The 133,587-nt window shown below is 43.8% G+C and overlaps 4 protein-coding genes and 1 non-coding gene across 7 annotated transcripts; 1 reads left to right on the forward strand and 4 right to left on the reverse strand.

The window, feature by feature from the left end:
- Nucleotides 1-751: 751 nt before the first annotated feature.
- On the reverse strand, nt 752-1,198 carry LOC140217312 (tigger transposable element-derived protein 4-like). The gene has a single exon (XM_072287772.1). It carries the CDS (start codon nt 1,196-1,198, stop codon nt 752-754), a length of 447 nt encoding a protein of 148 aa, XP_072143873.1.
- Nucleotides 1,199-4,486: 3,288 nt separating this feature from the next.
- On the reverse strand, nt 4,487-62,142 carry grsm (probable aminopeptidase NPEPL1 granny smith protein). 2 transcript variants are annotated; one of them, XM_050193511.3, is made up of 12 exons: nt 62,000-62,142; nt 55,903-56,053; nt 50,573-50,755; nt 47,544-47,804; nt 43,968-44,049; nt 29,629-29,771; nt 20,836-20,913; nt 13,789-13,889; nt 13,630-13,684; nt 9,750-9,995; nt 7,781-7,891; nt 4,487-4,869 (listed from the first exon to the last, which is right to left on the reverse strand). In XM_050193511.3, the coding sequence occupies exons 2-12, from the start codon at nt 56,050-56,052 to the stop codon at nt 4,720-4,722; spliced, it is 1,560 nt and encodes a 519-aa protein (XP_050049468.1). In that variant the 5' UTR covers nt 56,053; nt 62,000-62,142; the 3' UTR covers nt 4,487-4,719. The 2 variants fall into 2 exon arrangements, with proteins under 2 accessions (XP_050049468.1, XP_050049467.1); XM_050193510.3 differs by lacking the exon at nt 62,000-62,142 and adding an exon at nt 61,588-61,971.
- A 235-nt stretch (nt 62,143-62,377) lies between these two features.
- On the forward strand, nt 62,378-95,098 carry RecQ4 (RecQ4 helicase). 2 transcript variants are annotated; one of them, XM_055061885.1, is made up of 22 exons: nt 62,378-62,567; nt 62,654-62,687; nt 63,001-63,056; nt 63,125-63,262; nt 63,331-64,346; nt 64,442-64,665; nt 64,757-64,894; nt 65,026-65,154; nt 69,616-69,708; nt 69,783-69,919; nt 71,403-71,654; nt 77,145-77,327; nt 79,647-79,803; nt 79,901-79,999; nt 80,084-80,259; nt 80,811-80,936; nt 81,013-81,097; nt 81,205-81,335; nt 92,163-92,331; nt 92,406-92,592; nt 93,769-93,904; nt 94,764-95,098. In XM_055061885.1, the coding sequence occupies exons 1-22, from the start codon at nt 62,475-62,477 to the stop codon at nt 94,989-94,991; spliced, it is 3,987 nt and encodes a 1,328-aa protein (XP_054917860.1). In that variant the 5' UTR covers nt 62,378-62,474; the 3' UTR covers nt 94,992-95,098. The 2 variants fall into 2 exon arrangements, with proteins under 2 accessions (XP_054917860.1, XP_050049465.1); XM_050193508.2 differs by having other exon boundaries at nt 62,379-62,567; nt 79,898-79,999.
- An 807-nt stretch (nt 95,099-95,905) lies between these two features.
- LOC126545597 (solute carrier family 25 member 44) lies at nt 95,906-97,346 on the reverse strand. Its single transcript, XM_050193518.3, has one exon. It carries the CDS (start codon nt 97,008-97,010, stop codon nt 96,060-96,062), a length of 951 nt encoding a protein of 316 aa, XP_050049475.1. The 5' UTR covers nt 97,011-97,346; the 3' UTR covers nt 95,906-96,059.
- Nucleotides 97,347-113,927: 16,581 nt separating this feature from the next.
- Nucleotides 113,928-114,000, reverse strand: TRNAA-AGC (transfer RNA alanine (anticodon AGC)). The gene has a single exon. It is a non-coding gene; the product is annotated as a tRNA-Ala (tRNA).
- Between the last annotated feature and the right edge of the window lie 19,587 nt (nt 114,001-133,587).

Here is a 133,587-nt window from a genome sequence, read left to right on the forward strand (position 1 = left end):
CCACCTTCTTCGATCACGCACTGACTGGACAACGTTACGTGAATGGAATCCTTGTAGGAGTAGTGGATGTGTTTTTCAGCGAAGTCCCGACGTCACATCTTCCACTTCTGTGGTATCAGCAAGATGGGGCACCCACACATAGCAGCAGCCCAGCATGAAACTGGCTGAATGCAACTTTTCATGTGCAATAGATTGGAAGGCACGGGCCTGTAAATTGGCCGGCTAGGTCACCTGACCTCTCTCCACTCGATTTCTTTCTTTGGGGTTATCTGAAAGATCGTGCTTACATGATCGAGACGGATGTCAGATTAGCTCAAGACAAGGATAACGGATGGTTGCCGTAGAATTACGGAGTCAGTCATCAAGAAAATCACTGAAGATGTGATAAAACAGACATAGTACTGCGTAGCTGTAGAAGGAGACCTATTAGAACATGTCCTCTATGCAGCATCTGGTGTTCACGAGCTTATGAATTCATAGATAATAAGGGCACACTGAAATCAGATTTTTTTTGGTGCAGACATCTTGATTGCCAATTCGGCTCCTTTAGAAGTGGAATATTTACTTACTTGAATGCATCGGTTTTGTCTATTCTCTACATGTTGGTCGCTTCCCGGTTCGATTATTTCGCTTTTATTTTTTTACACGAACCTCACAATTAAACTTGTCTGCAGGAGCATACTCTTGTAGCAGAGCCTTCCAACTTACTTGTCTGGTAATCCATGACAGTAGATTGATCCACGGCACTGCTCTACCCGCGAACTTTCTTGAGAGAGACTCCGTGCCTTTTCTTAAACCCACGGATCCACCCATCGGTGAACTTGAAGTCCTGAATGCCCTTTTTTAAAGCGAGCATCTCGGCTTTCGGCTTGAACATGTTGCCCGAAACGGGGAGGTTCTTTGCTAGGACTCCTTTAAACCACAGCTGCGGGGCCTCTTCAAGCTTTGGATGTTGTCCTTTCCGGTCATTTTTTGTACTTTTGCAGTGCGACTGGTGGACTGCAGACAAGATCTTTTCTTTGTTTTTCACATAATCAGGCCAAGTCTGTTTGGAGATATTAAACTCCTTTGCGACGTTGACTTGGGTCTGTCCTAGCTCGATGAGCCTGATGATGGCGGCCTTCTTGTCCACCGTCACGGTCGAATATTTTCCACGCTTCGACACATTTGGTGGAGGTGGGTGAAGAGCAGGGGCCATGGCGTCGAAAACACGTCAGCGTTGCGCTGAATGAATGGCAGCAACACATTGAAATAGCGATATGTTGTATGGCAGCTAGTGATGGCAGGCAATGATTTCACTTGCACTGTACTGGATAAAAGCTGGCGGATCACTACTGGACGAAAACGTGCATGACACTACATACAACACCAAGGCAAAACTGATGGTGGTGGTTATAGTGAGCATCACAAGGCATTCATAGGTGGTGTCCAAAACTGGCCACGCATGACCGATTTTCGGCTCTCAAAATTGCTTCCACCACAGGCTACAGACAAAAGCATGGCCTTTAAGATCGGTGTTTCTTACAACAGGCGCCACCACTGCCTCGTGGATTTGGACACCTCCTATACTTGCTAATCAAATTACTATACTGATCCAAGGCACTTCATGTCCGATCTGAAGCTAGTCGGGCAGCTCCCCGACTCATAGCGCTGGTCCGCCACGGCAAATTATGACCGGAAAATCGAACTTTTGGCTTTATGTTGTCCAAAAAATCGGTCGCGAAAATGCATTAGCTCTATGGGAACCCTGATGGTGCATTTATGAAGTCTGGAATATACATCAAGTCCGAATTTTTGGAGTCCGAAAAATCGGTTGGCTACAGTATAACTCTCCTTTCCAACTGTATTGGTGTCAACCCAGTTGCCTCTGTGAAAAGGGGACAGCATGTTCTTGATAAGCATGTTCTTGTAGAGTGTCCAGTGATCATTACAGCCCACAACAGATCACTGGGGTGTGTCAACATTCTCGACAAAATGCATTTCTGTAACTTTTCCATGAAGTCCAAACGATTATGCATTTATTTTGGCCCACTGAAAATGGCTGCTGTAAATGCAAGGTTCATGCAGAAAAACTTTCGGCAGCAGGGATGATCGCCCATAAGCTTGAGGGAATTCCTCTCAGAGCTTGCTATTATAAGCCTTATCCTGTACCATAAGCATCTACCAGGGCACCCTTCTATAGAGAATGTCACACCACTCAAGAAGAAAGTGTGCTTGAATGTCCCTCGCAATGTCAGAACAGACAGCAAGGAACATTGGCCCATCTGGAATGTACGGTGAAAGTGCTGCAAGGCATGCCCAGGGGGATACACGTATGTCTCCTGTTCAAAGTGTCTAGGAATGCTTTCTTTGAACAAGGACTACAGGTGTTTTCTAGGTTACGTTCAGTAGGCTGCAAACAAGAAGACTTATGCTTTGTACTGCTTTTCATGTGATACATGCTGAAGGAGGCGGCACGAAATGAAGATTGCTTGGCTTGGCATCCATTTTGTACATTACTGCCCCCCAGTGTTGCAATGTACAACATCTTATAATTCAGACTATACAATCGAATTTTTCACTGAATAGAAATATTTTAAAGTTCTGAATGATGTTTCCCATACTGGGAACTAATGGGCTAACCACTTCGTATCTACTTTCATCTTTTTTTTTTTTTTTTTAGCGCACTATGAAGCAGGTGAAACAAAAGGACAACCCATAAACCATGCCACCTTCTAGTAGCAAACATTCAGTAGTCTTCCACTATGGCATTAGTAATGATTTTATGTGTCGTTCAGTGCATAATTGCTTTGTATGCACAGTTCTCTGACAACGATGTCGAAACCACACCAATGCTAACTCTTGCAATAGGAACTCATGCCACATCAAATAAAAACAGTAGGAAAAGAGCACTTGTTCCCAAGCTTTACTTGATTCCAAGTCAAGCATGTAAACAAGTGTACAAGTGGCTGTGGCTTCGTATGCATATGTTTTGTACATGTATACAGTCGAAAGTCCACTTAACGAAGTGATAAACACACTCGAATTATTTCGTTAAATCAGGAAGTTCGTAAAATCGAGAAAGGAATTTTTAGGTTCTTCAAAATCTAAACTTGTAACGTAGTGACACCCAAAGGGTACCGCGGCATTGTATTTGCCGCTAACCCACGCCTGCGCATGTCAAAAGTTTTTTCTTGGACATGTTCCCGGATGAAACGGCACAAATGATGGCGTCCTTTCTTTTCAATATGGTTGAAAGAGTGCTGGCCGGGATACCACTGCTGCCCCTAGTGCCACCTGGTACATAAGAGCGCTACCGACTGCCGAGTAGATTATTTCACGCATGGGCGCAGCGTGCAGCCTCATCAAAATAAAGCTGAGGCCATTACTAGGGCATCCAGATGCTTTAACGCGATAGCGTTAGAGCGCACGCTCGAAGAAAAACAGCCTCTGTCAAAAGTGGCAAAATGTCACTGCCATTTTTAATCATTTATTTCAGGAAAAACTTTGTTAAATCAGGTTTGGTGCAAGTTAGTTTCATTAATTCCGGTTGATGACAACACTGAACCCTATGGGTAGCTGCCGGGGAGAGAAATTTTTTTGTTAGATGGGGAACTTCGTAAAATTGGGTTTCGTTAGATCGAGTTTTAACTGTGGATGCCAGGCAAGCCATGTGCAGGTTAGATTTTTACCAAGCACGTGCCAACTTTATAATACTTTGTTAAAGTATGACACATGCAAGAGTTTTGCATGGCCTCCTATATAGCAGTGTGCAATTGTGTCAATTGCATATGGAACAAACGATTAATTGTGATATTGGAGGCCCTCGTTTCCCTGTACTGAAGTCACTATCCGTCATCAGAGAAGCAGGACATCATCTTACAAGATGAAAATGAACTGCAAAAGTCCGAGCGTGTTCCACTGCATAAAATTAACAGCATCAGAGTTACAGTTGGGAGCAAGCATACTGAAAAATATCCTATGGCATTTGCACAACAAAGCAACCATATGCACGAGCGTGCAGTGAAAATAAGCCACTCCCCTTCCCCTCAGCGATAGTACTATATTGACAATGTTTAGTAATGCCAGGTGTGGACCCACACCTATACAGATTTATCCACCGAGCTTAATACCTCAAAACAATCCTGAGGCTATGAGAGACACCGTAGTGGACTGAAAGCCAAATTTAGACATATCTTTTGGCCATTTTTCCCACTGTCTTGCCCTCAAGTCCACTACAGTTTATTACCTTAAAATTAGGATCCAAAGGGAGCTGATTTGGTTTGACCCTGAATGCATGAAATACCTGGGACTAACAGTCATTATGAACTCATTTTCAGTTTGTTTTGCTGGTGCAACTTAGTGTAGTATGAATAAGAAGCCAGCTTTTGCATATTGTCAGTAAGCATCTGACAAAGTGACGAGCTTTCATAAGCCTCTTGGAACATTGCAAATTCTTTATAAAGAAAAGCCAGGACAAGCCAACAAGCCTTATGTCCCACAACGGTCAGATGGGTAAAAATGTTTAATTGTAACTCAAGTCACAGCCACACACACATTGTAAGCACACAACCACAAGTCAAACGTCGAACATCATGGTGGCTACACCATGTAATGGGCAGCAGATGCACTCATGACATTTTCTGATTTAAAAACACCATGTCAGACTGAAATTCCTTTTTGAAAAAGAAAAGCGTACTGGAGCCTGACCTAGCAATAAAGCCTTGAAAAAAGATTACACTAGACCAACCGGATTTTTTTTGTGGCCCGTTCTACATCATCTGCATTGGCACTGCACCAAGATGAAAGCTCTTTCAAAAGTGGGTTCTTTGAACAGTGTCCAAACAAGGTCAGGAGGAGTGCAACTCCATAGCCTGTTGCCCTTTCCCCCTGGAATAAAAGAGCCAAAGCTGTTAATATAAATTGCATAAATTGCAGACATAACATACTACATTGCTATGGCATAAAAGTGACACCTTTTCATTTTCTTCCTTTTAAGCTTTAACCCTTCATGCCACCACAGAAGGTATTTCAAGCAATAATGACAACTGATGGAAGTCTCATAGCTAGACTCGGTCTATGAGAAATGTCATAGTGGAGGACTTCAAACTATTTCTGACAACATAGGGCTTTTTAACGTGCACTGGAACCTCAATGCTCAGGTGTTTTATAAATGTCGCTCCCATTGGCCACAAACATCATGCTCGGCAGTAGCCAAAGCTACTGAGATAGCCCAGAGGGTGGTCTTCCAAGCAAGCTCATCCCAAACTCAAACAAAAACATTTTGCACAAACGTTCAATACACAGCATATAAAGGAACATATGAACCATTGAACCATCATGGTAAAATGTTTAATGTATGGTGCACAGCATGAAATTTGCACTCTGAAAAGAAGCAGGTGACTGTTCATTCTGTGGAAGCAAATGACTACTGGTGTCTGCTACCACCATGTTGCAATACAGCAAAACCTCATTAACTGATATTTCAAGGCATCAAAATTTGAGTTAATTCGGAATTTTCTTAATGGGCATGGTTTCAACCTATGTCTTCCACTCCTTATCTTGAAAAGCTTTTGCACCCAACTCTCTAGAACTACCAAAAAAAGAAAAGGCAATGGGGCAGCATCGTTTGCACTCCCTTTTTACGTGCTGGCTATCTGTCACCGCTTGCATGCACTTGCTCAGCTGCTCGCTGCCACTTCGTTGTGGCCTCACGTGGCAGCAGTGAGCTGGGAGTCGGTCTTTTGATTGCGACAGCAATTAAAAAGACTTGTAAAGGGATTATTTTTTAAAAGTTCATCAGTAATTTTCTTTAATTAGTTGAACATATGTTTTCCCTTTTCGTGCAGGTAATGCCCACCTCTATGAATAAACCAACTCAAGGACTAGAATTATGTTATCTGCAACGGACAATATATAACAATTCCAGAAAACTTAAAAAGTGATTACCGCATATAATAATGTGCCTCTCTGACAACATTCTAAATTTCTTCCACGTACCACTGAATAATTTTCACTGCAGTGCCAGTGATTCGATAGGTTCATAACAAGGTCAGCCTGCCCTCTCCTTCTGGAGCTGGCTCCAAAGAGCACATACATTTTTTAGAATGGTCAGTCTACACAATAGTCCTTTTTCTGTTGGCAAATGTTCATTATTTTTTCTACTCTGTGGGGTGCAAAAACACTGCTACCACCATCACACATTATTCCACTGCTAACCATTCTTAAAGGTAACAAAACTTTGGCATCTTAAACCTTTACTCGGCAGTGTTGCTTGAGTACTTAATGACACCTGGAGCCAAGCCTAGGTCAATGTTCCTTGGCATGTAGCTGGCACTCAAAAATATTGGGTGCCTCCACCTTCAAACCAAGCATATAAAAAAAAATATTAAGTAGGGCCACTATCCTGTAGTGATGCCTTTTCCAATGCTAATGCCTTTCGGCGCTTTTCATGTACGTGAGTGCTCAAAAGGCCCTAGGCAGAGCGTTGAATGTGACCGCTCACTCACCAGCATCGGGAAAAGGCATCATTACAAAATCGCTGACCAGATGTTTCACAAATGACCTGTAGTTAGCTATGTTTCATTGAAGGGAAGTACTTTCAGTATCTTTAAGTTCAAGTTCAAACAGAGCGATTTCACAACTTTTAAACACTTGCCAATCTTACATCACTCAGGGTAACAGGGTTCAAATTCTTTTACCCATCCCTTGTTTGCACATCCCTTTGTAATGCACGTAGACAATAACAAGTGATTTAGTTCACATTGTCCACTGCATGTACACTCGCCCACAAAATATTGCGGGGTGCGCGAGCGCATGGCGAAACGACCCTCCTCCCCTGGTAGCGAGGAACCCCTGGGGTCGAGACCGACGCCTGCACGCATGCATGTCCCTCCGAGACTACAAGTGTGCATGTTTCCGCGCTTCATCCTTGCGCGCCGGCAATATCCAAATGTAGCCGCGAGGTGCCCCTCTTGCAATTGGCGCTGTGGCGGCTTCGACGGGCACAACTATGTGAAGCGTGTTTAGAAGCGCGAGCTTGCGCACACCGCTGCGGCCACTTTTTGTCGAGTCACGATTGCTGACGCATAGGGCCCGGTGGCGAATGCAACAAATCACTTTTTTTTTTCTGCACTGCCCCTTTTCGTGCCCAATCTTCGTTGTTTCTTTTTACAAACGGGGCATTCTCCCGCAGAAGAGCATGGCAGAAAAGGCACTCCATAGAAGGAGACAGCCAAGACGAAAATGAACTCTTGATTTCCGTTGTATAAACGAAGTTTTGCCCGTTGAAGTCGCCACAGCGCCAAACGCAAGAGGGGCACTTCACGGCTGCATTCGGATATCGCCGGCGCGCAAGGAGGAAGCACGGAAACGTGCACGCTTGCAGTCTCGGAGGGACGCGCATGCATGCAGGCGTTGGTCTCGACATCAGGGGTGCTCCACTAGCAGGGTAGGAGGGTCGTTTCGCCACGCGCTCGCGCACCCCGCAATATTTTGTGGGCGAGTGTACACATACAGCACAAGCCGTGAGCAAATTCACTGTGAGTGAATTACATATTTTATAAACAGCCTACACTGTCGCACGTGGCATGCAATTTGCACAGTACTGCAACATACCACACCATGGTACATTGATTTCCCTTTTGTTTCATGTTTGAGAACACCAGTCCCTGCCTCACCACACGAACGAGCCCCAAAGCTTAAAAGAATTCCTTATATGCGACAAGGTGTGTTAAAAAGACATTGAAAATCACTGTTTTATAATGAGCACAGGCAAAGCAAACAATGTAAAAGTACTTACACAGTGAACTGGATAAGCCATGTCTACATGCATCCACACACCAGGAAATTCAAAGCCCAGATGAGAACAAATGAACAAACCAGCACAGGATGGCTGGGCATTGTTGCGGTCCTGTAGAAATAGGAGCAATTCATATGAAGCCTGAAGAGCTTTCAACATAAATTTAAGGAACCTATGTTACAAACATAGCTGGAAATGGCAGTTACACAAAAATGTAGCAACCTAGCTCTGAAAGGCAACATTTTACTCAATGTAAGAAACAAAATCAACCAGTAGCTAGATGTACTTAAAGTAAAACTGAAGTGGTTCTGCAATTCGAAGATGCAATGCTTTGGAAAGCTGTCAGTGTAATTCAACACAAATTCTTTTTTAGATTGTGTGTGTCAGAGCACAGAAACCGTCGATTCAATTTCAGTCATAGCTCTGCCCACCAACTGCAGTGGAGGAAGACCATGAAAAAGAAAAGCCACTGGAAGTGATATCAACACAGGTATGTACCACATAGGCCTTCTGCCACGCCCTGCAACTCAGGAACAGCCAGGGAGCAGCTGGATGTGTAGATATTTCGCGCTTTCTGTACCAACCTTAAATGCTTGCTTAATGTTTGCTCAGCTCAGGTAGGTTCTGATCAGTACCAAAATGCACCCCCTTTGAAATGTTCCTCGAAATACAAAAAAAAGAATAAAAAAAAAACTTGAAGTGCCAGTTGTAACATCTCTTCAGCATATTTTCTTGAAAAGAGAAAACATCAGTGTCCTTCGTCCTTGTAGTACAGTTCACTAACAGTGACTATTCAGAGTCGACAGGACTCGAGATTATGGGGATCAGTTCTCAGTGCAGAAAGATGGCTGTTGAAAAAAAAGTGCACACTGGCATCTGTTCCTGCTCAATTAATTGCAGCTTCGCGTGAGTCTGTTAAATGCTGATTGAAAGAGGGAAAGCTCAATTACAGAGCGATGCTGGCTACATGAGTAGCACAGTGAAAAATTAACAGCAGTAGGATGGCCTACGCCTCCTCCTATAGAGTAGGTCCCATTAGAACACTGAGGCAAAGGCTAGCTTTTCGTATAAAATATAGTCAACATGCGCACTGTCTATAACCTTGCAAACTTATGCTGTATTTGCCACGACAGTGATTCTGTAGTTTGTGTTTGCCGCATAAAAAAACCAGCACATGCCAACTTGTGCAGCTTGAAAGATGCAATCAGTTTCATGCAGTAAATTTTCTCCAAACAGCACACCTTGAACTTGTGTCTTCACGTGTAAAGCCCTCCAAACTATTCTTTCAGCGTATGCAGCCAAGTGGTCCAATGTCTAAAGCCAATGCAACAACTTGCTATTGCGGCTGCATGATGCTTTCTGCCAATGTTATGCTGAGATTTACTGCACAGTTTGAAACAAAACAGCGTGCAACAGCCTCTAGACAACAGCAAGTGACCCTTCACAACCAGCTGCAAGCTCCACACAGTGCAGTGATGACAATATTCGATGAGGACAATCAGAATGTTATCCTCACCAGTGCACATTTTAGTGGAATATTAAAAACCTGTTTTAGCATCCTTTAAAAGTAAACAAGTTACCAATATATATATATATTTTTTAACTTACGGACGGTGGGCAACAATTTATAGCAATGAAGGATTTTTGTGCCCCTTCATCTAGTATTCAAGAAGCGTGTACCGGGAGGCTAGTTGGTAACACAGTTTTTGTGAACTTAAACTGCGCTAGGGACAAGACACAGAGGTAGAAGAAACCAGGTCGAATGCATCTAGTGTTTCATCTAGTATGTTGAGTTTGATATGTTTCAAAGCCGCAAAGGTGAAGGGACACCCCATTTATGCAACATTAGCAACACAAGTGCCCTTAAAGGCGACACAATTAGTTGGTGTTCGCAAAGTTGCCTTTAGCCACAAGCACACACAAAAAAAAATTGCAGCTAGTACAAAAAGAATCAGTATTTAGTACTCACTGCCACTGAATTCTTCATGTCAGCGAGGGCACTGGCAAATTCAACAAAGTGCAGCTCAGGTGCAAAGGGCATGGCATGAATGAGGTCACCAGAAAGGATGCCTGACCGCATGGCCAACTCCTCCCAGTCAGCAGAGTTGCTAACCAGAGCAGCGTGGTACTTGCCGGTAGCAACACCTTGTGCACCAGTCAGAGTTGCCATATCAAGGATTATGTTAGCCTTGAGGTCCTTGTGTGCATATGCCACCTAACACCAAATGTGCAACAGAAAGGAGCAATCAGCAAAGGTCCATCCATATACAATAGCACCAGGGAGTCAAATATCCCAGCAGTAACAGAAGTGCAACTTAACTCGGCAAAGCACCTGTTTCAACTGTAGGAGCCATGCAACCATTTCAGTATCCCAAGAGAAATTTTACCTGGTTACAGCTGGTATCAACTGGTTGCAGATGGAAATATAGTGGTCCCAGTAAGGTAACAGTTCATCCCAGCTCAGGGCCAATTGGACAGCAGTTTGCACAGTTGCAGAACAACAGGAGTATGCTGGTATCAGTTTGAAACCAACTGGAACCTAAGCCCGTTAACTGTACTGGAACCAACTGGGAATGACAGTTTCAGTAGCTGATAGACCAGAAGTTGTGTCATACTTGGTTCAGACTGACTTCAAAACAAGAACAAACTAAAGCACCAATTTAATTTTTTTTTTTTTTTATTTGTCGCTTGGGAGCCCACAGGCAACACTGTCTACCATTACAGTGGGTGGATGGAATAAGTTTCACAAATGAAAGAATCGAGATACCTGTTAAGGAAGCAGCCACACGTAAAGTCTACTTAGCCAATATATCATGAAGTACTTTGCAAATAATTAAGTGTATATAAAATTGACATTGTTTAAAGTGCAAGTAAACATTCTTGGTGGAAATTATTTCATATGTACAAATAAAGTTACTGCTGATGTGATGATGTGGTCAGTCCCTAAGGCAATTGCAAATGTCATGCATTTGTGAATGGCTCACCATTTGCAAGCCAGCAGAGGTCTGTGTGCATTCTGATAAGCCACACATGCAGAACTACAGCTTGGCTATGCAGAAGGAAATTGTGTGCTAGAATATCTATGCTTTAACTAAGCTTTAGGTGCACTTGACTAACTGCAATCTAACAGCTGCACTTGAACTGCAACTACCCAGCCTGTTCAGCTGGTTCGCTTGCTGGTTTCTGACAATCTTAATTGGTTGTTACTGAGACTCAATAATCTAGACTGTTTCTTTTTCACCTGGATTGTCTAGAGTATCAATTATCCAGACTCATGCTCACGTTACTGTAATCATTACTTTATTTTTGCATTTATTTTTCCCATACAGTCAAAGACCTTTATAATCAAGTGCTTGGGGCCTATGAAATCATTCATTAAACAGGTCATTTCACTGTAGAAGTGTTCATTGTACAGGTGCTCGACTACAACAAATGGGCCATATAATTTGCAGAAAAAAAGCATTCTCATGCATATTTGTCATTACATATCATCCTAGCATCCTCAGAAAGGCGTTGCAAAGAGAAGTTGGCTGGAGCAGACCTCTCTCTGTTGGTCAACCCTTCAACCCTTTCAGGGTCAATGACGTAAATATATGGCGCCATGAACAAGTCCAAAATGGTCGATGCCGTATATTTACGGCGCCATTTCTACATTTAAAAAGCGTGCCAATTTCCAAACTTTTTCTTTTCTGGCATGTACTGCCACTATGTGGGAATATAGGGAATTCTTTTCTCGTGCCTCCCTCTCTCGGTTTTTATTGCATGGTCTGTTTTAGAGCTAGTTTGCTCCGGCGCGTCTATATACTACCACTCGCGCATTGGCACACGCGTGGGCGGGCAGTGGTTTGGGTTTTGATCCGTGGGCGGTTTCAGCTTCTTGCGCTCGCGAAATTGATGGCTATCTCGTTACTAATCGCTCAAAGGGCGACCGCCTGTTTCTCGCTCGTTTAGTGCTCAGAGGAGTGCACATAGGAAGGATGCCGCCGTGCAAGCGTTTTCTTTTTGTTGGAGATTCGCAAAATCTAATCACCTCTGGTTGGCGATAAGATGAAGATTAGCGAAAGTTTGTCACATATTTTGCTTTTTGATGGGCACACAACCACCCAGTTTTCTTGAGTGCACTCACCTATGCAGTTTGATTAAGCTATGGACGTAAATATTAGTGTAAGAGCAGGACCATCTGATACTTGCGAAATATTCTCGTGTGTGCATTTTCTAAGCCTTCAACTATGTGTATAACAATGCATCAAATTTTCAATTCTTATAAGTTCATTTCCTTTTTTTATTGCTGTCATTCTTGAATAAGCAGTACATATATACCAACGCAAATAAAAATTTTTGTTTTCACTTTACGGTCACCCTAGAAAAATGACGGTAAATTTTTTTGGAAATAGGTCCCTCAGAAGAATCGGAATCTGCAATAAAAAAATTGACCCTGGGCAGTCGCATATGGCGAAAATAATTGCCCCTGAAAGGGTTTATGTTGTCAACAGAGTGAATTTCTCTAGTACAGTGCAGTGTTCACTTATATGTCATGGTGCTGGTTACTGGGTTGCAGTGCTGCAGCATTGCTGCAGAATCATTTCCAACATGCATTAGCGGAGTTAGACAACATAAATGCACTTGCTCCTGTTGCGAACTGGTGTCCAGCTTGCCACTAAAGCATGCTGCAAACTTGCTTCAGTTTGCAACTAAAGCCAGCTCACCAATAATTAGTTTACAACAAATCCAACCCAGCTGGAGCCAACTAGGCCAGTACAATCTGGCACCATTTGTAAGTGTAGCCAGTTTCAATCAGTTCCAATGGCAGATCCATAAAATTTTTTAACTGAAAGCATTCGAATCCTGGATTAAGTTTCAGTTCAACATTTTCACTTGGAGTAATAATACACTACTGAAAGGACAGAGTCTTCCAGCACACTGCGAATACAGTAGACTTCTGTTATTTCAACTCCGGTTAATTTGATCCTGACCAAAGGTCCCAGCCGGCGCCCATGCTCAAACTTTTGTTATTTCTTGACTAAAATTTGCCTTCACCGGGTAATTAGAACTTGACCACTCAGCACACACACGCCCGACCCCTATGGTGATGCCAATAGCGATCCCTTTAGTGGCAGCGTCTGTCTCAGCGGAGCTTAGAGGGCAGTGAATGTGTTGCACACACACCATCTTCTGTTGAAAACGCCAACCTTCGGCCTGTCCTAGGAAGATTTTTAAGTGATAACTGTGGCTCACAATGTCTCATTATAGTATTTACGTGATTCTGATGCACACTTTTCTTTCGCAAGAATGGCACCAAAAATTGCCTGCGCAGAGCAATCGAATACGAAGCCAAACCTACCTTTATATGCTTTACTGCATAACACAAGTGTACTGCCCCATAGCCGACTTTAAAACACCATGTAGCGCAGCTGACATTGGGAAACCTGGCCGCCACTGTGCAACACATATTAGACCCTTGCCCATTTTTTTTGCTAAAAAATCAGGTGCACGCTAGATTTCTACTTTATTTAGTAGCTTTTACCTAATTTTTACATTAATATTCTTCTTTGGAAACATAGAAAGTGGGCAGGCATTTGATTTGGGAGCGTGTTAGACAACTGCTGCGAAATGAATTGGCGGTGCGTTTTGGCATTTTCCTTATTTTTTTTTTTTTGCATCTTGTTTAATTTCAGCAGTACTGTCAGGGTCGAATTTATTGAAGACGACTGTATTCAATACTGACAGCAGAAGCAGGCCATAGTGGAAAGGCCTTGCTTAATTCATCATGCATATGGATTGCTGTAAGAAACTGGCAAATAAATATACAACAAAGAAGGCCCTTCTAACAGAGCACACAGACGACATACCCCGTCACCAACAACAAGACGTCCTTCAGCATCAGTATTATTGATTTCAACAGTTCTGAAAGCAGTCAGAAAAAGGAACACTTGTTTGCATGTGCCCAACTGAAAGTGATGTCATCAACATGATTTACATGCAAACAAGCTCTTCGGGGCTCCACTCACCTGCCAGAGTACATTGTAATTATGTCATCAGGCCGTGTTGCATCTGGACCAACAGCATTTTCTGCCAGGCAGAAGATAGCATGAAGATTATCACTGAACCCCTGCAAAAAGATCACACTATGAACAAATGCCTCTTTCCAAATGCTGAGGCAAATAGAGCAAAATAGTACCCATATCACTAGGTTACAGCAACATCCATGGAACGTAAGCTAAGCACTGTGGGCTTCAACATTACAGTAGCACTTCAGTATACATACCACTTGATTTAAGCTTTTACCTGCCAAGGTCCATGAATTTTTTCCAATATGTGTAAGCGAAGAATCTTAATCGTCCAGAGATTTCCTTTTACCTACCAAGTGAGATAAGTGGCAGTCATTTTATCATTTTGGTGCCAATTCTGTGCTACTAGATGCTAGCAGTCTCCCAGAAAACTTGGTTTTGTGAATGCAGTTAGTGGAAACACAGCGAGTCTGGCGTCCCTAGGTTTTAAAAATGGCAGCCCATAGTTAGGGGGCTGTAGCAATGATGGCAGACTTTTTCAATAACGGATTTGTGGTGTTTTTGGATGTTTCTTCACCTCAAGTAAACAATTAGACCTGAAAAGCTCTAGTGAGCCATAATTGGGGCTTCAATTTAGTACTGGCAATTGTGAGGAAGAGAGTGAGTTGCTGGTGGCCTCTTTCGCATGGACACGACTTAATGAGAACGATCTGCCGCCACCTCTGAAATTTCCTGCAATTACTTCCCAGTGCCAGGAATGCCTCATATGGAGGATAGCGAAAGCATGCTTAACTTCTGTTCCAAGAAACGTCAAGCTTCATATGGACTGTTTCTGTGGCCATACCTATCCGAGATTCAAAAGCATGAAATAATAAATGATAGTAAAGTACAAGAGAAAATAAATTAGCTGCCTATACTGCAATAACTAAAGTTGTTCCCAATAGGTCAGTCATAAAATTTAGGAAACTTCAGCGGCTTTTCTGAAAATAATCTTGTGTGGAGAGGGTTAAGAAGTTTAAAGGGAACCTCAACCACTTTATCGAAGTGGAGAAATGCACTTGAAGTTAAAATAGGCTATTACAGAATTACTTTGTTGCAATAAGTACTTCAACGCATTCAGCAGAAGCAGAGGTATTGGCAATCAAACACTCCCTTTGTGGTGCTTCCACTCCTTCAATGCTTTGCATTGTGAAGGCTACGGCGGAGCGGGGCATGCCCACAACACTGTGCTTACTCTACATCACCGGGGTGTACAGTTCAAATTTGATTTTGGATATTCGTGTAGATGCCACTACTTGCGACTTTGGTCCCTACAACATGCCAAATGCAAGCCAGACGCAGTTGTCCTCAGTGAGCCACAGTGAGCTCAGCCAGCACACTATTCGTGGCAGCCCGTGGTGGCTGCGGTATATACGCTATGTAGAAGACCACACCTACATGTAACCGTAGTGAGTATGTGCAGCGTTTGCTTTGTGCACAACACAGCTCAAGTGCGTGCTCATGCTCATAAGCTCCAGCCACATCCAACTTGCTATAAGTGCTATAAATAGCTCATTAGAAAAACTTGAGAGTGCTATAAGCACGCAGGACATATAAAAGGAACACACACACCACACACACCTTCCTTTTCTATGTCCTATGTATTTATAGTGCTCCAAGTTTTTCTAATAATGCCTTCCCACCTAGCCCACCTAACCATCCTTTATCAATAGCTTAACACGAAACGAAGTCTGCCAAGGTGTCTAACCAGGAGCGGCCAGGAGTGGGTGCACACTGGCAAGCGTGCCTGTGGTCTGACCTTAAAGGAGCACTGACACAAAAATTTGAAGTCGAGATAACTTGCGAGATCGATTTAGTTGGTCACACATACATCGTCTATAAAATATCAGCGGCGAATATCACTTAGAACATATTCAAAAACAATTTGAAAGTACGTGCGCGCAGCCAACTGCAGAACAGAGCACCTCGCGACATTGACATCAGCCGGGATTGTAAATAGCCAAGAAAACGCTACGTCATGTGGCTACGTCACGAATTTTCGTTGGCTGCCATGCGGCTTATATGTGCTCTTCTCCTCTGTTGTTGCTTGTTCTAGCTGTTGTACTTGTAGTGGGACGCTCTCCGTGTCGCTGCAACTGCAGTTTTCGTCGTGTTCATTGGGATATTTCCCACACTATCAGCTTGACTGCGCTGCCACAACGTTCAACGCCGATTTGTTGTGTCTTACCATTGATTGTGGCCGATGCGAGGGTTTTGTTGAGGTTCGTCCTCGCCATCGCCGGCCGCAATATCTGAGTCGCTAAGTGATTGGCCACGTCTAAAGCGCGAGACACATGGCGCGATTTTTCGTGCGATCTGTAGTACGGCGCGTCGTGTGCGACTTGCCGCATGCGGCGATTCGGGACACATGGTACGAATGAGTGAGCGGCGGCCCAGAACTGGCGCCCCTGCATGGAAGTTTGAAAGCAACCGTATTTGCACAGCTATCTTGTTTGAAACAAACGATGACAATATAAACACGTCTATGCGAGCACTGTAGACATGTTTCCGCAAGGTCGCGTTAGCAGTATCGGATCCGTTGACAGCCGTCGATGGCCAAGAGCCGGCAGGCATAGCTCGCTGGGCCATCGAATCCGACACCGGTTGCGCTTGTGACACGATCGTTTGTAGCTCGTATAACGAAGCGGCGAACGAGCATGCCAGGCGAGCTTGCGATCGCTGGGAGACAATGTAGGCCTAGCTCGCCGGCCGTCTATCCGGGGCTGAGGGTCCTTGTGATGCGTCCGCAGCTCGTAATAAAGCGCCTAAATTCGCCAGCACAATCAATGCCTGAACATTTATGTTTCTCTTAAATGAAAATACGGTTAGTTTTCCCGGTGCCGTTAGTAGCGATGAGTAAACAGGCCAGTCAGGCGAGCCGGTTCGTATACAGACGATTGCTGGCGCGTCTGCGCTTACCGGGTCCGAGTAGAAATCACGCCAACGATTTACTATTTCGCACAACGTTTTATAACTCGCACTCTTTCGAGGTGACTTTATTCTAGAAGTTATTTTGTGTCAGAAACAAATTGTAGCCCATTTATGTGCCGCCGTCAGCGGCGAAAGAGGCCCGCATTTCGACCAGGGAGAGAAAAAAAAAAACAGACATGATCGGAGCAGCGAGATGCCCGCTCGCCGGCCCCGCCCCACCGGGTCTACCACGTGGCCATGACGTTCACGCTACCGGCGCTGTCATTGGCTGCAGTCGTCCGACCGATGCGGCAGTCGAACAACAATATTCAGCAAGTTGGTCGTGCACACTGGCTGCGCGTCAGAGTATACGTCATGGCTTTTTGCGAACACGTGACCACTTTGTTTACATTCCCGTTTGTCCCGTCTCGTTGCTCTCTGGAACCGAAACTTCGACTGGTCGCTACAAAAAAAGACTGCAAATAATTACCTGTCGCGCTCTGAAGTAAATGAGGTTTCGTGCCGTGATTACTGGGTCATTAACTACTTATTAAAGCAGAAAAAACCACGTGGATATTTTTTATGTCGGTACACCTTTAAGTTTCGCGTGGTTCGAGGCTAGTTGAGTGTTAAAAACTAGCCAAATTGGCTACTTTTGAAGACCCGATGGCTATGACACCGATATGCAGGGTCACTAAATTTTAATTCTTATGCAGGCGGCCACGGCCAAGCGTGAGCAGGCGAGAGACGGCTTCTTCTAGAAGCATGTAATTATCAAAATGCAAAAGCAGATTTTCACTTCAGCCTGCTTATTAAACTTTGTCAACAAATATACACAGTAACAGCAGGAAAACGCACACTGATCCAAACACCTTTCTTGATTAATGTCATCTATAGGACAATAGCAGCCGCATATGGGAATCTGCTATATTACGAAATAAAGCTTCCAGGAAAGAGTAAGGAGCAGGCTTTTGTTGAAAAGAGAGCGTTTGAGAGAAAGGAGACTTCAGCATCCGCTTGCGAGCTCCACATGCTGCACACGACTGCAAAACTTGGCAGAGATGTTCACAGCAGCGTAGGCTATCTGCAGACTGTTTCTTCACCAAGCCTGTAGGGTGATTCAGGAGTCCTTTAAAGGGACACTAAAGGCAAATACTAAGTCGACATGGACTGTTTATATACCATTCCAGAAACCTCGCGACGGTTGTTTCGTGCAAAGAAAAGACTTAGTTTACGAGAAAATTGCATATGAAGGGTGCGAATACCTTTTTCGACATTCAAATCTCACACCACCCAGCCAGAGGAGTGATGACGTCGCATACGCCATCACCACCCTTTGCTGCCCCGTCGGTGAGTGAAACGGCAGCCGACAGACGGCGGTACCGAGTCAAGTCAGCAGCGGATTCGCCGCTGCATCTGCTTTTTGGTCAACTGGCGTAGACCATTCGGGAATCCCGCGACATCACATGGAAGTTGAATTCTCTGCTACTTGCAGTTTGTGCGAGTTTCACGAGCCAGCAAAACCAGCGCAGCACTGCGCGATGACTACTGAAACGCGAAAGCATGGGCAGCCTCGGAGTCGAGCGAAAACAAAACCTTTCAACCGCCCGCATCGTTGTCAAGAGCAATTTCAATCAGTTATTTTTTTTGAAAACTGAAATAGAACTGGACAAATTGCATTTTATTTTGTCTTATAATACAATGCAAGGATGTTTTTTGCAACGAGTGGTTGAGTACTAGTGACATAATTTAACTGAGGAGTGCTTTCGTCATCGGGCAAGTACTTGAATGTCTCGGGGGGTCTCTAATCATGTCCTAAATTTACCTCAATTTCTCTATTATTAAGGCTCTGTTCGTGATAATATTGACGCCTTAGAGATTCTAGAGCACTAATCCATCACTTTAGCTTGACTTAATATTTGCCTTTAGTGTCCCTTTAACATCCTAAAGCAACATTGTGGCTATGAGAGACACAGTATCGGAGCTCCTTAGGGTTCTTAAAATGCACCAGAAGTATACTACGTGAGCAATCTTGCATCCTGCACCTATAGGAATGCAGTCACCTCAACCAGGAAACAAACTCACAACTTCACGCTCAGTGGTAAAACTTCATAAGAGTAAATGGTTTTCTCCTTCACAAGACAAGACTGCAGCGACCATTGTCGAATTTGTATCACTGCCAAAACCTACATGACAACCTGCGATTTTTTGCTTGTAGTTCGCAATTTAGCATTTCTTGCAGTCTGTCATGTAACAGTTTTATCTTTTACACTACAACCAGTGATGCTTCCTTTGCAACGGGCCTTTTTACATGTTTTTATGGTATTATGGTCTGTCCCCTTTATTATTTCTAATCTATGTGAACGACTTGCCTACTAACATACATTGTAAACTACGACTTTTTCGCAGACAACTGCGGAGTTTACAACACTGTTAACTCCTCTGAGAATGTTCTTTGCCTGCAGCGTGTCCTCGATGCCATCTCGACATGGTGCGAAAAATGGCACATGCCTCTCAACTTATCGAAATGCAAATCTATGTCTTTTACCCGAAAGCACAGTCTTTTTTAAGTCCACTTATCGCATTAGTACTGTCAACATCAGCGCTACTTCATCTTACAAGTACCTGGGTCTTATTTTAATGTCGTCACTCTATTGAATAACACATATAGAAACAATACGTCGCAAAGCTGCATGCTCACTCGGGTATCTACAAGAAAATTTAAAGAAGGCATCCCCAGAGGTAAAGAAGTTTGCATACGTGACATTTGTCTGTCCACAACTCGAATTTGCTTCCGCTGTCTGGCATCCAACTCAAGATTACCTAGCCGCATCATTGGAATCCGTTCAAAACCGAGCCACCCGCTTCATCACTTCACATTATTCACGGTACACTAGTGTCACTTCTTTGAAGCAAACAATAGGTCTGCTAACACTGAAGTCACGCCGCATCATATCACGTCTTTGTTTGCTGCACTCTTTTTTTTTTACAATCCACGCTCAAGGCACCCCCTTCTTAAACCACCCATTGCGAACTTCCTCTCACATAAGTCACAGCTCTGCCATAGCATGTTTACCCGGCCGCTCATCTGCCATGACCACTTCCTTCTTTCCTGATGCAATCGTTTATTGGAATGCGCTCCTTGACAACTTCGTTACCTGTACTGACCGAAAAAAATTTTGTGAATACCTAACAAATCACTTTTAATAACTTTCTGTTCCCAGCGTACATCGTTCATGAACCCATCATAAACCACTCGGAATAGTCTACCCTTGTCAACCCTTCCACCTAGTCTTTTTCATTTTTTTTTTTGCGAATGTATTGCCGTGTTACTTTAAATTCGAAATTTTTCTTTGATTGTTTAAAGTCATACAAAATCAGCAATGTTTCTTTTTTTTTTCGTTGTTTTGTACGTAACCACTCTTACACGTGTTTGTATTGCCCCCCCCCCCGTGTAACGCCTTCAGGCCTTGAAGGTGAAAATAAATGAAATAAAATGAAACAAGTCCTTCAGCAGCTCTTTTTTCTTTTTCTACAACTTTTGATATTTTTTTAAACAACCATTCATTTCACATTTTAGGAAAGCTACTCATAGAGCAGCCATTCTTTCTTGGAAAGCTTGTTTGCAAACCAGGCTGCAAAGATGTTGGGAGATTATTTGTGCAGTTCCTTTAACGACATTTAGTGATATTGTGTGTAAAGCTTATCTTAACTGCGGGTGATTGTTCGCAGTCTTTTTTTAAATTAGTCGGTAGAAGCTTGCTACTTAATTATTCCAAAGTAAATATTTCTATTGTAAATATATGTGTCTGCGTTTGACTATTCGTATTCAATTTGTATTGATAAAACTTCCTATTCACAGACCTCATATTATATATATATATTCGAGAGGGGTTATTTGGAGACAAAAAATTGTGCAAAATGAAATGAAAGCAAGTGACGCAGATGATTACTTCCAAGTTAAAATAAACAAAAGCTGCTCCTAGTAGTTAAAATTGCAGGAATCAAATTTGTTTGGTGTAGACAACTGATAGCAAGAAATTAGTCCATAACACTTAAGCATGTTCAAGGCAAAAAAAAGAAAGCAAACATACTTACTAGTTTTACAGCAGCATAAAAAGCCCCAAGAATCCCAGCAGCTCCACCGCAGTCTCTCTTCATGCCACACATAGCAGTCTGGAGAAAAACAGTCCATAAGCATGTTTAAAGTTTATTTCTGGGGTTTTACGTGCCAAACACATATGATTATGAGGCACACTATCGCAGGGTCTCCAGATTAATTTTGACTACCTGGGTTTCTTCAATGCGCACATAAATCTAAGCACATGAGCATTTTAGCATTTCACTCTCACCAAAATATGGCCGTCATAGCCAGAATCAAAACCCCGACCTCGAGCTCGGCAGCGCAACGCCATAGCCATCGGGCTACCGCAGTGGGTCATAGGCGTGTTTCCACCAAGCTACAATTTTGCAGTCAAACATCTATGTAACAAACCTTGACTTAACGAAATTCGCGATGTAATGAACTGAACTACTGAAACGCAAAAGTGTGGGTGGCCTCGGAGTCAAGCGAAAACGAAACCTTCCCTTTTAAAGCACACACTTAATCTTTTAAACCTTGACACTAGACACAAGTTTTTACGTTTGTCTTTTTTCCACTCTATATTTTGGTGACTCTGGATACGGAGCTACACGCATTGTTCCTGCACATCATATTTCCACACGTACCGTTCACATACACAAGGTATCGCCTATTTTCGCAGAAACAGTAAAGTAACAGTAATGCGAGCTTAACGCACAAGTCACTACCCTTGCTGTAGCTGTGCATGGCTGACTATATGCAGGCCACGTGCTGTACTTTGGAGGTAATCTTTGGCAAGCACAAAAGTTGAGCTGAGATGGTTGGTGCCTTGATGTTCATTTCGTTCCCGCACATCTCAAGTTTCCGAGGCATGGTGCAAAGCGTTCACTCATGTTGCAACAGCGAGCATTCTTGGTCATCAAGTGAGATCTTTGCCTGAGTGTTTGTGAGATCGGTTAAATCTACGAAAATTAGTGTAGTTGTTCTCTTTGCTGTCCCCATCAACGCTCAGCCTTTCTGGCAAAACCGTGACATTTCTTTTTTCTTTTTTTATTGGGACGAATACACATAGCTTTCTACGCTTTTAATTTCAATTTGAGAGTGCGATCTGATGACTGCTGCAGGCAATAAGCACAATCAGCCATGGTGTCCAAGACTGATGGCACCGCGCAATGTAACATGCTAATCTCAGACGCCGTGATTCGCACCGATGCATTGCTCTTGGCAAGATCTGCACCACGTATACGCTAACACTCATAGCCACGCTATTATGGTCCTACCTTCTTGTGATTTGTTTATAATTCATTACCGACAACATACTATCAACTAGGAATGATCTGGAAATTTGTGAAATATTTTTACTGTTGAAACTTTAAAACCTTGAATTAACAAAATTTGTGATTTCACAAAGTTGTTTTTGCTGCGAGTACAACTTCGTTATATTGAAGTTCAACTATAGTATGCATGCACCTTACACCCCCCACCCCCCTCTATTTTTCTCCTCACAATAATCTTGCTTTGGTTTTTGCCCTTACGTTTGGGTCTAAATTAGCTTTGTAGTGAATTTTCAAAGCAGTACAAAATATAAGCTCTGTGGATACAAGCGAGGCTTTAGTTTAAGGTACGATGAATAGGGCTCATTCCATGCAGAACACTGAGACAATTTCATTTCGTCTCAAAGTGTCTATGAGGTAGATGCCAAATCCCACTGACTGAGTGCCTGTGTAAGTGAAGTGAGTACTTGACTAGATGGGTACTGAAGAATAGGGCACATTTTAGCAGGCTCAACACAATCCAATTAGTCCATCTGCCTTTGCCAAAGACAGTGTTGATGTGCAAAGATTAATGTAGTCAGTCATTAACACATTTAATCTAATCTTGGACACAATAATGGTACAGAGAAAAAGAACAAAGACGTTGCAAAAGAAATAACATAGAATCCAAACGGTTCGAAAACAGAACACACATTTCTATAGTGGTGAAACTGCTCTACATTTGTATTGCTGTAGTTTAGGCTCTGCACTTGTGTGTTTTTCTTAGGCTTTCAAAGACCAGGTAAATAAGTTCGGTTACCAGGAGTTCTATTTACCAGAGACTGAGCTCGAACACACGCCAAATTATCTTTTGAAAGGGGGTTACCAACAGCAGATAATAGGTGTACCCACAACAGCTATTGGCTGATTTCATGATCATGAGAACATTCTACATGATACAACGATTGCTTGTTTGAGTTAAATGAAGAATACTACTAGGTATGTCTGTGATCTAAAAAAAACAGAAAAGCCATTTCATTTTTGCACTGCTAGTCTAAATACGGCTGGTGACACATACATCTGTCTCGCGTGTGTTGTGCGGGCATTTCTGTGCTGCCATTGGAAATGCTAAGCAAACTCGCAGCTCACTAAAATTGCCAACACAAAGAAGCCACAGCAAGTCATGACCATGGTAGGGCCACACTCCCCATGGCACCAACAAAAGCCAGCAAAAACTGCCTTGGTGATAGTCATATTGCAGAAAACTGTTGAGATAACCCAAAAAGGAAAGACAGAAACACTGATGCCTGCAGCAATCAACTGAGATTGGCCACTCAGCTTCCCTTTCAATAATATTTTTCAGTTAAGTTTATCCGGAGTAGGAAAAAGATGTGGTTTCGTTAAAGCACTTTCTTTTTCAGCGCTTTAATCCAGAATCTACCAACCAACCTTTAACGGAGCCTGAAACACTTCTGACGAAATTGTAAAAACATACCGAGTCATTAAGGTTGGTCCTTCTGATCATTAAGTGACACATTTAAGCAGTCCGTATAAACTATGTAATTTATTCTTAGATTTTAAAAATGTACACTGCTACCGATCGCAGTGGCACAGCTCCCAGGGTTTTCAGCCACCCCACACCTCGTGACATGTGGTGGCCGTACGACATCAGTAGGGTGAGCTATCCAATTGGCTGCCCAGGGCACGTTATTGATAATTTTTCCAACCTTATGGTGAAAATATGTTGTTCATAATAGCTGGAATATTGGTTAATTTGTTTCTACAAAAAAAGAAGTAACAGAAAAAGAATGAACAAGGACAATTTATCACTACACTCAAGCACTTCTGGCACACAGCAAGTGTATTCTGCTTGTGTTACAATGTGCTCTGGATTGGCAAGAGCTGCGCAGTCAGCGTTGGTCTCAATCTTTCTTTTCATGAGCACCATGGTTCGCCCTTGTTACGTTGTGGGCTTCAAACGTAGTGATCGGTGATATGTCAAGCTGTGACATCTTGTCTTTCTGCAAGAGAGCAGACGAGTGGAGTTGCTGCAGCACATCGGATTGACGGTATACGATCAGTGCCAGGATCTACACGTTTGCGGCCGTCGCTCCACACAGGAGGATTACTACCAGAACAGAGATTTAACGTGTCTGGTATGCGGGTAAATGCAAGCAGACTGGGTATTTTACCAGATAGGTGGAGGCGCAAATGTGAACGGCCTGCATGGTGCAGCCACCTGGCGACACAGGGCTCAACTAAAGCCCCTGCATCCACGTGCCACCGCCGCTTTCTTAAGTAGCGACAACCTTTGTTGTGCGCCGCCTTTTCCCCTCACACCAAATCCGGTTCCGATATTTCCGGTTCCGGCGTTTCCGCTTCCTGGAGTTGCGCTGCGGGAATTTCCGCTTTGACTGCTGTTAGACGATGGTGAGACGCCCGCACGTGCTTAGCAGAGCTGTGGCAGTCACCATAAGAAGAATGCAAAGGGGACAAGCGGTTGTATTTCGCTGAAGTAGTAGTTCGCGGTCACCGTTTTCCAAATGCATGAAAAACAGCAGTGGTATCCAAGCGCCCAGGCACTACATTCCACTGTACGTTGTCGCTCGTGCCACAACCGGTAGCAGGTTGACGCGAAGCAGCGAACACGAGCAGGTCGCTGGCCACAATAGGCGGTGGTTCTTGGATGGAATCGCATTCACAGTTTCAACCGCAGCTGGTGCAATTAAAGCCTCTCCAGCGACGCGAAAGTAAACAACGCTAAAAAAGAAAACGTCACTTCCACTCAGAACAGGAAGCTGCAGCTACGCAAGTTCCGCTTGGCGCCGGAAGCTAAGGAGGTGAGTGGGAGAGGAGCGTGGAGGAGGAGGGCAAGTTGGCGGTACTTAACCTGGTCGGCGGAAACGTTTATGGAGGGGCTTTAGGCTCAACCAGACTAAAACAGAACTAATGTAGCAGTAACCAAGTATATTCTACTTTGCAGCTGGTGTAAATTTTTGGCAGGAGCGTAATCATGAAATGTCACCTTTTTAAATCTTTAAAATGTTTTAGACTTGGTTACAGCAATAGTAGCTCTGTTTGGTTGGTTAAGCTCTGCACCACCAGGTGGCTGCACTGTGCAGGGCCACTCGGAGTACTCATGTTTACACTCAAGCCCCTTCATCACTGCAGTAGCAGTATGGAGGGACTTTTAGTTTATGGCTCCACCCATCTGCAAAAACACCCAGCTTGCCTGCGGTTACCAGAATACTGGTCACACGCGGCGCTGCAACATAACGCTCACAATGCACACTGTTTGGATAGCTCTTGTGTGGGATCAACAGCCAGGCAGCTTGCAAAGAGGTTGGAAAGGCTTCATGCACTGGCTCCAAGACAACCGTAAGTAGACGCTGCGATGTCACATCATGACGCAGAGCCAGTGAAGGCGGAGCTTAGCCCTGATCACTTGGCGAACTAGTTGAAGAGGAAGAGCATGACTAGGGAGAAAGATAACTTGTAATAATCCGTACCTGTCTCAATATGAGACGCTTCGCTTAAATTGTGGCACTACTGTTTTACTGTAACTGTACCTACACGTCTACAAAGTTTGTCCAAACCGTTTCAGGGACCCTTTAATGGCAATTTCATTAAAAATTTCCGTTTACCAAGATTTCACAAGTTTGACAAGACAAACTTGGATTAAGACTGCATGTAGTCACTCATTTTGAGTTTTTTTAGTGAAATGCAAATGCCAGCATTGCCACCATTGGCAGCACAGTCTAAGGCCGTGGAAAACAAGCAGCACAGACACATGTGAGCAGCGTGAACTTGGACTTGTCAGTTATCAGTGTGCACATCACAAGTAGTATGACCAGCAGGGCTCACAGGACAAGGTCCTTCTGAGTAGTTCCAAGTTGTTTGATAGTGACATCTTCGACAGGTTAAATGAGTGACTGTGGAAGCTGTGGTATGAGGTGGACTGGTTTGCTCTTCTCCTCCTGCCATTGGACTCGGTGTGATTTCAAAATTTTTCAAATAACTTAAGCTGCTTAAGTGCAGAAGTTTCAATTCTAGTAGGACAATTTCAGAAAAACAGTCTGGCTACATTGTACTGCACATGCAAGCATGCACCAGTGCACATCTGAATTAACGTCTAGTTACTTCTTGCACTTCATCCTGTCATGAATACGGTGGTTGTACACAAGCATGGGACTGTGTGTGCTATATAATTAGGATCCTTCATTTTCAGGTAAAGTCCGATAGCTCCAGATTTTTCCACCCCAAATAAAATTTATGAGAATCAAGTTACACCTTATTTCTCTTCGAATTCACCCTTTGTTAGAAAACTAATGAACACTGCCCACCTTTTGTGAGCAAATGGTCAAGATATATCATATATCATGTTAATATATGGCATATATGCCTGTTTTCTGCTGAACGCTCAAGCAAAAATGGCCACATAAAAAGATAACGTACTATATTCAGTGCCTGCCAGTGTTGAGTGAACGAAGGCTCGTTGCTTTTTTAGTAGCCACATTTACATGAACACAACAATGGCTCCCTGCATTTAACTTGTTGCAGATCACATACATGTAAACGGCAATAATGCACTAGGAAGCGAACTAATGCAGCGATGACATTGCTCTGCATTGCAAACGGTAGCAGTGACATCGAGAGGATGTTTGCCCAACTACGGCACATTCAAAGGAGGGTAGCTGATTCGTCTAGTTGGTATTCCATTCATTGTGTTGCAAGAGCGTATTATTAGGAACCAGTAAAACAGGAGACAAAAGGCCAGACAGGTATAGGATGGATGGAGAAATGCTCCTAATGCATACAATGTACGTCATCAAGGCCACACTTGTAAGATTCCGAAAAGCATCAGACCTTCTGCGAAGCATACCCGTACGCACTACTTTTTGTACTTTTTTCCTTTGTTAAAAAAATGCAGAGAACAATGTAACGAAGAGATCGCCAAACCCATCTCTATTTGTTGTTTTTGTTAATGTGGTTTCTTTCAAATGTATCTATAATGCCTAACAAAAAAAATTTATAGAGGTGAGTTCGTCACATGATTTGCGAGCAGTTCTCTTTGTCACTACATGTTTTTATGAGTGATTTCGCTTGTTTAATTAGAATGCTTGTGTCCAAAAGGGGACCACTTCCTGTGTTATTCGTTTGTAAAAGTTACTAGAAAGTCCCAAACTTTGCGCTGCCAGACAACAAAGCCCCAATTTCTTCCCATTTTTCCAGTCAGGCAGCAAAACCCCTGATATCTCAACAGGACCCTATGCAGGTGTGTGTGTGTGTGTGTGTAAAAAAAAAAATTAAATTATGGGGTTTTACGTGCCAAAACCACTTTCTGATTATGAGGCACGCCGTAGTGGAGGACTCCGGAAATTTCGACCACCTGGGGTTCTTTAACGTGCACCTAAATCTAAGTACACGGGTGTTTTCGCATTTCGCCCCCATCGAAATGCGGCCGCCGTGACCGGGATTCGATCCCGCGACCTCGTGCTCAGCAGCCTAACACCATAGCCACTGAGCAACCACGTGTGTGTGTGTGTGTGTGTGTGTGTGTGTGTGTGTGTGTGTGTGTGTGTGTGTGTGTGTGTGTGTGTGTGTGTGTGTGAGAGAGAGAGAGAGAGAGAGAGAGAGAGAGAGAGAGAGAGAGAGAGAGACACGTGTACCTATCTGTATCAGGCAACCACGTGTTGCCGCCTAACAAATGTAATCGCACAGCGTGGGACGCGCCTGCATGTATCCGAAGTTTCTGGAAAGTTATCGATGCTTCTATCCGCTGTCTGTTGTCGCCGAACCTTATGTTATCTGATTTCATCGCGTGACGCGAATGGTGTAGAACTTTGTGGAAGGCACGCGGGTCCGAACGATTAGTCTGGAACATTCGACGACTGCTCTATAAAAGCCGACGCGCTTGACCCGCTGATCAGATTTTCGACGATCGCCGAGCGTGTTCGCCACTATCGTTGTGCTATAAGTGTATAAGTGTGTATAAGTGTATATATATATTTACAGGAAGTTCCACGTAATTTGAGCCAAACAGATATGTAAATACCGTGCAGCTGGGCAGAACTAAGGTGATGTTTGCCGTCGCTTGGAAATAGTACTAAAATTTTTTTTTCATTCAACCTAATTAGATAATTAGTCTTAATTAACAGAGTTGTCAAATATTATAATTAGATAACAGGTGTCAAACAGAAAATTGTAGAGCAACATGAAACACTCCCGATACAGCTTTGTGTTGCTGAATACGTGCTACATAATAGTGTTTTTCCGCACGTGAAAGAAGCCCGTGAATATACACAAAGTGCCTCAAGCAGTCAGTTGCGTAGCAATTTTGAGTGTATTTGCAGGCTTTTTTCACGCTCAGAAAAACACTTATGTAGCATGTATCGAGCAACAGAAAGCTATATCGGGAGCTTTTTATGTTGCTCTACAATTTTCTCATTGACACTTGTCATCTAATTATATTTGAGAAGTTTCTAATTAAGACTATCTAATTAGGCAGAATGAAAAAATTATCTCCAAGTAGAGTATCTCTCCAAGAGTATCTCCACGCAATGGAAAAAAACATCACCTTGTTTCTGCCCAGCTACGTGGCATTTGCATATATTCATTTTTGGCGCAAGTTACGTGGTACACCCTGTATATAGGTTGCATAGCTGCGATAAAGACACCAGTTGTTAAGCCACCATGGTGTCTCTCTGTCTGCCTGTACTCATTCTGCTGTGCTGTCTTGCACTTTCTGCACGCTAGCTAACCAAATGCACTCACTGATGCAGAAATCATTAAGGAGAAATTGACAGCATAAAAAATAATGGAGAGGGAACATTTTTGTGCTCAATCATGTATGATGTATCATAACGCATCCCCAACAAGCCCAAGCTCCGACGCTTTCAAGGAATCATGCCGAGGCACAAGAAAAAAAAGTAAAACCATCTCACAATCAATGTCGACATTACTGTAACTAGCATTGAAGCATCGTAGCAACACACCATATTGCCAACGCCAAAATGTGTGTGCAGCCGGGCTCCTCTCTTGTGCTTCCCACTGCACACGCTGCAGCAACTAGAGGCTGCCACTGAGTCCACATGTGGCACGGGTTTGATTCCGCCTAGCACCAAAGAAATTTTAAAGGATCTTTTTTGTCATTGAAGAGTGGCACATACCCACTGACACGTACAAAGTGCTCCCGATTGGCATCAAAGAAGTTCACACTGAACAGTGTCAAATACTCAGTGCCACATACACAGTGACCCAAGTTGGCATCAAAGGTTCACAGGAGTGGCCCATACCCAATGGCACATGACCAGTGGTGCACACCCAGTACTACATATTCAGTGACCCAAGTTGGTCTAACGGTTGGTTTCAAACCCTGTTCCCTCAGCACAGCAGCCTGATGCACTACCCATTAGACCATGGACTATACAGCGACCCAAGTTGGTGGAAAAATTGTTAGAGACATGGACAGACAGACAGTCAGACCCAGGAAAGTGCATTAAGCACCTTAAAAATGCTAATCATATTAAAAGAATGCTAGGGGTTTCTGTGAAGTACCTTTGACTTGATGCACAGCCCTCCTGTGTCATACACGATGCCTTTGCCAACCCAGGCAATCGTGTCTTGAGAGCCCTCTGGTGTGTGGCTCAAGATGACAAGTGCAGGTGGATGCACTGCTGCCCGGCCGACAGAGTACAGACCTACAAAAAAAAAAAAAAAACTTAGAGGGACACTAAAGGCAACTATTAAAGTCAAGCTAAAGTGATAAGTGTTCGAGAAACTCCAATGCATCAATATTATTGTGAACAGAGCCTTGATAATCGAGAAATTGGGGTAAATGCAGGACATGATTAGAGACTCCACCAGGACATTCAAGCACTTGCCTGATGACGAAAGCACTCCTCAGTTAAATTATGTCACTAGTACTCAACCACTCCTTACAAAAAACATCCTTGTAATATAAGACGAAATAAAATACTACTTGTCCAGTTCTATTTCATTTTTAGAAAAAATAACTGATTGAAATTACTCTTGACAATGACACAAGCGGTCTAAAGGTTTTGTTTTCGCACAACTCCAAGGCGGCCCACGCTTTCACGTTTCAGTAGTCATCGCGTAGTGCTGCACTGGTTTTGCTGGCTTGCGAAACTCGCACAAACTGCAAGTAGCAGAGAATTGAACTTCCATGCAATGTCATGGGATTCCCAAATGGTCTACGCCAGTTGACCAAAAAGCAGATGCAGCGGCGAATCCGGTGCTTTGACTTGACTCGGTACCGCCGTCTGTCGGGCGCCGTTTGACTCACCGACGGCAGCAAAGGGTGTATGTAACGTCACCACTCCCCCAGTTGGGTGGCGGGAGATTTGAATCTCTCGAAAACAGTATTCGGACCCTTCAGATGCAATTTTCTCATAAACTAAGTCGTTTCTTGGCACGAAACAAGCATTGCGAGGTTTCTGGAATAGTATTTAAACAGTCTACGTCAACTTAGTATTTGTTTTTAGTGTCCCTTTAAGGGATGACCTTTCCGGAATTGGTCATTCCAGCATCAGAAAAATTTCTGCTTTCCCAGCAAAAGTTTATTAATACTAAAAACGAAAATTAAGAATAAAACAGTGCAGAAACTGCTTGAATTAATGTTTCACCATGCAGGTGTTCCTAGCCATGTGCACATGGAGGCATAAGTGGCTGTTTATTTGCATGCCTACAGTGTTATCAAGTTGTTCAGCCAAAGTGAAACACTTGATTGGACACACTTGAGAAGCAATTAGCAGGAAGTACCAGAGAAAAGGGTGTGAAATTATTCCAAAAGGAAGAAGCAATAGAATATACTTTGGATGAACATGTTGCTAACCATAGCAAAGTATGCTCGCATCTGGTTGAGAATAGTTGCTTTTTTTGTGTCACTATTCCTGAACAGCAGTGAAAGAGGGCAACATTCACATGGACAGACCATTCCATGACAGAGTTCATGTTTGCTTGTGTAACTTATAGTACCCCCAACATTAGACATGGGTGAAGAAAGAATACCTAAGTTCTTGTCACTCACACGTCACGCAGTCTCACATGGTATAGTTGGCAACAAGTCCACAGTGAATCTTTTTCTTCTTGTATAATTCCATTGAACACTTGTCAAATGATGCTATTTTCCTTTTCAAACTTGAAATTTCAAACAAAATTTGAAACTTGAAATGCTCGTCTTCTTTGATTCCTCAGCATAAAACAGGCATCTATGACTGAATACAATTGGCAAAAGTTGTCGAGAACACACTATAATACAAGTTTTAAGGACCACATGGGAAGCTGACTTGCATCGTAGCAATTTGCAGCATTGACATCGACTTGACAAAATTCTGCAGCTCCTCGTACGTTCCAAGGGGACTGCGGACATTACTGATCAGGATGCTCATGCACACCCAGCATGAAGGGAGAAGATGCTTCTTTGCTAGGCTGCTTGCCTGCTTGTTTCTGGTTGCTTGCCCTCCCACATACATCATCAGGAATAGAGATTAGAGTGTGTTTACATATGAATACAGACTGTACGAGCATGGCATCTGATTCGTTTTGTTTCCCTACATAGGACCCTAACAAAAGCTGTGTGCAGTTTTACTTGCTCATTTAATTTTCTGGCAACTTGTTACTGGAAGGTGTCTGGAGCATGGCTAAGATAGCTAGCATGGTCAATGCACGCTTTGTCATGTCCACCTTTGTTACTGCTTGAAGTACTGTCACCTTCCAAAGTCCAAACAGCAAAATGGTTACGGGTGTGCGAATACAGAAATTTTCTAATAGAAATACTTAGCTTTAAATATCAAATAATGACATGCAGAAGCATTTTATTAGCAAGTTTCTTTAACATACTGTAACATCACAATTGTGTTGCCAACAGCAAAAGATAGGCTAGTCAGACATTACAGTAAATGCTTAGTTATGTGACCCTAGTTTGGAAAATTGAGTAATTTGCCCTTCCTAGTCATGCCAACATGCACCATTAATATGCAGCATCAAATATCTACCAACTTGGATGCATTTGGCCCTGAGCTAGTTGACACTCGGTACATTTGTCATCAAACAATCAGCTCAGAGGTGCGAGTAGCACTGCAATGATAATGACAAACAAGTCAGGCAAAAACTTAGCTAGCACCCAACCAGAATGAAGCCGTCTCCTATTCACTATGACCACTGCTTAAAAGATGGCCAAGGGATCTTTTCTTTTCCCTGTGTTTTGCACCACATGCATTCAGGACTCTTGCAGCACAGCACATGCTGCAAGCCTCCTTTATTGTTTTCCTTGATTGTGAGCCATCCAACCGACTCATTGTCATCAGGATACTGCATTTGTACAAATATCACAACCACAAATTAACATGAGGTGTGAGGATGAGAGAGGGCATTTTTGATTGCATGAAAAAAATATATGTATTACGATTATAACCTTAGCTAAGGATCAGTAATGCAGCCATATCCCTATGTTTAGAACACCATCTTGGAACCTAGTGCAATGCACGTGGGCATCTTGGTAACACCCAAAGTGCATAGCTTATCACCGGCGGGATCTGTACAAGTCCCAGGTTCTGCCCGGGTGCATGTCCATGGTGATGCATCACCCATCGCTCAATTCTATATTATTATAAGAGGAACATGATGCATTACACTGAGAGGCCAGATGGGCACACTGTGTGCATCTGGCACGTTTGCATAGTTAGGCCACATTGATTTGCATCGCTGTAGTAGGTCAGCCCATTAGATTTATACTCCATAGAAAAGTTTTCTAATTGCAGTTGGACTCCTTTGAGCAAGAGCCTGATTCCCTTTTGTCGAGCTAAGTTGTGCCCTCGCTATTCACAGACTGGGACTCCCTGTCACCAAAGGTTGCTTTTCCAGTAAAATTTAGTCATCCAGTGGCTTAGTTTACCTTACGCACTAAGTTCTGCCATGGCAGGGACACAGTTGGCCATAAATCAGGTCCCCATTTGAGGGTTACACAAAAACAGATGCAATGAATCACATCTGTTTTCACACAGGAGCAGACGAGACTGTACATGTTTTGTGGCTGCGTGAAAATTAATTTCCAAGTTTATTCTAACCATCAAAAATTTTCTAGTCGAACAGCAAGATTTCAGCTTTCTGCAAAAACTGATGTTAACCCTTTCAGGATCAATGACGTAAATATACGGTGCCACGAACAAGTCCAAAACGGTCGATGCTGTATATTTACGGCACCATCTATATGTTTAAAAAGCACGCCAATTTCCTAACTTTTTCTTTCCTGGCATATGCTTCCACGGGAATACAGGGAATTTTTTTCTTGTGCCTCCCTCTGTCAGTTTTTGTTGCATGGTTTGTTTGCTCTGGTGCGTCCATATACTACCGCTCACGCACTCGCACGCGTGCAGGCTGGTGGCGTTTAGTTAGGGTTTTGCTCCGCTGGCGGTCTTGGCTTCTTGCACTCGTAAAATTGATGGCTATATCATTACTAATCACTCAAAGGGCGACCGCCTGTTACTTGCTCATTTATTGGTCACAGGGGTGCGCATACGATGGTTGCCACCACGCATGTGTTTCCCTATTTTTGTTTTTGGAGACTCGCGAAAACTAATTGCCTCTGGTTGGCGATAACATGAAGATTAGCGGAAGTTTGTCGCACGTTCTGCTTTTTTGACGGGCACAAAACCACACAGTTTTCTTGAGTGCACTCACTTACGCAGTTATATTACGCTATGGATGTAAATATTAGTCTAAGAGCAGGAACATTTGAGAGTTGCGAAATTTTCTCGTGTGCACATCTTCTAAGCCTAGAACTATGTGTATAACAATGCATCAAAGTTTTAAGTCTTATAAGTACATTTCCTTTTTTTATTGTTGTTATTCATGAATAAACAGTGCATGTATGCCAATGCAAAATATTTTTTTGTCACTTTATGGTCACCCTAGAAGAATCCCGGTAAATTTTTTTTTAAATAGGTCCCTCTGAAAAATTTAAATCTGCAATAAAAAAAATCGACCCTGGGTAATGGCATATGGCGAAAAAAATCGACTCTGAAAGGGTTAAATGTACCATGCTGAATTTTTTTTCTTAGGAGACTGATTTTGCTCATGCTGTTTTTTGCTAATGTGCAAGCTGATTCTATTGCTGAAATACTTTGCTTCAAATTATCGGTACATCAGACAACAACGACGGAGATCTACGTCGTCAAATATCTGACATAAGTGACTTTTCTTGAAAGAATACTAAAAGTTAAACTAAAAAAAATGCAGAAGTTAATTTACTTGCAAGTAAACTATATCTTGAAAATATATGCTATAATATTTATATATATTTAGCAGTAAAAACATTGAATATAATGAGATTCCTAGATAAAAAAATTTACTCGCCATCCCGGCCTTACGAAAGTGGATGTAAAGCGAAGCTGTTGAAAACCACCACCACAACTGTTGAGGGGTGTATGCAATGCTTTATTGCTTTAGGGTAATGGTAATAATAATAATTTAGAGCAATAGTAGTAATGGTAATTTTGACAGCCCACTGCCGCATATAGAAGTGCTGCAACAATGAAATCAGTTGCTTGGCTGGTTCTTTCATATACAAAAGGCTAGGGACATCACTGCCCCCGTCGCAAGCTGCCGTCACCGCGGCAGCTTGCCCAGCAGTAATCTTTACCAGGAAACATATGCGAGGAGCGCTACGTGCTTCGCATTATTACCAAGAACGCCTTATCAATTATGTGGTTCAGATGCATGTTTTGGGCTTGTTCTTTATTGAAATGTATGCTGTTCTGTATGTTGTATGCACGATTGCAAAGAATGTATGCACTGTTCACTTCACTTTGCTGAGTACTTGAAGCCTCTGCCTTACGGTAGTACGAGCTACTGCTCCTGACCTTGCACTGCCACCGCAATTGGCCCACATTTTTGCTAACAGACGTACACACGAAAAATTCCAACTAACTAGAAGCTAACAGCTTCGCTGTAAAAAAAAAAAAAGTGCTCAAGCCACGAAAAGCTGTGTTGGTGGCCAGAGTAAAATTCGCAGCAAGTAGGACCTGTATGTGACGTAAGGATTCTTTTCCACCTATTTCTTTTCTTATCCACCACTGACTATTAGACCATGCTGGTAATACCGTAGCCGAAGCGCTGCTCAGACCACTGATGTAGTGGTAAAAGAATTGCAACCTGATCGTTACACTATACAAGTCTAGATCTGTATGCTTTCCAGTGCATCCTACAATTGAGAGAAGTTAATGAAAACTATCTTTAAATGCCAGAAATCATTCAGTACATATCTAAAAAAGCATGGACCTTGTGAAGCTACCCAATGCTACATATGTCAGCAGAGTGGAAAATTCTCATAATTTTAAATGAGAGAACTTGCAGAAAGTCAGATGGTAATACAGTCAAATCCACTTATAACGATACCGGTTTTAACAATATATTGGTTATGACAATGAAAAGCTGCTTCACCGTCAACTTTTGTATGTTTTCTATGGGGAAATAACCCGCTTACTACAATGTCCCCATGCCACATTATCAGTTATAACGAAATCTGGCTGCTGGGTGTCCAAGCCAAAAGGTAATGGAATGCGAAATCCTTGAAAAGAAAAAAGAAAAAATGAAATGCGAGCCGCTGCACGATCGCCTGCCACCCCAATTGCCGCCACGCGCTTTCTCTCCATGAGAGATGCGTGCCAGCCTCGCGTGCATCTCTCCTGTCGCCCTTCCACGCCTCCGAACATGAATGGGCTGCGCCCATAGCTGTGCCGTGCCATGCTCCGAAACACTAATGCACCGCGTCAACTGCGTTGAGAACGCTGGTGGTGCTGCTCTCAGATTGCTCGATGGGCCCTCACAGTTGGGTGTTTATTCTATGGCCCTCATTCTGCACAATTCTGCTAACGGATGAAGTCACTCATGCTTGTCTTTGTTCGTTACATTGAAGTCATTCCTGGCCACGTTGTTTCTCAGTCTCACTTGGCTTGTCGCCGAAACGGAAGATGGTTGATCCGCCCACTGATCATTGGCAACGCATGATGTTGCCGGCGAAAAGAAAGCACACTGCAACAGATTTGGAGACTAAGTGCTTCTAACCGGTGAGGCGATCATCGCGAACGTGCTTGTATCGAATAGCAACAGCGACGGCAGCGCTGATGCAGTATGGCAGGCTGCCTCAACATTGTCCCCATCGGAAGTCTTATAGATGATTCAGTCACTCATGGACTTGTTTTCATGAGAGACTTTCCGCTTCCCTACGTGGAGCACCTGCATGCCTTGGAGAAGGTTGTTGGCAAGCTTAGCGTAAAGCAAGCAAGGCTGATGGACATGCGGTTTTCTCATGTAAGCCAGTGGGAAGTACGTGGCAAGGTGCTTGTGGTGATCACGTCCCAGTGCTTCTTCTGAATTTCTAAAGCAGAGATGCTGCCACGGCAACCTTCCCACATTTCTTAAAAGGCGCCTTTTGGGTCCACCAAGCGATGCCTTGGCGGAGCTCGTATGTCACTTGCAGCCCGTGACCCTTCTTTGTAGCTGTTATAGCAGTGCCATTCTTGAACGCCAACAGTCGCGGCTTGCTAACAACATGCGATCGGAACGTGCAGGAAGCAGAGTTACACAGTTAAATGAGTCAACACAATCAGAAGCCGGATGGAGGAAGGTGGTGGGGAGGAGAACTGGCCTCCCCTCCATTATAGTTTTTCTCTGAACAGCTACGCCATCCGCCATTTTGATATTTTTTTTTCATGCAACCCGGTTATAACAATGGAATTTTCGTGACACTTGAATGTTGTTATAAGAGGGCTCGACTGTACAGTCGAACCTCGCTAATTCGAACACACTTAATTCAAACTTTCTGTTTATTCGAACCAACTATGGTCCTATCAAAGTTATGTGTATTCCAATAGGTTAAAATGCCCGGTGTATCGAACGTGCAAGCATTTCTAACGATTAATTCGAAAATACTGCGCTCCAACAATGCTCTCAGCAGTCCGCCAAATCACGCAGCAGTGCCTCCGACCAGCAGTGCTCTGACCCCGCTATAGAGGAAAAGCTTAGGAGAGACCCCTCAATGCCACGCACGAACAAAAAGAACATGTGGTGGAAATTTCACCCTCTCTCAAATGGCAAGGTAGCTGTTTCTGCATCACACTGTAATGCCCCAGCCACACTAGCAGTAAAACGCGTGCCGCGGGAGGGATTGGTCTCAGGCAGATTTCTCATGGCTCGCCGCAGTGGAAAGCAAGCCGCCAGCGGAGGAGACCAATTAGAGTGGCCCCTACAGTGACATTCGTGCAAGAAACTGGTGTCATGAGGACGTGCCGAAAGGCTCTATTCGTACTTGCGTCTGGTTCAGATGGACTGCTTGTTCCGCACTGTCATCTGCTCACGTCTGCTCTCACTCACGCTTGTTTTTAAGCATGAAATGCTTTTAGCTCCCATTGTCAGCAACCTTCAAGTGACCTTGAGCCAAAAGCCAGAGCCATTATCCGGGCGCTCAAATGAGAACATCAGGGCTAGTTGCGAGAACAAAAGGAGATCACCTGGGCAACCAGTCAAAACTTAAGAAAATGTGGTCTCTGGCCCCCAACCCTATGGACAGGACTGCATTACACACACTAGTTACTGCCCAAACAAGTTACAAGAAATATTGCTGCAGAGTTTTTCCTAATGTTTGTTCACAATATCACTGAAGCTTTAACTTCTAGTATGTAGTATGTTATTTGTTATTTCCAATAGCGACTGCCATATATCCAAAGACTGCCATCTTTTGGTGCCGAGACAGGGTTGCCTGTGCTCTTTTGAACACCAGCGGTCCGCGAGATTCGCGGCGCGGGTTTCGCGTCGCCTAGAGAGATCGGCGCCATGCTGCGTGGCACCTCCTTCAGGCATTTTGCTTCTTCTAGCTTGGAAATCCGCTCTGTCTCCCTGGTGTCTTTCGCTGCCTGTCATGCCACCTTCAGCCGGTTTTCTTTTTCTAGTTGGGCAGCATCCATATGGACCAGTGCACAGTATGGCGTGGTGTAGTGTGGTGTGGTGGGGTGTGCAGTTGCTAACATACACTACACAAATTTCAAGATTGTGGCTAGTATCATCTCCAACCAATCTGCTTTGCCAGTTTCCATTTCATGCTTGCATCTACTCTCGAGTACAGGAGAGCCAGCAATTTTTTACAATGGCGAGTCTAAACCGAGATCGTCCCAATGGAAAGGTTGTTGGAGACAGTGCACCATATCAGATTCTGAATGACAAGTCAGACCCTGAATGCAAGGATGCGAAGGAGACAGTCAGTAGCTCATTCTCCTTGTCTTTTGAACATGGCACCACCATGACAGAAGGGAGGACACCAACATTATTATGATCAGTGACGAATTAGTCACCTTGATAAGACATGACTCACGTTAAGAATGCAGGACGAAGAATAAATGCAGCACCTATCTCTCAGCAGACGAAGGAAAAACATTGTGAGCATGCAGAGGGAAGCATCGGCGGAGGCTCAGTTTGGCCTCGGCAACTTCACTGCTTCGGTGGCAGTCTTAAGTGGCAGAGGTAATCAGCACCATTTATCAAGCTGGTGGGAAAGCAAATCCACTACCCTCCCGCCCTTCCTCGGAACTACGCTCCCCTCAGCCTCCCTCTCACCTCCCTCACCTTCAATGGTCTCTATGCACGCATGCCTCCGTACCGACCCAGTGCCACCTTAACCCACTCCCTGAAGTTACGTTTTCTGCCGTTATTGGGAAGCGAGCATTGGCCGGCATAGGCAGTTTCATGGTCCTCGCGCAAGTGTGCTTGAGTTCCACAATGTTTCACGACTCGCACTCTTCGTGCATCATGCTATGGTGCACGAATACTTCAAGAACAAGTTCTTTTAATTTATTTGGGCCCCTTCGAGTTCGAATTATCAAGACTCGACAGCACTAACTACTTTGGATGTTAAGGTGGGCTTTCATTTCAGTTCTGCAAGATATCTTGGCTGCAGAGTGGAATGGTTTTCCTAACCCAAATATTGTCATAGGAAACCTATACAAGGACCCTTCTTCATGCCACAAATGTTACCCAGCCTTCTTCAGGTCATACTCGTACACAAATATCTGTGTTCCTTTGTGTGCACTATGATATTGCTGAAAACAGTACAGAACAGCCCCACATAGTTTTTAAGTAGACACTGCTGCAATTCTAATTTCAGCACACTCTGCCTAAGATGACAGAATGTACCGTCGCATCCTATATCATCGATCCTATTTGAGCATCAAGGATACGAGACACTACAGGCAATACCATTTGAGGTGGGTGCCAAAGCACTTTCATTTACATTCCGCAATTCCATCCACTATTGCGCGAGGGCATTGTCATGATCCCTTTTTCTTGCAAGTCGCTTTCCGTGAAATGAGTAACTGAGCTGCTACAGCGTCTTAATGTATCAAGCAGCATTTATTTTCTGGTAACCTAACCTTTCAATTATCTCCTTAACTTCACTGAACTCTATCTTCAAGCATTCTTCTATTTCATTTATTATTACTCGTTTTCTTTGATGAGTGCCTCAAGAGTCTCAATGTTGGCTTCAATTGTCGCTTTTCAGGGATGACCACTCCTAGACTGATCTTCAATGCTCATCTGATCATCTTTAAAATGCCTGACCCATACTCGAACACTGCTCGAGCTCATTCATGTGTCACCACACACGAGCTGAAGTTTCTTATGAATTTCTATAGCTTAAATTAGTTCTTTCACCAGAAATTATATTGCCACACGTTGATGAAACAAGACAATGTGTGCTGCCAATTTGTTTTATGTCCTTGTGGCGAGATCATGTAACTTGTTATTGCCAAATGGCAATCCATTGTTGCAATGAAGATAGTGCCGCATACCACCAAACACCCATTCTTGTGTGTTTTTAGACTTGCATACATTCAATAGTTGCATCACTCAGCACAGCTCTCATATATATAGTACAGCCCTCATAGAAATTGTTTGAAAGCATATCAAGTTCTATATTTTGCCAAATTTTGCCCAGATTCGAGAGAAGTCACTGAAATCTTCCATTCTGATAGAACATTTTTGTCATTATAGTTTTAACGAACTACATTTGAACAATGATAGTAACTCGCGTATTTACGAAAAACAGCATTAGCACAAATCAGTCGCTGAACATATGACTGAAAGAAAATATTGTGCTGTACCACCGAGACAACTTCATGGAAAACAAAGGCCTCCCCATTTGGCAAGTTAAATTTTAATGCCTAAAATACCGTATTCATTCAAATCTAGGCCAATAGTTTTTTGTCAAATAATTGTATACCAAACTCTAGGGTTGGCTTAGATTTGAGGATGTTAAAAAAAATGCGCCAATTTGTATTTGCAAATAATACAGTGCATAGCTAGCGCCATCTCGATAAGTCAGTAATGCGGCTGCCATTAGCAGCACCACTAGCCAACTGAAGTGCATGAGCGACGTCGCTATTTGGACCTGTGTCGTATCGGCGTGCAGCGTAGCCCATAGCACGGCCTTATCCTGATGGTACCAAACAAGCAATGCCGCTTTCGAACAAGAAGTTGTGCTAGCCATGGAGGCATCATCAAACGTTCAAGATGGGCAGGACTTCAGCATTGATGAGAAAAACATCCGTCATTGGAGGGGGCAATGGGAGATGCTTTTTGCGTGTAATGCAACAAGGAGATGATGGCGATAAAGAAGATAAGCGCGCGATAACAGAGAGGAGCTGTTCACCAAGATCGCGCTGCGTTTCGATGTGTGCGAGCAGTGTCGCACTGTCTGCGCATGCATGGGCGTGCGTCCACAAGCGTGCACATGGTCTGGGATATAGTGACGAGGCTAGCAGCAACGATAACGTAGAGCGAGCTCAGCATGTTCATATTAAATAAATGCTGTTTTCATTTTGTCAACACTGTCCTCACTTTTTTGTTCGGCCTACATTTGAGGTAAGTTTTTTAAATTTTTTCTGGCTTCGAACATCTGGGGGTCAGCTTAGAATCAGGGCCGGCCAAGATTCGAGTAAACTGGAAAATCCACTTTCACGCAGCCACCAACATGTAGAAATTTTTTTACTCAAACTTCTGGCGGTATCATCTACAGTCGAATCCCAGAACAACGAAGTCTACTTCAACGAAATTTTCGCCACAATGAAGATTTTTTCATTCCCCATCAATGTCTCATAGAACATAATGCATTGAAATTCCCTCCAAAATGAACTACTTTGCAGACCCATTTTCATGTCAACAAAGTTTTTATGGAGCAGACATGACCAAAATTATTTAAACTGTAGCTTATCGAAATCCCTAAAACATTTTTCATGCCTTGACAAAGCATCGACCTTGATAGCATTAAAAAAAAACACACAAACTGGAGCTGCTCAGGCCATGACGCAACGTTAACAAAACAGAAAGCTGCTATGCCGCGTTGGTAACAGCAATGCAACATGCTCTTGTGAAAGAGCATCCGAGGAAATGTTTGGGTCATATTGGTTAGGAAAATGGTGCATGTACAAATAACATACATGCAATAATCTTTTTACATTATTTCTAATTATTTATTTTCTTCAAAGTTTCATGAAAATGGCTCAGGTGTACAACACCAATTACTATACGAAGTAGCAGTTGCAAGGTCAAATCACAGTAGGGTGTGACGAGGTATTCAGGCAATGCACGCTTGACAACAAACGATTGCATGCCATTTGGTCATTGTCTCTCAAAGCTGTTGGATCGTCAGCTGAAGCACATCGCAGCTCGTAAAGAAATGCAAGTTTTTTTCACTCGAAGGCTCAAGTTATCGCCCAGGCTGAAGCTGAAAAGAAAAGAATCAGTCATCACGGAAGAACTTGGAATTCCAGCGAGCTCTCTTTCGACAATATTGAAGAGCAAGGATGCTATAGCCAAAGCGCTAGCTTCAGGGACGTCAGTGAAGCACAAGAAAGTGACTCAGCTGGCGCATGAGGCCTTGGACAAGGCAGTTTACACCTGGTTCGTGGAGATGCAGGCGAAGAAAATCGCCCTTAGCGGCGATATTCTGCGGCAAAATGCGCTGGATTATGCCTGCATGCTAGGAATAGATTACTTTAAGGCCAGCATAGGTTGGCTGAATATATTCAAGTCACGCCACAGCATCACTGGCAAAGTTTTGTGCAGTGAAGCTGCTTCGGCGGATAGTGACGGCGCCACTTTGTGGATGTCAGCCAGCCTCGCAAGCATCCTGAAAGACTACACACCATCGGATATTTATAATGCCAATGAGACCGGGCTCTTCTACGAGATGCTGCCCACCAGGACCCTGGATTTTAAGAAGCTGCGCTGCCACGGAAGCAAGCACAGCAAGAAGAGAATAACCGTGCTCCTGTGCTCTAATATGGATGGTTCTGACAAGCGGCCACTTTTGGTCATCAGAAAAAGTGCCAAACCACACTGCTTCAAAGGAAATTGGAGCCTTTCCGTGAAGTATGTGGCTAACACTCGGGCGGGTATGACCCGGGCTATTTTCAGAGCATGGGCGGAAGCCTTCAACCGGGACATGGGCAGGTAAGGCTGAAAGGTTTGTCTACATTTAGACAATGTTCCACCCACATTATAGAGTATGCCAAGCTGGAAAACATGCAGTTAAGGTTTTTCCCCACCGAACTGCACCTCTATCATTCAACCTCTCGACCAAGGGGTCATCCAGAACATCAAGCGGGCCTACTGCGAGTGCCTTATTCGAAGGCTGCTTCTGAACACGCAGTTGGGCCGCAAAACAAAAGTGGACCTCTTTATTCCGCCGTGCTGGGTTCACTGCGCAGGCTGCCAAGACTTCGGACTCTGAGAACGAAGGTAGTGATGGAGACGGGTCACCGTCTGATGAAGTTGCAGCTGCGTGGGCAGCCCTGCAGGAAAGTGGAGATGTGCCCGCCGATGTACATCCGAACGAATACATCCAAGCCAACTCGTGCGTGGTGGTGCACGAAGAATTGACAGACCGAGAATTCCTGAAGAGTGTCTGGGAAGACTGTTTCAGCAGATGAAGATGAAACAGCCGCGCAACGTGAGCCCAGACCACCGACTACATCGCAGGTCATAAAAAATTATAGATTTTACGTGCCAAAACCACTTTCTGATTATGAGGCACGCCGTAGTGGAGGACTCCGGAAATTTCGACCACCTGGGGTTTTTTAACGTGCACCTAAATCTAAGTACCCACGGGTGTTTTGGCATTTCGCCCCCGTCGAAATGCGGCCGCCATGGCTGGGATTCGATCCCGCGACCTCGTGCTCAGCAGCCCAACACCATAGCCACTGAGCAACCACGGCGGGTTCATCGCAGGTCATGGACGCATTCGGTACAATCAGGCATTGTATCGGGTCCTAAGGCGACTATGAGGCAATGGCTCTGCTGGCGGCATGCGAGAGTCGAGTTGTGCTATCGCTTGGCAAGAAGTGCAAACAAGCTAAGCAGACCAATTTTTTTAATTAAAGCTTGCTTTTTGGGTCAGCGAGTCATGTGTCGCCTACATATTTGATAATTTCACGACAACTAATTTCCGCGAGAACAAAATTTTTCGCGCACCCCATCAATTTCGTTGTAGCGGGATTCAAGTGTAGCGTGATATGACCCATATAGTCTAAGCGGCAGGATTTCAATGTTCCTTAAATATATGGTAATATGCAGGCTTAAATGACAATATATTAAATGGAGCACTACAAGAATGGAAAATAACTGGAAAGCAGGAAGCCACTATATGTACTTTACATTAAAACTAATGCAGATAAATTTCAACATTTTCTTCAAGCTAAATTCTAACATTTAACTAACAGAATACATGGTCATACCTACACTTCAAAATTCAAATGGCCTTTCTAATGTGTACATTTATTCAAGTGCTGTAAAAGAAATAGCATAATTTAAACAATCAAAACACACACCTCCAAAACCTTTGGTATTAAGTTCCTCTCCCTTGATTATAGTGGGCTTGAGTCCTAGAGCACTTCCAACAATTTCCACCTCCTGGAAGTAAGAAAACAAAAGGGGAACGATGCAAAAAGAAAGTCACTCAGAAGACTTCACAGCAACCCAGCCGAAGGTACCTAATGTTCTCATCTATCATAGTGGACAATGCAATTCAAATAGGTCTCAATCTTGGTAAAGGCAAGTCCCCTTACTGAAATGCTGGTAGCGCGCTGAGCTTTATCAACTTCTGTTCAAACCAGTACATCCCAGTTCTATGTGGCTTATGTGACAAGCGTGACTGAAAAAATTGAATTAAAAGTAAAGGGTCAACAAGTTAAGAGCTGTAAAACAAAGTAGCACATTCAATTTAAATCTTGAAGGCACCCAGAGTTTAAAGGGCCCATCATCAGATTTGGGCATTGCGAACAGACTAGAACACTGCATGAATAATGAAGTGGCAATCTTGTCACAAAATATGTATGCTGCAAAAACAGCTGAAAGTTTGAACGAAAGCCCACATGCTTTTCTTAAAGGAGCCGATCTTTATACCAGAAGAGACAACTTCAGAGGTTGCCATCTCTGCTTAACGTCTGTACTGCCTGTAATACACAAATAGCGAGCAGCAACATGAACCCCCCGTGAGACAGTGAACACAAAACAGTCTCCAGAAATGCATGTAAAGCAAAAGAAGGGGAATGAAAAAAAAAAAAAAAACGGACGAATGGCATTTTGACGTTACCATTGCATGTATCCTGGGCTTCAATATTAAAGAAGGCAAAAAAAGGAATGTCACGTGTGGGCAGGTCAAGATAATGTGAGGCAGCCTCTGCTGCAGGGAGCATAGCTTGAAGCCTTTTACTTGCTTCTATCTTCGTTGTTGCCAAACCCTTTTTAAAGGATCTTGCCTTAGAATACTCACTGGACAGTGGTTTACAGCTTCCAGGGACCACCACAACCAACATTTTAAATGGAGCCTGGCGAGGGGCCCTTTAACTTTTCACATCCTAAGTTCTTCCATAAAAACATTTTTCAATATCTGCCAATTAATTAAAGGAAAATGAGACATCCACCCATTCGTAGCAACTGCTACAAAGGAAACCCGTACAGGTTCCTAGAACGAAAAGCTTTGCAGTTGAAGAAAAATTCATCCTGGTCCAGGACTAGAACCTGGGACCGCTACCTTTCTGGGGCAGCCACTCTACCATCTGAGCAAACCAGGCGGCTAGCAGATGGCAGGGCTAAGGCGAACTGTTATGTCAAATTCTTGCCTTTACTTCGAGTTGTTGATAAGTTCGACTTCACCCTGCCATCTGCTAGCCATCTGGTTAGCTCAGATGGTAGAGCGGCTGCCACGGAAAGGCAGTGGTCCCGGGTTCAAGTCCAGCACCAGGACGAATCTTTGTTCAATTGCGAGGCTTTTCTTTCGAGGAACCCATATGGGTTTCCTTTGTAGCAACTGCTATGATTTGGTGGATGTCTCATTTTCCCTTTATTAATTACTTCTCTCCACCTTGCAGCTTTCCGCGGAACTATTACATCAAAATTTGACGAAAATTTTTTTTTCTAGTAAGTTCTTGCCATTACATCCGGCTCGAGAAAGTACTACATTACATGTGCACTTTACCTCTTATAGTCACCCGACATACTCAATCAAAATGGAAATGGACTCTTCTTAAGACACGTGTAAGGCTTAAACATAATTATCTGAACAGATGATAGCAAAAGTAATCGAAAGCATACAAAAATATGATCACATGCCAAAACTCAAATGCATGGCAAGGACTGAGTTGACAAGCGCAGCTCATTTCCAGCAAGCTAAGCAGAAGCAGCTGGAGCCTGGATGAGTACGGCTTGTCTTTGTGACATAGGTACAAAAAGCCAGAACAAGTACTGCTCAGTCTGGTAGTCGAGTTCAGCACAAATTCAATAATGTACATGTAAGGACACGTAGCCGCAAGCATGGATGTCAAGCATGTTAGAGGCTTGTCTGGACTGACAGGGCAATGACCTAACTAGAGAACATGCTAACAGTGACATCAGAATGACACTGAAAACAGCCAGCATAAACAGAAACCTAACGAAGCTGAAAGAGACTGTCACAAGGACCTGCCATTTCAGAACAAGATGCTCATGCTAGCAGCAGTAATTGCATATAATTCTATTCATGGAGAGGTGCTGATCGATGCATATGCTAAAGTAAATAGGCCAAAGTCATCCAAAAAGCTACTTATAAGCTTCATGTTTTGAATGCTTTATACCTCTTTATGAAAAGCCTGGACAAGCAAACAATTCAGCAAACACATGCAGGAGATAAAAACAAGAGTCAAAGACTGCAATGAAATCCACTGACTTGGTGACCCAATAACCATGATCCACATGGCTATGTGCACAAAAGCCCAGACCTGGGTGCGGCACAAAAATTGCAACGTATGTCGTGCTCTTGCTGAAGTGCTTGGGGTGGTGCTGTATGACGAACACACGATGCCTACAACCACAGGCCCACATTAACTTATTCCCCATTTGCCACTGTCGTCCTCTCGGCTATCTTAATGGATGCATACAGCAGTTCTTTCAGGCAGCCCTTGTGAGCAGTTTCATTTTGCAAAGGGAAACAAGCTGACTTTACGGGACCCCTTGAAAAGGCATTGGTTCAGAGTTTGAATTCCTGGCTAGGGCAAATTTTTCCTCAACTACGAAGCTTTCTTTCCAAGAAACTTGCATGGGTTTTCTTTGTAGCTTCATGCTACATTTGGGTGGGTGACAATTTTTCCTTTCAAGCTGACCTTTGTGACTACAGCTAAATATATTAGCTTGTCCATCCATGCAACAGCCAAACAAACTCTTACAAAATATTTTATTGGAATAAAATGTGCAGTAATCATACAAGTTAATGAAGTATCACTTCGCTGTCTCTACAAAAATGTGGATCATCACTAGGATTGCCACCTGGCCAGTTTTTCCCACATGGTGCCAGCTGCCAGTTCAACCATCCCACCGCCACGTCATTTGTCGGTTTTCCTGGATCTTGCTAAATCGGCATATAATGTGCATCACAAGAACTCTGTCGGACAATCGTACATAATGAAACTGAATTGAAGCAAGTATATTCATTCCTAGTACCTGAAACCATTCACTGTTGTGAAACTGTAGAGCCATCCAAAGATGCAAGACCAAGCTGTCTACAGTTTGCCTTTTGAGCTTTCCCTTAAAAGTCCAAGCACACTTTCTGGTTCTCTCCAATGTGCCTTGTTTGCAGCCACTCGCTAGCTGGTAGCACTTGTCAGATGGCACGACCAGTTTCAGCCACATGAGCGAAATCAATGCAGCGTTCATTCTCCTGCCTCCACACATGTGGGTTACAGAAACCATGCTCAGTTGGTTGTTTCCTTTATCCACTAGCCTCTCTTAAAAAATTTGACATGCACCGAATTTCATATAAGGTTTGCACAAATTTCAATCATGCAAAGTTCATGCATACTGCAACTGTTTTGTACTAGTTTTGTAGTTTTGCACACAGTACTTATAGCAAAAGCTTACCACAATGGTCATACCTTGATAAAGGCCTCTGTGTTCATGTCATGGCAAGGAGTGTCAACAATCTTCGCTGTCAACTGAATGCCTTCTGCAGCTGCAGTGAGACAGCGCAATTCAGGTTCACCCAAGTGGCGACCTCCGCCTGCTCCATCCACAAGCAGGAACTCCACTGTAACACTGTGAGACCCTGGAGTACCACTGGACTTTCGGGTGTACACTGGAAATGCTCTGGCAACAGCACAAGCACTAGCAAACACATCTTGCCACTCACATACTACCTGCAAGTAAAAGATTGAGATGAAAATTTTCAGAGCAGTGAAATTAACAAACGTTAAGGACATTCAATAAGGCTGCCCTCCATACTAGTCTATCTTTTATGCTCCCCCCCACTCCCACCCTTCCCCCATCTCCCTTGTGCAGAATAGCAAACTGGGTACTCCCATCGGGCAAACCTCCCTGTTTCTTCATTTTCCTCTCTCTCTTGACAACACACCTAATAGAGCATCTGGCCACTCTCTGAGAATCTAGGTAGTTACTAAACAGTGCTTATATGTATTCTTCGACGTAAAGTTCATCGTTAAAAAAAAATTAAATTATGGGGTTTCAAGTGCCAAAACTACTTTCCGATTATGAGGCACGCCATAGTGGAGGGCTCCGGAAATTTTGACCACCTGGGGTTCTTTAACGTGCACCTATATCTAAGTACACAGGTGTTTTCACATTTCGCCCCCACCGAAATGCGGCCGCTGTGACCGGGATTCGATCCTGCGACCTCGTGCTCCTCAGCCCAACACCATAGCCACTGAGAAACCACGGCGGGTAAAGTTCATCGTGCACACAGACTGCGTGAGGTATTCCAAGGACATAGCCTTGGATCAGAATTGAGGCTTTGTATCGTCTTAGGATTTCTGCTAAGCAGACAGAACTTCACTAGTCCTTGGCTTCAAATTTTTCAAGCACCACATGTGCCCTAAGATGAGCAATTAAAGCTAATAGGCAAAATTACTGGTTAAAAATTTTTTACCATTAATGTCTACCGTGCCCCATAGCCCATGTCCAAGAACAGCAGGGGCCTAGATATGACAGTTTCTATTTAATCCCTTAAGCTTTTGGACAAGCACAGCTCATTAATGTAATATTGGCAAACTTTCCTTTGGATGAGCTCAGCTCGTGCTTTGCTCAGCTTATCCATGCCAATATTCCCGTTTTCAAAGCAATCTGGATGAACACAGCACATCCATTAAGTTTCTTTATTACAGAGATGGCAACCTTATGTCAGTGCTCAAAGATTGCGTTTTTGAGATCGTACTCTTGGGCACCTTTCGGCAGAATGTTTTGAAAGGAAACTAGGATCTGGTGCAAGCCCTGTGGCAAAGCTCTGTGCACCATTCTGCGATTTATGAAATTCCATACAATTTGTGACCTTCCTTAGCACTTAGCAGTGGAAAAATGGGTAAAAAACTTCGGTGCAAATTTCACTTTGCAGACCAGATTTAGAAGCAATGTATTCTTTTTTTTTTGGTTTGGGACCATACCGTCTGTGGCAATGACAAATATTATATATATATATATATATATATATATATATATATATATATATATATATTTGTGTTAATAAGATAATATTAACGTGTTTCAGCTAACACTCAAGAATTTTTAAAAGTTGCCTGTGGCAGATATCACAATTCTAGTTCATCAGCTGGTCTACTGAAAGCGACGGACAATACTTGCACCAAAAAATGAGATCCAGAAGCGACTAATTAATGAAACTTCACTAATTAAGTTTTTAACTAATTACATTGTGACCCATATTGCAATTTACAAATTATAGCTGTGGAATTCGCACGGCGGATCCACTTGGAACGAATTTTCAAGATGACACCTGATGACACTTGTGTGCTTCAGTGCATGAAACGACGTCTCTCTGTGCCTCGAGACTGAATAAATAAATACACCAACTTTGCCAGCATTCCCTACTTCTGGCAAACAACCTGCAAAAAACCATGCCATCACACACACTAATTTAAAGTGATGTAACAAAATAGACCTGTGTATACATTTTTTCTAAACAACTTTATACAACTATACAGCCTTATTGCTGCATATGTATATCTTTGTTGTTTATGTATACCACTCCTTTATGTAATGCCTTTGGGCCTGGAAGGTATTTTAATAAATAAATATATAAATACATAAATAAATAAATACTCTTCTTCAGCATTCAACAAAGCCTCACAAAATGTCAGTTTTGCAGTTCAAACAAGTGAAGAACAACAGCACATCTTCGGTTTGATTTCTGTTAATGTCCATCGTTTTTATTCCTATTCTGTCACAGAGATTTTGGGTTGATACATTCAGAAGCTCGCTATACGGCAATTGAATTTCAGGAGAGTTTGCCATTGAGCTAGTTGGTAAATGGTGTTAAGAACGAAAACAGAGGAATAAACGGGACAAGAAAGACTTTTTCATGTCCCGTTTCTTGCACTATTTTCTCTCTTACAGCAATTGAATATTGCTCTCTCAATTAGTTACACATCAAAGGTATTTTCACTTTAATTTTTTTTTCTGTACATATTTCAATTTACACTGATGATACCACCATGACAGTAATTATATTAAATTCTGGGGTTTTACATGCGAAAGCCACGGTCTGATCGTGAGGCACACCATAGTGGGAAGCCCCGGATTAATTTTGACTACCTAGGGTTCTTTAAGGTGCACCCAATGTATGATAACTGAGCGTTCTTGCATTCCGCCTCCATCAGAATACAGCCACTGCAGTCTGGATAAAACCCACAATTTCAGACTCGGTAGCGCAACTCCATAGCCACTCGGCTACCATGACGGGTCGCCATGACAGTAAGTACACTCAATGGTCTACCATGGCTAGTTTCTTAATGCGCTGCGATTCCATGCAAAGTGCTACACGAGTACATTGAGTGCTTAGAAAATAATCGCACTCTGAGGAATATGCAGCTGCACATAGCTGTGCAAGCTGTTAACTCCCGCTTCAGAACCTGTTGCAGCGATATCAATCAAAACTTACCACAACATACTCGTCCACTCCTGCTGTAAGGCTCTTCACCAGTTTGGTAAGCGAGTGAGCATGTGACGGCGTATTGTGACGTGAGCACTTGGTTGGCAAAGCTGCCACAATGGCTAAATTCAAGTATAAGAAGCAGTTGTCGGTGGGTGAAGGATGCAATGAGCCCACAGCTGCTTTGAACATCTAAAACAGGTGGGAAACAAGCAATTACTATTTTTAGATGAGTGTCCTGCATAACTGCCGGCACAATGTAAGCAAAAAAAATGAAAATGAACTGCAAGAGAATATTGGCCATCCAGTGGGTAAATCAGCTGCTAAGATTTAATCTCTGGTGTGCTTTTGGGCAAGCCTAGCTGACAGCACAAGTTTGGAATGAAAAATTGATTTGCCTAACCATGGCCAGTGCCATTTTGAGTGATATGTATAGTATGGCCCATGAGCTCAGTATATTTACTTAATTTCCTGTGCAGACATCGTGTGGCAGAGAAATAAGTACTCGAATATAACTGGTAAGCTGCTTCACACTATCCCTACATATTACTGCTTACACAAACATTTCTGGATGTGGGCAAGATAAGGTAAAACCAAAATAAAGTTGGACCAGCAACTGCTAACATAATGAAACAGGCAGGTTAACAACCATAGTGCAACACTGCTATGAAGAAGCATGCACATGCACAGGATGTGTGTTTGCTGCTTTCTCTAAATTATTGCTAAGCAGTCACACTAAATAGGATTTGTCTGACATTTCTCGGAACTATTAATCTTGTAGCACATGGCTCCATGCACTTCATTTTGTTCAATGATAAGAAAATCAGCACTGAAATTTGCAGAACTATGATGATGAATGCAGCACTAAAATGCACAGCCGAGTGAGCAGAAAGAGCAGACTTTGGAATTGCACACTGCATTTTCATCACACCATTCATGTTCAGGCAAGTGTGTCCTAGCTATGGCAGATGAAGAGCTTAAAATCATCTGCAGGATTAGGAGCTGATGTTTGTTGTTAAGGCATGTTCAAAGCTATATTTAAGGTGTAGTCATTGACCAGGCAAAGGTGGATACACTGAGCTAAGGCATGCAATAGAACAGTCGCAAATCTATCAATTAGAATGTCTTCTCTCCAGGAAATGCACCGGTGTGTGCGGGATGTATTTCTATTTAAATAATTGCCCACCAGGTAATCATCACGACATCTATTGTCCAAAAGATCTTGAAGTATAGCTGAGAACACACAGCTGTGAGAAATGGTCACAAGAAGCAATATATCAATTTCGCTGCAAAGACACCTGATTACAATTACACAAATTTTATATGCCATGGCAAAGCATGTAATTAATGAGAAGCAAGGGAACCGACGGGCCCAATTGTTTATTAACCCCTTCAGTCACGGCGTCCACATTTGTGGACGCGACCTATTTTTGCCATTTCTGTGCAGTGGTAGCAAGGAATAGAGCATAAACAATAAGCTTAGGGTAAATTGAACTATCTGCTAATCTAAATTACTTCCATTTTACTGCTAAGCGATATGTATCGTTGCAGAGTACCGCTTTGGTGAAGGCACTCCAGTGTTTTGCGTGACATTTGATGTGGGGCATGTGGGTAGCCACACAGACTTTATAAATAGTATAAGAGAGTAAAATAGACTTTATACACTGCGCTAACCCTGGCATCATACAAGATGTGGACTTGCTCGGCAAGGTGCGCTGAAGTGACCATAGGATGGTAAGAACTCGAATTAGCCTAGACTTGAGGAGGGAACGGCAGAAACTGGCACATAAGAAGCCGATCAATGAGTTAGTGGTAAGAGGGAAAATAGAGGAATTCCGGATCAAGCTACAGAATAGGTATTCGGCTTTAACACAGGAAGAGGACCTTAGTGTTGAAAGCATGAACGACAATCTTATGGGCATCATTAAGGAGTGTGCAATTGAAGTCGGTGGTAACTCCGTTAGACAAGATATACCTGTGAGCTATCGCAGGAGACGAAAGATCTCATCAAGAAACGCTAATGTATGAAAGCCTCTAACCCTACAGCTAGAATAGAACTGGCAGAAATTTCGAGTTAATCAACAAGTGTAAGACAGTTGACATAGGGAAGTATAATATGAATAGAATTAAACATGCTCTCAGGAACGGAGGAAGCCTAAAAGCAGTGAAGAAGAAACTAGGAATTGGCAAGAATCAGATGTATGCGTTAAGAGACAAAGCCAGCAATATCATTACTAATATGGATGAGATAGTTCAAGTGGCTGAGGAGTTCTATAGAGATTTATACAGTACCAGTGGCACCCACGACGATAATGGAAGAGAGAATAGTCTAGAGGAATTCGAAATCCCACAGGTAACGCCGGAAGAAGTAAAGAAAGCCTTGGGAGCTATGCAAAGGGGGAAAGTAGCTGAGGAGGATATGGTAACAGCAGATTTGTTGAAGGATGGTGGGCAGATTGTTCTAGAAAAACTGGCCACCCTGTATACGCAATGCCTCACGACTTCTAGCGTACCGGAATCTTGGAAGAACGCTAACATAACCCTAATCCATAAGAAAGGGGACGCCAGACTTGAAAAATTATAGACCGATCAGCTTACTGTCCGTTGCCTACAAAGTATTTACTAAGGTAATCGCAAATAGAATCAGGAACACCTTAGATTTCTGTCAACCAAAGGACCAGGCAGGATTCCGTAAAGGCTACTCAACAATTGACCATATTCACACTATCAATCAGGTGATAGAGAAATGTGCGGAATATAACCAACCCTTATATATAGCTTTCATTGATTACGAGAAAGCATTTCATTCTGTCGAAACCTCAGCAGTCAAGGAGGCATTACAGAATCAGGGTGTAGACGAGCCATATGTAAAAATACTGAAAGATATCTATAGCGGCTCCACAGCCACCATAGTCCTCCATAAAGAAAGCAACAAAATCCCAATAAAGAAAGGCGTCAGGCAGGGAGATACGATCTCTCCAATGCTATTCACAGCATGTTTACAGAAGGTTTTCAGAGACCTCAATTGGGAAGAATTGGGGATAAGAGTTAATGGAGAGTACCTTAGTAACTTGCGATTCGCTGATGATATTGCCTTGCTTAGTAAGTAACTCAGGGGACCAATTGCAATGCATGCTCACTGACCTGGAGAGGCAAAGCCGAAGGGTGGGTCTAAAAATTAATCTGCAGAAAACTAAAGCAATGTCTAACAGTCTCGGGAGAGAACAGATGTTTACAATAGGTAGCGAGGCACTGGAAGTGGTAAGGGAATACATCTACTTAAGGGCAGGTAGTGACCGTGGATCCAGATCATGAGACTGAAATAATAAGAAGAAGAATGGGCTGGGGTGCGTTTGGCAGGCATTCTCAGATCATGAACAGCAGGTTGCCATTATCCCTCAAGAGAAAAGTGTATAACAGCTGTGTCTTACCAGTACTCACGCATGAGGCAGAAACCTGGAGGCTTACGAAAAGGGTTCTACTTAAATTGAGGACGGCGCAACGAGCTACGGAAAGAAGAACGATGGGTGTAACATTAAGGGATAAGAAAAGAGCAGATTGGGTGAGGGAACAAACACGAGTTAATGACATCTTAGTTGAAATCAAGAAAAAGAAATGGGCATGGGCAGGACATGTAATGAGGATGGAAGATAACCGATGGTCATTAAGGGTTACGGACTGGATTCCAAGGGAAGGGAAGCGTAGCAGGGGGCGGCAGAAAGTTAGGAGGGCAGATTAGATTAAGAAGTGTGCAGGGACAACATGGCCACAATTAGCACATGACCGGGTTGTTGGAGAAGTATGGGAGAAGCCTTTGCCCTGCAGTGGGTGTAACCAGGCTGATGATGATGAGGGTAGCAACCTCGGAATATTTTTGTTTTCTTTCTTGAAATGCTTGCGGCCAATAAATAAATTGTGCGTGTAATTTTAGCAGGTGATTCAATCCTATTTGTGAAGAAACCTAGCAAGACTGCCTTTACAATATTCAAATATTTATTTACTCTGTAATTATGATGACTCATCATAAAATGCACGAAGAGTCATTCTACCACCTTGATTTGCTTTCAATGGAGTCTCAAGCACCCTGGTATAAATTTATCTATATTTCACACATGTACCGACAGTCGATCGTTATTCGTCACTAAAGGGGTTAATCATATCTTAAGAAGCTAGCAAACAAAGACAACAAGGACAACATATGGGAAATTACTTGTACTTACTAATTGAATTAAAGAAATGATAAATTAATGTAAATGAAAGTGGATGAAAGAGCAACTGGCCGCAAGTGGGATATGAACCCACGTCTTTGCATTACGCGTGTGATGCTCTTACCAAATGAGCTACTGTGGCACCATTTTCCCATCCACTTTCTGGGGTATTTATGTTTTACTATTAGAACTAACCCTGGTATTCTTAGCCAGCGCCACTACTTGCAAACCTTGGAAGCACCGCGGTAGCTCAACTGGTAAGAGCATTGCACGGATAATGCAAAGACGTGGGTTCGTATCCCACCTACGGCCAGTTGTTATTTTTTCATCTACTTTTATTTACATTGATTAGCATTTCTTTAATTCATTGAGTAAGTACAAGTAATTTCCCCTATGTTGTTCTTAGTGTCTTTGTTTATTGGCTTCTTATGATATGGCAAAGCATGTGGCGTATGACACCTCAGGCTGTTTACCATAATTTAGCATCGAAACTGCCCATACTGCTTCATTGATGACATACATAAGAGCCACATTTTTGCTGAGATTAGAGGAAACGAACTCATTATGCAAGTCAAAGGTTAACAAGAACTCTCAAAGTAATAGGTTAAAGGTCAAAAGCAATGAAATTTTGGGCCACTAACTGAGCCTAGATTCAGATAGAGCAAATACAGAACAGCCTCTGTGCAACATTTTACATTTGACGAAGAGTGGATGCATCATGAAAGGCTCACAAAAGTAGGCATTTGTAATACTAAAACTGGAAAAAAATGCGACCATAATCGCTTGCCAGAAGTGATGCATGACTGATTGCGGGGCTCCTTGGCATCACCTCAGAGATAAGGCACCACCTGCAGCTGCCTGTGGTGTGCTGGAAAATCTTGGAGGCGATGTGCTGGGACTTATGTCATAGTCGCTAATTACCAGGTTGCATATGCTATCTGCTAAGGCACCATGAAAAGGCTGTTAATAAGAAATTCAGACAGTTACGAGCCTTACAGCTTTAACAAGGTTGCTTCAGTATTACATGCCACTCATTCATTACCAATTTAGCTAAAGTGAAATTTCATTGCAATTGGTTTCAGGATGACATGATAATCAGAATTTTAAATAGGAACAAGTGTACAAACATACCTCCTCTCCAACACGGGGCTCAAGCTTGCACTTGACATCATCAAATGTGATTTTGGCAAGGTTTTTGGGTTGTCCAATAATAAGAACAGGGTGATGAAGAGGGTCACTTGGGGTAAGGTGCCCATTGAATTTTACAATGGTGCTGCACATACTGAAAATACAAGGCAGAGAAGAGCTTGAGCATTCAGAAAACTATCTCAAACCAAGTGACTTCACTTTTTTTAGCCAACTGGTATGAGACAGATGACCACATTCATGCAGTCACTAGCAATCACAACAGAATCATAATGTACAAGTGACCTTTTAGCATTGTGGAAACCAGTGGGTCGACATGTAAACATTTAGTCACGGTTGGCACAAAAAAGTTGCACAAAGCCAGCATTAATTTTATATGTACAGTGAAGCCCATCATTAAAAGGAACCCACCAGTGCACGGCACCCATGCAATGGCATGTACAGAAGCACTTGTCTTTGCAGTAAGTGACACTGGTTTTTCTCTACATGCCTGTGCAGTGCATCGACACAACCACAATAACCCAAAGCTAAAGCCACCCAACCCTCCTATGTGAATCTCTAAAAGCAGGTAAAATGCACATATGGCCCTTTAGTTTCACAAGAAACCATAAGTTTCCCAAAATTTGAACCCTATAACATACCATAACAATCAGATTAAGTCAAACTTTTTCCAAGATGACCACATTCATTTCATAAAAAGCAGGCACAAACTGCCAGGGCAGCATTAAGTCCTCGAAACTTCAATATCAAAATCCTAGTCAGGCATCTGCTCTAGCCAATGTTATAAGTGCAGACAAAATGGTATGCTTCTGCTGTCACAGTTTTGTGCATGCCCTATTGCAGACATGAAGTGACCAGGCCAAGACTGTTTGGTTGGATGGATGGATGGATGGATGGCGGCTATACCCTTTGTAACGGGCGGCGGCTGGCGTCACCTAGCCTTTTGCTCCCCCTCCTATTTTATTATTATTCTCTTTCTTTTCCTTTCTTTATATCCTCTTTTCCTTAAACTAGTTTTCACTCCCCTCGTCCCCCCTAAATAACTATCTAAAAAAGTAGAGGAAACATTATCTCCCCGATTTATTGTATTATCTCTCCCTTGAGTTCCTCCACCAATCCTCTAGCCTCCCCTTCGTTACTGCCACTCTTTTCTCGTCTATTTGCCCTCGTTCCCCGGGAAAACCTAATACCCCTTCCATATCTGCCACTGTTCCCTCTGCCAGGGTCGGGTGAAGTTCTGTGCATCTCAGCATTATATGCTCAGTGGTCTCCATTTCGGCTCCGCAAGCTGTGCACCGAAGGTCCACGTCTTCAAATTTAGCCCTGTATGTTTTCATTCTCAAAACCCCCGTCCTAGCTTCGAATAATAGTGAGCTGCCCCGCGAGTTATCAAATAAGAGCTCTCTCTTAATATCCTGTTTTTGTGACCTATACATTGATAGCGCTGGCTTTCCGAGCATTCTTTCTTCCCACATTTTTCTTTCCGTCTCCTTCACCTCCTTTCCCACACTAGAACCACGTTGGACCCCCTCCCTCGGCTGTAGGTATCTATTCCTCAGCTTCCTCATTCTGAGTGTCCACTTTGTGTTCAAACTTTTCATGTACAGATATTTGTACACTTTTCCTGCCCACCTTTATTCCTCCAGTGCTGGGAGTCTCTGTTCAAATTTTAGTTTACTTATTGCCTCTCTACCTTTGAATGACGTCCATCCCATGTCCCCCTGCACTCCCTCATTAGGGGTGTTCCCGTGTGCTCCTAAGGCCAACCTGCCTACGCTTCTCTGTCTTGTTTCCATGCATGCCTGAACTTCCGATTTCATGCACAGTACTGAATTTCCGAATGTGAGGCCAGGTACCATAACCCCTTTCCATACGCCCCTAACCACCTCGTACCTATTATAGTTCCAAAGTGCCTTGTGTTTCATTACAGCTGAGTTCCTTTTCACTTTTTCAATCAATTTTTTCCTGTTGTTCCAAGTGCTGGCACTGACATAACTGACGAGTACTTTTTGCCCTCGTTTAGCCATATGCCCAAATACTTGTATTTTTCAACATGATCAATCTTAGTGCTTTGTATTTCCAATGGTTCCCCCCTTTCTTCATTTTATACTATTATCCCAGACTTCTCTCTACTGAATTGCAGTCCCAATTTTTCTCCCTCCTCTCCACATATGCTCATTAGTTCCTGTAGCCCTACTCGGGTGTCAGCAAGCAGTACAATATCATCTGCATACATCAGTCCGGCTAGTACTTGAGCTACCTTCTGCCCTTCCAGCATATAGCTTATGTCAGTTCCTATTGTGCTCTGTTCTAGTCTCTTTTTCATTTGGCTCATGTAAATCATAAAGAGCAGAGGCGACAATGGACAGCCCTGCCTGAGACCTCTTCTTATTTTAGCTGGCTTTGTAGTTTCCCCCTCCCATGTTATCTCTACCTCATTATCTGTATAAACTTGTTGTAGGAACTCAATCATCTTTCTATCTAGACCACATGTATTGTCACCTTTTGTCACATTTTTGTCACTTTTGTATGTATTATATCTTTGCAATTATGTCAAGTAATTAGTTTAAATTTACTTCTCTTGTTTGTATTCTTAGTATCCACTCCTGCATGGGCCCGAGAAGGGCCTGCAGTATCTGTAAATAAATAAATAAATATTCCCTCAACTGGCTCCATAACTTTTATCGGTTTACATTATCATAGGCTCCTCTAATGTCTAAAAAAGCTGTCCATAGCGGTTTCTGCCTGGCTGTCGCTATCTCTATGCACTGTGTTATAACAAATTATCATCTAGCCTTCTGTTCCTTCTAAATCCATTCTGCAGTTCTCCCAAGATCTCTTCACGTTCTGCCCATTCCTCCATTCTCTTTTTCACCATCTGCATTGCTACTCTGTATATGACTGATGTGATAGTTATTGGCCTGTAGGATTTAATGTTGTCCTTGCTTCCCTTACCTTTGTAGACTAATATCATTCTGCTTGATTTCCAGTCCTGTGGAACATCTCCCCCTACTACTATTTGTTCAATAAGTTGTCGTAATTTTAATTTACTTTTCTGGCCTAATATGCTTATCAATTTCATAGGTATGCCATCAGGTCCTGTCGCTGTTCCCACGGGGACCTTGTGTTCAATTCTGTCCCATTCCTTACTTGTCATCCTTCTGTACTCCTCCTCTAATTCTGTCCTGCTGTTGTCATTGTTCTCCATTTCGCTACCCACTGGCTCTGCAAATGCTGCCTCTATTGTTAACCTAATATATTCTTGAGCTTCCTCTCCCTCTACCTTTGTTCCTTCTGGTGTGGTCAGTGAGTGCTGAACCACCTCTGTCTTCTTACTCTGTTGCCTTATGTGTTCCCAAAATTTCTTAGAGGCATTTCTGTCTTTTTTTCGTATCTCTAACATCCACTGTACCCCAGCTTTTGCTATCTTGGCTTGAATTAATGCCAATGCTTCTCTTTTCATTGCAAGGTAATCCTCCCATTTTGTCTCCACCTCTTCTGGTGTGGCTCCCCTTTTCTTCGCTGCTCTGTGTTTTCTGCACGCATCTTTGCATTGCTCTATGGCCTCCTTAACTTCTCGGTCCCACCAGCTTTTCAGTTTATATTTTCCCTGCTTACTTCCTAATTTCCTAACCTGTCCCTTCTCTAGCTCTCGTTTAAAAATACCTATTAACTCGTCATATGTCCATGCCCTTTGCGGTTGCTTGGATACCATGCTTTCAATGTTTTTCACCACTTCTTGTAGCTGCCTGTCATTAAATTTGCTCATACCTTTCCTTTCTTTAGTTTCTACCAGTGGTACTGTCCTTCCAAAACTGATTTTGATTCGCTTGTGATCACTCCCCAGGCTTTTTGTACCTTCCTCATCAATTTCCATACATCCCAACCGTTCATACAGCTTGTGGGACATTAGGCAGTAGTCGATTGTCGAGTGGGTGTTATTTCTTTCCCGTGTTATTTTCCCGTCGCATTTAATTTCAGTATTAACTATCACAAAATCATGAGCCTCACAAAAATCTACTAACATCTGCCCTGTTGCATCTGTCGCCCCGTCAAAGTATTCCAAATGTGCCTTCGTGTCCCCTAGGATGATTATCTCCCGTTTCATAGCTAACTCCCTGATGTCCTTGGCCATACATTTGAAATGTTTTGCATTCTCCTCTTTCGACTCATTCCTTGTTTTCAGATACACAACTCCCAGGATTGTCTCAACATTCCCTACGGTGCCCTTGAGCCACATGTGCTCACTGCAGCTCTCCCTTACCCTTTCCCAGTCCTGTCCCTTTACTAGCGCCCCAAGGCCTCCTCCTCTGCATTCTTTCCTTTCTCTGTTGCACCCAACCCAGGTGTATCCCGCAATGAATGGTGGCTCTTCCTCATCTCTTAAATGGGTTTCGGCAACTCCATATACCTGAAAATTTTCAGTTTGTAACTGTTCTTCTATTTCGTCCCACTTAATGCGATTTCTCCCTCCCTGCATGTTGATGAACCCCACATTTACTGCCTTCTTCTTCCTCTTCCTCCTCCGTGCTCCTGTCCTGCCCCCCCTCCCCTGTCCATCTTTTACGTTTTGGCATGCAGGGTCACCCTACGTGCCTGCAAAAAAGCCTGAGCCCTACGACCCACCCTCGTTCCTACCTGCCATCCCGCTGGTGTAGTGTAGTGAATGCCATCCGGGCCGAAAGGGGGGAAGTTTTTCCCCCCAATCATTCTGTTCACCTCCACCACATCACACCTGAGGGCTCGTACACAGCCACATGATGTCAGTGATAATTGCTTCACAATTTTTGCTATATACGGGTTCAAATGAACTACTACAATCAACTGAAATGTATCAGGCAGAAAATCAGCTTATAGCATAAAATTCAGCAGCTACCTTGGCCCAATCTAAGCATGATCTTTCAAACCAATCGTTAGATCACACATTTCTTTAAATGCTTGTGCAAAACGTAGGTTTATTTCAGGGACATTTAAAAGCATCTGGGCTCACATCTGACAGGGCTAGGGCTACCAGAACAAAAAATGATCAGAGTCCTTCCTGACGAGATATCATCACACACTACTGCACATCAGAAAACACTGCTTCAATGCTCTTTGATATTCCAAACAAAATGACCTCTCCAACATAAAAATAACTTGCTGCAACTGGAGGCACATATGTGTAAAGGCACAGCCGGTATGGCATAGCAATTCTACAAATTGTAATACACATGTATGTCAGTAAGAATTAATGAAGCATAAAAAAAATAGAACAAACCAACAGTGCGCACATTCGGAAGATACTTCCTTGGAGCAACCTCTAATAGCATGTTTGAGAAAAAAAGAGCTGGCACAGAAAGCTTGGGTTGTTCTCAGTGGCAAGCAGAACTATAAACGAAAAGTAAAACCGAATACGGGGAAGGCTTTTTTTTTTTTTAATTATACACTGGAGTTCTCCATAACCATACAATATATAGGACTAACCTTATTTCACAAATTTGGCAAAAATAGAAAACCCGAAAATGGAATGATCGTATAATTGCAGTGCATAAGCCATACATCGTTGGTGCAAGTCTACAGAAGTGGCGTGAATTTTTAAGCAACTGTGTTCGCGGTGATCGACGGGTTAACTTAAATGACGATATTGGAACAGCATTCCATGCACATGAAGGAAACAATATTTCATATTACGCAAGGTTCTGGAGGCGGCATCCATTTCCTGACGCTCTTCTCGACTTGTGCTCCATATATCTGTCCGTCAAGCAGGCTAACTTAAGCAGCGAGGATGTCCAGCAAAAGGCGCTATCACTTTCACGAGACGGTACGTTCGAGAGCTTGATGGGTACGATAGGTACTTGACCACGCACTCAAAGCTCCTTTCTTTGTAACGAAATACGATTACCATTACACATCGTCAATTTTGTACACATAAGTTACAAGTACATTATAACTCGCGTTAAATCAGCTCAATTCCTTAATTTAAATATAACCATCTCACAAGAAAGCAAGATGTGGTACACAAACGACGACGAAAAAAAAAGGCACGCCCCTCAGTGTGTTCAGTTACTGCATGCAAACACCTTCACTCTCACAGTGCACTCACTTTTCTCACTTGAACACTACACTACTCAGCAGCGCTAACTTCGCATGGCCCGAAATGTACGCCCGATACACCTTACACCACACGGTCCACACCATGCACCGCACCAAGCACCACTAAGGCGGACCAAAAAAAACAGAAAAAAAGCGACAGGCATCACAGGCCCTTCAAAAACGAAAGCACCTGCATATTGTAACAATAAGCTTGAGCTACTGAAACACATTTTATTGCGTAAAGTCATAAACCAGGCCAAAAATATTTATGTAGCAAATATTATGTAAAAAAAGTAAGCTTTGGTTTAAAGAAAAATAAAGAAAATGATGCATTGAATACTTGTTGAAGACGCGAAGTCAAGTCATTGTCAAGACAAGCCTAGTTTATCAGCTTATTTTTGCCGCGAAACCATTAAAAGTTTGCGATGTGGATAAGTTATATATAATTAAGTTGTCAGAATCATTGATGTTGTGTCCTTGATGAAATGAACTTCAATCAAGATCTTCAACGACTTAAAGTTATAATTAAGGAGTGGGAGAAGACATTCATCATTGAAAAGGCCAGAAAACCTACTTCTGTTAGTATTTTCAATTGCGTGCTGTATTAACTATTTGAGTTTTACGGGAAGTGAGCATAAACGTTTTTCTTGTTTTCTTATTCCAGGCTGACATAAAGGACGCGCCGGAAAATATATCAGGTGCATCTTCTCTCTTATTGAACTCCGAAACAAACTGGAATTTTAACTGTCGTTCCCGCATAGCTGCGAGCGGTGACATCCCTGCCACATCATTGCTAACTGTAAGAAGTGACACCAGCTTGAAGCAGTCGACATAGACGAAACGATTGCGTTTCGTTTTCTGTTGATATACGCCACGCTTTTGTTAATAACTTGTTTGCAAGCTTTCGAAACTTTGTTAGTGTGTGTATTCTTCGACATACTTTAAGGAGACTATTTATGTCCTCTTTACGTGCGCTTGCACTTTTTAACAGTGCGCATGGACATATTTCAGAGGCCTATTCACAGTACTGGAAGCTCAAGAAAAGTCTCTCTGAACCGAGTTCATCGGTAAGCCATAGTTCATTCTGTACAGAGGTTAGTAATGCTTAGTTGGCTTGCTTTGGTTGCATTTCTAGGTAGCCTCAGATGATGGCGTATGGGACGTCTCACTGAACAGAAAATCTGCAGCGAACCAAAAGAAAGTACGACCAAGTTCTTCGAGTGTTTACACCAACAAAGTCCGTGAAAAGCTGCTGGCGTCGTTTCACCTTGAAGTAAGCCTCCCAGCATATGATTTTCTATGTCGGAAACCAGAGAATTTGACTACCTTTTTATATTTCAGAGTTCATCCAAACCAGGATGCATGTCCCATGGATATCGATCTAAAAGTGTGCAAGATGAACCTGTGTGTCCGAGATTGGAAGTGCACAAGGAAAACTCGAGCTCTGTAGCACTTTCCAAAACTGACTGCAAACATGTACAAGCTAAGGAATGCACTCCAAATGAAGAGGTTGCAGCCACAAATGAAGATAGAGTATCTATATCTCCATGCAAAATGGTATCAGCTTCACGTATGCTGTACTATACACATAGCCTTGACGAGTCATGGCTGTCAAGAAATAGCATTGCTGATGATGAGGTGTTCTTCACTCCTCCATCATCGTCGTCACAACTTCCCTTGGCATGTAGGCCAAGCACATGCAGTGGCAGGTTGAGTGAGAAAGGATACATCAAAACCAAGGTCAGCAAGACTTGTCCAATCAGCTGTTCATCCATAGAATCAACAGATGATGTGTTTCTCACGCCCACACCTCCTCAGACTCCTGGTGTACAGCAGCTGCATGTGTCCCATCATCTCGCATTGCTTTCAAAGGTTACATCTGAGGAAGACAGTTCTAGTACACAGTTAGGTAAACCACAAGTAAATACACAAAATGAAAGCGGTACTATTCGTCGCATACCAAACACCCGGCACCAGTTATGCTCAAATAAAGAAATTCGAGTAAATAAGCTTGACGGGAGCAAGAAATGCCTACCATCGCAGGCTGCACATAAATTGAAAGAGGAGCCTCTTAAGAAGGCATGTGAGAGTTTCGAGGTTGAAGTGGTGTCAAAAAAAGACTGCGAAAAGCCAAAGAGGAAACGGCAGAGAAGAACAGACACTGCAAGCACACTCGGACTGTCTGGAAAGAAACAAGAGACAGTGAAAAGACGAAAGACATTGAAAAATTCTGGTTCTGATGAACACCCTGAAGTGAAGGAAGAGTTAAACAAGCCATCAATGACAGATCCAGATGACATACAATCAGGAAGTTCTGCAATACAACCAAGGAAAGCTGGAAAGGATAACACGAAAAGGTAATGAAAAATATATTTGTGTTGAGAAGTTTGTGTGTAGTAGCTGCGCTGATTAATGATGGATGCCTTCAAATATGAAATACATGCTGTTTCAGGCATAAAACAAGTAAAAGTCTTAGCGAAAACTTTGTGCGGATCAACCTGAAGAGAAAGAAGTTTTCACGTGGTCATCACAAAGTGAATGTCCGGCAGCTGAAATACAAAGAGTGGAAAAAGAAACGCAATTTCTCCGAGGGAGCCTCTTGTAAAAATGGCACATCAAAATGCTTCAAATGTGGTGAACTTGGCCATTGGGCACGTTCCTGTTCTACAAACACAAGTATGTTCCCTGTGCACTTTTTAAATGCTTCTAGAAACAAGAGTGCTGTGTTAACCAGGTTGTTGTTTTTCCTTTTATTTTTTTATTCTAGGTAAGCTTGAAATCCCTGCTGAACCAGAAGTGACGCATTTGCCCACATTAGAGGAAGCTGCTGAAATGGCACGTGGTATCAAGAGCTGCAACATGCCAGAAACCTTGACAAAGGTCTTCTGTTCAAAAGATATTAATCGTAAGTTATTCTTTTGTACAGATTTTCTGATGTCTTGCCCTATTATAAATTCTTTTAGAGGGTAGCTCTGCTCAAGTTTCATCTAAAACTGTTATAGCCCTACATACCTTGGAACAATGTCTCCTCCACAGAACATCAAGATAGAGTGGAAAACATTATGAATGAAAGCGAAGCTCATAATCTTGCTGCGCACATCAAAGAAAATGAAAGGATAGGTGTCCAGCCACTTCTAAAAGCTGACCTTCATGGAAAACTTCCAGGTGAGGCCTAGCACTTAGGCATCACTTTTAATAGAGCATCTCACTTTTAGTGCTTTGGCAGCATTAGTATTGTATGATAATTTGGCAATTAGTGCACTCTACATGAGTGCAGACTACATGCTATTTAGAGCCTTTGTCAAAAGAAACAAAGCCAGTGGAAGCCTGAGTGTTATTGAGCCCTGGTTCTTTCATGTTGTGCCCATGGAAACCCTGTGGTTAAAAAGCTTCAAAACTGGTCTTCCCTAGAAAGTCTGTGGATCATATTTTGCCTCCTTCTCCAGGGCTTTTGAGCAGTGCAGGTGCAACAAGAGTCTGACTAGAGGTCCTGGAGCCAGCTGCAGTGATGTCTGCAGTGGTTTTGTTTCTGTTGGCAAAGTCTGTATGTGGCTCTAATGACTCAGTACACAACCTCTCGGCTACACAAAATGACTGCTAAAGTCATCACTCAGCCGCTAACATCCTGCTGCGGATGACATCGTTCACAGCTGTGGAAATCATAAAGGCGACTTGGATGAAGATTACCTCGCATTGCATCAAAAATACTTTACAAGGCTGGATTCCAGTATGGGGCAGGAGAGTCTGTGACTGTGGAGCTCAGAAGCAGTGACAACTTTATTATTATCTTTTTTTTAATTAATGTATTTCCTCACTTTGCCCGAAGGCACTACAGCAGGCCGGTTGCAATCTTGAAAAAAAAAAACATCTTCATTCACACTGCACACTTGCTCAAACGACAGTCGATTCCACTGAGCGATCATTTTTACAAAAAAAAAGAATTTGCATACAGGTTCGTCCTGGCCTGGTATTTCCGAATTTTGTACTTGTGGCCAGTCCGTCCAGATATATAATTTGGCTGTTTTAAGTAAGTTTCGCTTACAATTACATTGTGTTGCTGCATGTGAATGAGCAGTTATCCAACAGGAAGTAACACAAATGCTTGTCAAGGACATTATCGAGCTTTCCTGTAGTTCCTGGGCTTCTCCCGGCACACTCCTCAAAAAGAAGAATGGAACGTGGCGCTTTAGTGTAGACTATCGCCCCCTAAACAAAATCACAAAAAAGGATGTTTACCCTTTGCCACATATTGATGATGCTCTAGACTACCTGTTTACCTATTTTTCTTTCATCGACCTAAGGTCCGGCTATTGGAAAATTGCCGTCGAAAATGCCATCGTTAAACCATTATGTACTATTGCATGCCGGTGTATATAAATATTTAGCCAGAGTAAGGACAAAGGCTTTCCAAGGTACTTATTCGGTTGCATACCCGTGCCTTGAGCCGTCTTGTGCTACAATGCTGCCCATTTCATTTTATTGTGGTAGCATAAGAAAAATTGCCTACGATTACGATACTTCCTAATGAAAAATTTGAGCGCAGCTGTTTCGCTGCACTCAAATAAAAGTTGGTATAAAAGTTTTAACCGCAATTTCTTTTGGCGTGATGAAAGTGATTCCCAATTCCACTCTTTTTTCATTTCACTGCAACTATAGTTCTTACCGTACCTACCCAAGACAAACCTGGCTGCTCTGTTCTGAACTTTTTCAAGTTTATTGATCAGACATGTTTGTGGTGGGTCCATAGAGTACAGGCATATTCCAAGATAGGTCTTATACATGTTAGGTACGCCATGCTTCTAAGATTGGAATTTGCATATATTAAATTTCTTTGAATATAGTTTAATGCTACTGTGGCCTTGGCAACCACATAATCCACATGCGCATTCCAAGAACAGTAGCCCGACAGCAGCACACCCAAATATTTAGTCATTGCTTTCTTAGTAAAACACACATGGACACACTTATTCATGTTCAGATTCATTTTCCACATGGAACACCATTCACAAATACATTCAAGATTGGCTTGTAGTTCTAGGACATCACGTTCATTTTTAATTTTTCCATATATAATACAGTCATCTGCAAAGAGGAGTACATTATAGCTGATGCCTAAATGAATGTCATTAATATAGATGAGAAATAAGAGGCCCCAGCACAGACCCCTGCGGAACGCCTGACGTGACTTCTAGGCAAACTGACTTGATGCTGTTCAAGATAACACACTGAAAGTGCTGTGACAAGTAGTTAGTTCCCAATACACTGAAGAACACTTGAATCTGTATTAATTAGTTGAAGTTTTTCAAAAAGCAGAAAATGGGAAACAGTGTCAAATGCTTTGCTGAAGTCCAAAAAAATGCAGTCGATTTGCCCTCCCAAATCAATTGCTGATGCTAGGTCATAGAGCTCAAGAAGCTGTGTCGTACATGAAAACCCCTTGCAAAAACCGTGCTGACGGTTCGTTAGCAACGCGTTGTCCATTAGGTGTTTCATTATAGCCTAGTGTATTATGTGCTCTATAATCTTGCAGTAAATTGATGTAAGTGAAATAGGCCTATAATTAGTAACGTCCTTTCTTGAACCTCCTTTATGAATTGGGACTACGTTTGCTACTTTCCAGTTCTGTGGCAACTGACCAGTAGATAATTATTTTTCAAATATTAGATAAAGGTAAAGTGAAACTGGGCGAGCACACTGTTTGAAAATTCTTGGAGAAATACCATCGGGGCCATTAGCCTTTCTTTCATCAATATTCCTAAGTAGAGCTGCAATGCCGCTAACGCTAATTTTCAGCGGTTGCATAAGAGGAGCGCTAATTCCTGGAATGATAGCTACACAATTAATTAAATTAGGCGAGTTACAAAACAGAAGATCCAGGGTATGACTAAGTCTAGTAGGTTCCAGGACATACTGTATCAAGCCAAAACTGTCAACCATGTTTTTCATTTCTACATTGATACGGCTTACCATTTAAGACCAGATGTACCATTTTCCTATCTCAAGTCTGGTAAATTAAAATCACCCGCTAGTAAAATGGTTTGATCAGACGCCTCCGAAACAACATCGTATAACGTTTCCAAAACACGGAAATCTGTGCTGGGTGGTCAATAAAACGCCCCTGTGATAAAAGAAAAATTGTTAGCCAATGTAATTCTACACCAGACTGACTTGACTGCACTCATGACCAATTTTCAGTATCGCAGACAAAAGGGATGAGTGGACTAACAAAAAAACCACCGCCTATCATTGAAATAAGCAGCATAGTTGTTGGGAAACACCTCCTTATTATCGATGGATGGGTTAAGCCAAGATTCAGTACCAAACACTATATCTGCCTTCAATGACACAACCAGTCCAGCAAACTCATCTGTTTTGTTTATTATACTTCGGCAATTTACCACTACAACAATTAAATCACGATGAAGACGATGATCACTGCTGTGTCACCGTTTAGAAAGGGCAACAACTTCTTCCTTCTCATTGTCCCATGTAAATGCTTTGCCATTTATGATCAGCTTTTAGCTTAACCTTGTTTTTCTTATCCGCCTTCCTTACTTTCCCGTATTCCCAGAGTTTCTTTCGCAATGCTCGAGTTTCAAATGAGAAGTCCTGTTCCACACAATACTACGAACCCTTAAATTTGCTTCCGTTTTTCACAATGGCCTCCTTTTCTTTATCTGGCAAAAAATTTACAATAATGGGTCTTTCGTTCCGTTCACTAAAACAGTCAACCCTATGTGCCCTTTCAATTGACTGCACTTCAATTCCCAAATTGGTAGTTTAGATGCCCCTAATCAAGGTTTCGGACTGTTCTCAGGTTTCAGACCGGTCGTTGTCATCTAACCCCTAAAACACAAGGTTTAATCTACGGCTTGTAGTCTCGAGATCTACATTTTTCTTTTGTAGAACTTTTACTCAATGAGTTTGATCCTTAATTACGGTTTCTTGCTCTTGCACCAATTTCATAACGTTGCCTATCTGGCCCTGGGTTGTACCAAGCTTCCTGTTTATTTAAGCCATCTTGGCATCATTGTTAGTTATCATGGTGTCAGTGTTGTCCAGCTCAGTCATGATGGTATCCTGTAACTTCTTCAAATAATCTATTTCACATCAAAAGGCCCAGGATTGCAGTTTAGTGCCTGCAGTTTTACGGCAGTGCATCACTGAAGTGCAGTTGGCCTTTTCAACAATTCGCATCTCTTGGAAACCCAGGAGGACATACTGCCCCCTCTTGTCCCATTGAGTGCAGAATGGACTCAGATTTTGGCAGCATGACCATAGTGTGTGTGTATGCGTCAGTCATATCTGGTACCACGAGACCATGACAAGAAGTTTCGGTGATGTGATAGGTCACCATTTTCACCTTCAAAGTCATTGCGGCTCTTGGCGCATGTTTTGAACTTGTCTCAATAAAAGGTAACGTAATAAATAACTTATTGCACTCTTGGTAAGTTGAGACTCATAGCGTAATTACTGAGTCGACGGCTATCCAATAAATAAATAAAAACGAGACAAATTTTCTCAGTACTCCTTTAAAAATTTATATAGGCCTAGTGCCTTTTGCCCCTTCTTCTTTCATAGCAGCCAGAGGCCCTTACTGGGGAATTCTTTTTCTTATCTTTTCAGAAACACCAAAATTTGTTTTTGAAACGCTGCGTAAGGTTGGCTTTTCAGAGTTTAGACCTGGGCAAGAAACAACGATTATGAGAATTTTATGTGGTAAGGTTTCTTTCTATCTGTCCATTGTGAGCAGAACTGCCATAGTCACTATACTGACCTCTTTCCAATTCAAGGTTTGTCAACACTGTTGGTGTCTTCAACTGGCAGTGGAAAATCTTTGTGCTACCAGCTCCCAGCATACCTTTATGCACAGAAAACAAAATGCCTAACGTTGGTTGTGTCACCATTGATTTCACTAATGGAAGATCAAGTGAGTGCCCGTCATATGTTACTAATTGACAGCTCTTATGTGTTACCATATTGAAAGAATGACATCAATGTGCATCCCGAATAGCAAAACACATGAATTGACATTTCTTGTTTCTCTTGGCAATTCACAATAGACTGGAGCAGCCAAATAATCACCGCTCACTTTTCTCTCTTTCTCTGACTTTACGAGCTGGTGACCATTTGCTGCATTCCCTATACCTTGAGACAACTCCACTCCTCAGGAGAACTTAAGATGCCACATGCAAAACTGCCACAGTTGAGTTTACACTCACAAGGTTGGATAGACGTTTGAAGGAACACTTGTAACTGTTTTTATTGCTGGGCAACCAGCAACCGAGTGTGTCAAACCCACAACATTCTCCTGCTGATGTGGCCACTGTTTCAAAAGCATACAAAGGCTAGACTTTATATTGGTCTTGAACACAGTACCATCCTATCTTTTTTCTGGTGCTGTTCCAAGTGCATCCTTTGTATAGACTGTATTATTCCCTACACAGTGTCAGTGGGCTTCACTTCGTACAACATGCAAAGCAGATAAATAATTAGGGGAGATCTGCTCATTTAGCAGCTACACATCGTACGCAGTGAACAGCTGTTGTTGTTGCTGTTCTTATTATTTGGTTTGAAAGCATGTATACAATCGACAGAGAGGAAAAGAAGGAAAAAAGCAGGCTGGCAATGACCAGCAGAAAGGGCACAATGCCTCCCTACACTTTAGGAAGGAGGGGATGGAAACATAGATAGGAAAGGGACAAAAGAAAGGAAAGATCATGATGACCTATCACCAAGGCTAAAGTGAAACAATCACAAAGAATAGAGTACAGCACTAGGAACACAAAAAATGAATTGTCACAGGTTGCTCTAATGCCAAAAGAATATACTAAGAAAAAGGGCCAAGGGCTTGTCATTTGAAACAAAGAAAACATATGCTACAAATGCAAAGCCAAGTAATTTTCTTCTAGAAAAGTAAGGAGGGGGTGATGAGCCAGTCATGCCGAGATGCACAACCACTGGAATCATAGTTGCAGGCTGCAGTGATAATACAACAGATTGGCATTGAGCATGTATGTAGTGATTTATTCATGGATATGGAATGATGATATAGCCGATTCGTATCTATAAAACTTCACTGAAACAATATAAATTTTCAAAGAATTTATTAGGTATGGTGGCTTTCAATTTGATACTATCCTACATCAATGGTGATGTCTTCTTCATTGCCCTGCTTTTCTTTTTTTTCTGGCAGGGTTACACTAAATGCACTTCTTATTTTGCCCCCTTTCAATCATCTCATTTCTGGTTTAAGGTTGTCTCATGCACTGCAGCAGTGTTTTGGTTATAAATTACCTGTTCATTGCTGTGGCATTGTATCTTATGAAATTTGTCTTCTGACGCATTCTTGGGTGCCTAAACTCCTTTGACCATGCATGCTAGTGACTGAGCTGGATAACTTTTACTTTTAGGTGGCAAGGTTGGCTCCATGCTTAAAGGCCTCATTCCTGCACAGCGCTATGCCACCAGCCCAGAAGGAGCAAGTGTTGGCACAGCTTCGAGAAGGCAGCATTCATTTCCTGCTTGTCTCTCCTGAAAGCCTTGTGGAGGGCAACAGCATTGTGCACCAGCTGCCTCCAGTGGCTTTTGCTTGCATTGATGAGGCACACTGCCTTTCTGAGTGGTCGCACAACTTCCGGCCTTCGTATTTGCAACTTTACAAGGCAAGTATGAAGTTTGCGATTCCCACTGGGCTTTACTTTGTTTCTGACTCGCTACTCTTGCATTTCAGCTATAAAACACTAAAGCACATAACATTTTGTATCGCTGCTATCCTGGGTGATCACATCCAGCAACATTTGCAGTCTGCCTTCACCAACTTGAACCATCCTATAAAAAAAGATGGCAGGCTATCATTTAACAGAGCAAATAATGCATATTTAGCTGTCCCGAGGATGTGGTTTTGAAACTACCTATGTATAACATGCTTCAGAATGTGTCTTATTTACCTGCATGAGTTTTTTTTTAGAAACTGGTATGCACGCACTGATCTGAGACTTGATTTTATAGGTGCTGTTAAAGGGACACTAAAGAGAAGCATCAAATCAGTTTCGACTGATAAAACAGTCTTTAAAAACTATATTTTTGTTAATATTGTAGTAAGAGGTTGATTACTATACAAGAGAAAATGAAGACTAAACTTCCATTTCTTGAATTGCATGTCAGCATGAAATCACAAATTTCACAGTACTTTATCATATTTGGGCCATTGTGGTGTAATAGAAATTCTCAAAACTTGCCAAGTTCCGTCTTTGGCTCCTTTAGAATGTAATATAGTTGATCCTGTAGTGCAAAAATTTAACTGGGCTCGAGTGTCAAAGCTTTAAATTGGTGCTTCTTAGTGAGGCCGCGTAAATTTGGTTTCGAAAAAAAAAACGTGGTCATATGCTTATGACATGTGCAGGCAAAGCACCTGTAATATCGCTAGAGTGTGAGTCATTCAAATCGCAATGGTAAATCACGTGTTTTTTGCAGCGTTGTGGTGTCATCCTAGGTTAGTGCGTTATGTGTAAAAATAAGAAGTAGAAAAGTTGCTTTTCAACAACCTACACAAAATTACTACGTGCTTATACGAACGACATGACGAAGATGGGCTTCACTATCTGGACGACCACATCAAAAAGTATTGGTCCTCCACGATCAGGTATTTTTGCTATTAGAGTTGAAGCATTTGCTGCCAGAAATGATATCTAGGACACGTGGCCACCCTTACGTGATATCCGTGCAACACTGCTTACTTGCACTTCCGTTTCCCCATCAGTCTACTTCAAACGAGAAAACGAAACCTTCACATCAGGGCAAGCTGGTGTGGGAACTTCAAGGTGATGTCGCCACCCTTCCTTGGTTTTTGCATCTTTTCTGGCTTACCAAGCATCCTCTCACAGTAATAGTGTCTGTTTTAGTATTGCAAAAGGGTAATTTATTAATTAATTCTAAACTATGCTGAATGACACTAATCACGCTAAATAACCAAACAGACACATCAGACAGAATGAGAGAGTGCAATTGATTCATTCAGCTCTAATTGATTTTCTTTTTAATCTCTCTTTACATGAAAAGCTGTACTTTCAGCAATTCAGTGCATCATGATGGCACCGAATGATAAAATGAGTAAGAGAACTTATGATTGTACATGCAACAGCATATGCAAGCATAAGTAGAGTCTGCTATATAGTCCTGTTCAGTATGGCATAATCACTTTCTTTTAAAGATATTACCACAATGTTGTGGCCTCTTGTATTTAAAGTATGTAGTGATTCACTGCTTTTGCTTGTTTTTGTTTGCCTCCAGTACTTTTTCTATGGTGATGTCACATGAGCGAGTTGCATAATTGTCATCACTTTTTTGTGGGGTTTTACTGTACATGCTGCTATCTTGTGCATGTAGTGATAGCTGGAGGGAGCAGCTTTGCACACGATGCTCATGCTCGTGTAAATATTGTGGAGAAAAGATTAATTAAGCAGATAAAAAAACTCAGATGAGATCTGCAAATGCTGAAGCATCTTAATAAAAAGGAAAATACAGTTGCATGTTGTTAGCATCTGTGGTGTGAAAAGCACCAGTGCCTTCTGCAGTCTGCCTAACGAGCAAATTAAAATTAGGTCAGGTTGACACTACCACTCATAGCTGTCGCAACTTCTCTGACAAGCGATAGTGTCACGTGGTGGTGACATTGAATAACACAGTAGCAATACTGTGAATGACAAAACTAACTTTTATTGGGCGAACCTGTGCCCACAAAACAGGCTACACTTATAGCACAACGATAGCGGCGAACACGGTTGGCGATCGTTGAAAATCTGATCTGCGGGTCAAGCACGTCGGCTTTTATACAGCAGTCGTCGAAAGTTCCAGACTAATCGTTCGGACCCGCGTGCCTTCCTCAAAGGTCTACACCATTCGCATCAGGCGTTGAAATCAGATAACACAAGGTTCGGCGACAACAGACAGCAGATAGAAGCATCGGATAACTTTCCAGAAACTTAGGATACATGCAGGCGCGTCCCGCGCTGTGCAATAACATTTGTCAGGCGGCGAAACGTGGTCGCCCGATAAAGATAAGTACATGTGTCAATATCAGCACACGTTTGCAATTGCAAACATGAAACTCTGCACTCTTGAAAACCCCTCTATATAAACCATCTATTATGGCTGTATTATAAACATAGCTTTGGTAAAATTTTTAAAAATTACTTTCTGCTTTCTCAAGCAGGCAATATTTAGAGGCTTTGGCTTGCCTTTGAAAATGTCACAGTTCTTAACTGCAAGGTATTGTTTGCATAGCTACTTTTTGTCTGTTGGCAAAAGAGCCTGTGAAACCTGTGATCTTCAGAAGGGTATAGGCTCGGGCTGGTTGGTAATGCATAGTTACACTAGACGCATAGCGCTGGAAGGACGAATGACAATGACTAGACAGGACAAGCGCTAACCTGTCTAGTCTTTGTCGTTCGTCCTTCCTGCGCTATGCTTCTAGTGAAACCTGTGACACTGCTATATAAATAATGTTCTTTATTTTCCCATATATACTAATCAAACTCGTCTGTCTTATTGATATTTTTGTACCGATTTCAAGTATGTACTTAGTTTTGGTGTAGCTCAACTAGTTATTAAGGTAATTAACATTTAATTCCCTTTGTTTGTGGCCTCAATTAAAAATAAATGGCACAGTAAAAATTATTTGTAACACATAGTTAGATAGCATACGGAGTAAGGATTGAAGTATAACAAACTTTTTTTATGTGACCATTAATAGATACTTTACAGCCCATTGAATGTAAGCCCACAAAATGTGGCAACCATGTGGCACAAAATGTAGCAAAATAATTCATTTCTGAAATTAAAGGTAAGAAATCCGCTTGCTATCTTTCATAAAGTACACATTAGACTTCATTCTGCAAAAAGAATTTCAGTTATAACTGTTCTAGGTGTTGAGATATCGAGGCCTCAATATTGCATGGAGCCAAAAATTTTTGTTTTGAGAAAAATGCAAAAAACAAACAGCACAAAATTTAATGAAAATTAGCAGATGTTTTGCACATATTTGCACATGTACATTCCTAATAACCACCAGGAATGTAGTCTAATTGCCTGCTGCTGTTTAAATGTCGTCTCTTCAGTGCGCCTTGAACACTGTCGGCCAAGGAATGACTCACTTCTTCGGCCGCATGAATTGCTGCAGGGGTAAATTTTTTTTCATGTAGTTCTGCCACGTCTTGTTGTGGAAACCGCGGTTGGAAATGTTCATCACCGAAAAAATATCATTAAGTGCTGTCTGCTGGTTCCCAGTGCACTGCATAGCACGCACTGCCAAAATATTTACAACGAACGGGTTCACCGTCTGATCGCCACTTACATGCGGCGAGTTCCACGCGGACGCGATGTCTTTGCAGTTGGAACATGAGAGCGTAGGTTTCACAGCGAGGCTCTATTCTCGCTCACCTTTCTTGAACTCAATTTTGTCGCTATCACATGCTGTGCACTTTGTAAACCTCAAAAGCTGGTTTTGCAGATCCAAATTGGTGATCGTGAATGCCGTCTTGTCAAGTGCACTGTCGACCACGTTGCTGTCACGGTTAAAACAATTCGATTTCCACTTCGTCGCTGCCATTGACACGAGTTCCAGGAGTTTTTCCTTAGTTCGAATCCTGTGTTCTGCTCCACATCGGAAGGCTGCAGCATCACCGTGTCACAACGGACACGGCCTGTCGGCTTCGCGAGCTGGCGCACACGCTGGACCCACGCCGTTGTCGCCAACTTCCACTCGATGTAGCCTCTACATCGCCCTCGCCGCATCTTGGGGAAGTGCGGCGACCTTTAACATTACCAACCATCGATTTCTTCCGTTTTTTGCTGAATTTGTTCAGAATACGAAACTTTCTCACTGACCCGGGCATTGTTGCGTTTCTCAGTCGCTGCACGCAGTTTTTCAAAATGGCATCTCAGCGCGACAGCGGCACGCGGGCTGGCTCGCTTAGCAGATGACACCAGCCAGCTCCGCCAATCGAGTGACGTGGTCTTCTCACAGGGGCTCGTTCATCCAATAGGAAACAAATAATGCGCTTTTCTTTATTTATTTATTTTGCACCATCCAATGGTCGAACCTGAGCGGCGGTGGCGGGAAACTTGAGCAGGAAGGTGGTTCTTTCAAACGAGACCGAGATGGCAGCCATAGGCAGCGTGAAACGGCAGCTGCGCGACGGGAAGAAGGGCCGCTTTGAGGTTGATTTTGGCTGGAATTCAGCTGGAACTCATTGCGCAAATTATTTCGCCTAAAATACTGATTCTAGAAACGAGAAACTTGGCAGATAGGTAGAAAAATAGTTGTAGATTTCGAAAATAACATTTCCAAAACCTCGATTTTTTTTTTGTGTGTAATGTTTTGGTTTTTAAGACCCGTGTCCCCCCTTAAAGGTCGGCACCACCTATCAGCTGTGCATATCGTAATAATGTAGTTCTCAACCTCACCCACCACAATGGCTGAGTGGCCATGGTGTTCCATTGCTGAGCACGAGGTTGCGGGTTCAGTTGCAAGCCATGTAGGATGCATTCAAATGGGGCTGGAATGCCAAAATTCTTATGTGCTCATATCTAGATGCATCTTAAAGAACTCCGTGTGGTCGAAATTAATCTGGAGACCCCTGCAATGGCATCACTCATAGTCCATGCATAACTTCAGGTCGTTAGACTCCATAATTTGAATTTTTTGTTTGGTCCTCAATTGGGCTGTGGACACTGTGGAGCGCTATTCACGACAGTTTTTGGCACTGCTGTAGAAGTTATGAGGTGCCTGTTTTGGTGGAAACTGCAATAATCATGCAAGTGACTAGTTCTGTGTGATGTTGCTATTTCTCCAAAATGAGAAGGATGTTTTAGAGCTAGGGATGTTAGGGAATATCTAAATCGTTAAGTTAGAAGCTTACGCAAAATATTCTGCAGTAAAAATTTACATCAGCAAACTTGTATATACCTGTTATCTTAAAGTCAAAAGTCTTTAGAAAACATGAGAATGGCAAGAAAGCAATATCACAAGGATTATTGCTCAGTGTTTTTTCAGATATTTGTTCTAGTGGCTAATGCATTGTTCAGTTTACTTGAAGCACATAAAATTTTTTGTTATGGAGGCTTTGTTATTTCAGCTGAGAAAATATTTGCAGGTCCTGACTATGCAGCTAAAGGTTCACTGCATCCTCGCACTGACAGCGACTGCCACAAGGAGTACGTGTCTAAGCATAGCAGAACACTTGCAAATTGACAACACCTCTGCTGGTGTTATTGGGTCACCTTCTATGCCAAAGAACCTCATTTTGTCGGTTTCAGAAGACAAATACCGTGATGAGGTATGTATAACAACTTTGTACTTCACTGCATTATGATGTGTTTAGAACTCTCAGTCATACAGCTCGTCCATTCAGCACTAGGATCACATGCACTTCATTGTACTGTGTAGCGCATACCGTCTCTGAATATGGCATAAACTAGTTCTGTGTAATCCTGCAAGTGGAGGAGGTGTTGTGCAAGGTGGAGGAAGTGTCACGAAAGTGATAATTGTTATCCACCCTAATGTAGCACAAAGCTACAAAGGAAACCCATGCGGGTTGCTTGTAAGGAAAGCTTCACAGTTCAGGAAAAATTTGTCCTGGTCCAGGATTCGAATCCGAGCCTTTCTGGGGCAGTCTAACACCTTACCATCTCTGTAGCCAGGGCCTTTTCAAATTGCAGTTGTGACAAAAGAGAGGATGCAGTGCCCAGGCACCATTGTCTCAGTCACAACCTCCTAGATCCACGAACAATTTCACTAATCCAGCACATATAATATTATCTCATTAACATCTTAACTAGCTACGTTAAATGACATGTTGTAATTGCAAAATTAGAACTGTCTAGTACGCAGAGTGTGCCCATTTGCTAGAAATTCTTTGCCTGGCACTCCTTCCAAGAAATATGTCCTCAATATTTCCTCTACATGTGCATCAATATGCACTGCATTTCTATTAAACTTGTATCAGTATACTGAAAGAAGTGCAGTGTGGATGGATGCTGATTGTAACAGCAATGCACTTTGTTACAGATTTTGAAGCCAGATTTCTTGAAATTGGTGATAGCCTTAAGATTCCTGCCAAGTAGAATGCCTAGAGTATTAACAGACTCTGTTCGCAAACTGGTACATGGATGTTGCATTTGTTTAGATCTGTATATAATAATAATAATAATAAAAAAAAAAAATCACTATGCTGTATAAGCATGCTCATCGTCAATGGCACCTCCATGCATAACACAGCTGCCATTTATGTCTGTTATGTTCACTTGATGTTTAGAGTGTCTAAAACCCATGGACCAGCATTCAATGGCAAACCTGTTCACTGCGTTAACATTTTTCGAAATCTCGATTCCTGTGTGTCGTGATCCATCCGGTGGGCAACTTGTCACATCCCTTTAGTGTGTCAGGCCCACCAGTGAGTCATGGTGCAGGGCGATGGCGGCCTGATGCGTCAAATCAGAAGAAACAAAAAAAAAATTTTTCCTCTGTTGATTTCTAGCAAAGTCGTCATTTGTGCAATGCAGGAAAGCCCTGCACAACCACACAGTGAGAATCACTGCTGCGACCCGCTGGTGACCCGCGCTGTAGTGGAAGTGTTAAAAAGATACTAAAGAGCAACGCAAAATTAGTTTAGACAGGTTATATATTCTTATGAAACTGTTGCCTTTGTTGATTTTATGATAACGTTTAGATTACTAGCTGTTACAATAAAGGTCAAACTGCCTTTTCTTTTTCTTTCGTACCAATACCCCATCATCACAACGTCAGTTTGGCATGACAGATTTCAAGCTATTTTGTCATATTTGAGCCATTGTGGCACAGTAAATGTTTTCAAAACTTGTAAGGTCGTCTTCGGTTTCTTTAGAATACAATGCAGTCCTCCTCTAGTCATAAACAATTAACTACACCTAAGTAGACGCAGTCAAAATTCATGATGCCATAGTGAGGAGGTGCAGCCACTTCAAGGTGTCATCATCACTTGTCTCATTTTTATGGCATTTTTGTCTTACCGAGCCTTCTCTCACTGTAAGATAGTGGTTTTTGCTATTACAAGATGTAATTTACTAATACAGCTTAACTTAATATTCATCTTTAGTGTCTCTGCAAGCAAACATACTGCACAAAATACAAGAACAACAGAAAGAAAGATAGGACAAAGTGCAGACTACCAACCTTTATTGCAAGAAACTCCAGGAAGCCAATATAAAGACATTCTTATCCATGTGCCAGAGGGGGCACACCAGACAAATGCACCCTCTTTCCCCTACCGTCCTTCGAAATTTCTGTGTGCCAGGATACCTGGCATTAAACAACGTGCAACAACAGCCGCCTGCCCAGGCCTTTGCCCCCCCCTCGAAGAAGATTCCTGCCTACGTCACTGCTGGAAGCACGAAAACCTAAACAATCATTCTGCCACCACTGAAACACGAGATGAGCACACTTTTTCTTTCAATTGCAAAAAGGTGGAAACCACAAAGGAAAGTTCCATTGGTAATTCTGTCACATGTCTCCTAACTCATGTTTGGTGCCTGGCATAATAGACATATGCAAAAAGCCTGTAAAATGGAAAATGCCCATCTCTAACACTCTCTTGCTTCATTCTTTAACCTGTGTGCAGGCTCTTATAGAGCTTCTAAAGGGGAGCAGGTTTGGCAGCTGTGAAAGCATCATAGTTTACTGCACACGAAGGGAGGAGACAGAGCGGCTAGCTTCGTTAATTCGAACCAGTTTGCAGCATCTTGAAAAGCCAATTGAAAGAGACAATGGTTCAAAAGGTAAGCAAAAAAAAAAGCACGTGGCACACGTTGGGCTACTGTAAATAGTCCTGTATTTCTTCTGAAGCATTGCTTTCTCATTGCTTTATTGCAGCAGCTAAAAGCAGACGGTCCTACCTAGCATGGGATGCAGAAGCCTATCATGCTGGAATGACATCATTCAGGCGGCGCTCGGTACAGAAAAAGTTTATGACTGGTAAGGATCTGCATGCAAACCATAGTGTGTGACATTACATTAAAGCAAAGAAGCAAATCCACTTCTTGTGTGCTTTGTTTGCAGGTAAGCTCCGTGTAGTTGTAGCAACTGTTGCATTTGGTATGGGGATTGACAAGGCTGACATCAGAGCAATCATTCATTATAACATGCCAAAGAGCTTTGAGAACTATGTCCAGGAAGCAGGACGGGCTGGACGGGATGGTCTCACGTCACATTGTCACCTGTTTTTGGAGCCCGAGGTTGGTATTTGTAACATCTGTTGGTCTTGCACTTTTCTGGCTGTTAAAAGGGTTATCTCTGCACTGCACACTGGCACAAGCAAGAGTCGAATCATGGATGGAGTCAAATGTTACAGATCGGGAAGAGGTGGCAGCATTAGGAAGGAGAACTAGAGATGTTTTTATGAAGTGAATTCGCGTCAAAATTAAATTTGTACATGTTCCAGCTTGTAATATTACAAATTTTGATGATCATAAGTAACTAGAGTTCTAGAACACTCAAATTCTTAATTCAGATGTTTTACAGGGAGTGCCTCTGGCCATTAGCTGGGCTGCACTTGTAACAAAACTTAGTGGTAGGATGTAGAGTTTGTAAGAACGCTATCTGTAAACTGCCATTAATGGCCATCTTTCTTCTGCAAAATAGTGTAAATCCAGCAACTACCTGAGAATGGGTTCAAACCTGGATTTATTTTTTTGTTGTTATATCATGTGGTATTTGAAGTAGAGGTAATGGGTACAAATGGTGCTAGTTACATTGGCATTGATGTCACATCTTTTTTCCCTTTTAGAAGAAAGACCAAAATGAATTGAAGCGCCATATATATGCAAACTCAGTGGATCGGCACGTCATTAGAAAGCTCCTTAAGAAAGTTTTCACACCTCTCGTGGAAAGCAGAAAAACTGAGGGTAACACTGTATGTATGAAGTTTTCTCTGCTTGGTCATACTATGTCGTGTCTTTTGGTTCAAATAACTTGTGCACCATGTTTAGGCACCTATGTTGGATGAAAATTCCATGTATGAGATTGCTATTCCAATTGAAGCTGCAGTAGAGGAGCTGGACTTGAAAGAAGAGAGTAAGTCCTCTTTTTTTTTTCTCTCCGCTTCTTCATTGTGGTCATAGATGACTGCACGTCCACTAACATTGCCAACTATGCACTTATTTTCTACCCCTACATCTAAGATATCCTCACACTGTTGTGCTTTCTGGAGTTCCATCCTGATAAAGTTGTGCGAGTGCTAAGTAAGGTGTATGCAACATGCACAATCAAGTGCTATGGTGGACCACAACAAATGAGATCAGTTGCATCAAAGGTGAGCAAACCTGTCCATTCAAATAGAAAAGTGGTGTAACCAAGTTTCATTTCATATTTCTACACTTCATCTGTTCAATATTAAAGTATGTACACAATTCAAGACCATAGCCCCAGTTTTGTGGAAAAGCTTTTTGTGAGCGTGTATGTGAGTTTATATGTTGACATCACTGCCTACAAACCATTTTTCTTGCACCCCTTGGGCACAACCATTTTGGTTATGGTATGCTGCTTATGGCCTCCACTGGAAACTGACCCTGGCAACCTTTAACACTCGAACCCTCTCGAGTGAAGCTAGCTTAGCAGGACTCTTTGAGGAACTATCAGGCATTGTTTCGGATATTATTGGCCTTAGTGAGGTTAGAAGAACTGGTGAGACTTATGCAGTGCTAACGGCCACGTCCTGTGCTGTAGAGGTCTCCCAGATAAGAGGCAATATAGGGTGGCATTCCTAATCCATAAGGACATAGCGGGCAACATTCACGAATTCTACAGCATTAATGAGAGGGTAGCAGTAGTCGTAATAAAGCTAAATAGGAAGTATAGAATGAAGGTAGTACAAGCCTATGCTCCAACCTCCAGTCACGATGATGAAGAAATAGAACAGTTTTATGAAGATGTTGAATCAGCGATGAGAAATGTGCGCACTCAGTATACTGTAGTCATGGGCGACTTCAGTGCAAAAGTGGAGAAAAAGCAAGCTCGTGAACAAGCAATCGGCAACTACGGCATGTATTCTAGGAATACTAGAGGAGAGATGCTGGTAGAATTTGCAGAAAGGAATAAGCTGCGAATAATGAACACTATTCTTCAGGAAGTGTAGCAACAAAGTGGACTTGAAAAAGCCCTAATGGTGAAACAAGAAATGAAATAGATTTCATACTTTCTGCTGATCCCAGCATAGTGCAGGATGCAGAAGTGTTGGCTAGGGTAAAGTGCAGTGATCATAGGTTAGTGAGGTGTAGGATTCACTTCAGCTCCGAAGAGAGAAAGAGTAAAATTTATCAAGAAGAAACAGGCCAGCCTAGATGCAGTAAGGTTAAAAGCAGGTAAATTCAGGCTGGTACTTGCAAACAGATATGTAGACTTGGAACAAAGAGATAAATGACATAGAGGTAACGAATGAAACTGTAACTAGGCTTGCTTCAGAAGCAGCAATTGAAGTGGGAGGTAAGGCACCAAGGCAACCAGTAGGTAAGCTGTCCCAAGTAATGAAGGACCTAATAAAGAAACAACAAAGAATAAAATTTAAAACTCAAGAGATCAAATATAATTCGCGTAACTGTCAAAACTTATCAACAAGGAGAAAGTAAGGGATATTCTAAATAATAATGTGAGAAAGACTGAGGAAACAGTAAAAAATGGATGCAGCATGAAATCAGTGAGAAGAAAACTTGGCATAGATGAGCAGGGTAATATCATCAGCAATTTTGAAGATATAGTAAAAGCAGCGGAAGAATTCTATACTGACCTGTACAGTCAGAGCAGCCATGATACATCCATTCGAACTAAGTAATGAACAGGTTACAGAGGCTCCTTCTATAACTAGTGACGAAGTTAGAAAGGCCTTGAAAAACATCAAACGGGGAAAAGCGGCAGGAGAAGATGGAATAGCAGTCGATCTAATCAAAGATGGAGGAGACATCATGCACGAAAAGCTTGCGGCCCTTTATATGAAATGTTTATTTATTTGTTTGGTTATCCAATTTACCCTACAGGCTCGGAGGAGCATTGGGTAGTGGGGGTTACAGAAATATAATAATAAAGAAAGGGAACTACATAGTAGGAGGTACAAATAAATTTGTACATTGGAAAAAAAATAACACTGGTAAACATTGAAAAAGAAAATACAAAATCAAGGGAATACAATACAAAACAAAGTCGAAAAGCGATCCTAGAAAAATGGACCCTTGAAGTCTCACGACTTCAAGGGTCCCAGAGAACTAGAAGAATGCCAACATTTTACTAATCCACAAAAGAGGAGACGTTAAAGAATTGAAAAATTATAGGCCCATTAGCTTACTTCCAGTATTGTATAAAATATTTGCCAAGATAATTTCTATTAGAATAAGGGCAACACTTCAGTCAACCAAGAGAACAGGCTGGCTTCAGGAAGGGATACTGTACAATGGATCACATTCATGCCATCATTCAGGTAATTGAGACATCTGCAGAGTACAATTAGCCTCTCTATATAGCTTTCATAGATTACGAAAACGCACTTGATTCATTAGAGATACCAGCAATCATAGAGGCATTACGTAATCAATGAGTACAGGATGCTTACTTAAATATATTGGAAAATATCTACAAAGATTCCACATCTACCTTAATCCTCCAGAAGAAAAGTAGAAAGATACCTATAAAGAAAGGGGTCAGGCAAGGAGACACAATTTCTGCAATGCCATTCACTGCATGCTTGGACGAAGTATTCAAGCTATTAAACTGGAAAGGTTTAGGAGTGAGGATCAACGACAAATATCTCAACAACCTTCGGTTTGTAGATGACATTGACCTGTTCAGCAACACTGGGGACGGGTTACAACAAACGATTGAGGACCTTAACAGAGAAAGTGTAAGAGTGGGGTTAAAGATCAATATGCAAAAGACAAAAACAATGACCAATAGCCTGGCAAAGGAACAAGAGTTCAGGATCGCCAGTCAACCTCTGGAGCCTGTGAAGGAGTACGTTTAACTAGGTCAATTACTCACAAGGGACCCTGATCACGAGAAGGAAATTTACAGAAAAATAAAAATGGGTTGGAGTGCATATGGCAGACATTGTCAAATCCTGACTGGAAGCTTACCACTATCATTGAAAAGAAACATGTCCAATCAATGCATTCTACCAGTGCTATCATCATCATCAGTCTATTTTACGTCCACTTCAGGACGAGGGCCTCTCCCTGCGATTTCCAATTATCCCTGTCCTCCGCCAACCGATGCTAACTAGTTCCAGCGAATTTCCTAATTTCATCGCCCCACCTATATATTGGGCAGAAACTTGGAGACTGACAAAGAAGCTTGAGAACAAGTTAAGGACCGCGCAAAGAGTGATGGAACGAAGAACGTTAGGCATAATGTTAAGAGACAGAAAGAGAGCAGTGTGGCTCAGAGAGCAAAAGGGGATAGCCAATATTCTGATTGACATTAAGAGAAAAAATTAGAGCTGGGCATGCCATGTAATGCGTAGGTTAGATAACCAGTGGACCATTAGGGTTACAGAATGGGTGCCAAGAGAAGGGAAGCGCAGTCGAGGATGGCAGAAGACTAGGTGGGGTGATGAAATTACGAAATTCACAGGCACTAGGTTAGAATCAGTTGGCGCAGGACAGCGATAGAGATCGCAGAGAGAGGCCTTTGTCCTGCAGCGGACATAAAGGAGGCTGCTGCTGCTGCTGATGATGATGCTAATAGGCGCAAATTTTCATTGCCACTTACACTGGCACCAAGCTAAAGTACTAATGCAACCCCAGACGTGTCCATTACATTTTTCTGTTAGTAAGCTAGCACTAAACACTGCACATTGGTGGCACGGTCCTACTACTTACAATTTAACTGCTCGTTAGTGGGCATAATTAACACGCTAAAGATGGGTCAGATATAATTGTCAAAGAGCTTCTATGTTAATCTTGTGCCCCCTCTTCCCGTTCTTTTCTTTTTTTAATCACAATAATGTGTAACATCTGTGTGCATCCATTCATACATATCAAAACCAGTTCTGTTGCTTTGTCTTCCAGTACCATATGCATAATATATTCCCATTCCCTTCTGCTGCAACAAATGGCATTATTTTTACATACTCATTTCTCTAAGTAAAGCTACTTATTCATTACTTGCAATGGAATAACATTTCGTCAAAAGCTCCTAGGTGCATTTCTTCATAACAATCTCCATTGTTATCTCTTTCACAGCTTTCTTTTAGATGTGCGTGTGTGTGTGTGTGTGTAAGATGCATTTAAAGAGATCCATTTAGGTCATCTGCTTCTGCCATTGCTTTGTGTGGTGCCAGGAAGGAAGGCTGCAGTCTGTAAGGGGCTGCTTTTTGTCATTTGCAACTTTCTAACTTAAATTCACACCTACCATCATGATTTTCTTGGTCAAGTTCATTGGTGTAACTAATTATTCGACCAATAGCCAGACAAAATGTGCTTCTTAAAAACACATGTTATGAATGTTGCTTCACCAATCTGAACTGTACCTTAATAGGCATCTTTCCAGATTTGGGCACAGCAAACAAACAAGCCCCATGCATAGATCGTGTGGTGAAAATATTTTTGAAAAATATTACCCCTTTGTATGCCATGAAAACAGCTGTATGTTCAACGAAAGTCTGGGCACACTTATTCTTGGATTAGCCAACCTCCTCACCAGTAAATGTCACAATCTTCACCTACCACATTAAGGTCCTGCTTGTAGTAAACAAATAGCCAGCAGCAATGCAAATGACGCAAGGATTTCCATGAAACGTAGAGCATGTGAAGCTGCCACTGAAAATCCACTGCGCAGCAAAAAAAAAAAAGAGAGAGAGAGAGAAACGAAAGAACAAGGCACAGCTCAAGACGTAAATATGGGCTCTCAGTTATGATATGGGAGTTAGCAGGGGAGGAATGTCGCTTGCAGACACTGGTCAAGATAATGAGAGCCTTTGCTGCAGGGAGTGTAGCTTGCCTTCTTGCATGATCGCATGCAATATTGCACTTCCTTCTGTCTCAGCTATTGTCATACCCTTTTAAAAAATATTTGCAGTAGAATGCTCCCTAGTACGGTGCATTACAAGTTTCAGCATGTAACAGAAAATTTCCCAACTGGTGAAAGGCAATTTAAGTATGAGTGTATCTATAGTTGCTGTATAAACGAGAACTAGAGATTTTTTCCAGGAAAGAATAGCTAAATTAGCCCCTCATTTTATATAGGGGTCTTTCGCACATTGTAAGTGGTCTCGCCAAGTTAAGTCAGGGGCTGACCTATTTTCCTGTCCACACGGTAGGTCAGCCAGTAACCTTACATGGTGCATGCAGCATTTTCATGCTAGGCTGCCCATGAGCACATAAAGGCGTGATCTAAATGACTATTTATGATAGATGTTTGAAAAATAGAAGGTAAGCGTCAAAACTCAATTCACATCTATGCCTAGAGTCAGGCAGTCTTGAAGATATTACGATATGTACATTTAACCAGTTTCAAACTCACATGTATGTTTTAACAAGGTACTACAAGTGTTCCTAGCAAAGTTTTGAGTCAAACTGTTATGAATCATTAATACACTTCCAAGAAACAGACACGGCGGCTGCATTTCGATGGGGGCGAAATGCGAAAACACCCATGTACTTAGATTTAGGTGCACGTTAAAGAACCCCAGGTGGTCAAAATTTCCGGAGTCCTCCACTACGGCGTGCCTCATAATCAGAAAGTGGTTTTGGCACGTAAAACCCCATAATTTCTTTATTTTTTTTCCCAAGAAACAGAGTTATTGGCTGCTAGATCTAGCAGAGTCGCTTTCTGGCAGGCACTTGCTGAACCGCGGTTAGTGCAGATTGCGCCGTGCTTCATCTGCTACGCCCTGTGTGTTTACACATTTTTTTGAACATTTTTTCCTTGGTTGTAGCACGGCCGTAAAAGCTGATTTGCATTTTTTTTTTATGCTGTACAGAAACATTTGTCCTTGCATTCTTGTCAGTACACTGTAGTAAGGTCCGTGACTGCCCATGTCAAGCGCACGATGTGCTATCGTCGCACCCTCCATTCTCCACAATCATACTATGTTTAATGTCATCTTGTGTTTCAAGTCACTCCAGAAAGCATTTTCCCTCATTTTAAAGAAATCAAGTGGTCGTAGCAACATGTAAATGCCGCGCTTCAGCCACTTGTTGCAATGTGTTGATCACTCCACAATCTCTGTAACCACGCAGTATGAACGAGGTGCCGTGAATATCACTCAGGGGTAAAAAAAAGAATTATTAGCACGCACTCATTATTGTCATACACGTTATATTACGATAACTGCATCATGATAATTGCATAACTCTCGCTTAGTGGTTACATGGCAGCCTGAAGTGTTCTTTTAGTATGTGGTTCTGATGCAACGAGGGAGCCATTATTTTGCCTCTATATATAGTAAATTGTGGGCTTTTGTTTTTTGGTTCGCTGCTACAAAAGGAAAGCTAAAATAAGGTGTTAGGGTTATGTGTGACAGCAGTCTCTAGACACAGCACATCATAAGACTGAATTGAAAGGCAGTTACTATAATTTCCTTTAGCTCTTCAATGTAGAGTTGTTAGCTCGATGCAAAACAGTGGTCATTATTAGCTGAAATAGAAAAACCTAATTACTTTAGCCTCTCAAATAATTAGTCTTTGCACCTAACCACACAAGGGAAGCTCTGTTCTTAAGTTACGCATTTTTAGTGTTACTGCGATAAAAATATTCTTGTCTGAAGCAGCCTGGTGATCCTGCTAACGTGCTGTCACCCACAGTGGCGTAGCTTGCTTAATCAAACTCATTAACTCTCTGCGTTTTGCAGCGAACAAAAAAAACAACAGGAAAATGGAGATGTATGTCTAAAATTATTGGTTTAAAATGCACATTATCTTGCTACTTTAACAGTATTGTGCAGGGATGCTTTTCTATAGCTAGTGCAAGATTTGCAGATAATGCAGTAATAATTAAGCTGCACAACAATTTTAGGAGGGCAGCTGGAATGCCAGCGCAACATGTACAAAAAGCCCCAAGGAAGTGCTGAAACACACATTGTTTGGCTGATTGCCAGTCTTTGTTCTATGGCAATTGGTGCTTCTTTCAAGTAAAAAGAAACTTTTGTGCATTTCGTGCAAAAATGTGGCATAGGAGGGCAATATATAATTAGTTCGCTACAGTCAGCACGATTCATTACCAAAAGATCGGTCCAAATCGCTCACAGCGAAGCACCGCCGCATGCGCATTTCAATGTGTGCCGCCGACCTCCTATCTGCACTAACGTGGTGACAGTGCTGCCACCTGTAGCTTGATCTTGAGGCGAATAGCCGCCCCCTTAGTGATTTGCCCAGTCAAGGCTTATGGGCTCCCTGCAATGGTCAGGCGGCGCAGCAATCGGCTCAGCCGTCAGCGCCACCGTGTCAGTTGCGCGAAACACCGAGGCGGCCACTGCTACGGAGGCATCCTTTTGCGGCACTCGTTTGAAACCTGTCGGACGTTCTAAATTGTGGTTTTAAGGCAATCGAAAACATACAGGCCCATTTTGGACCACCGACGCTTGAGAAAGGACATCAAATTTAAGATTACAACCATGTATATAGTGTCAAAGAAATAAACAGCACGGATATCACAGCGAGGTGCTTAATTTAAATTATTGTGTTTTAGGTGCGGCCTGACGGCCTGTCGTTCTAAGCCAAAACCACGATCTGATTAGGAGGCACGCCCTGGTGGGGGACTCTAGAGTAATTTGGGCCACCTGGGGGTCCTTTAACGTGGACCTAAATCTAATTACACGGGTGTTTGGTATTTCTACCCCATCGAAATTCAGCCGCCGTAGCCGCGATTTAATCCCGCGACCTCCGCTTAGCAGCCCAACACCGTAGCCACCAAGCAACCACCGCAGGTCGCGAAGTATTTGTCACACGAAAGCAAGCATGCTTACGACGTTGAACTCAAAGTGAGTTAACAAATCGTTATTTTATGCCACTTGAGTGCGCAAATATGGCCGTGGACGTCTTTGAACTGTCATTTGTTGCTTCATTACTTGGAGCGTGCCTTGAACCTCTCAATTGTAGAGGTTTTGGCGAATTGGCAGGTAAATGCTTTTTTTTCGCCGTTGACAAAGTTCCTCAAGCGTATTCTGGTATTGTCGTTCGGGCTTGAGCGTGAGAGGGCATTACTGCTGAGGCATCATATAGAGCAATCAGCTGAGACTAAACAACGTGAAGACTTAACAAATATGCGCTAGCGTGCGCGAGAGAAATGCTAATTTTCGAATACTCGACGTGTGCTGCAGTGTACTCCAACCTTAATTGTGTTGTTCTAAGGGCGAGAAAATATCGGCACAAATGAGCTCGGTTCCAGCATTCGCGTCTTGATCTTGGCGCAGGAAGAAACACAGTGCGTACAAAGCTCTAGCACAGAGCGCTTACGAAGCTAGATTTGACACGTAACAAGCACTGCGTGTTTGTTTTGAAGCAAGACGAGCTAAACTACTATCTAAACTGATTTACAAGAGCGGGAATCAGTTCATGCATTTTTATGCAGTGGACACTTTATTGTGTGTTCTTACGGACGCCGTCGCTGGTTCTTTTTTATTTTTTCTTGTTTTTGTATCTACGTCTTAGCTCGTTAAACAGAAATTGTCAAGACCGACACGAACTGCGACGATCCACTTCAGCCGTCGGGTTGCTTCCATCGGTTTTGAAGGGAAGCGGTACAATTTCATACCGACATCCCCTTCGCGGTTGTGACAATCCTTAACGCAGCAGTATCGACGCTTGTTCTTTTTGTTCACACTTGTTACAAAGGAGCTGCCAAGAGGCCGCGGTGAATCCATTGGAAAATTGAAAAAGCAGGCTTTCAGGCGGGCCTGAGCGCACCACGGACAATGGTGAAATGATGGTGAGGGCCTAACCGCGGGTGCTCACTGCCGCAGCTAGGTGGCGCGACATGTACAGGCAAACCTCATTGCAGGGTGCCTATGGCTGATTCCTGCAGGGCTAAATTTGTCATTGTCTGCTTTGCACTCTATCGCCATCTACAATAAAGCGGGAAAGAGAACCTTTGCGTTATAACATTTTATGATTTCAAGAGTGATTAAAATAAAACTGACAGCCCTTAATGCTTACAGCAGGTTTTTAGGGAGCTTGTCCTTTCCCATTTAATAATATTGCACTAGTTTGAAGAATTTAGCAGGGGTACAACTGAAAAGACAAAGACAAGCTGGCCGCCTGATCACCGCAGTCGGCGGAGAAAACATTGCTGCTGTGGAAATAGTTGTGTGAGAACAATCAAGTTACATTTAAGGACATTGCAATGGCCCTGCAGACTGTGTCACCAGCAGTTTCAAAAATCTAGCTCCAGCATCTGAGAGTTCGGAAAGTTTCATCCTGAAGGGTGCCTCACACTTGACAAATAAGCAAAAGCGCATTTGTGTTGAATAGTGCAAGGAAATCCTGGCCAGTTTTGATCGAATCAGCTCGAAACAGGTTTCTGACATTTGATTTAGAAAGTAAGTGCCAGTGAGCAGTGTGGATTTCTTGCAATAGAGGTCCACCAACAAAAGTGGAGCTGCCACGAAGTGTTGGCAAGAGAATGATGGAAAAAAAAGTGGTGACATTGCCACTATTCCTACTGATTAACAAAGGACTGCTACAGCTAAGTGATACACTATAGTATGCCTCCCTGGAGTTTTAACAAGCTGTAAGAATGGCAGGCAAGGGCAGCACTGAGGGGGATCATCATGCACCGTGACATTGCACCTGTGCACTCTGTTTTCTACCACAAAGATTAAACTCGTGTCTCCTCCACCTTACAGTTTTCACGTGGCCCTGCGTAATTATTTCCTGTGTTGTACAGTGAAACGCTGCATGCGCTGCAGGAGTTTTTCAAGCCCTGAAGAAGCTATCCATAGATACAAGAGTAAGAGTGCAGCACCAGGAGAAAATGAGTAGAAAAAGTGTTTTTTAAGAATGGTTTACCAGAATACAAAAATACGTAGAGTCTCAGGGCATTTCAAGAAAATGTAGCGGTATATAAGACAGCATCTTCATTTCTGGTCATCTCAAAACTTTCCTAGTGCCCCTCAAAATTTGGCATTTTTGGACATCTTGACTTAAAAGAAACCACAGGGATATGACAGTGTGTCTCCCTGTGGTTTCCTCACTGCTTGTTTTGTTAGTTAACATGTTCTTCAGTTTACAAGCTAGTTGCTTGTTATCAGATGGTTAAATGAAGTCCAAGGTGAACAGGGTGTACACCTGAAAGCGCAAGTTTTCCAAGAGCACGCGACTGTGTATGCTGTGCTATTTTTAACAGGGTTTAGCAGCAGCACAAAGCTTTTGACACTGCACCTGCTTTCCCCAGGAATGGCACCCAGGATGTCAACACTTGCAGAAACAGTTGCTCTAATAGGGAAGATACTGTAACAGCTGCAAACCAATTTAAATGAGCCTGGATAAATTACAATGATTTCAAAAACAGTATCCTTCCCATTGATCACTGAGCATAAAAGCAAAGGTAGTCTTCTGTTCCCCATATTTTTGTGGAGCACAATAAGTAAGTTTATGTACAATCCACAAAGCTTTTCCAGAAAAAGTTCAGTATGAAGCAACTATTTTCACAATATATCCCCCGGCAATGAGGCCCATTTTTCTTATGTTAAACCAAAACATAAGGAGAGCAATGGTGAGGGTTGCCAAGCCCAAAAGAATGTTCTGGCAATCCTTCATAAAGGGGATCCTCATTGATGTAAAATTGTATCAATGTCACTTACAAAGGCAAATTATAAATAATGATTTTGTAATGTGCATTGTACCTTAGTCTTTTACAGAAGTGTAGGGTGTTCTGCAACTCTCATTGTAAGTATGCAGCACGGTGCCTCCCAAATGATTCTTGCTTGCATCTTTCATTCTACGTTTTAAAACGTTCAGCAGTTCCAGTCACACCTCTTGAGTTTTTTTTAGTTTACACTGTTGGTATTAAGCCCCAGGATGCATCAACATTTTGTTTCATACAAAGACCATTAAGGGTTGGGTTGACTAAAGTTAACTACGCTAATACTTATAACTAAAGAACATGGTTTCACTAGAGTGCATGATGTAAAACAGCAGCTGCCATCTACTAATTTCAGAATGCAGCAGTGGCAGCTGCAATGGCACTGCAAGAGAAAAACTGTGAACAAGAGCCTGCCAACACACTGTCATTTCCTGTTGTGGATGTGGCTGCACGTATGGGCTGGAATTCTAAGCTGGTCAAGAGGGATCTGAAGAGACTAGAGTATGACAACACTATGCTTCACGGTGAGCAAGTGTGACGGAAATCAATCAATTTTAGTGTGTGCTAACTGTTGCCCTGTGACACCTCCTTCCCACAGCAACAGGACACTCGCGCAAGACCGGTGTCATTGTGGAGTTTTCAGACCTTGCCTTTCACCTGAATGTCTCGGCCAGCCTCACTGAAGAGGACTGTGATCACCTGCTAGATTACTTGTATGAAAGAGTACAAAAGCAAGAGAAGATGGACATTGCCCGTCTAAGAAAAGTGCATGAAGCCTTTCAAAGGTAGCAGCTCTGCAGTTCATCATGACGAGTCTCGATTAGTATTTTATGTTTTTGTTGAGAACTGTCTGTTGCTCGGAAGCTGTTGCTCCACCTGTATCACAGTCCACATTTTTACTGGAGCTGTAACAGTAGCAAACTGTTAAACTAAGTGCATACTGTGTGCAACCGTTATAGCTACTATACTGGTTCTGTAAAATTATTAATAAGCACTATTTGCTGTAACCATGTAGCTTTCCTGTACTTTTATGTCATGTTATTTAAGTGCATACTGTGTTTGACAGTTATAGGTACTATACTGGTTCTGTAGAATTATAAATAAGCACTATTTACTGTAAGCGTGTAGTTGTCCTGTACTTTTATGCCATGTCATTTTACTGGTTTAACTTTTGTGAAGACTATTAGATTTTCTCCGCAGGGTTGCTTTGAACACAAGTGCAGCTGCAGAGCATTTTGATTGTGACGTAGCACAATCTTAACATTAAGCAGACATTGCTGTCATTCCAACTTAAGATAGCACTTATCCTGCAGGTAATAAAGCATTACTGTACTTTTCACTTTACTGAATCTGCAGATCACAACCAGAGCTCTATTTAATAATTGCTTGCATGTGTTAGAAAACTATGAGTAATAATGCTGGCAAGCCTCGTATTATTTCATTAAAGCTGCTGGTGCATGGAACATATTGAGTACTTTTCGCTGGCTTCATCGGGCCTAGCCTTAGAAAAAAAGCAAACATTCAATAAAACTGAGTTTCCAGGAACCAATAAGTGCACCGACTAGGTGACATTTGAATCTATGTATTGCCTGTTTGGGGTACATGTATCCAAGACAGCAAAGGGCATCCACCGTGGTGGCATATTGGCTTTGACGTTGCACTGCTAAGCCCAAGGGCACGAGATCAAATCTCAGCCACGGTGACCGCATTTTGATGGGGGTGAAATGCGAAAATGCCTGTGTACCGAGCATTGAATGCATATAAAGAACCTCAGGTGGCCAAAATTAATCCGGAGTCCCCCACTACGGTATGCCTCATAATCATATCGTGGTTTTGGCACATAAAACCCCAGAACTTAATTTTAATCAACAGAACGCTAGCAGCTATTCTTTATGTGTCGGTCAAGACTGCATTCAAGCATTTCAGAGTCGCATCAAAACTTGTATTCTTTTGCTCCACAGTGCATCTTGTGAAGAATGTGCTGAGTGTGCAGAGACTGCAAGCATAGAAAAAAGCAATTCACTTAAGAAGTTGATTGAAGATTATTTTGATGAAAGGTTGGACCTTGATGATGATCATGAAGAGCCTGCACAGACTGTAAGTAGTACTACAGGATTTGTGCCCACCTGAGAAAGTTGGTTGGCATATTTTAAATGCCCTTATTTTGACTAAATTGCTCCACTGCTGTTGGCAACAACAGTTGAACAATTTATACTTGTTTCATGTAACAACAAAAAAGCTAGCAAAAATAACTTAGCAAGAAGTTTCTGAAGTGAGTAGGTTTACGATCATTTTATTCACAAATTTAAGCTTGCTCATGAGAATGCCAGCATTTTTATTTTCCTAGGGTGTGCAAGTATTTGTCGTAAGCACAGTGAGAATTTCTTTTAATGGGCTTGGAAATGCAAAGTTCATATTTAAAGGTTTTAAAATGTTAAGTATGTTGTATGGTGCAGTATTACAGGTGGCTTGGTGCTGCTAGATTTATGGCAGCACTATTGTATTAGTGTGGTCAATTGTAGAAAAGACCATCTAAAAAGTATGCTGATGCGTATACTTTGTTTCCAATTACTCTCGCTCTGAAAGGGAAGCTGCAGCTGGTGTGAACCATCAGACGTGTGATCACACAAGTATCCATCAATATCACAGTGTCATCTGCTCAAGTATTCAGCACCAGAGCATGCTTTGTAGCTTCCACTCCTGGGCCAGATTGTGAAACAAGTATACAGGCTTGTGCTAGCTTGCAATGTGCAAGTCTACCTAGGCAACAATAAGCTAGCATGAATTAATCTGAAAGAACAAAACAATGTTAACCGACACTATCCCACAGCTGCCATCACACAGTACAGTACATTATGGTTTAAGAGTTGGCGTCTCACATTGTTGCAGCCTTGAAGACAGTTCAGTAACGGTTCACTATTTCCTCTTCCCCCCTTTGCCCTTCCCCTCACAACAGGAGCCATGTCTAAGCAGCCTTCGACAGGAAATTCGAAGCCTTGTGATGCAACATAGGGACCACTCATTCAATGGCCGGGCAGTGGCACGAATATTTCATGGCATAGGGAGCCCATGTTTTCCAGCACAAGTGTGGGGAAGAGTGCACCGGTTTTGGAGAAGCTTCTTGGATGTGGACTTCAACACAATAATAAACATTGCAAACAAGGAACTTCTGTCACTGCGTTAAACTGTGCAGTGAAATTCCTGCAGCCCCCTCAAGTTTGCAGACAATTTTATATGTAAATACATACTGCCTTAATTCTTTTGTAATAAAGAAATTTTTATTTATTCATGTATAGGTCCTATATGTCTTCTGTCTTGCAAGACCTTAATAAATGCAGCAACTGAAACCATTTGGAACATGTCTTGTCTTTTCTGATTAGCTACTGCTGCTCTTTTCTTCTGGATTACATTTACACCGACTAGCCTCATGAAATAACATGCTAACATTGCACTTTCATACACGATAAGTGTCAGTGTACTGCTATTATGACTTGCAGCTCTGCAAACATAAAACATAGAAAAGAGATAATCTGAAAATGTGTTAGTGTTTGAGTCCTTCAAAGTGTACCAAGCCAGAAAGAGAGAAAGAAAAATCTGCAGGGTATATGTTTGCCAGATGCACTTTTGGCTGTCATTTTTTTAGCAATCCATTTCATGCCTGCATATCTGAAAATTACTAGCACAGAAGAGAACGGCTTTATGAATGCTCTTACGAACCTGTAGACTAGAAAGTGACACAATTAAATTTATAAGTTAGTGAAAATCTTTACTTATTGCACATGGTTCTGGTGATGTGCTGTGCTGTTCAACAAAGTCCAGCTTGTTATAAGCTTGACAGATAAAGTTATCACTGCATGGAACAAACGTTAATAGTATGCAAAAAAGAAAGCAGGAGTTTTCTCCATCTAACAAAAGTTTTGAAGATATACTGTTCAATGTGCTATTCATAAAAATGGTTAACTCACTTCAGCAGCAAACTGAAGCTGAACTAATTATAAATAAGGAACAAATTTGGTGCACTTAAAAGCAGGTAATGTGTCTGCCACTACAATGTGACAAGGCATGACATTAGCAAAAAAAGCACATCATAATAAGCTCTCCTTGATCTATCGTTCTTTATAGAAATAAATCTGCGCTATGGTACGTTGACACTGAGGAATTAAACACTATCACGTAGTAAAAGCACACATCCTGCAAGGAGCCCCTTAACTAGTTATCTTCTGACAAGCTTGCAGTAATGGTGCCTGGTAAACTACCACCGAATCTTGTCTTTGTACTCGTCATGTACGCTCCACCGCTTGAGCGTCTCATAGCCCAGGGCCAGCAGAAATGAGCTGATCACGCTCTGCATTACGCGAGCCGACAGGCCAATCTGGAACATACGCATGCGTTCTTCCGTCCAGAGCTGCCAAAAGGTTTGTGTGACTGAATTCATGCGCTGCACTTGGATGCGGGCCCGCACAACGTCCATTGGGTTGGTGATGAAGCATACGGTGATGCCGCTCATGGGTCCTGCCATGCACTGCACAAACATCTGAGGCGTCCAGCCAGGCAGGACACGCCGCAGCCCGTCGGCGTAGGCCGGGTAGAACATCCACCATAGCGCACTGCCGGGCACATAAGCAAGTAGCGATGCGAAGTAGCCCCGGTAAAACCCGCTGAAGCCGTCTCTCCGATACAATTCACGCACAATGGCTGCAGAGATGAGGTTCTTCCTCTTCAGGTCGGCGCTAATGTTGAGCGGGTTCATTACCATACCGCCGCTTTTGCTCGATCGGCCCAAAACCATTATGTGCTGGGAGACAACATCGAAGGGTGTGATGATAGTTTGACTCACGAGAGAACTGCAGCCACCAGCTATGAGGCCCTTTAAACGTCGGTCGTGTATGTCAGCGTGTCGAGACAGCACGTCCCGGACTTTTTCATACGTGAAGATGTAGCCAATACCCGAGAACATCTGTATTGTATTAATCCAAAAGCCTCTGTACAAACCTACGAAGCCTTCGTAGCGCAGAATCTTTGAGCAGGCGTCAAATGTACCACTATAAAGCTTTCCCTGTTTTTGGACTTGTAGTCGCGTTTTGATGACCGTCAAAGGGTACACCAGGCAACGCAAGGTGAACGAGTTGATAATACTGAACATGAAGAATCGGGATTTGTCCATCATCTCCCATTCTATCGTAAGAATTTCGGGATCCTCCATGCTCGCAGGTGTGTGCCAAATCCGGCGTTTTCTTTTAAGTACAAATACGTACAATAAATAATCGGGTGCTCTTCATGTCGTCCGCTTTTCGACATAGCTCTGCACGAGGTCCATGAAGCAGCAATCACAGGGATGTAGAAACGTAGTTAGCGTCAGAAGTTCACCGCGGAAAGCACGCATGTCTACAAAACTGGCTCGTCTAGAAACAACTGGAGACAACCAGCACTCTCCGCAACGTTTCATAAAACGTGAACGCGCACCATTTCAACAAATCGGCTAAGTGCCCGCTGATCATGCGATCGTACGCATGTCGCGCGTTCGTAGCGCTAGCTGCGGCAAATGTGAGGGCCGTGTATAAAACATGGCGACCATGACGTATTTCGGCTTTCGCAATCCTTTTTGGCGCTTGCATGACCTTTGAGATAAATTTTTGTTACTTCGATATAGCTGTCACTGGAGTCAATTTGGACACCTCCATCTAATGCAGTGTTAATAAAAACATTTTGGTACACTAAACTTCTAAAAAATACAGCTTTTGCAAACGTTTGCAATTTTACCTCCGGCGCCCGTAGTGTGGCCCTTTTGGAGTTTGCTCTTGACCACTGACGCCTTTTATGCCCTACATTAATTGCAGAGCAAATACGGCGTTTTCCAAGCATTTCAGCTTCGCGCAGCGCGTTCCACTTGTCTGGAACTACCGGACACGTCACAGTATCGTGCAGCAGTACTGCGAAACACCGCAGCACCCCAAAAGCATGACCTCCGAGATAATGGCGCACCGTTCTAAGTATGAAGCTACAATGAAGCTTTGGAAACTCTGCCTCCGAAGAGCTTCGCATTGCGCTACGGAACAAACTACACCCATCGTTGTTGTTTACGATTTCAACGTGGACGTGTCGAAACCACAGAACGAATGGTTCCTCCGGTACGCTGCGGATGAATTTGGGTTAATTTTAACTTACCTGTCTCTCGTAACACGTATGGTCAACGACTGATTGAGTTTCATGGTGCCATAATTTGGAATTCAATTTCTCATGAAGTAAAAATGGCAAACAATTTTGTAATCGCTGTCAAAAAGCTGTACCAATTTAAAATTACTTGATTCATTTTTTACATAGTCTACTGCATTTATTTGTTCCATGTGTTTTGCAATCGCTGTCAAAAAGCTGTACCAATCTAAAATTACTTGATTCATTTCTTTTAATAATCTACTGTATTTCTTTTGTTAATTTCATGTGTTTGTTATCGCTTAATTGTTCTAAATTTGGTTTCTAGGAAGTAGACGTGTACTAAATTTTGTAGCTGCTGATATATGCATATTGACTATGGGCCCACACTAGCCTTTGGCTATGGGCCTAACAGTTCTTTGTACAATTCATGTTACAATGAAAAATGAATGAATGAATGAATGAATGAATACGGACACACCGCAACCGACGACCATTCACGGCTCATGTATCGACTTGACGTCCGCCAAGAATGTGTCCTGTGTGAAGACGGAACATCTCTCAGTGTACCATAGCGATCACAAGGCCGTGGTCACCATCGTTTCGAAATGAGATAAATAAAAATTATATATAGATGTATACGTGTGCATGAATGTATGATCTATAATGGCAAACCTAATGACTTAAAGAGCTCCGCTGGCTAATCCGCCACCGTATGAATCGTTCGGCCCGAAATTCTTTTTCTCTCGCCCCCCCCCCCCCCCCCCCTTTAGACCATACAGAACTTTTACTCGAAGGCATTACTCGAAATCAAAATACAAGATAGCCTAATTGCCAAAATTCTAGTAATTAAGTTTTCACCTAAATACATTTGATTTGATTTATTGATTCCTAGTACAATAGACAGGAGACAAGGACTAAAGGCATACAATTGCCTGAGAATTGTCCCTGTCCTTAAAAAGTTCGACGTTGGTAACACAAGCATGTTGACTAATTAACATAACAAATAAAAACAGCCACAATTTGACTTACTTTTGTCGAAAGTCTAAAGCACTTCATGATATATTATACAATACAAACTGGCAATACAATATAACACATTCATTTTCATGCGATAACGCGCCCAATATCGCGGTTATAAAGTATGTTTGTATATTTTCTAATCTCATACACTCAAAGAAATAGAAAACAACTTAAAAAGAACCACTGATTATCACCCCATTCCCACAGGAAAAATAAAATTCAGACACTGTCCATATATATATATATATATATATATATATATATATACGCAATACATATACACTCTCTAATTAATATTTCCTTCATTTGCTTTTTTAGTGCACATTTTGAGCAATTGAATTCGATGAAGTTTTCCATTTTATTAAGAATGACTACAGACTGAAAAGCCAATATTTCTTTCCCGTAATTCTACTCGTTTTCGGTGTGCATCTTGTGATATGTAGAAATCTGTAATGGTGAGTTGTTGTTTCCGCATTAACACAAATTTCGCCTTTACCTTGCTTACCTTTACCTGATTTCACCTTTGCTTTGCTTTACGGCACATAGTGCAACTTAAGAATTGTAGCCGACGATTTCGCAAGGCGTATCCGCTTGGAACGAATTCTCAGGATGACGCCAGTTTCGAGAATTCATTCCCAAAGACTGCGACAAAATATATTGGCGCTTCAGTTATTTTTGTGCTTCAGTGCCTAAAATGGCACTTTCATTTAAAAAGTATGTTGAACAACAGTGCACATTTACCGTAAGTTAAAAGGCGCATATCTCGAAACCGGTACCGTCCTCATAATTCGTTTGGATATGCCATCTAAGCTCACCGGCTACAATCCGTAAATTGCAATATGTGCCTGAAAGTAATTAGTTAAATCCCAATTAGTGAACTTTTGTTATCTAGTTGATTACGCATTTTGATTCCCCATACGAGTAATGTCCGCCTCTTCAAGAAATACAGCTCCAGGAGTAGAATTGTGCTATGTGCATGACACAGGCGATTTTTTAAAATCCTGTATAGTGTAAGAAAGGACACCTAGTTATAAACTTTTTTTTTGGAACAACAAGGACGCTGTAGAGCCAGCTTAAACTTTAAAAAATGTTTATTCTTTGCCTGCATTTGATACCATAACCTGATTTAAGCAACGTCATATTGAAGAACAAAAACGTTATCCAGGGTATATTAGCCTCTATAACTAATGCTGAGTCATTCGTCTATAGCCTGATTTTGTAAGTTATCGCCTATGTAGTTTGTACAACATCTTTTTGCCTTAGCAAATGTTTAAAAAATTTGTCTGGGGCAGCACGCGCGCGCGCACGCACGCACGCACGCACGCACGCACGCACGCACGCACGCACGCGCGCACACACACACACACACACAAACACACACACACACACACACACACACACACACACACACACACACACACACACACAGTTATGATTGGGGGTTCAATCCCATCGCTCGTGATCCGTTGTCAATATTGGAGTCGGGCATTAATTAGAAGGTAGCTGGCCCATGCCGTCGTCCAACTTATCCACGCTGAGGACGTTGATGAAGGGAAGGACTGCTTCTCATCGAGAACGAGGAATAAGCGTTTATTTACAGTATTTATATCAGTCTAACATGACTGTTTGAGAAAGTACATCAGTCTAACATGACTGCTTGAGAGAGAGCGTCCTGAGCAGCCGCACAACAGCGGTTTTTAAACACTCGGTCCTCTCCCGATACAAGGTGACGCGAACGTTTTTCAGTCATTTTAAACAGGTCGCCTCTCTCCGGGACGGGTTACACACACACACGCATACACACCGGTGCGATGGTCCGGAGCCGACGTCAGAGGGGCTTCGTAGAACTCGGAGCCGTTCCGAGTAGCGCGTTGTCTTGCGTCTTGGTCGGTGCGTGGGAAGGAGCCTGCGTCGGCGTTCCCGCGTCAACTCCCCCACCCGTAGCAGATCAGGTCGGCGTTGTGCTGTTGCGCACAAAGCCTGCTTCGTCGAACTCCTTCAGTCACAACGGCGAGGAGGCTAGAGCGTAATGGTGACGGTTTCAGCACAAAGCCTGCTTCGTCGAACGCATCCTAGCTGAAGCGACGGAGAGTGGAGGATGCGCGTATTGTTCATGACACAAAGTCGACTTAGTCACGCCGTGGCTAGAGGTTGGCGGCGACGCTCCCGGAATGTTGCCTCCACAGTCGCAACTGGGTGGCAAAACTTGCATTGCAGCTGGCCGTTCTTAACAGCGCCTCCATGGCCCGGAAAATCTCGACTGTCTAGCGCTGACAACCGCTGGGCAGGAAGAGAACGGCTGGTGGCCAGGGGGTGATGTCTTGGCTCGCAGTAACCACTTGTGCAATGATGTCACCGCCCCAAAACATCCAACAAGGACAGGTAACTGCCAAATGAACCCCACAACACGGCTCTGCGCCGAGATGGCGTACCTTGACTCTCACTATAGACCCGCTAGGCTTCAAAAAAAAAAAAGGATGAGTGCAGATACAAAAAAATGTTGCATTTCGCTATGCCGATTTCTGAAGCAATTTCGTGCTGACAAATTCAGCAATCATGGAGGGAATCCTGCTAAATGAGAGGGGATCTTCTTGGCTTAATAAAATTAACACTAGTAACCCTAAAATTTAGGCGGGACCCTCAAACGCAGAATTCAAATTAGCCTGCTCAAACCATCCGCATTGCTATGCAACTTTCCCTTTTTATACCTAACGGAGAAGTTGTACTCTTGGAGAGTGAGGCTCCATCGGAGCAAGCGGCCATTTTTGTGTGACATTTGATTGAGCCACGTCAGAGGACAGTGGTCGGTCTCGAAGATGAACTTCGCTCTGTACAAGTAACACGACAACTTCTGGGCGGCCCAAACTAAACAAGCGCATTCCTTCTCTGAAGCGCTGTAGGCTTCCTCTCTTAAATTTAGTTTACGGCTGGCATAGAGGATAGGATGCTCCTCGTTATCGTCGCCGACCTGACTAAGTACCACGCCCATACCTCTGTCGCTTGCGTCGCATTGAACTATGAATTCCTTTGTGTAGTCTGGCGCGCGAAGCACAGGACGACAAACCAATAGCGTTTTCAAACTTTGGAAAGCGTTCTCTTTGTCTTTATCCCAGTGTACGCTACTCGGTGCTCCCTTTCGCAGGGCGTCCGTTAATGGACTTCGAGTAATTCGGGATGTGCCGTTGATAGTACCCCACAAGTCCCAAAAATGAACGAAGGTCTGTTTTCGTGCGCGGCTGAGAAAATTGTCCAATCGTAGCTATTTTCAGCTCGGCCGGCCGTCTCGTGCCTTGGCCGACAACATGGCCCAGATAAGTAACCTGTGAACAACCAAATCTACACTTTTCCGCTTTCATCGTTAAGCCGGCTTCCCTCAACCGTGAGAACACCTGTTTGAGGTGCGATACGTGTTGTTGCCAGCTTTTGCGAAAAAATAGCTACATCATCCAGATATGGCAAGGCAAACTCCTGCAAGTCTTTTAGGACAATATCCATTAACTTAGAGAAGCTAAACGGGGCGTTCTTCAGCCCGAAGCTGAGTGCGAGAGGGCGAAAAGTGCCTACAGGTGAGATGAATGCGGCATAGCGGCTGGCACTTTCTGAAAGGGGAACTTGCCAGTACACCCGCACGAGATCTATAGTTGAAATGTATTTAGCAGCGCTAACTCTTTCAATTCGTTCCTCAATGTTGGGTATCGGGTACAGCTGATCCCTAGTGATGGCATTTAACTTCCTGTAGTCAACACACGGACGAGGGTCCTTGTTAAGGGTTTCTACCAGTATTAGCGGTGACGTGTAGTCACTCTCAGCGGGCTCGATAACTCCCAACTCTAGCATGCGCTGTATTTCTGCCTCCATAATCTCTCTCTGTCTTGGAGACACCCTGTAAGGCTTTGATCTGACTGGTTCGGTTGATGTCAGCTCTATTTCATGCGTTATTAGTTCGGTTCTACCCGGCCGATCGCTGAACCTGTCGATATATTCCCCTAACACCCCTTTTAGCTCACCTAGCTGCTCGGGTCTTAGAGCGTGCGAGCTTACCGAGTGTTCTACTACTTCTTCTAGGCGATTTCACAGTTGGAGGTCGCCCTATACTCCTTAAACTTGGTACTAGTGCCATCCCGCTCTTTGATGGTATAGTTAACGACTCCGCTCCGCTCTATATACGGCTTCATCAAATTGCAGTGATATATCCTCACCTCCTTCCTGCGACCGGGCATTTTCAGAGCATAGTTAGTATCTGAAAGTTTGTGCAACACTTTAACGGGCCCGTCCCAGTGAACTTCAAGCTTGTTCTTTCTTGAAGGTTTGAGGATCATTACCTGGTCTCCGGCGTTAAACGTACGAAGCCTCGCATTCTTATCGTAATAGAATTTGGCGTTCTTTTGAGCTACTCCCATGTTCTTTTCGACTAATTCTTGGGTTGCGCTTTGCCGTTCCAGCAAATCTAGCACGTACTGAACCACTGTTGGACTCTCTCCGCTTTCTTCCCACATCTCTTTTAACATTCTCAGTGGAGAACGGAGTGTCCTCCCATACACTAGTTCTGCTGGCGAGAACCCTGTCGCTTCATGTGGAACCGTTCGCAAAGCGAACAAAGTTGCTAGCAGACAGTTCTCCCAGTCCTCCTTGTGCTCGTAACACAGCGCACGCAAAACTCGCTTAAGCACCGAATGCCACCTCTCTACACTGTTTGACTGAGGGTGATAGACAGAACTGTGTATTAACTTTACCCCGCACTTTTGCAAAAATGTGGAAGTCAGTGCGCTCGTGAATACTGATCCTTGATCTGCCTGAATTTCGGCTGGAAACCCAACTCGTGCAAACACTGTCAAAAGCGCGTCTACTACTTCGGTGGAGCTGAGCTCTTTCAGAGGGATCGCTTCTGGAAACTTTGTAGCCGGACACAGCATGGTAAACAAGTACCTGTAGCCCGATTTTGTTTTTGGAAGAGGCCCTACCGTGTCTATTACAAGTCGTCTGAAAGGCTCTGTTATTAAGGGCACTACCTTCAGTGGAGCTTTCCATGTCTCACCTGGTTTACCAGAGCGCTGGCAGGCGTCGCATGATCTTACAGAGTTTTCTACGTCTTTGAAACAGCCAGGCCAGTAGTATTCCATAAGCAATCTTTCCTTTGATTTGTTTATGCCTAGGTGGCCGGACCACCCATTTTCATGACAGAGGCTCAAAAGGTCCTCCCTATACTTAGTAGGTACGACTAACTGATCTAAAATCCTACCCTTTCGATCTCTGTAGTGCTGATACAATCCTCCTCTCTCATGTATCGTCACGTTGCGCCTAGCAATGCCTTCTTTGGCTGTGTGATGTAATTTAGATAAGCTCTCATCATTCTTTTGCTCGGCTGCCAATGACTCTCTATCCACACGTAAGAGCTTATCAAAGTTCTTTGAGGCTGGTGATAATAACGACCCTGTCTCGCTTGTGAGTGCGTCAGCTTGCTCTTCCTGCAGGCTTGAACTTGGACACTCTAGTGATACGCTCTCAATGAGCTGGTCAGCTGGCAGGCACTCCTCGAATGATTTTTCATCCCTCGAGCCTAGCTCGGATTCGGGTATGGAAGTTATCCCCTTTAATGCTTCCGCTGGAGCAGCTTGTGCATCTTCAGCCGAAAGCGACGCGATTTTACGGGCTTGGCCTCGCGTCAATGCTTGTACTATGCCCTCTCCCAGTTTAAGCCCTTTGTCACGCAGTAACTGATTCGAACGATTCGAAAAGATGTAAGGGTACTGCAGTGACAAAAATTTGGAAACTGCAGCCTCAGTTTCTAGCTCCCCGAATGGACCACTGATTTTGACTTTGGCCATGGGCAGACATACGCTGTGTTCTTCTACAACCTGTTTGATCCATGCTACTTCTCCGGTGAAGTCATCTACCGTCACGTAAGACGGATGGACAATGTCCATCGTGGCGGCACTGTCTCTTAGCACTCGGCATGGTTTGCCATTAACTTGCAGGTCGTGAAGATAGGGGCTTAAAAGTTCCATATTCTCGTCTTTTTCCTCTACGTAGGAAAAAAACTACGCTAGGCTTCCCGCAGGTTACAGCTATATGTCCCAGTTTGTGGCATTTATAACAGCGGATCGGCCTAAAAGATTCGAATTTTCTTTTCTGTTTCTTTTGTGCGGTTTCCCCGTTAAGTTTCTCCTCGCTCTTTTCTGCGGGCTTTTCCTCCACGTCTACAGGCTCCGATCGTCTAGTCTGCGAACCCTTTTTGAACTGAAATGGTTTCCGCGGTCCATTTCAACTGTCCCTATTTCCGTCCTCGGCATTCAACTTTCTACGGGTTGCGTACTCTTCGGCTTATTCAGCCGCCCTTTCCACAGTGGTTACATTCCCTCTCTCTTGCACCCACAGTTTCACAGCTTGGGGGATGGTTTTGTAAAACTGCTCTAGACACATGCATTCAATGATCATGTCTCTGCTGTCGTACGCTTCCGCGCTTTTCAGCCACTCGTCTAGGTTGGCCTTTAAGCCGTATGCAAACTCCGGATACCCCTCGCTATCTTTCTTGCCTGAGCTTCTAAACCTTTGCCGAAAAGCTTCGGCTGAAAGGCGGTATTTCTTCAGGAGACTAGCCTTAACTTTTGCATAATCATATGCATCCTGTGCACTCAGTCTGGCGATTACTTCCGCCGCCTCACACGGCAACATAGACAGCAACCGCTGTGGCCATGTACTCGGGCCGAAGTTCATCTTCTCGCAAGTCCTTTGAAAATTGCTTAGGAACAAGCCTATGTCGGTCCCGACCTCAAATGGCTTTAATAGCCTGTCCATGCGGTGTGATTTTGCCTCACTTGATCGTCCCAGAGCCCCTTCATTTCCTTGAGACAACTCCAAACGTTTTCTTTCAACTTCATGTTGCATTTTTCTTAACTCGCGATCTTTATCGTGTTCCTCCCTTTCTTTTCTCTTTCGTTCTTCTTTCTTCTTCAGAAGTTCAAACCCCATTTCAATTTCTTCCTCACTGGCCTGTTCGGAAATTAGGTGCAATAATTCCGATTTTAGCATTTCCTTGCGTACATGTAGGCCCAGTTCCTCACCAACAATCAACAACTCGTCTCTCAGCAGTGTCCTTAACTCCATGATTGCTGCTTTACTGCCTTGATCCTGCTCTCTAAATCTAGCTAGCAAAACACAACCTAGCTAACACTGAACAATCTAGCTTCCCTACTGTTCTAAACAGAACAACCACAAAATGAAGCCTAGAGAGTCAAAGCAAGAACCAAGCACTCACCGCAGTCATAGCACCACGTCGCAAAGTCCATCTCACCGCTGTCAGCCAGTTGTTATGATTGGGGGTTCAATCCCATCGCTCGTGATCCGTTGTCAAAATTGGAGTCGGGCATTAATTAGAAGGTAGCTGGCCCATGCCGTCGTCCAACTTATCCACGCTGAGGACGTTGATGAAGGGAAGGACTGCTTCTCATCGAGAACGAGGAATAAGCGTTTATTTACAGTATTTATATCAGTCTAACATGACTGTTTGAGAAAGTACATCAGTCTAACATGACTGCTTGAGAGAGAGCGTCCTGAGCAGCCGCACAACAGCGGTTTTTAAACACTCGGTCCTCTCCCGATACAAGGTGACGCGAACGTTCGTTCAGTCATTTTAAACAGGTCGCCTCTCTCCGGGATGGGTTACACACACACACGCACACACGCATACACACCGGTGCGATGGTCCGGAGCCGACGTCAGAGGGGCTTCGTAGAACTCGGAGCCGTTCCGGGTAGCGCGTTGTCTTGCGTCTTGGTCGGTGCGTGGGAAGGAGCCTGCGTCGGCGTTCCCGCGTCAACTCCCCCACCCGTAGCAGATCAGGTCGGCGTTGTGCTGTTGCGCACAAAGCCTGCTTCGTCGAACTCCTTCAGTCACAATGGCGAGGAGGCTAGAGCGTAACGGTGACGGTTTCAGCACAAAGCCTGCTTCGTCGAACGCATCCTAGCTGAAGCGACGGAGAGTGGAGGATGCGCGTATTGTTCATGACACAAAGTCGACTTAGTCACGCCGCGGCTAGAGGTTGGCGGCGACGCTCCCGGAATGTTGCCTCCACAGTCGCAACTGGGTGGCAAAACTTGCACTGCAGCTGGCCGTTCTTAACAACACACGCACGCACGCACGCACGCACGCACGCACACACACACACACACACACACACACACACACACACACACACACACACACACACACACACACACACACACACACACACACACACACACACACACACACACACACACACACACACACACACACACACACACAGGCTGTACGGTGCAGTGAGCCCGTTATACCGTCGATATACCTTTCACGCTCACTAGCTACAATTCGCAGAATAAATTATGTGCCTTAAATAATTAAATAAAAGCTAATTCGCGTAATTGTTCAATTAATCATTTTTCTTTCTCGATGAAGCCCTGGCTGCGTAATCAAGTAATTTAGAACAAGGGTTAGAATTGCGCCATCTGCCACAGGCAATTTTTAATATATTTGGTGCAGCTAAAAAGACTAACACCCGGTATGTACCGTACCATGTTTTTCAAGAATAAACTGAGTTGCGAGTCAGCGCTTTTTGCGCTAACTTTCTGTCTTTCGTCTTATGTGCGCTCCACATTAACCACGAATCGCCTATACACGTACCCAGAAGCCCCGGACAGGCGGTCGTAATTAAGTAAATATTTCTCTCTCTCTCTCTGTCTCTCGACAAGCACCAGTTGCAAAATACATGTCGCCAAAATTGCGGTGAAATGCATTGACGTTCCACTTGTTTTCTCGAAGAACTTCCCTTGCATTCAGCACGTGCAATTGAACTTGAACACAACAATGTTCGTTGATTGTCCGCGCTGATTTTGCTGCCATGTCTTCAAACAATGTGTGTTTGTCGCATGTGTGTGATATCACAGAAAGCCTCATTTACAAAACCATACATGTATTTTTTGAGTTGGGGTCTACGCAGTTAAATAAAAAAATTAGAATGTTAAGTTTGTAGGTTTATTACACGTTTGTTTGTATGTTCCCTTCTTTCTTTCTTTCTTTCTTTTTTTCTTTCTTTCTTTCACCATACTTCAGAAGAAAAATAAATGTCACCAGCCACATTTTCGCGAAATCCCTATGTTGATCGCAGGTATAGTAAACAAAAGTTCAGTAGTCAAATTACCTGAACTACAGTAACTCGGCACGGGGGCTATGGACCACAGAGTGTCAAAATAAAGCGCTTAAAATGTTTATAAAGCCGGGATGGAGGTGTGCTCGTGAATGACAAAAAGTAGTATAATTTATAAGTTGATATCGTGCAACAGACGCTATAATTTTCTCACTACAAAAATAGAACGCCGGTTCCATGGGGGTTCAACCAACACCTCTTGGTTCAACCGCCCTTGCTCCTGCCCCTCGAAATAAATTTGTGGCTACGCTACTATAGGGAATACTCTACTTGCTGGAACGTCACTCGAACAGATTGAGCAAAGCTCAGAAACTTGGGATTGAGCTCTTGGTCCCACCAAGCCGGAATCATCGATGAATAACCAGTACGGCGTACAGGACGGCGAGGGGTCGCGGCTCCGCTCGAAGGCTGTCACCAACGCTTTACTTTGTGTTTCTGCGACGAGCTGTCTCTGATAACTAAATACAGGGCATTCGAGTAAAAATTGTAATGTTTACTGTCCAACTTTGTTAGCGCTGGCAGACATCAATATTTTCGCGATAGTCGCAATTATGGTAATTTGACCAAATGTCACTAATTACAATTATGTTATGTAATGAATCAAATACTCGTACAGAAATTAGAGGTGGGCGAATATCTCCTCTTTAATTGAATCGAAAATCTAATGGTCAATCCAGAGTTCGACGGAAACCCGTCTGGCGAGGAATGAGCATATAAAATAAAACGAACACTCGCCAATGAAAAGACATGCATAGGAAAATAAAACTTGACGTTTCGGGTCCCGTACGGGACCTTTGATCACAATGAAGCAAGCGCAGTGGTTCTTGTCACTGCGCTTGCTTCATTGCGTCACTGCGCTTGTCACTGCGCTTGCTTCAAGAGCCACTGCGCTGGCTTCATTGGGACCAAGGGTCCCGTACGGGACCCGAAACGTCGTTTTATTTTCCTATACATGTCTTTCCATTGGCGAGTGTTCGTTTTATTCCACTATCTAATAGCCAAACGCAAACGCACATATTTACAGCCGGAAGGTTACGCCTGTACTGACTAGAACAAAAAAAAAAAAAGAAAGTGACTGGCCCTCCCGGCCCTGCGAAAGTGGATGTCCATCGAAGCTGTTGAAAACCACTCGTACGACTTCTCAGTGGGGTATGTAATGCTTTATTGCTTTAGAGTAATGGTAGTAATCGGAGTAAATGTAATTTTGACAGCACGCCGCCGCTGGTCGTATTGGCGTCTCTTTTTCCCTTTGCCGCTCCTTGTATTTACGCTGCTCCTCGGGAGTCCTGGGGAGTCTCCTAGGGAGTGTAGGCGTTGCCTACTCATAGCGGTGCTGCAACAACAACGAAATCGGTTGCTAGGCTGGTTCTTCATATTGTCACGTGGTAGTGACGGTGAAGATAGCAGCAATACGGTGAAATACAAAACTAACTTTTATTGGGCAAACCTGTGCACACAAAAACAGGCTACACTTATAGCACAACGATAGCGGCGAATATGGTCGGCGATCGCCGAAAATCTGATCTGCGGGTCAAGCGCGTCGGCTTTTATACAGTAGTCGTCGAATGTCCCAGACTAATCGCTGGCACCCGCGTGTCTTCCACAAAGTTCTACACCATTCGCTCCACGCGATGAAATCAGATAACATAAGGTTCGGCGACAACAGACAGCGGATAGAAGCATCGATAACATTCCAGAAACTTCGGATACATGCAGGCGCGTCCCGCGCTGTGCGATAACATTTGTTAGGCGGCGAAACGTGGTCGCCCGATAAAGATAAGTACACGTGTCAATATACGAAAGGCTAGTGACGTCACTCCCCACGTCGCAAGCTCTGCCACGGCAGCTTGCGCAACAGTAATCTTTACCGGAAAACGTATGCGGGGAGCGCTACGTGCTTTGCATTGTTATCAGGAGCGCCTTATCACCAATTATGTGGTTCGTGAGCTTGTTTTGTGTTTGTTCTTCATTCAAGCGAATGCTGTTATGTATGTTGTATGTGTGATTTCAAAGAATGTATGCACTTTTCTTTTCCCTTTGCTGAGTGCTTGAAGCCTGCTTCACCTCCGCCGCGTGTCGGCCCGGCATTGCACGACCTCCAGAATTGGCCCACATTTTTGCCCACGGATATGGACACGAAAAATGCCGACTAATGATCGAGGATAACCGCTTCCCTGTAAAACTACATATAACCATCAAGGACAAGGTAACAGCTGGGTCCTCTGGTATTAGTTTTAAATAGAAGCTCACTAATTGGCCTTAAAACATACTGCACGAATCTTTAAAACAACTTTAGAGCATGGTTGCAAAGAAGCTTTCCAGGAATGAGTGAGTGCTGTATGACTATAGTTCCCCCAAAACGTTTAATAAGATGTTGGCGAAAAATGATCAAAAGTTGTGGAAAAAGAGAAGAAAAAAAGCTGCTGGAGGACTTATGTGTCCTAGGCACATGTAAAAGGGCCCGTCGCAAAGAAGACATCACTGATTGTAGCGTAAAAGATAAAACTACTACAAAACTACGGATAGACTGTCAAAAACCCTGAAGGACAGACAAGCAAAAGATCAGAGGCTGTCATATAGGCTTTCACTGCGATACCCTAAACAAAGCTTGCACTACCCGTATTGAAGACAGGGTCCTCTTTCGCGACTTCACACGCGATTGGCGTACGTGAAAGCTGGGTATCTATCTGACCTCTGTCAAAAAAACGGCGCGTTCGCATCACCGGAGCGTCATAGCGAGTCGCAAGATGTTATACTTATAAGGTTATAAAGGTATCAAAATGTAAGTCTCAACGAGACAAGAAGCGAGAATTAGTCGCAGAGCAGGTGAAATTAACAGTGCGTCAGTAATTAGCGCTAATATAGCAGAAAATTTACCACATTGCACCTGGACTCCACATCCCCGGGATGGGCCCACCTGGCCTCCCAGTCAAAAAAAGAAAGGCGTGTCAACCGACACGACAGAAGACAGCATCGATAGTAAATGTGCGTAAAAAAGGAAAGCGAATGAAAACCCTCCACGTGAATAATAGAAATGGAGGGTCTGAAAAAAAAGTAAGGTCTGACAGTGGATCGAAGAAAATAATGCAAATAATGCAAAAATATCACGCAATTATGCAACATTGCAACATCTTTAATGCCCCCAGTTTCAGTACACATAAATGCATATACCATGTACGTACGTCGACTTTGTCTTCTTTAGCGTAGTCTTTGGTCGTTTCATTTGATTTCATTTATCGTCACATAGAAGGAGGGGGGGGGGGGGGCAATACAAACACGTGTAAGAGTGGTTGCGAAAAAGAAAGAAAACGGAACATACAATTAAGGCCAACAACAACAACAACAAAAATGGAATAATGCTGATTTGGTACAACTTGGAACAGGCGAACAAAAAATTTTGAAAGTAAAGAAGCAACGCGACATACATAAGCGAAAAAAAAAACGAACTAGGTGGAAGGATTTACATAGGCAGACTATTGAAGGTGGTTTGTAATTAATTTTTAACGTTGAAAACCGGTAACAAAGAGTTTGTTTGGTCGGTCGGTCGGTCGTTCGGTCGGTTGGTTGGTTCTCAGTCAGTACAGGGAGCGAAGTGGGCAGGCAGCACATTTGAGAAAACTATTGCATCAGGGAAAAAAAAGTGGTTACGTGTTGTGCGGCCAGGTAAACGTGCTTTAGCAGAGATGTGACTAAGGCGAGAGGAAGTTCGCACTGGTGGTTCAAGCATGTGGTGTCTTGAGGGTGGGTCGTAAAAGGAGGACTGAAGCAAACAAAGGCGTGATATGACGCGGCGTGACTTTGGTCTTTGTAGGGCGGTTGTTCGCTTTAAGCATCGTGAATATTGTGAAGTGGTGAAGTGGGCAGCGTGGTTTTGAACGGATTCCTTAAGGTTATCAGTTGTTTCGAAGCAATTGATTAGCTTACATATTAAAAAATACCGAATAGTTCATCTTCGAACACGAACAGTTAGTGTGAACTATTCGATTGGAGACTTGGAATATTCGTCCGCGCCTAACAAAAATCCCTTTCGTTAGAAATTTTGTGCCTGGCGCTAGTATTCGAGAAAGGTGGACTCAGAATGAGACGTGTGCCTGGATTGCTATTCTAGCGAACAGTTTTCTGTACTGCATTTTAAGGCGTGATACTTCACAGGTTATCCTGTGCTATCTATCTAACCGTTTTGCCGCCAATCTCGGTTAATGTGCAGTCCATGGTCGAATGGTTAGAGCATCGGGCTGGCTCTGCTGAGGGGAACAGGGTTCGAAACGAACCGCCGGACCAGCTTGAGTGTCACTGAGTATGTGGCGAGGTGTACATACGTGCCGCTCTTCAATGAAACTCTTTGAAGCCGACTTGGAGCACTGGGTATGTGCCAGTAAGTGGGTGCCGCTGTACAATTACAATAAAATATCCTTTAAATTTCTCCCTTGCTGGGCGGAATCCCACCCACGTCACACGAGTTTCTCAAGGACAGCAACCAGACGGTTTAGCAGGCTGCACCACGAATGCAGTGGATATGTGCCACTTTTCAATGAACTTCTTTAACGCCACCACTTTAGCGAGCTGCGCCGTGAATGCACTGGCTATGTGCAACACTACAAAGAACCTCTCGCCTACTTGGGTCATTACACTGGGTGTGTGGCAAGCGATGAACAAATCTCGGCATTCGCACGCACCGGCGCGCCACGTTTCTCGTCTCGGAGCGCACGCACGGACTTCTCGGCAGCGCCACTAGACGGCGCAACGTGTTCAGAAAGAAACGCGAGGGAGGAGAACGGCCGCCGCATGACGCGTTTCTCAGAGTGCGTACGCGCCGGCGCGCCATGTATTTCGAATGCCATGCGCAGGCCTCTCGGCAACGGCACTAGATGGCACCGAGTGTTCTCAAGAAGCGCGTACATAAAACACGTTGTGGGGCTAGTTGGTGCATAGCTTTCAATAGGTGAAGCGCCAATAGACAAGGCGCTGTGATAGCGCGCCTTGTCCTGTCTGTATTCCTTCTTGTGTGCCGTCACTATTGGCGCTTCACCTATTGAACGCGTACATAACTCGTTTCGACGGTGGCAATACTTTGTGTCGCTGTATTGATTCAATGCTAAGCGCGTTACCGTCGACAGTCATCTTGACATGGGTCCTGCCGGATTTTTTCCCAAAGTTGCAGAAACATTAACTAAAACAGCAATGCATTTCGCTGCAGATTCTTAGTATTCATTTCTCGAAATAAGGCACAACGTTTCTAGCACAAGGTTACGCTTTGCGTAATGCCCCATATAGAGGACTTCAAATTATTTTGATCGCTCGGATTTCTCGCACGGCCTCCAAATACTCATTGCACATACATTTTTGCTTTCTGTCCACATCGGAATGCAGCCGCAGAGGCCTAAAATTGTACCCGCAAACTTTTTAACAGGTGGGCTGTAACCGTTTATCGAGCTGCGGCGTGTCAGACGAATGAAATGGCGATGGTGACAGCGAACTCGTTTTATGCTTAGATTTGCAGTCATTTAGTCATTTGGTCATTTGAGGAAGAAAGAGCGTTGCACGTTGTATACTAAGGAACATTCGCTTGTCCAATGCGCAGGTGAATACACGGAAACCACGAGCACACGATGACGGGATTGATAAGGTGGCTAAAAAAAAAAAAAATAAGACCTACGAACACTTATCATTTTCAAGTCGTGTTCCTCTTCACGTGTTGGACGTTACTGCGTGGCGTGACTGTACAGGACTGTGCATAAATGAAACTCCTGCCGAGAAAATGATCAATGGAGGTGCTGGGTATCGATCCCAGTACCTCTCGCATGCTAAGCGAGCGCTCTACCATCTGAGCTACACCCCCACGCGTGAATGGCACGATGAAACAGGCTTTAGACCGCAGGTAGCTCTGCATGAAACTGCCAAAACGAGGGCCGCCGTAGGAAGTGATGACTAGCGACTGCTGGCACGCTGTTTCGCATTTTAATAAACTTGAAGAGGCATCGCAGCACCTGAGCACGATCACTGTCCGTTAAAGGGCGTTCGTGTTCGGCATCTTGATATCAGTTGTGATACCAGTTAGCCCTATTACTTGCTTGTACCCTTAAGCATTCAAAAATGTCTGCTGTAAGTTGAAGTCTTCAGCTGTCTCTGCAGCAAAAAGCACCAGAATTTTTTTTTTGTTTTAGTTAAGTATGTCGTTGCGTCATGAGCAATCATTCCTCGGTCATGTGTATATATACAGGCGCGCTGCCACTATCTTACTCTGCAAGATCCAAAAGATTATTACACCTGTATGGTTAAAACAGAATAGATATGCTTTATTTACAAGGCAGTGCCTACTTACCTTCGTGCGCAATTTAGTGCACAAGGAGGGAAAATCTCGGGAAAATGTTTATTGCAAGTCGCGACAGCAAAGCGATTGGCTATGACCACCTTTGCACATGATTAAACAAGAGCTCTCACCTTTCACAAGATAGGCTTATAATATAAGAGTTCGTTTGTAAAAAGTCCTAGAGTCCACGAAGGATGCTGGTCGTGCTACTTTCAGAGCGTTCTTCGTCTGGGGTGATTAAGTGATATGAGGATGTTTTCCTATGGATTCACATAAATGGCAAAAATAAAGGAAGCTTGCTTTCTTCTCTCTCTCGTTCTCTGTATTTCTCAAGAAACTGTGCATTTCTAATGCCTTCTTACTTGCAGCGGGCTTTCAGTAGCGTCCTTTCTTTTAATGGGGACGGATCAAGGGTATCAATTTATTGAAATAAAAGTGTGACGGTACTAAAATGCATATATTGGTACTTATTTGAGCCTAATTGTCACATTGAGGTGATCCAGTTAAAGATGCGTATCACGGTGAAATGAACAGAAAACGTTAATGACATTTTTCTAGGGAAGTTTAAGCACAACCTATATTACTTTGGATGAGGAAATGTTTCATGAGGCTCTCCCTGCACTCCACTCTGGGCACAGTAACACAGACCACCAGTACACCCTCAGCACTGTAGTCACGATAAAATCACATCACGTTTTAGCGAAAAGGGGACTGCGGAATCATAAAAAAAAGATGTTGGAGGGAGAGTTGCTCTTTGCGGGCTTCGCGCGGTCCCGTAGAGTGTCATGGACGAGCCCAATGTCATCAAAGAAAGCCGTCCGGCTTACTAACGTGCTAGAACTAGACTGGGTTTGTTGCTTCATCGGCTGTCATCATTTAAAAAAAAAAACGGTCAGGTCATTCTATTTATCGGCTTCCAAACTTATAATTTCACTGTTGTTTTTGAACACTTCGCGATTATTCGAATATAGACGTCTGTTTTATAATCGCGCATTTTCTATCATACTCGCGTTTCCTTATTTTTTATTTTTTTTATTATGCGGATGGGTTAATGAAGCCAACATGGATTCCACCCCGTTGTCGTTTATAGGGCTCTTAAAGCTTTTAAACAAGCTGTTAAACCTTGTCTCTCTATCCCGTCATGGGAGATACCCCTGATTCAGGAAGACCACCTTTCGCTATGGAATCAAGCTTTTCGGGTGCGTCAAATTGCGTGAGACCGTAGGACTCCACCGGAGAAGTGGCCGTAGAGTCTGAAGGGTTGAATGGTACAGCGTCTGATGATGACGATGCCAGTCCTTTTCTCTCGCAGACCACGGCGATTACATCCGTTTGAGGACCAGGCACGGTCACCCTCTCGAGGACATGCAAACCACAGCAAAGGCGCTCTCACCCTCATTTAATTGCCCTTATCCTCACGCGATAGAGTGAATGTGACGTGAGAGGATCGCCGTCGAAAAGTATGTAATTACAAGGGCAAGATATGGCGGAAGTTGTGAAGTTAGGTTGCGTGAAAACGACTAGATTGAAATGAGGCGAAATGATGAAATCGCAATACCGTTACGGTTATCGCATTATGTGTTCATCGGGGAGCGCTACGCACCATCGTAAGCACTTTAACTCATCGACAAGGGGGGCAAACCCTGGGTACATATTGATCCAACGGCACCATTAATGCTTGAGCACACGCACTTCTAACACGCATGGTCCCATAGGCGCCGACTACGGGGGGGCTCCGGGGCCCGAGCCCCCCCCCCCCCCCCCCCCCGGGGCGATCCCAAAGCCCCCTCCTATCCCCACCCCTACACACAAACTTAAGGTGCCATAACCGGAGATTTGTCACCCAAATCATTTGAGGTTTCGTTTGACCTTCCTCGACCTTTTCACTTGCAATTTTGCTGGGGCTAATAGCTTATCGCATCATTGCTGTTGCGGACGTGCACGGCTTTTGATCCATACTTTTGTTTTATTTCTGCAAATCCTAACAGTAGGAGAACACGCGCATTAGAAGCACTGGTGGGGGCTGCCTCATCCGTATTTTCTCACTTGAACATTGCTTTAAATTTACACCGTAAACATTATGCACATATACAATATATTTAAATATACACACAGGACAAACTTTATTATACTTCTGAAAGAAAAGGGGAGTAGCCAATAAACCATTATTTCTAAAGCTATGAATAGCCTATGCCTAGATAATGAATATGTTGCTGCATGTTAACACGCTTCAAATTCATTTGCGTCCCTTTTGACCACGAAAAAAACCTACAGACTTCAGTGACACCTTCGGCAGAGTCTTTTATCAGTGGCGTGTGAGATGCACGTGAATGTTGCGCGTATCAGTGCTGCTTCTCTTTCCAGTAAGCAATGCTAACGACTCATGAAAAAAAAAACATTCTAATAATTTGCAACATTTATTGGGGATGGAAACATCGTCACTTGCATGCAAAGGTCATAAATATATAAAGGGTGTCCCAATTAACTATTATGCACCAAGAATAAAAAAAGAGAGCAATGCGTTACTCGAAGAAAGCCTAGTGCATACTGTTTACAGTACAATGTAGTAGCTGTCAGTAATTTTTTTCGTTACTGAGATTTAATTAGGTAATTGCATTTAATTATATAACTGAAGATGTACTATCCTAATTATCAAAGTGTCAATGACGCATTTGAAAGTACAGCCCAGGGACATTTAACTGCGGTATTTTCAGCAGCGTACTAAATGAGGGCTAAGTTTTTCCGACTGATAAACAAACCCCGTGGAATGTGGAGAATACCATGCTGACTGCGCTCCCACCCGGATAATAAAACAGTGCCCTCGAACAGGCTACCTCTGAGTTATCCAGAATGAAATAAAGGAAATAAAGAAAAACATCGTAATCGAGCTAGTGCCTTATCTGCCGCTCTCCGGCCGAAGTAACACGTCGCGTTTGGTGTTAGTTGGAAAGAAGCTGTGATATCTGTTGTCTTAGCGTAGATAAAGGGCACGGATGTCCTTTTTTTTTTGCCACAAACCCTGTCCCCACAAAAGTGAATTGACGTCAGAACAAAGGTTTAAAGGTGCGTTTTGTTTCGTCCCAGTAGTCACGTCTTTCTCTAATGGGCAGAAGGTAAACATGATCCTTGCCTTGGGTTCGAGATGGCAACAAGAGGAAGGCCGACAATATATATATCAGTCATGGAAGTGTGGCGGTAGACCAAACGCATCGACCATCATCAGGAATTATGAAAACCTGATACAAACCGGCAGCTTCAAGAAAGCGCGGCGGAGGACTCCATCTTTGAGTCCCAGCATACGCATGGATGTTCTAGCATTTATGGCCTCCAACCCTCTTGCTATAGCGCGCGGGACGTGGCCGCCCTGGTACCAATTTCCAAGTCATCAGTTTGGAGGCTTATAAATGACGGCCTTTCACCCATACCACCTTAACCAGCACCAATACTAAGAAGACCTGTAGAATCGTCTAGATTTCTCGAATTGGATTCTCACAAAAGCCGATGAGTCACCGGACTTTTTGGAAGCGCCGAGCAGTGCAGACGTGGAAGCATCGGCTCTGTTTTTTTCCATGCTCCGCTCGCTAATTTTGAGAGTACAACGAAAAGAAGCCTACCACTGGATCTGCGAAGCGACTGCGAATTGACTGACACCAAGATTCGAGGTGGAGCTTGTATTTTCACAACTTTACTGGACTTTTTCTGCTCCTACACGCCGAGTTGAGCTTAGCGGAGCTAAGCTTAGTGAGGAGTAGGGCCTTTGTTGGGCCTAGTAAGCCCACCTGGCCGCAGGCATGGCGGATACAAACATGGAAGATGAAGATTTTGCTGGAAATGAAGGAAACAATGCTCAGGACGACTTCGGCTGGCAAGTAGTGGCTGGCCGAAGATAACGAGCTAGCACAAAGGCTGTGGTTGAGGAGAGCATATTTCCAGGTAATCCGCGAGAGCATGGCGTCAAGGGAACCGCCGTCGGTGGAATGGTTAAGAATCGAATTATCAAAGTTTCGAGGATGCCTCAGCTGCCTGAAGAGCACAAAAAGATCATTATATACGACCTCGAGGAGGGCTCAATTTGAACAAGGTGTGCTCCACCACGATTAGTTCCGTAGTCATCGAGGCGTCAGGTCTAACGGAAGAGGAGGCCATTGAAGATGTCTGCCCAAACTTCACTCAAAATATCATCGTAGTCAGCACACCTAAGCCCGAACATACGGCGAAGTACGTTAGAATCAAGTTCTTCAAGATTATGGAGGAGGAATACGAAGTAACTGAATACGAAGCGGCACCGCATGCCACGTGCAAAGGTGTCATCCGAAGTGTGGACATTGGAGACTCTCAAGTTATGATAACAAGAAATATCGTGCATGACTTGAACCCGCTTGCGCTGGCTGCCAAGCACATCAAGACGTCAGGATCGGCCATTGTACTTTTCGATGGACTCAAAGTGCCCAATTTTGTCAGATATGGATCCACACTAGTGAGACGCTACCTTTACAGGAAGCAATTCGACGTCTGCTTCACCTGCGGAAGGGTCGGGCACCGCTCTGATGTATGTCCAACACCTGACTTTGTTCAGTGCAGGGGATGTGGAACTCGCAACCCAGGAGATGGACATGTGTGTGTACCTAAGTGTAAGTTTTGTGAAGGCGATCACCCTACCGGTGACAAGTTTTGCAAGCAAAGATTTCCGATCTCTTACGTCGTACGACTCCGTCGAAGAGAGCGCAACAGGACTCGGTCGTTAACAAGAGCGCAGTAGGAGGCACAACAGCTGGCGCCCACCCATTGCCCCGAGGACAGGGAGCACTCACGCTCCAGGAGTCGCACCAGATCCAGGCATCGTTCACTATCCAGGGAGAGAAGCCGCTCCAAGTCAAGGGAAGCGCAGGTGCGCTTCGTGCAAAGGGGCTCAATACCTGGCGAGAAGAAGACGCCAGGAACCACCTGGGCTGACAAAGTGAAAGGTATGGCGAGGGTTGCTGGGGGCGTCTCGGTGGCTGTGGGTGGTGACAATGATGCCAGAATAGAGCAATTATATAAAGAAGTAACTTCTTTTAAAAAAGCGAATGAATAATTGACCAGGCACGTAGTAGAGCTTCGTAAATAAGAGCAGCCAAGCCCTGCTAGAGTAGAGATAGATAGACCTGTAAGCAAAAGCAACGATCCAGGGGAATCCAGCTCACCTGCCCCTAAAAAGAGGGCGGTAAGCTCCGAGGATGATTCAGTCTTCTGAGCCCTCAGTGAAAGAAAAGAGGCAATTAAAGCGATAAGAGAGACAGTGGAAACGACTAAATTTAAAGTGGAAAAATTCCTGAAATAGAGGCTAACGGCGGAGAAAAGACTTAGGAAGATTGAGGCGCGAGGGGATGGCGACGATGAGTATCTGCCATCGGAGGCGGATAGTATAAAGTCCATTCCTGGATTGTCGGGGGCCATCACAAAGAGAAAAATACGGGTAATAGAAAGGCAGCCTCACTTGATAACAATGGACAGTAATCATGGATTTAACGTGTGGCAATGGAATTGTCGCGGGTTCCAACACAAAAAAGCAGCACTGCGACAGGTGATCAGGTCATCTGTGGCCAGGCCAAAGGTAATTGTGCAGCAGGAAACCTTAGCGGACGAAATTATGCTTACTGGGTACAACGCGATATTTAGAGACAGAAAAGTGGGGAGGGGGTTGGCGACCCTCATTGACAGAAAGTTGCCATACATTCAGCATGATATTCATCTCAGACATTCCAGGTTTGAATTTATTCTAGTTGAGATATTACTTAAAAGGAACAGAGTTAAGACGCAAAGCATTTTCTACTTGAATATTTACAGCAGTCCTAACGACATGAGATAGAGGTTTAGAGCACTTTTCAACAAGGTGCTTTCGGTTGCCAAAAACTCCCCGCTCATTATTCGAGGGCACTTTAATGCTCCCTATCACACATGGGGATACACTTGGAACATAAAGAAGGGAGAGGAGCTATGGAGTCTCGCCATGGATCTGGGGTTATGCTTGATTACTGATCCGGCGTATCCCACCCGTTGTGGCACGTCCACAAGCAGGGACTCTACACCAGATCTTACTTTTGTAAACAACTCAAGCGGACCCAATTGAGAAAATTCAAACATGGATCTCGGCAGCGATCATTACATCATGCACATAACCATACGCATACCGAGACAGGAAACTAGAATCTTGAAATTCACTTGTTGGGATCAGTTCAGGAAAATCAGGGCGAACAGAAGGAAAGTGGGGCCTTTAGAGGCAGAGCAGGAGCTCCTTCAGACATGGGTCATCCAGCTCAGAGAGGACATCAAAGAGGCCACTAAAGAAACCAGGACTGAGGAAAATAATGAGGCTATGGACAGCAGGCTGGCGCATCTGATTGAGGCCAAACAGGCTATATTACAGAAATGGAAAACGCAAAGTCTTAACAGAAGGCTAAGGAAAAAAATAGCGCAATTAAACAGAGCAATCGATGATCACTCGAAGATCCTCGTGAAGCAACAGTGAGATGAAATTTGTGACTTGGCTGACGGTAGACTCAAACAAGAAGGTAGCTGGAACCTCCTCAAGCGCTTGCTCAACGAGAATGAAACAAGGACAAGGAAGAGAACAGCTACAGCTAAGTTGGTTCATCAGGAAAGCCAGGATAAAACACAGAGGGATATCATGGATAGTCTCGCAGCCAAATACCTCCCACTTAAAAACCAAACGAAAGAGACGAGAGCCCCGAATATATGGGAGGCATGTGTGAAGAACTTGACCGGGACTTCAATGAGAGTGAAGTGAGGGCGGCTCTTCACAGTCTTAATGGTAGATCGGCGGCTGGACCTGACGGAATAACTAACAAGATATTAAGAAATCTAGATGATGAATCAATTTCTTATCTAACTGAACATTTCAATAAATGTTGGAGAAAAGAGGTATACTCAGAGGAATGGAAGGTGGCCAATACTATCCTCATACCAAAGCCAGGCAAACAACTCATTCTGGACAACCTCCGTCCTATTTCCTTAACGTCATGTCTAGGCAAAGCTATGAAACATGTCATCTTAAATCGGCTCACGAAATACGTTGAGTAGAATGACATCCTCACATTAAACTCGATCGGCTTTCGTCCCGGGCTGTCAACTCAGGATGCTATGCTGCTGATCAAACACCAACTTATACAGGTCAGCCCAGCGCATACGAAAGCTCTTTTGGGATTGGATGTGGAAAAAGCTTTTGATCGTATGAAGCATAAGGCAATACTTGGCGTTCTCTCGGAGATGGGGCTAGGTAAAATACTTTTTAACATGATAAAGAACTTTCTTATAAACAGAACTGCACAACTCATCCAGGGAGAGCTTAAATCAGAAGCTAATAATTTGGGAAATAGGGGCACTCCACAAGGGGCTGTGCTCTCACCCATGCTATTCAATTTGGCAATGTCAAAGGTTGCAAGAAATCTGGAGAAAATTGAGGGCATACATTATGTGGTATATGCCGACGACATAATCATATGGAGTGCCAAGGGTAATGTAGGACAGACAGAGACCAGATTACAGGAAAGTTTATATGTTGTAGAGAACACACTGAAAGATATGGGGTTGAAATGCTCGGCAGCCAAATCAGAACTCTTGGTCATTAAACATCCCAGAAAAGGTCGTAAACCAAAAGGTTACATTCCGGAAGATGATCCAAGAATGTGCTTATACACTCATGAAGGAACCGCAATCAGGTTAGTTGAAAAAAATCAAGGTTATTAGGCATCACATAGACGGAAAAAATGCTAACTATAGAACAATACAACATATCTCGAATAAAATAGATGACGTCATTAGGTTACTAAGGAGAATTACCAATAGACACAGATGCTTAGGAGAGGACAGCGCTTTGAGGCTAATACACGCCTTTGCTCTCTGTCACTTCACTAATGTGGCTGGCTTGTTCAAATGGAAGCAGACAGAACTTAACAAACTTTATGTGATGCTCAGGAAGTTTGTTAAAGTAGCCCTACGAATATCCAGTAACGCTGCAACCGACAAACTCATGAGTCTAGGGGTGCACAGCACAATGGAAGAAATCGCGGAGGCCCAACAGCTAGCGCAACAAAAAATATTGACAAAAAACACGAGCTGGCAGGAACATATTACAGGAAATAGGTGTAGAACTGAATAGATCAAGGAGCCCAATAGAGGCTGAAGTAGAATTAAGGACTGAAGTTAGGAACAAGATCAGAACCAACCCTCTCCCCAGAAACATGCATCCAGAATATAATGTCGAAAGGAGAAAGGCAAGAGCTAAAGCACTCTTGCAGGAAATAGAGCAGCAGAACCAACTGGCAGCTATAGTTGATGTTGCCTGGGAGAAAGGTAAAAAAGCATATACGGCCATTGTATCAAATTATCAAGGGAAGGCGCAAGACGCTATCACTATTTTTACCAAGGACCCCATGGTGGCAGAACAAGCGCAATTGCTCTAGCCATCAGGAGTAATAAGTGGGCCTGCATTTACAGTGATTCGAAATCCGCTATAAAGTGTTTTGATAAAGGCTACGTAGCTGGAGTAGCAGCTAAACTTTTTGAAAACATTGGGATTATGAGAACTGAAATCCGATGGTTTCCTGCGCATATGGGGAAAGTGGACGAGACTCGGGTAAACCTCAATGAGGTTGCTCATGACTTGGCACTAGGACTTGCTAACCGTGACAGTCACAACCGAGCCGTTCACCATCAAGCTAGGGAATCTAGAGATCATTTAATAACTTACAATAACATAACCAAACATTACTATTTAGGACGCAGGCAATTCCCATTGCCACATTAAAACCTGAACAGGGCCCAGGAAGTCTCACTTCGCTTATTGCAAACAGGTACACGCCGTACCATCCCACGCCGTACCACATTAATAAAATATATCCAGAGAGCGAGATTAAGATGGAATGCAACGATTGTAATGGCATCATTGAAATCAGACATATGCTGGCGAGGTGTCCCGTGACTCTCCCCAATTTCGTTGGAGAATGGACACAGTGGGAAAAAAGGATTCAAAGCCAATTGTTTCAAGACCAACTAAGGGCCGTCCAGAGGCCTCGTGATGTCGCTGAAGGGCTTGGCCTGGCAGTGCCAACGTGGGAGCCTTGGCTTAAATAGTCGAGCCTCCGGACCTCATTAAAATAAAAGTTTTCACACACACACACACACCGGATTTTTTGAGCAACATCATATGCACAGATGAAGGCAATTTTCGTAGAAACGCCAAGCTAAATTTGCATAATGTACACTATTGGAGGGACTCCAATCTAGACTGGGTCAAGCGCGATCGGCACCAGTACCAGTGGTCGTTCAATCTGTGGTTCGGAATTTACGCCAGTACTATAATCGGTCCCATCATCTTTGATCACACACTCGGACTGGATTACGTGAACGAAATCCTCGAAGGAGTGGTGGATGAGTTTCTCAGCGAAGTCCCGCTGTCATGTCTTCCACTTCTGTGGTATCATCAAGATGGGGCACCCGCACGGAGCAGCAGCCGAGCAAGAAACTAGCTGGATTCCACTTTTCGTGCGCAATAGATTGGAAGGCACGGGCCCGTAAACTGACCGGCTAGGTCACCTGACCTCTCTCCACTCGATTTTTTTCTTTGGGGATTGTGCTTTTCTTTGTGAAAGATTGTGCTTACATGATCCAGAGGGACGTCATATTAGTTCAAGGCAAGGATAACGGATGTCTGCAGTAGAATTTCGGCGTAGGTCATCAAGAAAGCCACTGAAAGTGTGATAAAGTGGACTCAGTACTGCGTAGCTCCAAAATGAGACATTCGAACACGTCCTCTAGGCAGCAGCTGGTGTTCAACGGAGCTTACATATTCATAGATAATAAAAGGACACACTGAAATCTGAATTTTTTTTTTTGTACAAACATCCTGATCGCCAATTCGGCTCATTTAGAAGTGGTATATTGAACGCATCGGTTTTGCCTTTTCTCTACACGTTGGTCGCTTCCTCTGTTTATTTCGCTTTTAATTTTTGACACGAACCTGTTTTTGCAGCAAGCATACACCTTCATGAAAAATAAAACGGTCGCTTTAATTTGGCTTTAGCCCGAAGCAAGTCTCTGGCGCGAAATATAGCTTCTCGCACACTCTTTTGATGCGGTGGTAGCAAAGCCGGGAAATTTGCAACATTCTATGCCTATTACATTGCTTTTCGCATTTCGTGCGTGGTCAGAGCGGCGCTTCGGCCGTGTTGTCAAGGGGTTTTTGTTATCAATGTGATCAGTCGGCCTTGAGAGACGGATAATAAGTGCGACGTAGAAATGAGAAGTAATAGCTGCGAAGCCGCGAAATCTGCTGTTGGTGCTCCTTCCGTACCATTATCAAGGTGATGCACTGTCTCTTCGGGTTTGCAACAGGCGATGCAGTTGCTTTCAATGAGCTTATTTGAGGGCGCTGCTTTATGATGCTGGTGGGAACGCACTCACGTGGCATTTTTCGAACTTCGTGAGGTTTGTACGCATTTAGCACGTCGCTGAAAACACCGCAGTTAGATGTCATTTTGAGGTGCCTACACTTGCCTCATGGACACATTGAAAATTAGGGCAGTACTTCTTGAGTTAGATCATTAATTGCAATTACCGAATTAAATCTCAGTAACGAAATAATTATTGGCGGCTACTCCACTGTACTGGAAACAATATGCACTAGGTTTTCTTCGAGTAACTCAACTGCTCTTTCTTTAAGTCTTGATGCATGATAGTTAAGGAACACTGTATAATTCACTCAGTAATCGAAATGAGCCCAAGCCGGATTAACTCGAAATGAGAATCAACAACAGTCACACGCAGCAACACTTATGCTTGGACTCACAGAAAAAGAAAAGAAAAAGAGAGATAGAGAGAGAGAGAAACTGCAGTTTCGCCGGAAAGGCGAAGCAGTATTAGTGATAGCCAAGTACGCGACAATTACATGACGGAATATTACACCACTGAGAGGACTCAGAGAGAGAAGTGGTTCTTGTGGAGAAAGGAGGAAAGGCTGGCACTATCTTGTACAACCCTTGCGGGAGCATGGCTCAGCGCCAGCAGGGGGACGGATATGGGAGTTCGCAGTGGATGATGACACTCAACCCTAACAAATGTAAGTACATGTCTTTTCACCGCCGTCGCAACCCTTTTGGTTTTGAATATTCTGTTTCTAACTCCCCTGTTGACCTCGTCCAGTCTTACAAAATACTTAGGTATCACCATTTCTGATGACTTGGCGACTGCACGTAACTAACCTAATATCATCAGCCAATAAAACATTAGGTTTCTTAAAACGTCACCTGAGGGAAGCCCCTCAACACGTCAGACTACAAGCATACATCTCACTTATCAGAACTAAACTGGAATACGCATCGCCCATCTGGAACCCTCATCAAGCATATTTAACAAATGCCATCGAAGCTGTACAAAACCGAGCTACCAGATTTATTCACTCTTCATACTCATACGACGTTAGCATATCATCTCTAAAATTACAATCAGGCTTGTGTGATCTTTCTGCTCGCCGTCGCATTGCCAGTCTTGTTTTGTATCACAAGTTTTTTTTTTCGCCCCTAAGACAAGAACCATACATCTGCGCACCCCCACCACGCAGATCCCATCGCATCGGTCACCCTCTTCAAGTTTTGCGTCCACGAGCCCGTACTACTACCTTCATGAACTCATTTTTTTCACGAACAGCAACTGACTGGAACGGCCTTCCCCACCATGTCGCTGCCATAACCTGTCCATCCACATTTTCGACTTCTGTGAACGCCTGCATTTTGTAAACCCCACCCCTTATGTAACACCCCGAAAGGGGTCTTTAAGGAAAATAAAGTGATGTGATGTGATGTGAAGGAGATAGATGGAGGGAGAAAGGTAAAGAGTCGCCATGCAGTAGCGGAGCAGCCCGGCCGGGAAGGCCCAGTGGCTTCGACCGGAGGAGTGGACTGGTGATAAACCATAGGAGGTGGCCCAGCAGATGCGAAGTTGAGGCGGATCAGGAGGCCCGAGGTGGTGAATAGCCGTTAGGCTATTCGTCGTTGAAGAAATTTCCTAGAATCTCGCCGAGAGCCTTGACGAGTCGAGGTACTCGACGACACTTAGGAAGGCTGGTAGCTGATTACGACTGGGGAAGAGGATGTCTTCCTGTCATGAACATGGGAGCCCCAGGCGGGAGAACTCCTGCAGAAGTCGGCCCCGGTGCTGCAGGTGAGCAGGGCAGGCCAGCAGAAGGTGCTCCAGAGTCTCTGGGTCACCGCAGGAGGCACAGGCTGGCGAGGTGGCTTTCCCAAGGCGGTGCCGGAGGGCTGCCGTCCAGTAGCAGCCAACCCGCAGTCTGAGAAGCAACGAGGTATCCCTTCTTGGGAGGCCGTGCTGTGGAAGAGGCCGCGGAGGCCGTCCCAGGGATACCCGTTTATCCGGATGGCAGGCGATGATGTGCCGGCGCAGCCTGTGTCTTGTGAAGTCCGCGGCCGTTACAGCAGGGCTGAGGGGGACGCTTGAGTGGTGGGCGCTCTTTGCGAGAGAGTCTGCCTCTTCATTTCCCGGGGTCCCTACGTGCGCCGGTAGCCAGTGCAGGGATAGTGAGCATCCTGCATCCTGAAGGGCCGCCAGTCTTGACGAGAGCAGTGCAACCCCAAGGCTAGCCTTGTCAGGGCTCTGCAGGCAAAGCAGCGCCGCCTTGGAGTCGCAGAAGATAGCTGCCGGAGTCGTTGGTAGCTCCTCTGCCAGTAGGTCCACAGCAAGGTGGAGTCCTGCTAGCTCTGCTGCAGAAATTGACCTGTTTCCTACTATGAGGTCTTGTATACGCTCACATAACGCCATCACTTCAGCGCTCAATTCAACGAGTTCACACGAAGTTTCTTAATGTGCACGAAATATATATATATATATACGCAGGAAAGAGACGACGAACTTTTCGGAAGACTTATTTACTAAACGTTTTCGGCTGGTGGACCAGCCTTCATCAGAGTACAGTAAATAAGAATTCCGAAAAGTTCTTCGTTTCTGTCCTGCATATGTTACGTCGGGTGCTGCGTGCTGAACTTTTAAGAACCCCCCCCCTATATATATATATATATATATATATATATATATATATATATATATATATATATATATATATATATATATATATATATATATATATTTTTTATATATATATATATATTTTATATATATATATATATATATATAGATATATACATATATATATATATATATATATATATATATATATATATATATATATATATATATATATATATATATATATATATATATATATACTCACGTGGTGGTGACGTTGAAGAATACAGTAGCAATACTGTGAACGACAAAACTAACTTTTATTGGGCGAACTTGTGCCCACAAAACAGGCTACACTTATAGCACAACGATAGCGGTGAACACGGTCGGCGATCGTCGAAATCAGATCAGCGGGTCCAGCCGTCGGCTTTTATACAGCAGTCGTCGAATGTTCCAGACTAGTCGTTGGGACCCGCATGCCTTCCACAAAGTTCTACACCATTCGCGTCACGCGATGAAATCAGATAACGCAAAGTTCGGCGACAACAGACAGCTGATAGAAGCATCGATACTTTTCCAGAAACTTCGGATACATGTAGGCTCGTCCCGCGCTGTGCGACAACATTTGTCAAGCGGCGAAACGTGGTCGCCCGATAAAGATAAGTACACGTGTCAATACCCCCCTCTTAAAAAGCATCGACCCGATGCTGCAAACAAACGAAAGTAATAAAGAAAAGCACTCGTAGCAAAGAAAACGACAAAATAAGGAAGTTCATCAGCGTCCGTAAAAGGGTTTAAGGCGCACCACGTGGACCACTTCAGATCGTGCGCGGTGCCGCTGTGAATGCGAAATGCCGTATGGCACGACCTCATAGTCCAGTGCGCCAATACGTCGGATGACCTTGTAGGGTCCGAAATAGCGTCTAAGTAGTTTCTCACTGAGTCCTCGTCGGCGTATCGGGGTCCAAACCCAAACACGGTCGCCGGGCTGGTACTAGACGAAGCGTCGTCGGAAGTTGTAGTGTCGGCTGTCGGTACGCTGCTGGTTCTTGACCCGTAGGCGGGCAAGTTGTCGAGCTTCTTCGGCGCGCTGGAGAAAGGTAGCGACGTCAATACTTTCCTCGTCAGTGACGTGCGGCAGCATGGCGTCGAGCGTCGTCGTCGGGTTCCTGCCGTAAACTAGCGTGAATGGTGTGATCTGTGTTGTTTCTTGCACCACCGTGTTGTAAGCGAATGTTATGTACGGCAGGACCGCATCCCACGTCTTGTGCTCGACGTCGACGTACATTGCTAGCATGTCGGCGAGGGTCTTGTTCAGGCGCTCCGTGAGACCATTCGTCTGCGGGTGGTAGGCAGTTGTCCTCCTGTGGCTTGTCTGGCTGTATTGCAGAATCGCTTGCGTGAGCTCTGCTGTAAAAGCCGTTCCTCTGTCGGTGATGAGGACTTCTGGAGCACCATGTCGCAGCAGGATATTCTCGACGAAAAATTTCGCCACTTCGGCTGCACTGCCTTTCGGTAGAGCTTTAGTTTCAGCGAAGCGGGTGAGATAGTCCGTCGCCACGACGATCCACTTATTTCCGGAAGTTGATGTCGGAAATGGTCCCAACAAGTCGATCCCGATCTGCTGAAAAGGTCGGTAAGGAGGCTTGGTCGGCTGTAGTAATCCCGCTGGCCTTGTCGGTGATGTCTTGCGTCGCTGACAGTCTCGGCATGTCTTGACGTAACGGGCGACATCGGCGGTTAGGTGCGGCCAGTAATACCTTTCTTGTATCCTCGATACCTCGATAGCGTCCGGTAGAAACCGAGGTGCCCAGCGGTCGGATCGTCATGTAGGGCGTGCAGTACTTCTGGACGCAGCGCCGACGGAATAACAAGAATGTAGTTGGCGCGGACTGGTGAGAAGTTCTTCTTCACGAGTAGGTTGTTTTGAAGCGTGAACGAAGACGATCCGCGCTTAAATGCTCTAGGGACAGCGTCGGTGTGCCCTTCCAAATACTCGACTAGGGCTTTTAGCTCCGGGTCTCCTCGTTGCTGTTCGGCGAAGTCTTCCGCGCTTATTATTCCTAGGAAGGCGTCGTCATCCTCGTCATCTTGCGGCGGCGGGTCAATGGGGGCGCGTGATAGGCAATCGGTATCTGAGTGTTTTCGTCCGGACTTGTATGTTACAGTGATGTCGTATTCTTGTAGTCTGAGGCTCCACCGTGCCAGCCGTCCTGAAGGTCCTTTAAGTTAGCTAGCCAACACAACGCTAGATGGTCGCTGACCACTTTGAATAGCCTGCCATACAGGTAAGGGCGAAAATTCGCTGTAGCCCAAACGATGGCGAGGCATTCCTTTTCGGTTGTAGAATAATTGCCTTCCGCTTTTGACAACGACCGGCTAGCGTAAGCTATCACGTGTTCATGTCCATCTTTTCTCTGGACTAGGACGGCACCGATGCCTAGGCTACTGGCGTCAGTGTGGATTTCGGTATCGGCGTCCTCGTCGAAGTGCGCAAGTACGGGCGGCGACTGCATGCGTCGTTTGAGTTTTTGAAATGCGTCGGCCTGCGGCGTTTCCCACTTGAACTCGACGTCACATTTAGTTAGCTGTGTCAGCGGCTCAGCGATGCGTGAAATGTCCCTGACAAAGAGCCTATAGTAGGCACACATGCCAAGGAATCTACGCACTGCCTTCTTGTCGATAGGCTACGGGAACCTTGCGATGGCAACTGTCTTCTGAGGGTCGGGGCGGACTCCAGACTTGCTAATGACGTGGCCTAGGAACAGAAGTTCATCGTAAGCGAAGCGGCACTTTTCTGGCTTCAGAGTGAGCCCTGATGACTTGATGGCCTCTAGTACTGTCGCTAGCCGCCTAAGGTGATCGTCGAAATTTCCGGCCAAGACGACGACGTCATCCAAGTAAACCAGACAGGTCTGCCACTTCAATCCTGCTAACACCGTGTCCATGACGCGCTGGAACGTTGCAGGCGCCGAGCACAGTCCGAATGGCATGACCTTGAACTCGTAGAGGCCGTCTGGCGTGATGAAGGCGGTCTTTTCGCGATCTCTCTCGTCGACTTCTATTTGCCAGTAGCCAGGCTTGAGATCCATCGACGAGAAGTATTTTGCGTTGCAGAGCCGATCTAATGCGTCGTCTATCCGTGGTAGGGGGTATACATCCTTCTTTGTGATCTTGTTGAGTCGACGATAATCGACGCAGAAGCGTAGGGTTCCGTCCTTTTTCTTTACCAGCACAACAAGGGATGCGCACGGGCTTTTCGACGGCTGGATGATGTCGTTGCGCAGCATTTCGTCGACTTGTTCTCTTATAGCTGCATGTTCTCGCGGCGCAACTCGTTAAGGGCTCTGGCGGAGTGGTCGAGCGCACTCCTTGGTGATTATGCGATGCTTGGCGACTGGTGTTTGTCGAATCCTCGATGACGTCGAAAAGCAGCCTTTGTATCGTCAGAGCAGACTTCTGAGCTGCTGTTGCTTAATCACGGGGAGACTTGGATTAATATCGTAGTCTGGTTCGGGAACCATGATCGTCGGGGTAGATGCGGCGGAATCCGAGAGGACAAACGCATTACTGGTTTCCAGAATGTCCTCGATGTACGCGATCGTCGTGCCCTTGTTGATGTGCTTGAACTCCTGGCTGAAGTTTGTCAGCAACACTTCAGTTTTCCCTCCATGCAGTCGAGCGATCCCTCTTGCGACGCAAATTTCACGGTCTAGCAGTAGACGTTGGTCGCCTTCGATGACGCCTTCTACGTCAGCGGGTGTTTCGGTGCCGACCAAAATAAGAATGCTGGAGCGAGGCGGGATGCTTACTTGATCTTCGGGCACACTCAAGGCGTGGTGACTACGAGGGCTCTCCGGCAGTATCGCTTTATCATCCGACAGCGTTATTGACTTCGACTTCAGGGCGATGATTGCGCCGTGTTGGTCCAGGAAGTCCATACCGAGAATGACGTCTCGTGAACACTGTTGGAGGATAACGAAGGTGGCAGGGTAAGTCCTGTCATGAATGGTTATTCTTGCCGTGCAGATTCCAGTCGGCGTGATAAGGTGTCTTCCAGCGGTCCGAATTTGAGGGCCCTCCCATGCAGTCTTAACCTTCTTCAACTGGGCGGCGATGTGTCCACTCATGACGGAGTAATCGGCCCCTGTGTCTACTAAGGCGGTAACTGCGTGGCCGTCGAGGGGCACGTCGAGGTCGGTGGTTCTTTGTCTGGCGTGGCAGTTCGGCCTTGGCGTCGGATCACGGCTGCGTCGTATTGAAGTGAAGCTGCAACGTCGTGTCGTCAAGTCGTCTTTCGTCGGTGTAGTCTTGACTTCCTGACTTCGTCGGGACGGCGGCGTGTCGTTATTATGTCGTCGAGATGGCCTCTTCGTCGTCTTCGTCGGCGGCGGAGGATCTTCGTCAGTTCGACGAACAGCAACCGCACCTCCATCGGTTGCTGCTTTTAGTTTTCCGGATATGAGCTCGCAGAGCGGCCCCAGGCTGGGCCGGTGTATGGTCGGCGCTGCAGCGACAGGTAGCGGCCTGGTGACGGCGAACGGGACGGTCGTCGAGAGTTCCACTGAGTGGCGGCTAGGTAATCGGCGATGTCACGTGGGCGCTCCCCAAGCTGTGGACGCGGCGCGTTAACGGCGAACCCTCTGAGTCCCATGTTGCGGTATGGGCATCGGCGGTACACATGGCCGGCTTCTCCGCAGTGATAGCAGAGCGGGCGGTGGTCGGGGGCTCGCCAAATGTCCGTCTTCCTCGTGTAGGTGCGCTGGGTGACGGGTGGGCGTGCTGGCGGCGGCGGCGGCGGACGGCGGAATCGCGGCGTCACAGGGCCCTGGCGTGGTCGCGAAGGGGGGCCTTGACGGCGTGCGACGGCGGCGTAGGTCATCACTTCTGGCTGGGGCTGCGGTAATTGAGGTTGTACCTCAGGAACCCCAAGTGATCGCTGAGCCTCATCTTTCACGATGTCGGCGATCGAGGCCACTTGAGGCTGCGACGAAGGCAGGACCTTGCGCAGTTCTTCGCGCACAATGGCCCTGATGGCCTCTTGAAGGTCTTCAGAACCCAGTCCTTGGATGGCGTACTGTGACGTGAGCCCCTGGCGGTTATATTGCCGGGTGCGCATCTCCAGAGTTTTCTCGATCGTCGATGCCTCTGCAGAAAACGCGGCTACAGTCTTCGGTGGGTTATGAATAAGTCCGGCGAAAAGTTATTGCTTGACGCCCCGCATCAGGTAGCGGACTTTTTTCTCCTCCGATATTTCCGGGTCGGCGTGCCGGAAAAGACGGGCCATCTCCTCCGTGAAGATCGCGATCGTCTCATTTGGCAGCTGCGCTCTGGTTTCTAGTAGAGCTTTGGCTCGCTATTTTCGCACGACGCTTGTAAATGTTTGCAAAAAGCCGCTTCGGAACAGATCCCACGTCGTTAAGGTGGATTCTCGATTCTCGAACCAGGTCCTGGCGGCGTCTTCCAATGCGAAATACACATGTCGCAGCTTGTCGTCGCTATCCCAACTGTTAAACGTAGAGACCCTCTCATACGTCTCCAGCCAGCTTTCCGGGTCCTCAAGTGTGGACCCGCGGAACGTCGGTGGCTCCCTGTGCTGCTGCAGAACCATTCGGGCCACTGAGGCTGCCATTGGGGCTGTCTTCTTGGTCGTCTCTGGACGATCTTCTCGGGCGATCTTCTTGGTCATCTCTGGTAGAATTCCGTGTTCCGGGGGAAGCTGCTGTAGCCGGCGGCTTGCTCGATGTTCCGGGACGACGTTGCTGTTGTCTTTGGGGTCCGGGCTTGAATTACGGCTTGTCGGGGGCGTCCAGTACATGAACGTAAAGCACCTCCACCAGGTGTCACGTGGTGGTGACGTTGAAGAACACAGTAGCAATACTGTGAACGACTAAACTAACTTTTATTGGGTGAACTTGTGCCCACAAAACAGGCTACACTTCTAGCACAACGATAGCGGCGAACACGGTCGGCGATCGTCGAAATCTGATCAGCGGGTCAAGCCGTCGGCTTTTATACAGCAGTCTTCGAATGTTCCAGACTAATCGTTGGGACCCGCATGCCTTCCAGAAACTTCTACAC

Source organism: Dermacentor andersoni, chromosome 1 (genome assembly GCF_023375885.2).
Source record: "Dermacentor andersoni chromosome 1, qqDerAnde1_hic_scaffold, whole genome shotgun sequence".
Taxonomy (NCBI): domain Eukaryota; kingdom Metazoa; phylum Arthropoda; class Arachnida; order Ixodida; family Ixodidae; genus Dermacentor; species Dermacentor andersoni.

Excerpts from the sequence above, each read along its gene's own strand:
- LOC140217312 (XM_072287772.1), bottom strand. The coding sequence starts at position 1,198 with ATGGCCCCTGCTCTTCACCCACCTCCACCAAATGTGTCGAAGCGTGGA.
- grsm (XM_050193510.3), bottom strand. The coding sequence starts at position 61,643 with ATGGAGCACAAGTCGAGAAGAGCGTCAGGAAATGGATGCCGCCTCCAG. Across the intron at positions 13,685-13,788 it reads ATTACAATGTACTCTGGCAG|AACTGTTGAAATCAATAATA; the intron begins GTGAGTGGAGCC and ends GACTGCTTTCAG. Across the intron at positions 7,892-9,749 it reads ACATGAAGAATTCAGTGGCA|GACCGCAACAATGCCCAGCC; the intron begins GTGAGTACTAAA and ends CTATTTCTACAG.
- RecQ4 (XM_050193508.2), top strand. The coding sequence starts at position 62,475 with ATGAACTTCAATCAAGATCTTCAACGACTTAAAGTTATAATTAAGGAG. Across the intron at positions 69,709-69,782 it reads GATTATGAGAATTTTATGTG|GTTTGTCAACACTGTTGGTG; the intron begins GTAAGGTTTCTT and ends TTCCAATTCAAG. Across the intron at positions 80,937-81,012 it reads GAAAAACTGAGGGTAACACT|GCACCTATGTTGGATGAAAA; the intron begins GTATGTATGAAG and ends CACCATGTTTAG.
- LOC126545597 (XM_050193518.3), bottom strand. The coding sequence starts at position 97,010 with ATGGAGGATCCCGAAATTCTTACGATAGAATGGGAGATGATGGACAAA.